We start from the raw sequence: 141,791 nt of genomic DNA on the forward strand, positions 1-141,791 counted from the left end.
TTATAAAACACTAAACTCAACAATAGCAGAACACAAATTTTCTTCACAAGCTCATGGCGTATTTATCAAGATAGTCCATATCCTGGACCATAAATTATTTTAATTTAATTTACCCATCTCAGTAAATTAAATTAAAATAATTCAAACTATGTTTTCTGACCACTATGGAAATAAATTTAAAATCAATAGTGAGGGGCTGGGGATGTGGCTCAAGCGGTAGCGCGCTCGCCTGGCATGCGTGCAGCCCAGGTTCGATCCTCAGCACCACATACAAACAAAGATATTGTGTCCGCCGAGAACTAATAAATAAATATAAAAAATTCTCTTTAAAAAAAATAAAATAAAATCAATAGTGAATAGGCATAAAAATATTTGAATATTAAACAATAAATGCATAAATAATCACTGGGTCAATGAAAGAATCACATAAGGGCTGGGCACAGTGACACACACCTATAATCCCAGCTCAGAAAGCCGAGGCAGGAGGATCGCAAGTTCAAAGCCAGCCTCAGCAAAAAGTGAGGTGCTAAGCAACTCAGTGAGACCCTGTCTCTAAATAAAATACAAAATAAGGCTGGGGATGTGACTCAGTGGTCAAGTGCCCCTGAGTTCAATCCCCAGTACCCAAAAAAAGAAAAAAGATTCACATAAGGAAAAATCTTAAACATTCTATACGAACAATGAAAACACAACATAAAAATTTGTGGGCTGCATTTAAAGCAATGTTGAAAGGGAACTTTACATTCTTGAGTATTTATATTAGAAAATAAATGGGCTAAATTTCCACCTCAAGAAACTAGAAAAAGGGCTGGAGATGTGGCTCAAGTGGTAGTGCGCTCGCCTGGCATGCGTGTGGCCCGGGTTCGATTCTCAGCACCACGTACAAACAAAGATGTTGTGTCCACCGATAACGAAAAAATAAATATTAAAAAACTCTCTCTCTCTCTCTCTCTCTCTCTCTCTCTCTCTCTCTTTTAGAAAAAAAAAAAGAAAAGAAAGAAACTAGAAAAAGGAGGACTCAAGATGGCTGATTAGAGGAAGGCTGCATTCCTAGTTTGCTCCATGGCTTGGTTTAACACACACAGATCAATAAATGCAATTCATCACATTCATATAAATAAGAACAAAAATCACTTAGTCGTCTCAAAAGATACAGAGAATGCCTTCAACAAAATTCAGCACTTAGTCGTAATAAAAACACTAAAGAAACTAGGAATAGAAAGAATCTACCTCAAACATCGTAAAGGCTACACATGAAAAACCCAAAGCCAACCTCATAGTAAGTGGGGAAAACTGACAGCATTCCCTTTAAAATATGGAATAAGAAAAGTATGTCAAGAGTTGGGGATATAGCTCAGTTGAAAGAGTGCTTGCCTCGCATGCACAAGGCCCTGGGTTCAATCCCCAGCGCCACAAAAAAAAAAAAAAAAGAAAAGAAAAGAAAGAAAGAAAGAAAAGAAAAGAATGTCCATTCTCCCTGTTAATATAATGCTGGATATTCTAGCCAGAGCAGTTAGGCAAGAGAAGGAAATAAAAAAGATTAAATAGGAAAGGAAGAAGCCAAAGTATCCTTGTTTGCAGATGACATGATCCTCCAGGTAGAAGATCCAAAATATCTCCATCTAAAGACTGCTAGAGCTAGTAAGTTCAGCATAGTAGCAGGTTACAAAATCAACATTAAAAAAAACTGAGAGCTTTCCTATATACCAACAATGAATCTGATGAAGATGAAATCAGGAAAGCTATCCCATTCACAATAGCCTCAAAATAAATAGATTAATTAAATATCTAGGAATAAATCTAATCAAGAAGGCAAAGGACCTCTACAATGAAAACTACAAAACACTGAAGAAAGAAATTGAAGGAGTCCTCAGAAGATAGAAAGACCTCCCATGTTCATAGTTAGGCAGAATTACTACTGTTAAAATGGCCATACTATCCAAAGTCATTCACAGATTCAATGCAATCCCCATCAAAACACCAACGACATTCTTCACAGAACTAGAAAAAAAAAAAAAAAAAACAACAGTCCTAAAATTCATTTGGAAGAATAAAAGACCTAGAATAGCCAAAGCAATTCTAAGTCTAAAAAAAGCAATGCTGGAGGCATCACAATACCTGATTTCAAATTATACCACAGAACGATAGTAACACTGCATAATACTGACGTTAAAACAGCACATAGACCAATGGTAAAGAGACAGAGACAAACCCACACATCTACAGCCATCTGATCCTTGACAAAGGTGCCAAAAACATGCATTGGAGAAAAAACAGCCTTTTTAGCAGATTGTGCTGGGAAAATTGGTTATCCATATCTATAAGAATGAAACTAAACCCGTATCTCTTACCCCACACAAAAGTCAACTCAAAGCGGATCAAAGACCTAGGAATTAGATAAACTATGCAACTCCTAGAAGAAAATGTAGGATCAACACGCTATCATATAGGCCCAGGCAGCGACTTTCTCAATAGGGCCCCTAAAGTTCAAGAAATACTGCCCAAGAGTTAACAAACTTAAAAGCTTCTGTATGGCAAAGGAAACAATTAGGAATGGGAAAAGAGAATGGGAGGAAGTCTTTGCTAACTACTCTTCTGACAGAGGATTAAAATCTAGACTATACAAAGAATTCAAAAAATTTAACACCAAAATACCAAATAACCCAATTAATAAATGGGCAAACAATACTTCTCCAAAGCAGAAATACAAATAGCCAACAAATATATGAAAAAAAAAAATGTTTAACATCAGTAGCAAGTAAGGAAATGCAAATCAAAACTATACTGAGATTTCATCTTACACCAGTCAGAATGGCAGTCATCAAGAATACAAACAATAATAAATGCTGGAGAGGATGTGGAGGAAAAGAGCACTTTTACACTGTTGGTGATTGTACATTAGTATAACCACTGAAAATCAGCATGGAGGCTCCTCAGAAGACTAGGCATGGAACCACCATATGACCCAGCTAGCCCACTGCCCGATATTTAAACTAAAGATTTAATGTCATCATACTATAGTGACACATGAATACTCATGTTTATAGCAGCACAATTCACTATAGCCAAACTATGGCACAAATCTAAGTGTCTATCAATGGACAATTGGATAAAGACAATGTGATCTATATATACAATGGAGTGTTGTTATTCAGCCTTAAGTAACTCAGTGAGACCCTGTCTCTAAATAGCATATAAAAAAGGGCTGGGGATGTGGCTCAGTAGTTGAGTGCCCAAGTTCAATCCCTGGTACCATAATAAATAAACACACACACACCTCTAGGGAAACACACACACACACACACACACACACACACACACACACACACACAAATTACCAATAAGAGAACTAAAATAGTAGCTAGCCTGCTGTGGTTTGGAAATAATTTAATTGTGTTCCCTGAAATATTCATGTGGTTCACGAGGTGGGGGTGCTTTTAGCTGCTAGAGCCTTTAAGGGGTGGGGCCAAATGGGAGCTTCTTAGTCACTGAGGGCCTGAGGTGGTTCTTGAAAAAAGAGTTTCCCGCCCTGAAACTACAGCGACCTAGGGCTGCACCACGACGGGAAGAGGGTCCTGAAGATGCAGAGGCTCCGAGCGGTGCCGACAGCACCCTCCACCCCAGCTTCCACAACTACGGGCTGCAGCCTTCATCCCAGCACACTTCCAGCACCCCGTGGGGCGGGGGGTCTATGGACACCCGGGTGTCTCACCACGAGAGCGACCTCGAGACGGAGGGGTATTTCAACTGGACGGTCGAACAGGACCCATTTGGAGAGGCCACTCACTCCGCAGATGGTGCAGAAGTGGGTCAGAAGCATGCTTAGGCTCCAGAGGAGGCATCGCTAGAAGAGGAGTCCGTTCTCTGGACGACATTAATTAGCATTTTGAAACTGGTTCTGGAAGTTCTTTTCTGACCCCCTGAAAGTACTCTAGAGCACTGTGCCCGGAATGTGCGAGGGTGATCGCAGTTTGCTGGCTACTTTTACCTGGCTGAAATTCTGGTTACTTTTTCTAGGTGAGGAGTGGAAATATAAAGCCATTCAGTATTGTTACCTGTTATCCCCAAAATAGGAAAAGCAGGAAGCAATTTTTCTTTTGAAGCTCAAAATTTCTATAAAGGAATATGCACAATAAGACATTGACTCTCCATTATGATCAGTTTGTCAGGCAACTCAAAGTGTATTACAATAACTTAGGTTTAGGGGCTGGGATTGTGGCTCAGTGGTAGAGCACTTGCCTGGCATGGGTGAGGCACTGGGTTCAATCCTCAGCACCACGTATAAATAAATAAAAAATAAAGGTATTGTGTCCATCTACAACTAAAAATATATATTTTTTTAAAAAAAAACCTTAGGCTCTTACATTAAAAAAATCAAAATATAAAGTTCAGCATGTTTTCAGTAGTTTTACTAAGATCAAGTCAGAAATGAAATGACTTTTTTAAATTTCCCTGAGCATGGACTAAAGACCCAAGTCTGCCCCAAGTAGTGACATGCTATCTTCTATCTGTTCCTGTGCCAATTAATGACAATTTTATATCCCCCCTGCACCAATATTATCAGGCCATTTGCCATTTTATCATTTGGGGCTTCCTATCACTAAAGTTCTTTGGTTATTAGATAACTTTGTTATACTACTTATGGCAGGCCACAAACGCCACCACAGAGTAGGAAAGGTCATAAAAGCAGTAATGTTTAAGTCTGAAAATTAAAATATTTCAAATTAGTTTGCTAAATATTTCTACTTAATTTTTTAGAGAAAACCAAAGCACTGAAATTTAAAAAAAAAAAAAAAAAAAAAAAAAAAATTTTTTTTTGAATAGGAGCAGTTCCCCTCCCTGTAATTAGTTTCAAGGGTAAGAGTAGCTTATGATGAAATGAGTCAACTAGCAGATTTTAAGCTTAGAGTTCATTTCAAAAATATTTTATTGGCATAAAAATTAGAATGTTTTAGGGACTGGGTTGTGGCTCAGTGGTAGAACTCTTACCTAGCATGAGACACTGGGTTTGATCCTCAGCATCACATAAAAATAAAATAAAGGTATTGTGTCTACCTACAACTAAAAAATATTTTTAAAATGAGAATGTTTTAAATAAATCAGCAGGGCTGGGGTTGTGGCTCAGAGGAAGAACACTTGCCTAGCATGCATGAGGCACTCGGTTTGATCCTCAGCACCACATAAAAATAAAATAAAGGTCTTGTGTCCACCTGCAACTAAAAAATAAAATGTTAATAAATAAATAAATAAATAAATCAGCACCAAATATTCCACTTTAGTGCATATGCATTAGGGCCCCCAGAAAGCATTTTAGCCCTCTTTGCTGTTTTTCCCCCTTCTGCCCACTTTCCTGGGTGTTGCGGGGCTCAATGACAACAGTCACAAATCCATGACCTAGGAAAAAAAAGTGTTACATTAATATAGAGTGGAATTCTATTATCATTATAATTATTTAATTTTTTTAGGTTTACATCAACTCAATACCTTTATTTAACTTATTTTTATGCGGTGCTGAGAATCGAACCCAGGGCCTCACACATGCTAGGCTAGTGCTCTACCACTGAGCCACATCCCCAACCCCTGGAATTTTATTTTTATAGAACTGAATATTAAACCATTTAGTTCCCCTTCTCTAGCTGTCACTAGTGATAATCCCTTGTGGATTTGGGGTAGGAAGGATGGGCGCTACTGTGTTCTCTAAACAAAGGAAGATGTAAACATCCCTAAAAAACGATCAGTGTAACCAAAGCTATGTAAGATTCTGCAAGTGGGGAGCGGGGTGCTACACAATGACATGGACCTTTCCCAAAATGCAATCACTGTCATACTTTAAAAGCTCAATAATACAAAACCTGGTACAGAATTTGGCTTTTTTCAGCCTTTTTCTTGGCTGCTCCAACAGCATTCTCAAGTCCTGGTATACTATGCTGACACAGCAATTTGAAAAAGTGTTGAATTGCAGGACAGGTTGCACTACATACCTGATCTGAGTTTCTACAGAACATTAAATAATTATTTAAGTTGCACGCTTCTCCATGGTTCCCGGGAAACTTAGATCTAGGCAAATTTTATAGAGTATCATACAGTGTTAACTAGGCAAATAAGTTCTAAAGTTACACAATTATCTGTGTAATGTCCTAGTCCAATTACTGTAACTGACCTGTTGTGCTCTAATTCTGAAGTGACCTAGAATTGTCACAATGCCTCAGTTTATGGATATACGTTCTAATGTGTAAGGCAAAGCAATCTAGGTTTCTAAATAGATGACACATAAAAATAAAATCAAAGCACTAAAACAAACAACAAAAAATCATAATTTAAAACTTTCTTCACATCCCCACAAAGAAAACTATGTGTTTTCACCAGTGACTTTCATTAAGGATGAATTAGCACAAAAACTGACAAATACTTCCCAACTCATTTTATGAGACTAATATAATCCCAATGACAAATCTGACAATAAAATTACAAAAAAAAAAAAATTCCAGACTAATATCTTTCACGAATCAGTGTCAACAAATCCTCCACAGAATATCATCAAACAGAATCCAGCAATATGTAAAAATCGAAATGCATCATGACCAAATTGGTGTACCCTGGGAATCCAAAGTTGGTTTGAGAACAATCCAAATCATACAACAAACTCTATTAAATTTTTTTCAATTATATGCTCATGTAAATAAAAGCAGGAGAATCACTTGGAAAACAATCAACAGCTATTCATTTAAAAATGAAACAAAAGCCTGGTTCCATGGCCTGCCTGTCCCTCTAGTCCCAGCTATTCAAGAGGCTGAGGCAGAAGGATCACTTGAGCCCAGGAGTTTGAGGCCAGCCTCGGCAACATAGTGAGACCCTGTCTCAAGAAAAACAAAAAAGGAGATAACGTCCTGCAAACCACAATTAAAAGAGAACGTACTTGGTCTAATTAATGACATTTTCAAAAGTCTATATGGTCAGGGCTAGAGATGTGGCTCAGTGGTAGAGCACTTGCTTAGCATGTGTGAGGCCCTGGGTTCAGGAAAAAAAAAAAAAAACAAAGTTAACATTATACATAGTAGTTAAATATTGAATGTCTTCCCTACTGGGAATAAGGCAAGGATATCCATTATTCCCACTTCTTTTTGCCATTGTCCCTGAAATGCTATCCAGTGAGGTAAGCAAGAAAGAAGCAAATGAAACACAGTTTGTAAAGGAAGAATTACGATTGTCTCTATTCATAGATGAAATTGTTGTTTACACAGAAAATCTTAAGGATTCTATAAAATATTTTAGAGTAAATGAGCAAATCTATAAAATATCTTAAGTAAATGAGAAAACCTGCAGATACAGGGGCAATCTACTAAAATCAATTGCATTTTGTATTCCAGCAGAGAAAAACTGGAAAATGAAATGTGAAAAACAATTTAATTTACTGTATTGTCAAAAAACATGAAATACTTAGACATAAATATAACAAATGATATTACCTGTATGTAAAAATCCTCTACATTAAAAAACCACAAAATATTACTGAAAGAAATTGAAGAAGACTTAAAATAAGTGAAGAGAGATACCAAACTTATTAATTAGAATATTCAATGTTTTAAGATGTCAATTATCCCCGAAGTTGATCTATACAGTTAAAGTCATCCGACCATAATTCAACCCAACCATTCTGCAGAATTGGGTAAATTGATATTAAAATACAAAGGAATATCCAAAGCAACCTTGAAAAATAGGAAAGACCTTGAAAGAGGACAGTTTGGAGGTCTAACAAACTGACTTAAAACCTTACCCCAGAGCTGCAGTAATCACGGCATATTGGCACTGGCATAAGAAATACAATTAGATTCAGGAACAGAATCAAGAACCAAGAAGTAGATCCTCCTTCACAGGTGATTTGCTTTGGGACAAAGACACCAAAGCAATTCAATAAAGAAAGGAAATGTCTTTAGTAAATGGTTCTAGAACAACTTCATATGTAATACATGGCGGGGGAGTAGCCAGGTGTAGTGACAAACAGCTGTACTCCAGCATCTGGAGAGTTTGAGGCAGGAGGGCTGCAAGTTCAAGACCAGCCTGGGAAACATAGCAAGAACCAGTCTCAAAAAAAAAAAAGAAAGAAAGGAAAAAGTCTGGGGCTGTAGCTCAGTGATAGAGCGCTTGCCTAACATGTGAAGGCCCCTGATTTCTATCCCTAGTACCACATTTAAAAAAAAAAAAAAAAAGTGCCTGGCATGATGGCACATGCCTGTAATCCCAGCAACTCAGAAGGCTGAGGCAGGAGGACAGCAAGTTCAAAGCCAGCCTCAGCAACTTAACAAGGCCCTCAGCGGGCTGGGGATGTGGCTCAAGCGGTAGTGCGCTTGCCTGGCATGCGTGCGGCCCAGGTTCGATCCTCAGCACCACATACAAACAAAGTTGTTGTGTCCGCAGAGAACTAAAAAATAAATATTAAAAAATTCTCTCTCTCTCTCTCTCTCTCTCTCTCTCTCTCTCTCTCTCTGTGTCTTTAAAAAAAAAAAAGAAGAAGAAGAAGAAGGCCCTCAGCGACTTAGAGAGACCCTGTCTCAACATAAAAATAAAAAATGTGGGGCTGGGGATGTGGCTCAAGCAGTAGCACGCTCGCCTGGCATGCGTGCGGCCCGGGTTCGATCCTCAGCACCACATACAAAACAAGGATGTTGTGCCCGCCAATAACTAAAAAATGGATATTAAAATTCTCTCTCTCTCTCTCACTCTCTCTTTAAAAAAAAAAAATAAATAAAAATAAAAAATAAAAAAAATAAATAAAAAATGTGGGGATGTAGTTCAACAAATACTTGTTGAACTAAAAAAAGAGAGAAAAAAATCTATTATATTCAACCCTCACCTCCTCATACAAATTAAGCCAAGATGACTCATGGACCTAACATAAAAGCTGAAGCAACAAAACTTTCAGAAGAAAATGTAGCCAACTATTTTTCAACTTGGGGACTTAGGCTCCTTAGGCTTTACTTAAAAACTCATAATCATAGAAGGGAGGGAGGAAAGGAATAGGAAAGACCCTGGAATGTTTCTGACATAAATTTCCTGTATACATATATGAATACATCACAGTGAATCTCTACATCGTGTTCAGCCACAAGACTGAGATCCTAATAAGAATAAGTTGAACTCCATGTTGGTCTACATACGTCAAATTACACTCTACTGCCATGTGTAACTAAAAGAGGAAAAAAAAAAAAAAACATTTTAGAGCTTTGCCTGAGAATGTAAAGATTTAGAGGAACATAAGTCAGGAATTATATTGAAGAAAGAAAGAATAAATGGTTCAAGTAGTCTATAAAGAACAAAAAAATCAATCACCATAAAAGAAAAAGTGTAAATTAACTTATCCAAATTTGAAATGTCTGCTCATCAAAAGACACCTTTAAGAAAAATTAATATGCAATTCACAGGCTGCGAAACAGATTTTTCACAAAACATATGCATCTGGCAAATAGCCAGTATTTCGAATATATTTTTAAAAAACTCCTGCAACTCAATAATCTTTTAAAAGACCAGCCAATTGTAAAATGGATAAAAGATTAAACAAACATTCCACAACAGGAATATGTAAATGACTTGTGTTCACATGAAAAAGTGCTCAACATTATTCATTAATTATCAGGAAAAGGCAAATTAAAATAACAGAGATATTCTACATATTTACCAAATGGCTATGTTTAAAGAATAACAATGATTAGTGTCAGAAATATAATGTAGCCAGAATGCACATGTTATTTAAGGAGGAAGTAAAATGGCACAATCGCTTTGGGGGGGGTGGGAATCTCTCAGTGTCTTATAACACTAAACCGGCACCTGCTCTATGGCCCAAAATCCTACTCCTAGGTATTTATTCAGGAGAAAAGGAAAATATATGTCTACAAAATGACTTGTACACAAATATTCATAGCACCTTTGTCCACAATGATCAAAAGCCAAAAAACATCTCAGAAGAATGGTGAGAAATACCTTGGTATAGCCATAAGTGGACTTCTACTGAGCAATTAAAAAGCACAAATAACAATATCAACAAATCTCAGCCAGGCATGGTGACATATATCTTTAATCCCAGTGGCTCCAGAGGTTGAGACTGGAGGATTGCGAGTTCAAAGCCAGCCTCAGTAATTTAGCAAGGCCCTAAGCAACTGATCAAGATCCTGTCTTCAAATAAAATATTTTAAAAGGTCTGGGGAAGTGGCTCAGTGGTTAAGCACTATAGGTTCAATCCCTAGTACCACCAAATATATACATAAATATATATATATATATATATATATATATATATTTATTGATTGATGCATATGTGCATGTATATATATGCACATATACATATGTATTTATATCAATAAATCTCAAAATCATTATTCAGCTTGAAAGAACCTTGCTAAAATAGCAGACATGCCATATTATTTCATTTACCACACCCAATGCTTAAGCCACCTTGTGGGAAGGATACGCTCAGCATTCCCCGACACACATTCCCTCCATTCAGGCTTCTGTCTTTTCTCCTTTCTCAGGAGGTTCCAGGCACTAAGCTAGTGCATGGCATAAATTCAACAACTGGAACACAGGGCTGAAGTGAGAATATCTTTCTCTTCATGGACATCTACTCTCTAGGTGGCCAAAGAAGAGGGCTGAAGCTGCTTCCCTCCCTAAGGCAACTGGCTAGTCCCTTAAGAGGTTGGCACAATGGGCGAGTTGGAGGCTACCCACCACAGGCACACAAACCTCCGGTGGGGATGAAGAGCCCTGTTCTGGAGCTTCAGAGAGGAGTGTCCCTCCAGGCCTTCATCTGATTCCTGACACCTCGACAGCAGACCTTGGACCAACCTCAGGCAGCTCTTTTGCTAACAACTGGCCCTCATACATACTCTTCATAGTACCAGGCACAAGAACAGTTCAATTTCATCTATACTAATGGTGTATACATTATACTTTTCCCCTCATCTCCAAGCTCATCTCTAAGCTCCCAAGCCAGAAAGTGAGTCTTCTTTAAAAAAAAAAAAAAAATTATTCATGACACTTGTTTAAGACATTGAGACAAACTTGACTCAAAGGGGTCCATGATGAAAGGTTTAGGGACAAAAACTGTTCATCAATTTGACAAAATTCTTGCTGAAGGCAGACCAGGGTGATAAGACACCCAGGGTCTGAGACCCTGTCTACACTAATTTAGCAGGATTCCTGTACAAACTGGATTCTACAAGGTCAAGCAAAGGGTTCAGAGGTGCCTAACACAAGTGCTGGTGGAAGGAAACAGCCTTCGTCAGACTGAACAGGATAAAAACCCTGAGGTAAGGAGAAAGGACAGTGTGAGACTGCAGTTGGCCAGAGGATCCCTCCCTGCTGAGGCACTCCAAGTGGCAGAGCACTGGCTGTGGTATCCACCTATGGGCTTTATGTAAGTCCTGGCCTGTACACTACTCACTGTGTGACCTTGGCCATTAGTCTCCCTGTAGGTGAGGAACACCTTGACCCTGGCAGAAACTCACCTTGACCCTGGCAGCAGGGCCATGGGAGCTCAGGAGCCTGTGTGTGAGCTTGGGGCTCTAGATGCTGATGCAGGCTTTCCAGAAGGTCTCAACTTGACTGCTTCCTAAAGAACTAGAGCCAAATCTCTTTCTTTGGTAACCTCTACATTTACATATAAATTGCTACCTAATGGCTCTGCCCTCCTTTATCTTAGCTCCAGATTCTAATGAGCTGGAAAAATATCCTGTGCCTGGAAATAATGAAGCTCCCAGGCAGGGGAACGGAGAGAATGTGGTCCCCGCTTGCTGTGCTGTGGGGAAGGCGAGGGGAGGGGGTACAGTGCCCCATCCCCACTGGGACACATGTCCCAATGTCTCAAAGGAAGGGGAAGAAAACACTTTGCAACATCTTAAGACACGATGGGAAGTCAACCATGAAAGTATGTGAAACGCATGACACAATTTGCAAAAAGTGCCTCATAATTCTATTTGTTCTGCCTGGTATTCATGTTGCAAATACTTCATCCAAAGAGAAACTGAAAATGAAGGCAAGCCAGGAGCGCCATCTGGGGTGAGATCTGTCACTACCCTTAGGTGCTCAAATCCAGAGATCTCTGCAGACACTGGGGTTGGAGGAGATGTTATAAAGCACCTTCCCCCACCCCACCCCACCCTCCCCCAGGGGTCGGGGTATAGCTCAGTGGTAGAGAGCCCCGAAATGGAAAGAAAGAAGAAATAAATCACAGACTTCAATATCATATTACAGTAGTCGTTGATGTCTCAAAATGTCATTTATGTTCATCACTATTTCAGAATGTCAGTAGTTGTTAGACCTCCTACAGGATCTTGTCATTTAATGCATTAATAAAGAAGTACTGGGGTAAGCTGTGGCTCCTAGAAAATAGAGCTCTGCTATGCAACATTCGCCAATTCCCTTGGTGTAAATATTCCTACCATTGCCAATTTCAGTGATTACTGTGTTTAACAACTGGTTTGCTAATTTCCTGAAAATTTAACGATCAGTGTCCTGGGAAGCACAGTTGACCTAGCTTCAGCCCACCATTGCACAGCAGTGGATTTTCCTGGGTCTGTACACCTGCCCGTGTGTGCCTCACTCCCCAAAACTTCTGCAGTCTTCGGTGTAATAATACTAGTAACAATAACAGATTTAAAACATATATGTATATTAAATCCTTACTCTAGGCATAAGCACAGGCGCTCAACAATTAAACTACCAATCATCCTCTAAGGCAGATATTAATGGAGTTGTTCTCCAAGGAGTGGGGGCAGAGAGGAGGAAAGATGTGGTTTTGACCCCTGGAAACATTTGGCAAAGTCTGAAGGCATTCTTGATTGTCAGAACTGAGTTTGCTACTGGCATCTAGTGGTGGATGCTGTTTAGCACCCTTCAATACACAGGACACAAGCACCACCCAATGTCGAATTATCCAGATCAAATGATCAATAGTGCTGAAACTGAAAAATCCCATGTTGTTGATATTCCCTTTTTAAAGACAGGAAAAATACATCCCATAGAGATTCCTTTGCCCAAGTTCACACTTTCCATACAGTAAGTTCTGAGTGAAGACTGGTTTCTAGCCCCCAGCTTTGCTCTGGCAGCTGTAGTGGAATTACTTATCAGAAAGAAAGTACCTGCTTGGGCTTAACCTCAGTAACACAAGTCCAAGATTCGTGCCATGGAGTCTCAGGCATTGCATGTTGGAGGATCCAACCTCAGCTCCTTCTAGGGGTAAGAAGGAGACATGGCCCCAAAGATTTTCCCCAGAGTGGGGTCAACCAGGTGGACCACTGGGCTATCTGAGAAATTCACTCAAGACAATAAAATGGCCAGATACAGAGGTATAAGCCTTTAATCCCAGATACTTGGGGGCCTGAGACAGGAGGATCACAAGTTTGAAGCCAGACTCAGCAATTTAGTGAGACTTTTTTTTTTTTTTTTTTTTTTAAAGCTAGGGTTATAGTTCAATAGTAGAGCACTTGTCTAGCATGTATGAGGCTCTGGGTTCAATTCCCAGAATTGCAAAAAAGAAAGAGAGAGAAAAGAGCAAAAGAAAGAGAGAGAGAAAAGAAAAAGACAATAAAATGAAAAGAAGTGGAGTACTGTAAGAATAAATAAATATTCCACAAATATTTATTAAATGTATGTTATGTGCCAACAGTACTCCAGGTGCTGGAATAGAGTAGCAAACAACAAAAATGGCTCTTGCCCTTGTGGAGTGTTCGGTGTGGAGGAGAGCACAGAGAGCTGAGTGACAACATGGGTTAAAATAAGCCTAGACTGGTGCTCAGTTCCGAGAAGCAGCAAGTGAGGTGCTGGGGTAAACAATTTCAGGGCATCCCGTTGAGACAGGGTGGTCAGGGAAGGCTTCTCCCACGAGCTAACACCTCATGAATGGGAAACCAGCCAGGGGAAGAGAGAGGAAAGGGGAGAACTCAGAGGGTCTGTCACAGCGGGTGGGGAGGCCCTGCAGAGGGAAAGAGGTTGCTTGGGTCTAACCATGGAAAGGAGGCCATTGTGGCTAGGACAGAGGCTGGACTGGAGAGGCAGATCAGCCCCAAAGAGGGAAGAGGTCAATCAGCTGGGGCCATTTCACATGAAGCTCTGTAGGACTATGTCCCACCCACCCATCACCAAACAGGTAAGCTCTCAGTGGCACCCTGAGAGCACCCGTGGTGCAGAGAAATGGTGGCAGGGTTGGGGTATCCATTGCGGTTTCATTTTTTTTAAAGCCTCTCTGAGCACTGTAAGAATAAGAGTGTTCATGTTGCCACAAAAATGCCACCGATATGGGAGAGAACAGGAAGGAAAGAACACCATAGAAACACCATGATGTGTCTGCAGGAAGCACTGCCGTCAGAGCTTATGGGAAAACCCCAAGAAGCCATTTCCGTCTGCCATTGGAAGACCATGAATGGTGGCCTCGTAGAGGACTTATAGCATTGGAGATAAAAAAGAGAGGACAGGTTTAAGGGACGTTTGGCGGTACAGGGTATTGATTTAACATCTGAGCAGCCATCTTAAAGGTTAACCACCATCTTATGAGATAAGTTTCGCTTTCCTCTACTTCCTCTTACCCAAACTTCCCCCACCCCATTAGTGACCTACCCCAGGGTACCATAATCCTAGACCAATCCCAGAAGGACACGACCCCTTAGCTCTGGAAAGTCCCACGGTGCCATTGACCTAGGCCAATCCCATGCTATTCCCACTCACCTAGCTCTGATGCAAGCACCCCTGAGCCTATCCCACAGCGCCACAGCTACAACTCCAAACCCCTACCTCACAAAAGCCGAACACCCAAACATCTGGGGGCCTCTCTCTCCTGACTATAGAGAGTGGGCCTTTATTTGTCAGCTTTGACAAATAAAGTTTCCTGTGGCTCTCTGCCTGGTCTCCGTTCTTGCTCTCCCATCTCTTGCTTTCTCAATTTCCTTTCAGGCGGTAGATCTGAAAAATCAAGAATGGTTCAGTGAGGTGCCTTGGTGCACGCCTGTAATCCCAGCTGTTCGTTTTAATGCAATAATGTTTTCAAATCAAAATGAATGCAAAAAGAAATCCATGATAAACAAGATCAGTACTACTGATTTTTCCTTTTGCCTCGGGCTTCAACATGGTTGGCTCAGCTAAGTTACTGATCCTGTGTTGATTAAAACTTTTGATATTTTGTTCACCATGGATTTTTTTTTCATTTATTTATTTTCTTTTTAATATTGCACTAAGTCAACATTTAATCACTGAGGTTTTGATGGCCCCTTAAATTTTGTACCTGAGATGAGGGCTTCACTCACCTCACCTAATCCCCGAAGGAGGAGGTCAACCAAAATTGAGTCTTGGATACATATGAGGATTAAATGAGAACATACGTGTTAAGTTCTTGGGCCAGAGTAGACCTCTGGTCCCTGTTGTAGCAGACTCTTGGGGTACCTGATTCATCCCCTAGGCCTTCCCATTTCAAGGCACCCCCCACTGTCAATAGCTGCATTTGCTGCCTGAGGACTTTCTTGGCTACCAAATGAGATAGATGAGAAGTGCTGGGTAATGAACAGCCTGGAGCAACCCTCAACTCTCATTCCTAGGATGGGACAATTGTGAGATGTAATTTCAAGACTCATTTCCCAGAGTCCCCAGGTGAGATTAAGCTTCAGTTGCCCACAGTATAACTGGCAAGGTACCAACCAGTATGCTGGGACCCTTCCCCATCTCACGTGATGCTTCTTGGGGAGCCTCCTAAATCTACTGCACATACTTGCCTCAAGATTGACTTGCAGGACAACCCAAACCAAGACACACACACACACACACACACACACACACACACACACACACGTGTCCTTCCTTTCCTATTCCTTTTCCCTGTGGAAACACAAAATGTTCTGCATACGTTTGGAAATCTAGGCATACCCTCAAAGAGGAGACCCCCCAACTCCCAGGGAAAGAAGTCTGTAGGTGTGATTGCAGCCAGTGCCGGAAGGCCTGGATCTGAAATGGGCTCGGCTGTGTTTCTGTAATCTCTGCACCTTGAGTGGAAAAATAATTGGCAGACACCTTTCCTGGCCATTAATTCTTTATAGCCAATTCTGAGCCCTTGGGGCAAAAACTGATTGTCTGCTGTTACCGCCAGCCTGGCCCTGAATTCACAGCAGGGAGCTCTTCTTCCCCCCACCCTCTTTAAGGACTCCTCTTCTGGTGCCTTCCCCCTACCTCCTCCCAGAGCCTGAGAGGGACCAGAGAAGGCTGTTGAAGAAAAGGCAGATGAAGGCAGACTGGAGCAAACAAGAAATGATCCTCAGTCCAGAAGACTAAGGGTTAAAGGCCAGAGGTTAAAAATGTGGGAAGTAGAGACTGCATGCATTCATGCTTTTCTTCTTCTTCATTTTTTAAAAATATTTTTTTTGAGTTGTAAATGGACACAACATCTTTATTTCATTGATTCATTTTTATGTGGTGCTGAGGATCGAAGTAAGTGCCTCACACATGCAAGGCAAGCGCTCTACCCCTTGAGCCACAACCCCAGCTCCATGCTTTTCATTTAGAACATATTTTTTTTTTTAAAGAGAGAGTGAGAGAGGAGGGAGAGAGAGAGAGAGAGAGAGAGAGAGAGAGAGAGAGAGAGAGAGAGAATTTTTTTTTTAATATTTATTTTTTAGTTATCGGCAGGCACAACATCTTTGTTTGTACGTGGTGCTGAGAATCGAACCCGGGCCGCACGCATGCCAGGCAAGCGCGCTACCACTTGAGCCACATCCCCAGCCCTAGAACATATTTTTTAAAAATATGTTTTAGTTGTTGATGGACCTTTATTTATTTATTTGTATGTGGTGCTGTGAATCGAACCCAGTGCCCCATGCATGCTAGGCAAGCACACCACCACTGAGCCACAACCCCAGCCCTAGAACATATTTTTTGGCGTTTATGCTTTCTGTTCATGAACTTGTCCATACTCACAACAAATGTGTATAAGTGGGGTTCTTATTATGCTCACATTATAGATAAAGAGGCTCAGGGAGGGAAAGGTCTGAACTCAGGCCACATACAGAATAAGTGAATTGGATTCCAAAGGTCATTCTCTTGCCTGTGTCCTAGGCTGGGTTTTGGGTTTTTTGTTGTTGTTGTTTTTTGTTTTTTCCTTTCAGTAAATACTTCCGGACCACCTACTATGCACCAGGCCCCGTGCTTGGTAGGGTCAAACTTACTTCTATTATAATAGTCCTCCCTGGAGAACTCAAGGGGTCACATGCAAACTACCCCACTGCTCCACAGGCCATCCCGCTAGGTCCCGCCTCCCGAAGTTTCCACCGCCTTCCAACAGCGCCCCCTGGGAACCAGTTCTTTAATCAGGATGAATTTGGGGGAAACATGCATATCATAACCAAAGCACAGAAAGCTGGACAGGCGGCCATCCCCTTGGGCCCTTGGACTCCATCAGAAGTAGACCACTGAACAATCCAACTGGAGCAGAAGTGGGACACTGGGCTATCCCCATGTGCTCACTCTCCTGCCACCTGACCTCTGCCTAGTTGGTCTCAGAGCAGAACCTGGTCTGGTCCGATCCTGCCTGGGTGACCTTCTCCCACAGGCATCTTCAGACCCTTCCCGGGGTAGACAGGCATCCACGTGTTCGTCCACAACCCGAGGCTGCTGTACTAGTCTTTATTGGTTTTGTTATTAAACCTCTGTGAGAAGGGCACTGTGATAACCATGCAAGCTGGCATGCCAAGGAAGCTCTGGCAGAGGCAGGGAAGATGACAGAGGGGACCAGCTGGAGTGTGTTGCACGACAAAGTGGCCCAACACCAATTCACAAGAAGCTACATTAATACATGGGCGGGGGGGGGGGGGGGGATGGCAAATGCCATGAAAATGAAATTGCAAGGGGAATCAAGCTGACCTGCTTGTGGCAGATGCTGTCGGTGCGGTGCCGTTCTGTCCTCCCAGCATTCAACCGCCACCAGTCAGAGTCAGCCTGCTGGGAACACCTGCCTCTCTGCCCAGGGGTTTGAGTTCTGGCTGTGGGAGAACACTCTGCCCCTCCAGCAGGCTGCAAGTGTCAGAGGCAATGCTCCTGGAAGCAGCCTTCCACCCCTGATAGCTGGGAAGGAGATGTGTAAAGACCCAGGCTTCCTAACTCTTGACTGGGAAAAGACCATTCTCTTCCTGCATCTGAGCTGTGTTCTGCACCAACTCCCAGAGTTCCCAGGGACATTAAGCTCCACTTACCCAAGGTTGTTATTGAAGCCAGATTTAAAATTAGGTAGTCAGTGTAGTTAGGTAAATCGGGTCTAATATGGAGTGAAATCTAAAATGAAGGCCATGTTGAGAATGAATTCCGGAAAAGTTGAGCAACTCTCGAAATGTTAATGAAGTCCAGGAAACAGCCCCCAACAGATTTGAAGATAGCCCATCCCAAAGAAATGCTAATGAACAGCAAACTTGACTCCGAAGTGCCCAGGTTACTTCTTTGGCCCACCTGTGTCCCAACCCCTGGGGGCCTTCCCACCTACATTCCATCACTAAAAACTATAAAAAGGGGAACACATCCGCCCTTCAAAGGATTCCATCTCTTGGGTCCCCTTCTTCCTCCGGGAGAAGTCTTTTCTGCTGTCCTTTAATAAACTTCTAATTTTCCACTCTGACCTTGCCTGGGCGTGCTTCTCTGGTGTTATTCTTCAACATTGGGGAAGCAAGGTCAACAGCGGTAACGTTATCATCCCAATAATGCACTTACTGACTTCTGTGGAAGATATCAACACCAAAATGAAGTCACTTAAGTCAATCCCTAGCAAAACAGAACCAGGAGGCCATGAAGAAGACTTCATGCCCACCCTGTAGCAAGTCAATAAATTCTTTTTTTTTTTATTTTTTTTTATTTTTAATATTTATTTTTTAGTTTTCGGCAGACACAACATCTTTATTTGTATGTGGTGCTGAGGATCGAACCCGGGCCACACGCATGCCAAGCGAGCGCGCTACCACTTGAGCCAAATCCCCAGCCCGCAAGTCAATAAATTCATGTACACATGCCAATGATGAAAATTCTCCAAGGAGGTTCTCAAAAGCACACATTCCAGGACAGAGGGTTAGTTTAGTGGTGGAGTTGTTATGCTCAAATTCAGGACCCCCAAAAGACCACCAGAGACCCAAGATCGATGTAAGCAGCAAAGAGGTGTTTATTGCGAGCTAGCTCAGTCCTCTGCACACGCGCGCACACATTCTTTGGAGAAGGCAGGGACTTCACATACATCATAGCATCTCTTAGCAAATCATCACACACCGCGGGAAAATCAAATAACAACTTTAAAACATGATTAGCACATTCACTGGTGGGAACAAGTTGGATAAGGGTGATTGGTCAGTACAAAAAGGGTATTCATTTGAACTGATTGGTTTAAGCCAAGAGGGTGCTGAACTACATGGTTTAACTACACCATAAACTACTGGGAGGGTCATCTGGCTTCCCAGGTATTTCCCTGTCTCATGCTGATTGGTGGCTGCTAGGGGGTTACTATGGGTCTCCACCTAGCCTGACTGAGTCAGGGACACCTGGCCCAGCAGATCTCTCCTGTTATTTGTAGATAAACCACTTAGCAGGGTGGGAATGTGCCTAAGAGTGCTCTGGGTCTTTCCAAAGACAAAGGTCATGTCCCTTCCTTGGACAGGCTTTGCTCTGAGATAGAGGCTGGTTTTTCAGAGTGCTTACCTACCATGTGCAAGGGTAAGGGTTCAGTCCCTAGTACTGCAAAAAAGGAACAACAACAAAAAAAAAAAAAAAAAAAAAGCACCTGCAGTATTCCACACAAGACACTTGCACAGGACATTCACCCTGGGCACAAGGCTGCGTCTCCAGTAGTTAACACCAACCCCGACAACAAGCACTGGTAACCAAACAGCATGCATGAGCTCCTCTTTGCCTTCAAAAGCTTCTCCTTGCCCCACTCATCTCAGGAGCACCCAGGGTCAGCTGGAGCACTTGTAGCCCACATTGCAATGCCCTGCCTTTCCCAAATACACTCTTGTATTCTGGAGTTGAGTTTTTTCTTAGGGTGGCACTTTCTTCCTTTCCCGGTCCCATATTGTCTCCTGCTAGTAATTCCTGGGATCATCTCTCAAATAAATCTCTTGTCTTTGAGTCTTCTTTCAAGGCCAGCTTCCCAATGAATCCAAACCAAGACCCACAGTGGAAGTTCCTCATACCATCTCCGCTGACCTTCCCTGACCTCCCTGGGAGCTGGGATGATCCACATTTTTTTCAGAGATGGAGACCGAGGGGTTTATAGAGTTAGAGATTAGCAAGGGCTAGATCGCTCAAGAAAGGTCCTGGGGAGGAGATTTGAGCTTGTCTTCTTGACCACAGAGTGAACCACTCCAGACCCAGGCTGAGACCCCACCATCTCATTCTGAATTCATTCTGCTCCAGTTCCGGCTCTCCCACCCCAGGCTGCCACCCCCAGGAATCCTTCCTTCCTGAAAACAGCTGGAATGGGACCAGAAGCTGCACCCAGAATCCTCCTGTCAGAAAAGGCAAAAAATTCTTAAAAGAGCTAAGAGTTCTTAATTTGTAATAAGTCCATAAAAATGATCTCCGTGGCAAGATTGGGGGATAAAGATGCAGTGATGAAATTTGTACTTGTTAAATAATAAAAGCTAACATTTCTTGGGTGCCTGTTATTGAAGCCATAATTAGACAGGCAGGCAGTATAGATAGGTAAATCAAATCAGGTCGGATCAAGGAGGCCAATTTGAGTGAGACTGCCCCCTGAGGGACTGAAATGTCTTCAGAGCCCTTCCTCCACCCAACCAAGATAGCTTGCCCTGGGTCCAACCTGTTGCTAAGGTAACCTGTCCCAGGAATTGCCCTTCCCTACATATAGTTGTAAAAGTTGTTAATTAATGTGTTCTGGGCTGCTCCATCCTGCCCTTCCCCCTTCAGCCCACCTGTTTCCCACATTTTGGCCACCACCTAGCATTTCCTGGGCCTAGTCACATATGCAGGAAGGAGAAAGATAAGAGGAAGCCTAAGACTTACAAAAAGGCAGAACGCACTTCACTTGTCACTTCTGGGAATACCAGGATACCAGCTATGGCCCTCCTGGGAGAAGTCTAAGTTACCCATTTTTAAATAAACCCTGCTTTATACACTTGCCTCAGTGTGCTTCTCTAAGGTTTTACATGTGAGGGAGCAGCACTCCACTCACTGATATCATTATGGGCAATGCTTTCCAACAAAATAAATTTGTAAACTTTCACACAGCTCCTTTAATATATTACTACTTTCTCCATCTTATTGATAAGGAAATTGAGGCACAGAGAGGTTAAGAAATTTGTCCAAGGGGCTGGGGATGTGGCTCAAGCGGTAGGTAGCGCTCTTGCCTGGCGTGTGTGCGGCCCGGGTTCGATCCTCAGCACCACGTACAAACAAAGATGTTGTGTACGCCAAAAACTGAAAAATAAATATTGAAATTCTCTCTTTAAAAAAAAAAAAAAGAAAAAAAGAAATTTGTCCGAGGTCACACATGATGAGCTAAACCCAAGCAATCTAGTTCCAAAGATATGTAGGTACTAAACCTTCTTTATGGAAAGGCATCTGCCGGATACATTTTAGGCTATCTCCTAATAACTGTCACGTGTGAGACACCCACAGGCCAGAGTCTCCTTGACTTAGGGTGAAGTTACCTCCTGAAGGACCCATCGTTGGTTGGAAAATCTTAAGTCAAAATACATAGAATCTACCTAATCTAGCATCCTAATTTAGCAACACAGTACACTGTAGAGTCCAGGTTTTGATACTCAGGACCAAGTGATACCCTTTACTCCAAAAAGTTCCTTCCTGCCTCTTTTGTGGCTGTCCCCGACCCCCACCCCAACCACCAGCCCCAGGCAACACTAATCTGTTTTCTGTTCCTCTGGTTCTGCCTATTCCAGTGTGGTCAGCTGACCATGCACCTGGCAGTCCTGCAGGAAGAGTTAATCATGCAAATCTCCAGTCTCCAGCACCACCCCCACTACCCCCACCCCCTCTGCCCCCATCCCCCACCCCTGTGAACCTAGTCTGACCTGCAGCCCACTTGTCTGTGTTTAAATGGTGCTCTCCCATGCCTGAGGAGGACCACTGCCTCAGGGTCACAATCTGGGGATGGCCCCGCTGGATTTTAGCACTGTGCCTGGACCCTAAAGACTTGCTACCCCTCACTCTCCTGGGAAGTGGGTTCTGTACTTCTGGCATGTTGGGGTTCTTCTCAGCTTCTCCTGTTCAGTGGCATTAGAGGGATACCATTTGGTGCAGCCACACAATAAGGGCTATGGTGAAAATCTAGAGTGCCCACAGGAGTCCAGGAACAGGCTTCTGCTTAAATCTGTTCAAATAACAGCATGAGGAACGACGGATGGGTGGAGTACCTGCAGTCACAGCTCATTGCCCAGTGGAAGAATGGAAATCTTACAAGTGCCAGCTTTGGGGAGGATCTGGGAGGGACCATGCATTGCCTTTCCTAGGATTCTTACAGGCTTGAAGGGCACTAAAGCATGATGTTGGGGCTGTGTGTAATTGTCTTCCAATTGTCCCTGTGGTCTTGTGCTCTTCCCTGGACACATGGCCAGTGAGGATCTTCCTCTTTGGCATCTCTATTTCCCCAGGGTCCCAGATCCTGAGAAAGAATCCCCAAAACCCCCTGCCAACAAGCACAGCCTCACCACCTGCTGTCTACACTGCTTTCCATTCTAAGGCAAACCTTGTTTGCCAAATGGGCTGTTCCAGGATTGCATCCTATTTGTTTCCAACAACAGAAGCAGGGCTGAGTGAGGGATTAGGCATTAGCAGCCACCTATGCAAGTAACAGGCCCAGCTCTTCTCTGCAGTAGCAATAAGTACAACCAGGCCATATGCCAAGAGGGCCAAGGCCAGCCACGAGGGTCACCCATGAGTCTGAGAACATAAGCGTCAGCAGTAAAGGTGACTTGAAACCAGGTTGGAGGGCTATTTGGGAGACGGTGCATAAGAAGATATGGAACAAGGATCTCAGTGTTATCTCCAAACATCTGGAAGTCCCATTTGTAAGAAACATATGTGTATGTTCACAGGCTCCAGCACAATTAGGACCAGTGAAGAGGCAATTTGAGGCAGTAATTTTTACTACATATAAAGAATAATTTACATACAGTGAAAGATGTCCCACAATGAACTTGGCTGCCTCCTAAGACAGTGAACTCTCCCGTCAGGGAAGGTGGGCAAATAAGGTACAGAAAACTTCTGGGTGAATAAGGGGTTTGACAACTACAGGAATTACAACTTTCAAAGACCTTCATCTCTGAGCTTTCTTGAGACCCATGTTATTTATTACTACTGCAATCATATTGATAGCCACAAGGTGGCGACCAAGCCACACCTTCCACATCATGGAGGGCTTCCTAGCCTCTAATGGGAACATAAAACACCCCCATCTCCATCACCAAAGGAAACCACCTAAACAACTGATTGATTCAGACCAGGTGAAACTCATGGGCAAGGACTATAAATCAAGTCCTAATGGAGATATAGTCCCCAGTACAACCCAGGGGGCTACAAGTCAAATAAGTAGTAATTTTTCTTGAGAGATTTATTACCTTTTTTTCTTGTTTTAATTTTCTAGTGCAGAAAAACATGCATACAGCAAAATGTACAGATCATAAGTACATCAATCAATGAATTTTCATAAGCAAAGCACACCTGTATAACCAGCACTCAGCTCCAGAAAGGAAATGCAACCAGGATCCTCAAAGCCCCTGGAGGCTTCTTCTGGTCACTCCTCCCCCACCCAGTCAAGAGTAAGATAAGTTCTGACTTCTAGCACCATCCATCAGTTTTGCTTTTTCTTCAGCTGTACATACATGAACTCGTGCTGTCAGATTCCTTTCGGTCTCCTCTATCACTTGCCGATCTTGCATTGTGGTTCAGATTCTGCTGTGAGCACTGCATGGTGTAAATACACCACAATTCTTTCCTCCATTCTGCTGTGGGTGGCATCTGAGTTATGTCCACATAGCTTATGGGCTATTGAATATAATACTGCTCTGAATATCTGGTTCATTTCTTTCTTTCTTTTCTTTTTCTTTTTTTGGTACTGGGAATTGATCCCAGGGATGCGTAACCATTGGGCCACATCCCAGTCTTTTTTTTTTTTTTTTTTTGAGATGGTCTTGCTAAATTACTTAGGGCCTCACTAAGTTGCTGAGGCTACCTCTCAACTTGTGATCCTCCTGCCTCAGCCTCCAAAGCCACTGGAATTACAGGCACGTAGCACCACGTCCAGATGCCTGGTACATTTCTTCTGCAGGCTGACGAGCACATTTCTGTTGGGTGTGGAAGTGTGAGTTCACATAGATATGACCAGCTTGCAGCTTCAGCAACATCAGTAGAAACTACTGAGCAGATTTCCAAAGCAATTGCAACCATTTGATTAACAACATATGAGTGTTTTGGTTGCTCCCTAACCACACCAGATTTTTCTGATTTGTTAATTTTTTTTAAAAATATTTTTATTTTTTAGTTTTAGTTATTGGCGGACACAACATCTTTGTTTGTATGTGGAGCTGAGGATCGAACCCGGGCCGCACGCATGCCAGGCGAGCGCGCTACCGCTTGAGCCACATCCCCAGCCCTGATTTGTTAAATTTTGATGGAGGCAAAGTGGTGCTGGAGAAGACATCCCTGAACTCCTCTAGGGCCTCAAGGGGTGGTGTGTCTAGGCAGCACTAAAGGCAGGTGGGAAGCAGAAAGCAGAAAAGATCATCCCACCAGCTGGTCCCAGGAGCCATGAGCAGAGAAGGTTCTCATGCTTGTACTCAGAAAGAAGGGACACTCCCACGTGGCCTCATGTGTGTCTGGAGCTTTTCTAAGTGTCAGGGATAAAGAAGAGAAAAGACAAGACAATATCTCTGCTCTATTGAAGCCAATGTCCTGCGGGGTGGGGGACAGAGTGAATACATGCATGTCGAGGGATAAAAAGTTCTACAAGAAAAAATACCACGGGGCAAGAGGTTGCAGAGGAGAGATACTATTTTATGAATGGTTACAGGAGGCCCTGCGAAACCTTTGCACAGAAACCAGAAGGAAGTGAGGGAACAAACCATAGAGGATAAAGTTCCAGAAACAGTTAACTGTTCAGCAAAAAGGCCCTGGGGGGAGAGAGGGCACACTTTCAAGGAAGAAGCTAGTGGGAGGAAGAGGGGTAGGAAGGCACTGAGAGAATCAGGGGACGTGGCTGTGGACCTGCTCCCACTGCTGTTCAAAATCAACCACAAAGACAGTCACAGAAAGGGTTGGGGCTGGCAATGCAGCTTAGTGGCAGAGCCCATGATTAGCACCCCTAGGCCCTGGGTTCAATCCCCAGCACAATAAATAGATAAATAAGTGGTTGGGGTTTTTAAGATTTGAGGTATTTGTTGTATACAAAAATGGGTTCGTGAATATATTAAAACAGATTTCTTCCTGGGCACAGCAGCACACACCTGTAATACCAGCAGCTTGGGAGGCTGAGGTAGGAGGATTGCAAGTTCAAGGCCAGCCTCAGGAACAAACTGAGACCATCTCAACATGAAAAATAAAAAGGGATGGGTTCAATATCCAGTAGCGTGCGCGGGTGCACACACACACACACACAAAGCCAGCTAGTCAATATTTCAGGCTTTTGCAGGCTAGCCATCTCTTTCACAACTTATTAGGGGAAGGCCTATGAACCAGGGAAGCCAATGGTGTGACTCAGTCTAAGGACACTGGCCTGAGAACGGGAGAGATCACTGGTGCAAGCCCAAGAGTCCAAAACCACAAAGTCCTAATACCCAAGGGCAGAGAAAGAGGGTTGTCCTAGCTGCAAGAGAAAGAGCAAATTCACCTTTCTTGTATTTTGTTCTATCCAGACCTTCGGCCAATTGAATGGTACCTGCCAAAACTGGGTGAGAGCGAATCTTCCTTACTCAATCCACTGATTCTGAAAAACCAGCCTCTATCTCAGAGCAAAGCCTGTCCAAGAAAGGGGCATGGCCTTTGTCCTTGGAAAAACCCACAGAGCACTCCTAGACACATTCCCACCCTGCTAAGTGGTTTATCTACAAATAACAGGAGAGATCTGCTGGGCCAGGTGTCCCTGACTCAGTCAGGCTAGGTGGGGATCCATAACAGTCCCCTAGCAGCCACCAATTAGCATGAGACAGGGAAATACCTGGGATGCCAGATGACCCTCCCAGTAGTTTATGAACCCTGTAGTTCAGCACGTATATCCCTCTTGGCTTAAACCAATCGGTTCAAATGAATACCCCTTTTGTACTGACCAATCACCCCTATCCAACTTGTTCCCGCCAGTGAATGTGCTAATCATGTTTTAGAGTTGTTATTTGATTTTCCCGCGGTGTGTGATGATTTGCTAAAAGAGGCTACGATGTATGTGAAGTCCTGCCCTCTCCAAAGAATGTATAAAAATGCTGCAAACCCTGGGGTCGGGGCCTCTCAGCGGCACCAGTTGCTGTGTGTGCTCATGGAGGACCGAGCTAGCTCGCAATAAACACCTCTTTGCTGCTTACATCGATCTTGGGTCTCTGGTGGTCTTTGGGGGTCCCGAATTCAAGCATAACAATTCCAATGTTCATTTCTTGTAGAAACACTCTCACAGACACACCCAAATAGTGCTTTACCAGTGATCTACGTATCCCTTAATTCAGTCAGGTTGACACCTAAAGTTAGTCTTCTCAGATGCCATGATCTCCCAAGATCCATTCATGATGACAGCTGCTGGGATACTAGATTTTTCTCAGACATAAGAAAGTAGAATCATTCAGAATACAGTTTACACCCATTTCGGAAAACAAGGTGATTTGAAAATCTCTTTGGCTTCCGGCTAATTTGTGTAAGAAAGAGTACGCACTGGATTGAAACCCACAATCATTGTGGACCTGAGACTATCTTTTACAATCTGGGTCATTAGGAATTTGATGTGAATAATAGTCTTTGGGATGAGATGGAATTAACACATCATTAATCTCATCAGATTAATCCTGACAGATTCCAGCAGTTACCTGCATGATTTTAAAATGAGCAGTGATGGAATGCTCTTTATCAACTACAATTGTAGATGTTTAAAGAAATAAGCTCCTGTGTTGCAATCACTCCTCCTTGATTTGTTCTTCAAAATTATCAACAGTTAGATTATCAGCAGGACTCCACAGAATGTTGATGGTCTACCACCCGCTTAATGATGAGGTCCTTTTCTATTGCTAATGAGTTTTTTGGTGTTGTGTTGTTGAGAGCCACAGCCCAAGGGGCCCCAGCAAACTTCCAGGTGACAGGCTCTCCATGGCCCCAGCAAACTTCCAGCTGCCAGCTGATTGGCTCTTCTGGGGTGATGCTCATTGGGCTGTTTTCCCCGCCCTTTCAGACCACGGAGCTGCTCATTGGGGGACTCTTTTGGTTCCGCCCATGGGACCCAGCCAATCAGCCTCAAGAGCGGGAGGAGTGGGGGTTTTGAGAGGCTTGTGGGAAGCCTATGGTGGCAGTTGGGCTCTGAGGGAATTCCTGAAGAGCTTGCAGTATGGTGTGTGTGTTCTAAAAATAAAGTTGGTTTCTGCTTGATAAGTGGCTCCTGAATTGTTCCCAGGCAGACTGCGGCATTGTGTGGGGGTTTTTTATTTGCTTGTTTGTTTTTGTTCAGAGTAACTATTCAACTCTGGGAAGGAGAGGTAAAAAGAGGATATTTGTGGGGGGCATCCTTCTTTTAGGGCAAATGAGCAAGGTGAGAGGCAGCAATACCTACTTTCCACATGTATTCTTTAAGAAGTCCTATTCCAGTTCCTTTTCAAAAGGAATATTCAGCTAGGTGGTGGTGTATGACCACAATCCCAGAGATGCAGGAGGCTGAGAGGCAGATGATCCAAGGATCACAAATTCAAGGTCAATCTCAGCAATCTAGCAAGACCCTGCAACACAAAACATTAAATAGATGTGTAGAAAGGACTAGAGGGGCTGAGGATATAGTTCAGTTGGTAGAACGCTTGCCTTGCAAGCACAAAGGCCCTGTGTTCGATCCCCAGCTCCAAAAAAAAAAAAAAAAAAGAAAGAAAGAAAGGACTGGAGATGTATGATGTAGCTCAGTGTTAAAGCACCCCCTCCCCCCCTTCAATCCCAAGTACCATTAAAAAAAAAAGTTAAAATAATTAATGTTCAGCCCCACTAGCACTATGAGGGTAGTTTTCCAGTTTACCTCTTGCAAATAATTAATTTTCACAAATTTTTAAATGTTGACAATTTGATGAGTACAAAAATATTATAACATTGTTGAAATCTCATCTCCCTAATTATACTCTATAAGTATTTAAAATTTGTTTTAAATCTATATTTCTTATTTAATTTTAAGGTTGACCTCTACCCACCAGACTGGTGGCAGGGTTTGTTGTTGTTAAGCTTGTTTATTTTGACAGTAATAGGATTGAACCTAGGGGTGCTTTCTCACTGAGCTAAATTTGTAGCCCTTTTTATTTTGAGACAGGGTGTCCCTACATTGCTCTGGCTTCCTTGAACTTGCAAACCTCCTGCTTTAGTCTCCAAGTTGTTGGGATTACAGGTGTTCCCCATCAGGCCAGATGACTGTATTAACTTGCTTCCCCCAACAATGGCAACCAACAATGCTTCCAGACTCTCCCAGATGTCCCCTGCGGACAAATTCGCCCATTTTCAACTAGAGGCTGAAGAATATTGAGACTGCATGACTCAAAAAGAGCGGGGATGATCTCAGCGACAGCCTATTTTTCTCTTAGCTTCTGTGACATTGTACTCTCCTGGGTTGTTTTTTTTTTTTTTTTTTTTTTTGATTTGCAGTCACTCCTTTTCCAGTCTCCCTTCCTAGTACTCCAGAGTATAGTCATGGGACTTCTTCTGCTCTCTACCGGAAAACTACTTTGTGCTTATCTAGCTCTGCAGTTTTAAATGGCATCTCTATTGATAAACTCACAAATGTTTATTTCTGCCATCAATAAAATGCCTTCCAAACCAATGGAGGGAAATTTAGATTTGGTTCCACAGACTCTCCAAATAGGAGAAAGAGCTCATTGCTGTGGGACAGTCCTTTAGTGCCAGGGTCCTTGGTCATGCTCCCTTTGTGAGCCACTGCAGCGAGTGCCAGATTCCAGTGTACACTCCAATCGACACGCTGCCGGTGCTCCAAAGAAAAGCCATGGAGGGTCAGGTGCAGGAAGGCGTGGGAAGCTGGTGAAGGCCGTTAAGTCCCCAAGGGACTGAACTTGGAAGGGCACAGAGCTCGCAACACGACTCCGAGACGAAGCACAAGCTACGGACTCATCAGCGAAGCTGCCGAGCCAACTGTGTGCGAGACCACTACCCCCAGCCTAGTGGGCGTGAACCAATCGGTGGAGGAAATGCGCAGCCTCGTTTTAACCGACCAATCAGAGACCAGAGTGACTTATTATGACAACCTCCAGAGCCAATAAAAATGGAAGGTTCTCGTGGTGGAGAATACAGAGGGGAAGTTTATTCAAAAGCGCAAATGAGAAGACAAGTACGCGGCTAGACCACAGGACATAATGTTTACAGAGCCGGGTGGGAGTACTGAAGAAAAACTTGAAAGCAAGGTCACACTCCACGGACACGTCGCGTGCAGGGTACCCGCAAGTCACTCCCGAGTCCGGGGCTCAACGCGGGAGGGTGCGTGCTGCGCACTGACGTCACGCGCCGGCCCCGCCCCCAGCCGCCCATATAGCGTAGCTCTGGCGCGCACGCACACCATTGTGTGGCTGGACTCGGCCGCCGCTGCGGTGTGAGGCGCGTGTTCGGGCCCTCGCCGTCCCCGCACCCGCACCGCGGCTACTGCCTTGCTGTCCGCCGTCCGACAGCCAGCCTTCGGGACCTCGCCCACCACGGACATGCCTCGCGTCTACATAGGACGCCTGAGCTACAACGTCCGGGAGAAGGACATCCAGCGCTTTTTCAGCGGCTATGGTCGCCTCCTCGAAGTAGACCTCAAAAATGGGTGAGTCGGGCCTGGGCGCCCGCGTTCGTGCCCAACGCCCTGGGCCTAGTGGCGGCTGGGGCTGTCGGAGAGAGAAGGCGGCCAAGGCCGCGGCGCCGCGTGGCAGAGCCTCCAAGATGGCGGCGGCGCGGCGCCACGGGTGCGCGCGGGGATCGCGGGTGCGCGCACGTGCGCGACACCGGCTAACGACGACCCCGCTGGTGCTTGGCCCGCGCCCCCCCCACTCAGGTACGGCTTCGTGGAGTTCGAGGACTCCCGCGACGCCGACGACGCCGTTTACGAGCTGAACGGCAAGGAGCTCTGCGGCGAGCGCGTGATCGTGGAGCACGCCCGGGGCCCGCGCCGCGATCGCGACGGCTACAGCTACGGAAGCCGCAGTGAGTCCCGCCCCCGCGCGCTCCGCGCCTTTGGGACCTGGGGGGCGGGCGCAGGCACTAGGGTGGGCGGGGTGGGGCCTCCCAGCCCGGGCAGGTGCGGGGGCCGGGAGTCGTTTGACCGGCTGTCCCTGGGCCCCGCTGCCTCCACCCCTGCCCGGGGCAACCATGGGACACCGGAGCGCGGGGATTGGGTCTGGGTATTCGGTTTTGGCCAAGTTGGGAGGGGGTTGGCTTCTGCTGGGCCCTCCTTGGCACTATCGTGGGTTCTGCCCACTTTGGAAGCAAGGGATGACTGTATTTCTCGTATGCCCCTTGCTTATTAGTCAGTGCATTAGATAGAAATGTGGAAGTTTGGGGACAGGCTGGGGTGGAGGTGGGGTAGGGGGTGGGGAAAGGGGAGGAGCTTGAGGTGTAGATCTGAAGAGTTAGGAAAGTTGGTGGGGGGCAAAGAAAATACTATTTTAAAGTATTGTGGTATTGTACCACAGAGTAAATCTAAATAAGCTTTATGCTGTACTTAAACTATTTGGGGCATGTTATTGGGAGGAGGTTGGGGGGATTTTTGGTTATGTTAAATGTTTGATGTTGAAATTGTTGCATGTTGAATTCAAACTTTTTAACAAGTCCTTGATGTTTCAATTTGAAAGTGACCAATGGGGCTGAGGCTGTGTCCACTGAGGCTAAGATGACTGCCTTTCCTGATTGGCCTTGGCTTTTCCATACATTGTGTGACCCTTGCCCTATGACCCTTTGGCTGACCTTACCGGAAGCCATGACGACAGCAGCCTTTTGCCATTAGACGCAGGGTGATGGTGAGGATTCCAAGGGTTAGACAAAACTGGTTAATCTGAACTAGGTGACTGTTACCTTGCGTGTTTTGTGGCCAAACCACCACCAAAAACCTCACACTGTGATGTAAGTACTTAGTGTAACTAGTAAAAATTTTTGTAAAATGTAGAAATGCATGTAATCAGTTAAGTTTTATATTTTACAATGTTCTGTAAAATAAAACTTAGCGAGGTAAATTGAATAAAGGAGCAGTCACTCTCTAACAGATTGTAGGAGAGGTTTAGTTGGATTTAGTCTATTTGACTTGCCCTTAATTTAATTTATGGCAAATCACAAATGTATCGAAGGTTTAGCAGTATAATAGCAAAGTCCTACTCCAGTAAATAAAAGTTGATATGTTTGTACTAACTTTCAAAAACATTATGCATCCCTATCATTGCAAAGCAACTAATTGTTCCCTTCATGTGATAAAGGTGGTGGAGGTGGATACAGCAGTCGGAGAACCTCTGGCAGAGACAAATATGGACCTCCTGTTCGTACAGAGTACAGGCTTATTGTAGAAAATCTTTCTAGTCGTTGCAGTTGGCAAGATTTAAAGGTATGTCCTATAATTTGAGTTGAGATTTGATTAATTCTTAAAAGGTAGGCCCCTTTGGTACCTTTTTTTCTGAGAACTAAAACCAGCATGCCCAGCTTGTGAGTCTGATAAGTCTTATTGTTTCAGGATTTCATGCGGCAAGCAGGTGAAGTAACATATGCAGATGCTCACAAAGAACGTACAAATGAAGGTGTAATTGAATTTCGCTCCTACTCTGACATGAAGCGTGCTTTGGATAAACTGGATGGTACAGAGATAAATGGCAGGAATATTAGACTTATTGAAGATAAGCCACGAGCAAGCCATAGGAGGTCTTATTCTGGAAGCAGATCTAGGTAACTTGAAAGACATGTAGTGGGCTGGAAAAGGGGTACTTGAGTCATTTTCAGTTGTTGCTTAATTGGACTTAAGATAGGTTTCATTTGGTTGTGTCTCCTGTTCTTTTCTAGATGTTTTGTTAATGAGGTTAATTTTATAGTAAGCACTCTGTTGTTGCTTCTGCTGAGTGGCACAAATATCCTTGAGATTAATATTCATTGTTGTGTTTTACAGGTCACGATCAAGAAGGAGGTCACGAAGTAGGAGTCGCAGGAGCAGCCGCAGTAGATCTCGAAGTGTCTCAAAAAGTCGCTCCCGGTAAATACTGTGGTATTAGGATTTTTTCCCCCCTAAATATAATTATACTTCTTCATGGAGTATGTGTATGTTCTGACCCAATAACTGAAAAAAAAAATCTGCCTTTTCTTGTTCAGATCCAGGTCACGGAGCAAAGGTCGATCACGTTCTCGATCAAAAGGCAGGAAGTCTAGATCAAAAAGCAAATCTAAGCCCAAGTCTGATCGGGGTTCCCATTCACATTCTCGAAGCAGATCTAAGGATGAGTATGAAAAGTCCCGAAGCAGGTCTCGATCTCGGTCCCCCAAAGAAAATGGAAAAGGTGATATAAAGTCAAAATCCAGATCAAGGAGCCAGTCTCGTTCCAATTCACCCCTTCCTGTTCCACCCTCAAAGGCTCGTTCTGTGTCCCCTCCACCAAAAAGAGCTACTTCAAGATCCCGTTCTAGATCTCGCTCAAGGTCAAGGTCCAGATCAAGTTCCAGAGATTAACCCAGAACTCTACATTCTTTGCACACTATTATGGAACACTTTCCTACTTGCTTAGGCAGTTACTCTTCCATGTTTATACTTGGCCTCTTCTGCAAGAGGAATCTCCTGAGAGCAGGAGCACACAAAAATTTGATTTGTGGCCAAATTTGATGAAAAAGATGAGGTTCTAAAATGGTGGCATGAAGTCAAAGACCCTCTCCCTTCTTTGTAGAATTAAGATAACTTTGATTTTATAGCTTTTGAGCTAAAATAACTTTTGTAAAGATTAAGCTCATTTAGATTTTTTTTTTTTTTTTTAAGTATTTTCAGCAGGATCTGCTGCAGGGTTTTTTTTTTGTTGTTTTATTTGTTTGCTTATTTTTAAATTAACCGTTTCAAGCTTTGGATACTTAAGGCTTTAGAGGGAGAATCCAATTTTCAATTATGTTGGCTTTTTATAAAGCTTGAGTTATGTAAGATTTAAATAAAAGTTTGCTACCAAGATGATTGCCTTATTGAATAGGTCACTATCAAATTCCTTTAATGTTGGTATCTGCTATTTGTGGAAACAGTGTAAATTCTACTAAAGTGTAAAACAAGGCAAGCCTCAGACCAGCAATAAATTATTCAGTTTGGATAACATTATTTTGTGCTGTTAATCAAATTTGCCAAAGTCTTTATCTGCCCCTCTAACAAGTTGGGTTAAAAATAAAAAGATATTTTGTAGTCAATCTATAACACAATTTTGCCTGAATTAATGAGTTTTTAAATAGAATGTTTTCGAACTTATGATTTGACTGGATTATTTAGGAAATAGCTCTTAGGGCTTGGGATCTTTAGTTAGTGATCCCATGCTCTGGAGGTGGTTAATGAGATTAGTGTAGTTAAGAGTATGGTTCAGTGGTCTAAGTTATGTAAAAATGGAAGTAGCCTTTATCTGAATAGAAATTTAGTGTATCGTTCAAAGTGGATAGGCATATACTGCATTTTCTGCGGAAAGATAACATTTAACAGGTACTTAGCAGATCTTTTTATAAGGTCAGTTGCTTAACAGATTGTTGGCAAATAAAATTCTAGCTATCAGTCCCCTTTGTAGTTTTGTTGGGGTTATGTGGTAATTGGTTGGTTCATTCTTGTAAATTTTTATACTTCTCTGTGGTTGGTTTGAAAAATGGGCAAACTCAAAAACTAATAGTACTTTATTATGAATGAAGTACAGTACTGTGTAAACCAGACTATAATATTGCAAATTTGTACTGGGTTAGCAATTATAATCCATACATTCATAAGGCTAATAAGTTGAGATTGCAGGTCAAAAATGATTTATCTTATATCCCTTTGTTCAGATACTTTTATGTAATTTCATTTTAAAAATATTTATTAACATCCACTTAAGTCAAGATGTAGATAAATTGACTCAGGTTTAATACCTTCTTAGGGAGCTGTCACTGTGTAAAGGTACCAGGATTGTGACTGAGCATGATATTCTGGGATTGGTTTGGAGAATTAAAAACCCAGAGGACATTTACTAAAATGAGGCTGAGGGAAAAATTGAGTTGAGGATCTAGGTGTCAGAATAGCTGAGAGTACTTGGTAATAAGAAAAAATCTTCATCTGTAAGGAATTTAGACTTCCTGTTTAAAAACCTAACTTTGGAAATATAGTGGCCCATAAGGTTGATGCTGCTTCCAATATCTTTTCTTGATAGTTTGTTTGTTTAAATGTTTATAAGAAATGGGTTTATTTTTAAATATAAACTTCAGAATTTAAGAGAAGGAAATGGTGTCTAATTATAGTTCATTATTTTGCCTATTCAAAGAACAGAAGTAATGATTCTTACGAATTGGCTTTGACCAAAGTTCTCTTGTTTCCAGGGAAAGAACATAAAAGCTTTTGAACCACAGCCTTTTAAAAGGAGGGGGGGAACGATATAACAGTGAATTTTGGCTTTCTAAAAGTATGCAACATCTTCAGCTGGGCTTTCTGTTGTTATTGTGACATCACATGGTAAGAGGCATATTTGACGTCATTGTTAAGCTACCCCAGTAAATGGGTAATTGTATTGGTAAATGCCTACACCCATAAAATCTTTCTAGTAATGGCAAAGACCAATTTATTTAAAAATCTAATTATATATCTATAGATGCAAGTCATTGGATACAACGTTGGCCTATTTCAGAATACAGAGTTGACTAGTGTAAAACATTTAGTTCCTGCTTCCCAGTGAGCAAGATTTGAGCAGCAGCAGTTTGCTGCACAATTACCAGTGGCTAAATGGAGTATTGACCTGATGGCAAAAAAGAATGAGGAACATCTTGAGTCCCCTTTCTTTTTTGATAGTGTTTCTTGATATGCCATTAGTGCCTTCATGGCCAGTTTGAGTCCTACCTACTCCAACTTTTATGTTCCCACTCTTCCTGTGTTACCACCTTTCATCTTGGTATCTTTTTCCATTTTGTTAACGTATTTTATGTTAACTCAATAAAATGCTTACTGAGGGAAAAACTTGTTTGGAATTTATTGTGTATTACCACTTAACACCAAATTCTTTTTTTTTTTCCTCATGACCTAATCACTTCCTAAAAAGGCCTATCCCCTATTACTCTTTTTTTTTTTAAATAAATTTTTATTGTTGGTTGTTCAAAACATTACATAGTTCTTGATATATCATATTTCACACTTTGATTCAAGTGGGATATGAACTCCCATTTTTACCCCGTATACAGATTGCAGAATCACATCAGTTGCACAACCATTGATGAGTGAGATTTTGCATTGGAGTTGGCACTCGCTAGCCATTCCTGGATAAGAAAAATAATAGTTTCAGTTCTTCTGAAACCATTTGAGAATGTCATCTAGGGATAAAACTTTATGGAGTGGGAAGATGAAAACATGATGTATGAAAATACTTAGAACAGTACCACAATAAATGCTATCCTTTTTTTATTTTTGACTTTGTTCTCACATAAAATTCACTCATTTTTATCTTAGTGGTTTGAACATTTTCCAGCAACTTCTCAAATAATCAAATTAGGAAACTTCAATAATTTCCTTGACACACTAAACTTCGACAGTCTATGCTGCAATACTATGTTTCCATTGCTTAACCTTGGTTTTAGAACTCATCCAATTCAACTTGCTGTGATTATATTCAGTTTCAGATATGTAGCAATGGATCCTGTTATGGAATGTTTCGTTTTCTTAAATTCTTTTATATGAAAGATATATGGACAGTACTTGTAGTCTAGCACATGTGAGGCCTTAGGTTTGATTCCCCAGTCCACTTAGTCACTGTTAACAGTGTCAGTTCAGACTTCTGTGGCCACGTGTGTCCTTTGTTTTTAACAATAGTTTGTTCATACCATAAGTGGTAATATGCAACTTGTTTTTGCATAAGACATCTAATGTTCTCTGAATAGTTAACTAATATACTGATGAATGTATTTTTCAGAGCCAAGAATTTCCATTAAGTAAATTGGGGGGGGGGGGCTCTAATAACATGTATTTTTAAACTATTTTGAACAGGTCATGAAACAACAGCACTATCATTAATAATCTTTCTGTCAGTGACCACATCTTGAATAAAGGTGTGTGTTTAATATCCCTAACAATGTGTGCTTCAATTTGCTAAAAGGACAAGTTGGGACAGTTGTACAATTGTTCTTTTAAATACTAAGTTGCTTTTATGCAGTAGTCCCAAAAACAGCACTCCCAGACCAACACTTATTAAAGGGATTAATTCTCTTTCAATAGAAAGGAGTTATGGTTCTAAAATCAAAAGAAAAAAGGTGAAGTCCACTATTGACTGCTTGAAGGAAGGTCAGGATCACTAGTTCTTACACCTCCTGAAGATGCTTAATGCATATCTAGAAGAATTCACATTCCCCTAGATTCATCACAGCTTGTTTTAAGAAGCTCTGTTGTTTACGTTCAATTACTTACATATTTTTACCCCTATTGTAGAGGTATTTTTAAGAGTATACGGTACAACAAGGTTAAGTAAAGGCAGCATTTAAAATCTTGATTTTAGTTCCTAACGACTCTAAAAGTTCAGTGCCTGTATCATCTTCAATTCCTCTATTAAAAGCTCTCCTTAAAAGTCCAGTTGGACTGTGGTCCATGCCCTTAATCTTAGCAACTTGGGAGACTGAGGCAGGGAGATGACAAATTAAAAGCCAGCCTCTGACTTACTAAGATCCTCTCAAAAAAAAAAAAAAGGGCTGGGGATGTTGCACAGGTAGAGCACCCCTGGGTTCCATCCCCAATACCAAGCAAAAGTAGGTTAAAGAAGGCTGAAAAAAGTTTGGCCAGGTGTAATGGTGTATACCTATAATCCTAGCAAGACAGGACAATTAAGTTCAAGGCCAGCATCAACTGGGGATCCTGTCAAAGGAAGGTGGGGTGATGTAGATCCAGTGGTAGAGCAGCCCTGGTTGTGCCAGGAGTTGAACCTAGAGGCACTGTATCACTGCAGTACAGCCCACCCTTTTTAATTTTTTATTTTGAGAGAGTCTTAGTGCCAAGCTGACCTCAAGTTTGGGGTCTTCCTGCGTCAGCCTCATTTTTTATTTACATGATTTTCTTACTGAGGCATCTGGAAGTAGAAAACATTGTGTTCCTTTACCCAAAAATATTATTGTCTTTTGGTATCCTCTAGGGCTAGGATATGCCCATGGGAGTCTGCCCAAGTAATAGCAGGTCATCTGTTGGAACTGTTACTGTTGGGGTCCTGGAATAAATTCTGCCAGTTTGGAGCAGAACACATGGCCAGACAACCAGGCAGGGGCCAAGAGGAACCCATGAGGACAGGATGCTGGGATCAGGCTTTCCTTGCGTGTTTTTTGGTGGTTTTGGGGGGTTTCTGTGTGTGCGGGCGGGGGGGGGGGAACTGTGTCTTTTTTTTTTTTTTTTTGGTACTTTGGATTGAATCCAAGGGCACTCTACCACTGAGCTACATTCCCAGTTCTCTTTTATTATTTTGAGAGGGTCTTGCTAAGTTGCTAAGGGTCTTGCCATGTTATTGAGGCTGACCTTAAACTTGACAGTCCTACATCTTTGGGATTTCAGGCCTAAACCACCATGTCCAGCTCAAATGTCATAGTATTTTCATACATACACACATCCTCCTGTGTGCTTTAAATCCTCTAGATTGTAAATACTGTGCTACTACAGTTGTGCATTGCACATTTCAGTCAACCATGTGCCGCACATATCTCACTGGTCCAGAAGATAGTATCACCTAGTGATGTAACTGTCGTAGTTTTAAAGTATTCTCAACAGTTTTCACACAATGAAATCTAGCATTAACACATGACCTAGTTACTTACTGAGGGAATAATAACAATCTGCAAATGTGGAACCCATAGATGGAGGGCTGAGAGTTTCTGTTGATTTGGGTTTGTCTCATGGATCTACATGATTGCATTGTCCACAGGAATGCCTCAAGAATGAGACTTTCATTTATCATATCCAGTGACCTATAGTAATAATCTGGGTCACTATAAAGTCACTTTTCTCCTTTGTAATTAATAGTTTGTGAGGGGATAACTAGAGTCTATTTAATGCCCACAGCTTTGTCAAAATATCTACTGTGGAAATTACTGGTGGTGATATTTTAAGTGTTTTATTTGTGGCTTTACCACAGACCTACACCCCCAGCCCTTTTTTATTTATTTTGAGATGAACCAGCTCACTAAATTGCCAAGGCTGGCCAAGAACTTGGGATCCTTCTGCCTCAGCCTCTCTAGTCACTGGGATTACAGGCATGCGTCATCACAGCAGGAAGAGCTTTCTCTGGGAAACTAAAGACTAGAAAAAGGTTTTGGAGGGGGCTTCAGGAGGGAGCCAGTCAGCAAGGATATGAGAAAGACTTGCCAAGGAGAAAACCACGGTGGCATCAGCTTGAGCTCCTTTACTCTGAAAGCAAGGAATTCCCCTAGCCCAAGGCCAGAATGGGAAAGCAGAGACATCATTTGTATAAGAGGAATATACAAGAAAAAGTAAGTTGCATCCTCATTTGTAGAACATACCTTCTAGTACTGAGAAAAATAGATGGTGTTAACAAAACACTTAGCCACTTATCAAATAGTAACTGCCTTAAATAGAGCTAAACCCTGAAACCCTACTAGCCAAGTAGAGTATCTAATGTCTATAGTTCATTGATAAATGGTGTGAGTTTACTAAATGTGTTGCTCCAATGACATTCTGAATTTCAAACATCAGTGAGAACAGTATGATGGACCACCCACATACTCATCTAGCTATAACAATATCAATCCACTTCCTCCAAGGAAATAGTAGACACGTCATCTGTAGTTAATTCAGGTGTACCTCCAAAAGACATGAAAAGTCTAAATCGAGTTCCTATACAATGTATTTGCTGAGGAAGCCAGGTCACTGTTCTGTGAAGTTTCCCAATCTTAATTTTGCTAATTGCAGTTTTGTTTGATGAAGCATATTCTGTTCCTGCATTTCCTCTAATTCAATCATCAGGCCTATAGAAATTGTTCTTTGACCAGCATCTTCATCACCTACAAACTTGTTAGAAATGCAGCTTCCCACCCAAACTCAGAATGAAACACTAAGAATACTAAGAAACACTTAGGTGAGGGGCTGGGGTTTTGGCTCAGTGCTAGAGTGCTTGCCTCCCACTGTGAGGCACTGAGTTCAATCCTCAGCACCACATAAAAGTAATATAAAAAAAGGAAAGATTGTGTCCATCTTTTTGAAAAAATGTTAAAAAATAAACACTAGTGAAGCTCAATCAAATGTATTTTAGCAAGCCTTCTGGGACATACTAAAATGTAAAACTATTTCAGCAATTTTATCAAATTCTTTTCAAATTTTTATTAAATTCTAATTTGATTCTTTCAAGACTACTTGGGTGTCTTGTTATAATGGCAGCCATTGATCTTTGTCTAGATTCATCAAACCATGAATTCATGATTTAAAACTTTTCAATACATTACATTGCTTACCATTTTTACCTTGCTGTCTTCAGTCAGCAAGATTTAAATTGCCTCCTGAATTCTTTTGAAATAATCTTAGTAGGTTTCATGCTTTCTTGTTTGTAAGATTTCAGGCTCATCTTCAACATTTCCAGTCTGGAATCTAAAATCAGCCATTTCTCCAAAAGAGCCCTGGTTCTGTTTAATTCAAAATGGTCTAGCAACTAAAATCTGGGCCTTGGGCTGCTCACTGCTACTTTGATCATAGGTCATTTCAGTGGACAGAGCTGGAAAACTGGTCCTCAGTTCTGCCTCTAGATAACACATATCATGTTATCTTCTGGTCATCTGGGGGTCCTTTCTTATGCAGCAGTTTTGAGTTCCCAGGCTTTCCTAGTTGTCTTCCTGTACTCAGGTTTATGAGTGTCCTTTTTACAGAGTAGGGCCCACTGGAGGCACAGCGCTTCAGGTTTACTCTAACCTGATCAAAACAGAGCAGTACCTGGCCTCCCTGTCTTAATAGATGCTTCTTCAGCCGAATTCTAGGCCATTTCTGGAAAAGGGATGAGGAAAATTCAAAGAACTGTTTCTCTAAGACTCCTGTAGACTCCTCTCCATCTTCAAAGAATTTAAAACAGATAATGTGCACTGGGTAATGAAGAAGCAATATTCAGAACCTAAATTTCAATATGATTCTGGAGTATACAACAGCACTGTGAATGGAATGAGTAAATAGGATTTTAAATTTCATTTTCATCCACAATTGCCTGCAGACCAAACAGGAACTCAAGGCCAGACAGCAGTGTGGATGTGATTATAATAAGACAATCACAGATTATTTTCAGGAGACCCTCAATAAGACAATCACAGCTTATTATTTTCAGGAGACCCTCAGAGCATAGTTGCCACGAGTCACCATGTGGTCCAAATTCACATTCAATAAACAACACTAAAGACCTTCGTGGACATGGGATAGATCAGATTATTGTCAGAAGTACTGACTACCTCCCTATTCCACTTCCATGAGCAAAGTACTTCCCATCTCTTGATTTTTGCCAATGGAATTTTAGCAGGTATATTAGGTAGTTTGAATTATGCCCTCCTCCTCTTAGAATGTTTACAGTCCAATCCACGGAATCTGAATAGGTAATGTAAAGCTACATGATAAAAGGAACTTTGCAGATGTAATTAAATAGAGGTCTGTGGATGATATTATTCTAGGTTATCTGGCTGGGCCCAAAAGAATCACAAGGGTCTTTATAAATAGGGAAGCTGGAAGGCCAAGAAATCAGAAAAGATTGCTGTGAAGATGTAAGCAAACTCTGGTTTGAGGTGCTATACTGCTGGCTTTCAAGATGGAAGAGGCCATGAGACAAGGAAACAAATTGTCCCCAGGAGCCACTGGAGGGAGGGCAGCCCTGCCAACACCTTGCTGTGGCCTAAGGAAATCAATTTTGGACCTCCTGTTTTCAGAACTATAAGATGATAATTTTTATTTAAGCCATAAAGTTTATGGTAATTGGTTCTCATGGCTCCAACACTACTAAAGGTTTGAGAAACATTTGCACAATCGGGCTTGCTCCCTTGACACTCTGCCATCTCCGTGAGAAGAATATTTCTCAGCCAGCCTGCCTTTTCAGGGAGATGGATGAGAACTGCTTGTTAGCCCCACCCACCTACAGATTGAAGCAGAGCCCATCCAGATCAGCCAACCTGCACATCTGCAAAATAAAAGTTGTGTGCTATTGCCAGGTGTGGTGGCATATGCCTGTAATCCCAGCACTTGGGAGACGGGGGCAGGAGGATCACAAGTTCAAGGCCAGCCTTAGTATTTTAAGGAGATCCTTATCTCAAAAAAATAAAAGGGCTAGGGATGTAGCTTGGTGGGAAAGCATCCCTGAGTTCAGTTCTGGGGTGGGAGGGGGCGTGCTACTCAGTTTGGGAGGTTAGCAGCAATAATAGCTAGCTGATATGGGATACTAGGGAGCCCTACATGTGTTTTTACCATACATATGTTTTTACAATAACCATGTATGTGGGGATTGGGGTACAGTGAGCTCCTGGGGTCCCAGTTTTTCTCTGCCTGTTCAGAGCCTCAGCAAGCTCACTTTTCATCCATGCTGTCTGCCTAAGTTCAGTTTATAAGAGGCAGTAGTAGGATTCGGGAGGGAGGGAAAAGATTAAAGTTAGGGTGTTTATATAGCTCCCTCCCTGCAGGCTTCATTTAGGCTGGCTGTGGCCCTTATCCAAAGTCCTCAGTTTAAGACCTACACAGTTCTCTTGTTCCAAGTCCTGGTAACTGCTCCTCCCCACCCCCATGTCCTTGCTCCATGGTTTAATGCTAACAATTGTGATTTTCCTATACCCTGCCCACATCTTTAAAGTGGTGTTTTATATTTTAATAAAGTGTAAAACATTACACTTGATGGTGTAAACTAAGCAAAGTTAGCAGAAGTTTTCATTAACCATTAAAAACCAGGAAGAGGTTCCTGAATAAACAAGTGCACCAAGCAATTTTATTCTCACCCTTTAACTTTACCAAGAGGATACTACCTAATGCCTTCCTCTGACAGTGTCTGACCTATCAATCTTGCTTGTAGCTGAAAACCATTGTGTTCTTTGAGTGTAGGAAGAAGGGAGATAAGAAGATAACTTCCTAGGAAACCCATTTGAACAGCTGATTGTGGGATTACTTTGCACCACACACCCAGCTCACCACTGATTCTTTTAAGAACACAGTATTTTAATAATGACAAAATGGAGAAGGACTCCAGCAGCAGCACACAGTATTTCCTCCCCAATACCCTGCCACCACCCAAGTCCCCATTTGATGGTCCTACCTCTGTCACTCAGCCACTTTCCCTCTCCATTAAAAATAAATAAAAGTGGACTTGGGATATAGCTCAGTGGGGGAGCATTTGTGTATCATGTGTCAGACCCTGGATTCCATCCCCAGCACCTCAAAGAAAAAAAAGAGTATGAGTGAATTATGCCCTTGTGTCAGGTAACAAGGAGAGGAATTCCAGACATTCTCTAGGCCAGAATAAACTTCTGTCTTGTCCCATGTCTGATGTGTGAGTCTGCTCAGCTGGATCATCTATTCAGATACATTTTAAAGGATCTATTTTATTATAAAAGGCATTTTTAATACTAAGTCATAGCTGTTACACCATTGTATAGGGTTTGTTTCTTTTTTGTGTGTGCCAGGGATTGAACCCAAGGGTGTTCTATCACTGAGCTACAGCCCGACTTTTTCATTATTTTGAAATGGAGGGTCTCACTAATTTGCTGAGGCTGGCCTCCAACTTGGGATCTTACTACCTCAGCCTCTTGAGTTACTGGGAGGAAAGGTGTGCACCACCACAACCAGCCATCACCTGTTTCTTTGATTCCTCTGTTCTTTCGCTTATATTCAGCCTTGCATTAGGCAAGACAAAGAGCACAGATACCCAGTCTTCAGCAGCCTGTGGGTTTAAACAAGGCAGTCAGGATGGGCTCCGGAGCTAAAATTCTGGGCTTTATTTTCTACCTCAACTTAATCTGTTGAATGAAATTTATGGGAGGTCATTGTTTTGGACTGAACTCCTGCTCTAGGCCCTAGTGGAACTGACCACACCAAAATGGAATTACTCAAGCTAAAGTTTTATGTCACCAACCAAAACCAAGCTGTTTAGCTAACTTTCCAAGGAATCAAGAGATGACAGTCAAGTTCCCAAACAGGTCAGTTTTAGCCAGCATGGGAAGGAATAAGGACGTGTTCTCTGCTTTAACCCTTCCAAGGAAGTCATCAGAAGTAATCTGTTAAGGGCTAGAGTTGTGGCTCAGTGGCACGGGTGAGACACTGGGTTCGATCCTCAGCACCACATAAAAAAATAAATAAAGGTATTGTGTCCATCTACAACTTAAAAAAATACTTTTAAAAAAAGAAGTAACCTGTTAATTAATCTGCCTTTTTATTCATTTACAAATTTATTTTGAGAGTCTCTCACTAAGTTACCCAGGCTGGCCTCAAACTTTCTATCCTCTTGCTTCAGCCTTGATTCGCTGTGATTCTGGGTGTGTGTCACTGCACCTAGCAACATGTTTATTTAATAGTCTCCTTCAAATTGTACTGTTATCTCAAGTTCTTGTGGGTGCTAATCTTTCTACTTACTAGATCTGCGGATGGTTAAACAAGGCATATTGTTTCCATGACTATTTTGTGGTTTTTCCTATCCTGAGCATTCCACTTGGCCTGAATTGTGGCAGTGTCCCTTCTGAGCACAGTTGAATATTTACTTCTGCAAGTATATCACTTGCCCAGGATAAATTTTGCATTGTTTCCCTAGCTTGAAGATGTCTATACCAGGAGAGTAGTACAAATTGAGAATCCCAGTCTATGTAGTGTAGACTTAGGGGCTTAATTTTCCAAAAGTTGGCTTATCCTTGTCCTCTCCCCTGGCCCTGAGTATCCCAGGTAGAGACAAGCTTCCTTTCCATCCTGCCCCCCAACAACACACACACACATACTGGCATACTGAGTTTTTCTAGAACTCTATTCACTGAATTATATATCTGGTGGGGGAAATGTCCAGTCTTTATACAAGGAGATTCAACTCTAATTCCAATACCATTTGGTCCCAAGATCCCTGTCGCTCAGTGATGGTTGTTTCTCCCACAACAAAAGAGAGGTCAGACCATCCCCTTGTTTCTGTTTTCCTCTTTGTTTCTGGCTCCTGCAGATTTCCCCTTGCAAGTTCAGCTGTGAATTTACTTCTTATCCTTGTGTCTTGCTTGGTGCTTTTCTTATATTTTATGCAGGATTTTAAAATCCTGTGTTAAAAAGGATTCCCTACTAGTGCAGTCTGATGTCAAGGAAACCAGAAGTGTTTTCTCACATCAAGGGCACATCCTGATGATTTTCCTAATTCCAGGACTGCCCCAATAATGGATTATACTTTCTTGTAGAAGCAAAGCTACAGACTGCTTATAAACAACTATTTTTAATGCTTCCACATTCCAACAAATTTGGGGTCCTTTCTTGGGTAGGGGGTTAACATGGAGAAGACACTGGGGGTTGTCAGCCTGTAAAACAGAGGAGGTTGTCACTTGAAGGAAAGGCTGGACTTGCTCTTGACGATGGACACCAACAGGGCAAACTCAGGCCACATGAGGCAGACCCTTCCCCAAACTACATTAACTTGTGAAGGAAATTCCATCCATGAAGGGCTGAATGAAGTAAACAAGCCAGAACTTAAGACTAACAAATACTGCTAATGGGCAGAAAAATATTACAGCAACTCAAATCCATGTTAGTTGTTTGTTTCTGGATCCCACTTGCTCAAATTTCACTTGTGTGTCTTAATCACTGTCTAAAAGATGCATTTGTTATTGAGCAGCCATGTGTTTGTGTAGGTTCACGACTTTCTTTTTAATCCTTTGAATACCTAAAATAAACCTTTTGGAATCCAGAACAAGCACAGTCTGGGTACAGATGAGAGAAAACCAAGTGATGGTTGTGTGCGTATTGGTGCGTATAAAGAGGCTTCCATTGTTATGGCAACCAGCATCCTTAACTGATGCAATCCTGTTCCCAATAATATGAGATGTGATTAAAAATTGACATTGCAGCAAGGCGGAACACATGTAATGCGTTGGCGTGGTAACCAGAATAGTTAAATTCTGCATAAATTTAAACCTGTTGATCAGAGCAATTTGGGGGATTTGCCCACAATTAATTAGAAACACTTTTTTTTTTTCATCAGTACTAGGAGTCAGCAGCCTAGATGTCTGACTGGTGACCATGACCCAAGGTCAAATTAGATCTTAGTTTCCTCTTCTGTAAAGTAAGGAATTAAATTTAAAAATCAGTGTGTGAGACAGATGGGGCCCTGGAGAATTGCCTTGTTTCATTTGCTTGGGGTATATAAATTAGTTAATCAAAAGATACTTCTTGAGCATACACTCTGTGCTAGGTACCAGTGATTAAAAAAATTTGTACACATATATGAATGTGTATGTATACACACATACATATGTGTTGTATACATATATGTATATGTGTGAGTGTGTGTGTGTATAAACAATGGGCAGAGAGACATAGCTCAGTGGTGGAATGTTAGCCCAGTGTGTGGAGAGGCTCTGGGTTCAATTCCTGGGTTCCATTTCCAGAAAAACATACACAGAAAACCTAACATGTTTTCCTTCCTCTTGGATCTTTCAGTCTCTTAAACTGTTGAATTACTCAAATCTACATGAAGTAATAGCTGTGTCATATGTAAGATAGGTGTTTTGTATTACAAGAACCAATAACAAGATTTGACTAGAGAGCTCAGTCGATGAAATTGAAGCAGAGGGGAACAGTGCTCAAGTCAACTCCACAAGGTGAACCATTATTGAAAGAGCCATATGCCATAAAGTTGAAACAGAAGGCTCAGGAGAGGAGCTAGAGTTGTGGCTCAGTGGTAAGAGCACTTGCCTGGCATGTGCGAGGCCCTGGGTTTGATTCTCACCACACAGAAAATTAAATAAATAGAATAAAGGTCCATCCGGAGGGATATTGGGGGGGGGGGAGAACAAGACTAGGGGGATAAAGTGATATTTTTCCCAGGTAATGGGGTCATCCAAAAGCGGTCTTAATGCCAAGCAAGGCCAAAGCCCGAACCTAAGCTGTGCGAAGCTCCCTTTCCTGGGCCAGTTTCCAGAAGGACCCCTTGACTCTCTTCTCTAGATGAGGGACAGGCGTGGTGGGAAGGCGCTGGAAGGAGCAACCAACCGACTGGGATACATGCAGGGGTGCAGCCTTGTCTTTTGTCACCCACCATCCAGCTCCGGGGTCCAGCAGGTGCTCTCTCTCTTCCCGGCTCTGTGGCCCCCGGCCAGCCACCCTGGGCACCCTTGGCTGGGATGCAGGGGGGTGGGGGGCAGGAAGAATCTCAACCCGACCCGCCTGCGCAAACCGGTCCCAGGGATAAGGGGGAACTGGGCCGAAGCCGCCCGGGGCCTTGAAGAAAGGCAGGAGGTCGCGGTGGCCCGAAGCCCCGCGGTCTCGGACAGACAGATCTGCGGGCGCTCGGGTTCCGCGCTCTGCGTCCCGCAGCGAGGCGGGTCCGCCCCCTTGAGCGCGCAGGCGCCGCCGCGCCCGCTCTCACCGCAGCTCCGCGCGGGGCGGCCACCGCGGGCCTTGCAGGTGAGCACCGTGCGGGCTGGAGGGTCGGCTCCGGCGGCCCCGGGCGCCGCGGTCCCTGCACGGCGAGCGCTGGGCCCTGCGGTCTTTCCGCTCCTGCGGCGGGGAGGCGGCTGGGGCCGGGCGCAGCGCAAGGCGGGCTGGGCGGGGGCCGAGCGGCAGGGCGCGGCGGGCTGAGGGCGAGGGAGCCGGCGGGCCGGGCCGGGCCGGAGGGCTGGGGCGGGCGGGGCGGGGGTTGCAGCGACGCCCGCGGGGACCGGGGACCGCTTTTATTAATGGGAAGGAGGGTGCGCACTGCGAGGCGTGGGCTTCCTTTAGGAAATGGGCCATTTGGCAAACTTTCTCTTTCTTATTGTTAATTTTTGATATTTATAATGGAAAATAGGATTTAAAAAATTTTTTAAAGTTTTTTTTCCCTTCAATGTAAAGGGAAATAATAAAAAGATTTCCGCCATTTTGGCCTCTAAAAAAGTAACCTACGGGTCAGTGACCGCCCGGCCCGCTGCTGGCTTGGTCGGGGAGGCAGGTGGCGGGTCTGGATGCTGGAACCCAGGACCGTGCAGAGAGATCCCGTCCCGCGTCCGCCCGGACGCTTCGGCCAGGGAGTGGGGCGGGGGCCCCAAGTTTGCAAGCACTTTGTTGCGTGCGCGGTTTCTGTCTCTGACACTTAGCTTACCACTCCCAGTACCAACCAGGGCATTTATTGGGCGTCTGTGGTTTACAAGGCTGTGATGGGCAAGAAATGGGGAAACCCTGGCGGGCACCAAGAGACAACATGGACACATTTATTCAATAATTGTTTATTGAGCATCTGCTATGTGCACTGCTCTGGCCTGGGGATTTATTAATCCTTTTAACAGGTCCCTGTAAACAGATTGAGAGTTGAGGGTTTGTTGTTGTTTTGTAACAGAGATTGAACCCTGGGGCAGTCAACCACTGAGCCACATCCCCACCCAGCCCTTTTGTTATATTAACAAGGTGTCTCTAAGTTGCTTAGGGCCTCGATAAATTGCTGAATTGGGATCCTCCTGTCTCGGCCTCTCAAGCCATTGGGAAAGTTGAAGTTTGAGTGTCAGTTTAGTGCCCTTGTGAAGACTGCAGGATTGGACAGTGAAAAGTGAAATGCTGAAGTAGTCTCAACAGGGGTCTCAATCTGTCCCAAGGGAAACTCTGCAACTGAGATGGCCCTGCAGATGCCCCAAATTAAGGCCTTTATACCCCATATCAACGAAGAACCATCTGGAGAAAGCCCTGGGGTGATGCAGCTGCCTTGGTGAAGGGCAATTCCAAGAGAACTTACAGCTGACGGTAGAAAACTTTCTCTATTACCCTCCAGAAGCCCAGATTCTTCTAGATTCCCCTCTCACCTGGTTTCAGGCCCTTCTGAGTCTTTCACTGGATCCTCTTCCTCTTCTCAACTCTAAGACACCAAGTCTCCTGCTCTTCTCTACTCTCCTGTTCTGTTTTATTTATTTTTTTTAATTTTTAAAATTCTTAATTTTTGGTATTGGGGATTGACCCCAAGGGTGCTCTACCAATGAGCTATATCCTTAACCCTTCATATTTTAAATTTTGAAATGGTTTCGCTAAGTGGCTCGGTACATCACTAAATTGCTAAGGATAGCCTTGAACTTGTGATCTTCCTGCTTCAACCTCCTGAGTCATTCTCTTTTAAATGCCATGTATACATGACGACTTTCAAATATATATATATCCATCCATCCCCAAGAGTATCTGTTACCTCTTGAGTATACACTACACAAGAACCTTTTGTCTTGTTTGCAGCCATATCCCCAGAGCACAGAGTGGGGCAGATGCCTCCTTGGTTCTCCAGTGTTTGCCATAAAGGGCACCAAATCCAAACAGAAAGGCATTCTGTCAGCCACTCCTTGATAGATCTGATGTGTGACGGGTTTTAAAACACAGGGGAGTTTATTAAGAAGTAACCATATTTGTCAGGTACAGTGGCTCATGCCTGTAATCCCAGTGACTTGTGAGGCTGAAACAGGGGATCACAAGTTTGAAACCAGCCTCAGAAATTTAGCGAGGCCCTAAGCAACTTAGCAAGACCCTGTGGCAAAATAAATAAATAAATAAATAAATAAATAAATAAATAAATAAATAAAAAGATCTGGAGACGGCTAGGGAGGCTGAGGCAGGAGGATTATGAGTTCAAAGCCAGCCTCAGCCAAAACGAGGCACTAAGCAACTCAGTGTGACCCTGTCTATAAATAAAATACAAAATAGGGCTGGGGATGTGGCTCAGTGGTTGGTCGAGTGCCTCTGAGTTCAATCCCAATACTTAAAAAAAAAAAAAAGTAACCATATTCAATTTTAATGATTGCCAATATTTTGAATAAAAAAGTTAAATTCTATTTAAAATAATTAAAAATTGTGCAAGTACTTCAACTGTGCAAAGCAAAATAATCAGGATTGAAATTCAGGGGCTTCTGTGTTATAATTTTTTTTTAATGGGAAACTGATCTTGATTGATTTGGGTGTTGTCTTAATCAGGTTGTATAGCTCACGTTTGCCTACCTGAGTATTTGTCTAGTTTAAACCTCTATTGTCATATGCCTCCATAAAGTAAAGTATGGATTCTGTAGAAAATAAATGAGTGCACAAGAACAGAAAGAGGGTGAGAGGGAGGGCAAGAGAGACAGCAATCACTGCTAGCTACTAGCCAGAAGTTACCAAGCTCCCTGGAATTTCTGTTTAAAGGGAATTGATTAATATTTGTTGAAGGCCTGCTGGTATCAATACTTCACTTTAAATTTTTTTTTTTTTTTTTTTTTTTATGTCCAAGCTTCACCAAAACCCTTTGAGGTAGGTATCATTACCACTTTCATTTTACACATGAGGAAACTGAGGCTCAGAGGGAGTAAGCTACTTATTTGGAGTCATGGGTATTAATTGAGGGAGCTGAGATTCAAAATCTGCCTTAGGCCTATGTCTGTGATTTTTCTATTAACATTCACCCGGAGCCATTGCAAAGTACTGCAAACAAACAACCAAGAATCCAACACTCTACAGGGTGTGTGTGTGGCGGCGGGGGTGGGGTGGGGGGTGGGTTCCTTTTTTTCTTCTTTTCTTTCTGGCATTGGGGATTGAACTCCGGGCCTTGTGTGTGTGTTAAGAACACAGTCTGCTACTGAGCTGCACCCGCCAACCTATCTGCCGTGTTTTTTTTTATTATTATTATTAATAAGTTCAAATTACTGAAATCCCACACAAACACTTGTGTGTTTGTGGGGTGCTGTTGGGGATTGACACAAATACTTTTTGTTTCGTTTTTATTTTGTGCTGCTGAGGGTTGAACCAAGGGCACAAATACTTTTTGAGCGCCTAGTGTGTGTCAGGAGCTATTCTAACTACTCAGGATACAGCAGTGAACAAGAAAGATGAAGACTTTGCCTTTATGTGGCGATGACTGATCAAACACAGAAATAAATAAATCAGAATCACAATTGATTGTAACAAACAAACAAACAAAAGTGGAAGAAACACCTTAACCAGACAGTGGCAGGGTGGGGTGGGAGGTGTGCTGCTTCCTCCTTGTAGGAGGTGACTGCTGAGCGGAGGTCTGCAAGGTGGAAACAAGCCAGCCAATCAGAGGGCTTGGGGAAGAGCCTTCCAGGTGGGAGGCAGAGCAGTGGCAAAGGCTCTGAGGTGGGAACATTGGACAAGCAGTAGACAGAAACCAAAGTCTGTCAAGGACAAAGAATATATTGGGAAAGAGTGGTGGAGGATGAGGTCAGAGGGGAAGCTGGAGGTCAGATTCTACAGGGTAAAGCACTCTTATTTTATTCTAAAGACTTTCCGGAGAGCCATTGAAGAATTTTACATAGGGAAATTGTGTGATTTGATTTATATTTTCATAGCTTATTGGAAAATCTCTCTTTTTTGGTAGCACTGGGGATTGAACCCAGGGCCTCATGCATACTAGGTATATACTTTACCTCTGAGCTACACCCCCAGCCCTCTCAGTGGAGAACAGACTGTAGTGGGGGCAGGAAAGGAAGCAGGGAGTGAGTTAGGAGGCAGTTTCAGAAGTCCAAGGAAAGCTGGTGGTGGTTGGGACTAGCATGGTGATAAAGGATTAGAAGTGGCCAGACACTGAAATGTGTTTCAGAGGAAGCACCAACAGGCCAATTATGCATAAAGCCATGTTGTCTAGTACATTAGTCATGGCCACTCTTGCTATTTAAATTTAATTAAAATTCAGTTTCTCAGTCACACAAGCTTAGTTTCTTTTTTTCTTTTTTGAGAATTTTAATATTTATTTTTTAGTTTTCGGCGGACACAACATCTTTGTTTGTATGTGGTGCTGAGGATCGAACCCGGGCCGCACGCATGCCAGGCGAGCGCGCTACCGCTTGAGCCACATCCCCAGCCCCACACAAGCTTAGTTTCACATGTGGTTAATGACTATAGTATTGGATGGCATACATATAGAAAATTTTTATCATCATAGAAAATTCTATTGGGCAATGGTGGTAAGATGTCTGAGATAGTGGCCAACACATTTTAGGAGTTGAATAAATGCTAGATATTAAATATATTATGTCATTATGTCTTTTTTTCATGTTCAACTTTTTATTAAATGCCTCTACTGTCTGTGCTTTATTAAAGCTGAATCTCATGCTGACTGGGTTTTCATATACCATCCCTTTGTTCTTCTGACACATGCATTGGTTTAACAGATGATTCAATGCTCACTCTGTACTTGGGTACAGACAGAGTGGTAGGTAGGGGGCATAAAATGACAAAAGATCCCTTCTCCCAGGAAGATGAACCTGGTTAGGTGGAGAACCTAATATGTGTGGGCTCTGGATCCCCAGAAGGAGAAGGGAATGCTTCTAGTGGAGGTGGGGTCAGAAAAAAGGAGAGTTTGGGCTTGGCTTGGGCTGTCATGAGATTTCTGGCCAAATGGAATCTTGATTTGAGTCATACTTTCTGAAGTCAGTTCTGTACACAGTTTGCATAGCACCCACACATATGCCAATGTGCCCATCTTCACAGAGAATAGGGAAGTTCAGGGCCTGGCCAGAGTGACCCGAGTAGACCCAGAAGCCAGACCTGATGCTGGGCCTCTAATACTCTACTTTTTCCAGGACTAAGGCTGACTTGACTTGCCTTCTCATTTCCCTTGCTTTCTCAGAAAGGTCCCCTTCCTGATTACGCTGGGGACTGTTTGGCTTGTAGACCTGTCCAAATGGAAGGGCATACTGAAATGGAGGTGCTGAGGACACTGAAAGGGCCTTCCACAGGGGAGGTCAGCGTGCATCTGGTGGCCAGAGAGAGCTCAGGTTCCGGTCCTCACCTGCCCGCAACTGCCTTCATCATTCCAGGTAGGTCAAGCTCAGGTCTGGGAGAAGGAGTACGGCCGTATTTGCTGAAACAGGTGTGGATCCCAGGGAGATCCTAACTTTTCCCTTTCCTACACCTGCCGCCTTTCACTTGCAAGTAGTAGAATTGAAGAAGGGCCATCAGGCCCACCTGTGTATCTGTGTATCTGTTCGCAGCCAGCTCCGCCACCCTTGGCCTGCCCAGTAGTGCCTTGGATGTGTCCTGCTTCCCCCGGGAGTCCATCCATGTAGGCGCCCTGGAGCGGGTGGTCGGCAGTGAACCAATCACAGCCACTGTTCTGCCACAGCTAAGCGCCGGGGCAGCAGCGAATTCTAGTACCAGCACCGTGCAGCTGCTGGAGTGGACAGAAGCGGTGGCTTCGCCCCCTGGGAGTGGCCTGCGGGTCAGTGTCTGTGGGGATTGGCTAGCCTGTGGAACCGCGGCCGTGGGGCGGGGCCTGTTGACCTGGAGGTGGGGCTTCAGAAGGAAAGTGGGAGGTGGGCTGAGATGATGGATTCTGCGGGGTGGGGCTTTCAGCGTGTGCCTTGGGTTGAAGCAGTCAGGCCTTAGAGGCCCTGGGGGCGTGGCTTGGAGTGAGATACCCTGGGACTGGTCCTGCAGGTGCTGGGGGCGTGGCCTAGTGGGGGCAGGGGGCGGAGCCTTGAGGCCTAGTGGGGCCCTATCCAGCATGAGGCGTGAGAAGGGTGAGCACAACCCTCCACCCCAAAGTGGGTCGAGGACTTGGTACAGGCTTTGCTGTCCTCACACTTTCCCGTGCTCCAGTTTCGAATAAGCGAGTATGCGCCGCTAAACATGGTGGGAGTGGAGCAACCACGGAGTCCAGAGCTGCGGCAGGAAGACGTGGCCGAACAGGAGGACAGCGGGGCCCCGGAGGGAGGTGGCGATGCGGGCACCCAACAGCCCGGTAGGAGCCCGCTCCCCGGGCCCTGAGCTGGGGCCCTGCGCGGTGTGGGGTGAGGCCTGAGCTCCTGAGGAGCATCCGCTGGGGGCGTGGCCCCGCGGTTCCTGCAGGTGCGCCCAGGGGTGGCTCCTGAGTGGAGAAGGCTGGGAGGCTGTCCAGTGTGGAAGTGGGACCAGGGGAGGCAGGGTCTAAGGGCCGTGGGCGGAGCCTGAGCATGACTGAAAGGGTGGGAGGCCTAAGGCCCAGTTGGCCCCACAGGGGACCTCCCCGAGGACTCTCCAGAAGAGCTCTCTCAGGATCCCCCAGAGGACGATAGCGCCTGTCGGTGCCAGGCCTGTGGGCCTTCTCAAGGCACCGGTCCAGATTTTCTTTGCTCGAATGCCGGCCCCTCTCAGCTGTTCCAGGAGCGGTAAGGGAGAGGGGGTCGCAGCTTTCTTGCTCTGTCTTCCGCTTCCAAAGCCCCATTTCTTTTCAAGCGTAGGAGGGCGACGGGTGGCGCAGGGCTGATGGTTCTTTCGCTAAGGCTGCTCTTCCCTCAGGTCTGTCATCGTGGAGAATTCCTCAAGCTCTGCCAGTGCTTCAGAGCTCCTCAAACCCGTGAAGAAACGAAAGCGCAGGGAATATCAGAGCCTATCAGAGGAGTCTGAGCCAGAGGCCATGGTAGGAAGAGGGCAGGAGGGAGGGGAGAGGGAGGCTAGAGCACACGCCTCAATTCCTGTTATCTTCTGTTCTTCAATCTGAGACATAAGCCTAGGCCAGAGACGATTTGTCATATTTTGGGACCCATCTTGAATACCTGGTCGAAGGGTAATAAACAATCTATTTCCTGGAGTGCCCATCTCCTTCTACTGTTAGGATTGAGACACATTCTTGTGAACCGGTACCCAAGGTAGATGTATAGGAGGTAGGAAACTCCATCATTGGAGGCCATGAGCCAGGCCCAAATCAGGAAACAAGGCTGTAGCTGCATTAGTGGAAAGAGACAGAGCATGGAAATTCTACTGAGCAGGTAAAATCAGCACGGGGCACATGATCATGTACTCAGTTTCCCCACCCAAGAATGAGAACTCTAGTCAGGCTGTGCAGCAAGGGTGTATGTGTCCCCATGATTCTGTACCCAAGTGGCAGCAGTTTGTCTGCTGACTCTTTGTTCCTATTGGTGGCCTAGAATGAATTCTGCCTTTTTGGAGCAGAACACATGTGGCCACAGAACCAGACAGGGGCCAGGATCAGAGACTGGTGCCTTCAATTCATGAGGACAGGAAGCTGGAATCAGGCTTTCCTTCTACAGGAGAAGCAAGAAAGAAAGGATCCAGAGGGTCCACCCACTACCAGAACTGCAGAGAGTGAGGATTGGAGCAGCAGCCAGCCTGGTATGGTGGCCTGGGTATATATATTTGTGTGAGGTGTGTATATGCCTGTGGAGGTGTGAGGCTGGGAGTATGGGTCATGGTTGTGGTGGTATGTTTTACATAATCAGATGAGCATTGGTTAGTGTATGTGAAAGAAAAGATTGTTTTTGGCTGATGTAGTAGTACATGTGTGTTCTTGGGGGTTATATTATGTGTTTATCCTTTATTATTCAACTGTGACTAGGCCTCACAGTCAGGGATGTCTTAGCTCAGTATCTGAAGACTTGAGCATCCTCTATTGGCACCAGATGGCATTGCTGGCCATTGGTCTAACGTGCCTTTTTCTGGTCCTTTGATTCTAAGAAAAATGGAAGAGATTCATTCATAGTTGGCTCCAGCCCTGAGGCTTTCTCTGTTACACTCTTTAATATTCCCAGGTAACAACTGTCAACTGGAGCTAAGTACCATTTATCACACTTGTAATCACCTAGATTCTGTATAGCAATTTGTTTAATGTTTATCTTCCTCTGTCCATCAACAGGGACTGGAATCGTTGTATTGATCATTGTATCTTGTTTGCTTACCCTAGAACCTGGTATAGGGTAGGTTCTCAGTGAATAATTTGTTCAATAGATGAATAGATTATTCTGGTGGTTCTTTATGGACTGTAGTTCAGTTGCATGACTCACTGACTATCTGTTTGAAGTGTGCATTTTTTTTTTGTATCTTCACAGAGTTGTGTAATAATCAGCACATCAATTTTAAAACATTTTCAGTACCCCAAAAAGAAACTCTATACCCTCTCAAGTCCCCTTTAGCTCTTGCCAACTACCAGTATGCTTTCTGTATAAATATATTTGCCTATTTCATATAAAAGGAATTATATATGTGGTTCTTTGTGACTATTGTTAAATTCACTTCAGCACAGTGTTTCCAAGTTTAGTCATGTTTTAGTGATGCCGGCCTTGGAAATAAGGATCTGGTCCTCGCTCCCATAGTATGGAAGATTAAATACTCAAGAAACATTGAGGCAAGCATAGAAAGCAAGTTTTATTTAAGAAAGAGACACAACAGGAGTTAGAGTTGTAGCTCAGTGGTAAATCACTCGTCTAGCATGTGTGAGGCACTGGGTTCAATCCTCAGCACCACATAAAAATAAATAAATCAAATAAAGATATTGTGTCCATCTAAAAAAGAAAAAAGAGACAGAACAGAGGTAGCAGACTTTATTGGAGAGAAGTCAGGGTCCAGAGCTGGGTGGCCTCAGGAGGGCTTATGTCTTGCCTTTTATAGACCCTCAGAATCCCCAGTCTGGCTCTTTTTTTTTTTGGTACCTGGAATTGAACTCAGAGGCACTCAACCACTGAGCCACATCCCCAGCCCTATTTTGTATTTTATTTAGAGACAAGGTCTCACTGAGTTGCTTAGGGCCTCCATTTTGCTGAGGCTGGCTTTAAACTTGTGATCCTCTTTCCTCAGCCTCCCTACCTGCTGGGATTACAGACATGGGCCACTTGACTGGCCAGAATCCCCAATCTTAATCTCTTTATCTTCTTTTTCTTCTCCGTGTATGTGCCTAAGGGCAGGAAGGAACAGCCCAGGGGGTAGTCATTAGCAACTCCTTGTTTTGAGAAGTATGACCCCCCCCCCATGTTAGCAACCCATTTCCTTTTCTTTGATGATAAGCCCTTATCTTTCCTACCCAAGCATTTACTATCTAGCTGACTACCTATCCTTCACCTCTGTTTCATTAGCATGCATGCATCTGTACTTTATTCCTTTTTATTGTCCAATAACTTTGCATTGTAGGTATGTACCATACTTTATTTGTCAATTAATGGATATATAGGTTGCCTGTGCTTTGGGACTATTGTGAATAATGCTAATTAATATGAACATTTATGTGCAAGTTTTTGCATAAGCATGTTTTCATTTTTTCTTGGCATATACCTAGGAGTAGAATTGTTTGATCCTGTGGTAACTCTATATTTAGCCTTTTAAGTAATTGCCAGACTTTTTGTTGTTGTTACTGGGGATTTAACCCAGGGGTACTTCACCTCTGAGTTATATCCCTTTTTATTTTTTTTATTTTGAGATAGGGTCTCACTAAGTTGCTGAGGCTGACCTCAACCTTGTGATCCTCCTGTTGCAGCCTCCCAAATTACTGGGACCAGGTGTGTGGGACCAGGCCCGACCAGTCTGTTTTTCAAAATGGCTGCATTGTTTTACATTCCCACCAGCAATTTATCAGAGTCCAGTTTATCCATATCCTTACCAGTACTTGACCCCCCACCCTTAAATCTTAGCCATTCTAGTGGATATGAAGTGGTATCTCATTGTGGTTTTGATTTGTATTTTCCTGGTGGCTGATGACATGTTGATCATCTTTTTATGTTCTTATTGACCATCTATATACTTTCTTTGGAGAAATGTCTATTCAGAACCTTGCCAATTTTTTAATTGGATATAAGAAACAGATATTATATTGATATTCAAGAGTGCCATATGGAATTGGGAAACAAAAAGTCAAGAAGATGAGTGTATAATTCAGTAGAAGACATCAATGAATATGTCACTTTAAGAAACTTTTCTTTTTTTGGTATTGGGGGTTGAACGCAGGGGTACTTTACCACCAAGCTACATCCTTAGCCCCTTTTTAATTTTTATTTTGAGACAGGGTCCTGCTAATATTGCTTAGGATCTCATGAAAATGCTGAGCCTGGCTTTGAACTTTCATTCCTCTTGAGTCTTTAGGATTATGGGCATGCACTACCATGCCCTGTTTACAGAAACACTTTCTTTTTTTCTTTTTTAAAGAGAGAGTGAGAGAGAAGAGAGAGAGAGAGAGAGAGAGAGAGAGAGAGAGAGAGAGAATTTTTTGATATTTATTTTTTAGTTTTCGGCAGACACAACATCTTTGTATGTGGTGCTGAGAATCGAACCCGGGCTGCACGCATGCCAGGCTAGCGCGCTACCACTTGAGCCACATCCCCAGCCCCCAGAAACACTTTCTTATCTGAGGTCCTTAATTCTAAATTTTCTTGCAAAAATCTTGACTTATTTATCTAAGGTAGTCAGTCTTGTGGCTTTCATTAGAATTTCAAAAGGCTGTTATGACAGTAGCTCTGCCCTAAGGACCTAGTTGCCTCTTACAGGTCCTACCTCAATATCGTCACTATGGCAATCATATATCAACATGAGTTTTGGAGGGGTGTTCAAGCCACAGCATTCTACACCCTCCCCCCTCCTGGACTCATGTCTTCTAACAGAGTGCATTCATTACACCTCAATAGCTGCCAAAATTTTTTCCTTTTTTTTTTTTTTTGGTACTAGGGATTTAACTCAGGGGCACTTGACCAGTCCAATTTTGTATTTTATGTAGAGATAAGTTCTCACTGAGTTGCTTAGCACCTCCTTTTTGCCGAGGCTGGCTTTGAATTTGTGATCTTCCTGCCTTAGCCTCCCAAACCACTGGAATTACAGGCGTGTGCCACCACACCAGGCCCAAACTTTTAATTAATTTCAGCATCAACTAAAAAACGGGGAAAGAGTGGGGGTGGGGGAGTAGTAACTATGCCCATTAATTAACTCTACCCATTAACTATAACCATAATTCCAAATCTAACAGGGGAAAACAGCATTCAACCTTAAGGCTCTAACTTAATCTTTCATACCATGTGATGCTACCTGGACCTACTGTTAGGTTTAAGCTCCAAAGTCTTCGGCAGCTCTGCTCCTGCTGCTTTTACTGGGCTCAGCCCTAGCAGCAGTTGTCACAGTCTGGAATCTTGTGCCTTTGGTTCTCCCAGGCTAGTGTCACATACTGGTGGCTGTACGTTTCTGAGACCTGGGTAGTGGCTCCGCTGCCACCGCTCCACTGGGTATTGCACTAGTAGGGCTGTGCAATGGCTCTGCCCCAAGACAAGTTTCTCTCTGGCCCCTCAAACTGACTATGATCTCCTTTAAAATCTGAGTGGAGGAAGCCATGCCCCCACAGCACTTGTATTCTGTGCCTGCAGAATTAGCACCATGTGGATGTCACCACGGTTCACGGCTTATGTCTTCCAGAACAGCAGTTCAAGTTGCCCTGGCCTTCTTCATCTATGGCTGGGTGGCTGTGAGTATGTCACCAGACTACTTGGAGCAGAGACCTAGGGTGGTCCTGAGCAATAAGCTCATGAATGGTGTCCCCAGCTCAAGGAGGATGTCCTTGCCCAACCCTGGCAACCATTCTGCCTTCCTAACTCTCTGAATGGGAGGAGCAGCCTCGAAGTTCTCTGAAATGATATTGGGGACATTCTCCCATTGTCTCATTGAATAGGTCCTGGCTTCCTCTAGCCATATCACTCTGTTAGCAAACAATTGCTTAGCCACACCCTTGGCTTGTTCTCCTAAACAACTTTTTTTTTTTTCCTATTTACATGGCCAGGCTGCAAATTTTCCACTTCTCTTCCATCATCTCTTGTTTTTTTTTTTTTTTTTTTTTTTTATGGTACTGGGGGGTTTGAACCCAAGGAGGGTCTTGTGCATACCAGGGACATGTTATAACACTGAGCTCAGTCTCCAACCCCCTGCTTCTCTTAAAAAATCATAAATTCCATCAGGCTTTTTCTTCTTTCTCACATCTTGGTGTATGCAGTTAAAAGTAGCCGAGCAGCAGCCTGAGTGCTTTGCTGCTTGGGTATTTCTTCTACTGGGTGTCCTGTTTCATCACTCTTAAGTTCTGCGTTCCATGAAGTCCTAGGATATGGATATAATTCCACCAGTTCTCTGCAGCCATATAACGAGGAAGGTCTTTATTCCGTTTTCCAGTAAGATATTCCTTTTATACACCAGAGACCTCATCAGAATGCCCTTTACTGTCCATGTTTCCGCCAACAGCATTCTGGTCACTACCATTTCAGTAATCTGGAAGAAGATTCAGATTTTCTGCACAGTTCTTCTATTCCTCTGAGTCTTACCAGAATTGCCCTTAAAGCTCTCTTCATGGAAATCTAGGCTTTTTCTACTCTGCTACTCCAAATTCCCATTATCCATTTCCAAAGCCACTTCTACATTTTCAAGTATTTGTTACAGTTCTTCTTCTTCCCCTTCCTCCTCCTCCTCCTCCTCCTCCTCCTCCTTCTTCTTTTAATATTTTTTTTAGTTGTAGTTGGACACAATACCTTTATTTTATTTATTTATTTTTATGTGGTGCTGAGGATCGAACCCAGTGCCTCGCATGTGCTAGGGGAGCGCTGTATGGCTGAGCCACAACCTCAGTCCCCAGTCCCCTTCTTGATAGCCAATTTCTGTCTTAGTCCATTTTCTGTTGCTATTATAGAATACCACAGCCTGGGTAATTTATAAGCAACGGGAGTTTATTTGGCTATGTTTCTGGAGGCTGAGAAGTCTAAGACCATGACCGTAGTATCTGGCAAGGGCCTTTGTGCAGTGACCATCCCATGACAGATGGCCAGAGCAAGCATGTGTGAGGCAGAGAGAGAAGAATGGGCCAGACTCATCCTTTATTAGGAACCCACTCCCATGATAACTAATCAACACCCGTGTCATGGCATGAATCCATTATTATTATTATTATTTGTGTGCATAATACTGGAGATTTAACCCAGGGACATCCTGCCACTGAGTTACACCCCTGTGCTTTTTATTTTTATTTTTATTTTGAGACAGGTCCTCACTAAGTTGCCCAGACTGACCTGGAACTTGCAATCCTCCTGCCTCAGCCTCCTGAGTTTCTGGGATGACAGGCAGGTGCTACCGTGTGTAACTTCATGAGCCCATTTTTGAGAGCACAGCCCTTGTGACCTAATCACTTCTTATGTCCCACTTCTTACTGCCACCACAATGCTAGTACACTTAAGCTTGAGGGCCGGGGCTGTGGCTCTGGCAGAGCACTTGCCTAGCATGTGTGAGGCGCTGGGTTTCATTCTTAACACCACATAGAAAAATAAATACATAAAATAAAGATATCGTGTCCAACTACAACTAAAAATATATATTTTTAAAAAAAATTCTAAGCATGAGATCAGGAGGGGACAATCAAACCATTGCGGGGCCCATTTATGCTCCCTAGAAACCAGGCAGCCTTTATGACCCTCACAAGGTAAACAAGGGACCATAGCATTAGGAAGCATAGTGTTCCCAGACATAGAGCTCCAAGAGGCACATGTTAAATACAAGGATCAGGAATGAAGTTTTAGTTTCTTTTTTCTCCTTTGGTGCTGGGAATTGAATTCAGGGCCTTACACAAGCGGAGCTCATGTTCTACTCCCAAGCTACAACTTCAAAGCACTTTAAGTGTCTTAAAATAAACTGATTCTGGGTTGGGGATGTAGCTCAGTAGTAGAGTACTTACAAGCATGTACCAGACATTAGCACTAAAAAAATAAACAAGCAAACAAAAAAACATGAACTGATTCTGAATTGGCTAACCATGTTCTGTAAGAGGTGGGTAAATACAAAGATATGTCTGTAACAAATTTAAAACAAGACGACCCAGCCTGTGGTGGTACCCTGACTGCTTGTAATTGGTGGTCCTTATACTGTGGCATCCTGTTCTTCTCTTTATATTTTCTGTCTCTCCTGTAGACATTGCCTTTATCAGGCACTGGGTTAGATGCTAAGAGCTCAAAGTGAGGAAAACACAGTATTAGCAGACAAGATGCAGAGATAGATATATACACAGTTAGTTGTGTACGATCGTATAATCAGTGTTGCATTTGAAGTATGTAAATACAAGGAACTGTCACAGAATGAACTCTTGACTCATGCAGCAAAGGAAGGTTCCATGGGACAGGAGGGTTTCATCTACCCACCTGCCCACCCACTCGCATTTTTCCAGTCACTTAATAAACATTTGTTGAGCATCTAGTCTGTGTAAAGCTTTGAACTAGGTGCTGGAGCTATGACCGAGGCTTGAAGGGCCAGAAAATGATAGGAGGATGGGTTGACAGGGGTGGGGACAGGATCTTTGCCACAGAGGATCAGCCTGTGCAGAGCATAGGACACACATGGGGAAGCTGGAGCAGCAGTGAGTGGCTAGTTCACTGAGGGATTTTGAGCCGTGGAAAGATTTTTTTACATGCTAGCAAGTACTCTACTACTGAGAAGCCATTGTGGAACTTAAAATAAACAAGTGTGTATTATGTTAGAGATGCTCTGGCAGTGGAGAAGGTCTGAGGCAGCAAGATCAGTTAGGAGGCTTGTGCACTAGGTTCAAAGCAAGGATGGTAAATGTGCAGTTGGAGATAAAAAGAGCCACCAGGATCATGTCCAAGTTCCTGGCCTGTGCAACACAGTGAGTGGGTGGTGGTGCCGTGGACTAGGATAAAGAATACCAAAGGGGCTGGGATTGTGGCTTAGTGGTAGAGTGCCTGCCTAGCATGCATGAGGCACTGGGTTCGATCCTCAGCACCACATAAATGTAAAATAAAGATATTGTGTCCACCTAAAACTAAAAAAATAAAAAAATAAAAAAAAAAAGAATACCAAAGGACCCACCGGCGTTGGCACAGAAGTTGCAGGTTTGGTTTTGCCAGGCTGAGCTTACCAAAGAACGAGCTAACCAGGGGCATCTAGACTAAGGAAGCAGGGATAAGCCAAGGAGCCTTTTTGGAAGTAGAGAGAGTGTGTTGCAGCCAGCCTGTGTGGTGCCTTTGTACAAAGCATAAAAAGGTGCCTTTCTGAGCAGAAAAGTTAGAAAAGGGCACCTTTCTTCACTGTAGACTCAGCCACATGACTTGGCAAGAAGTCCAGGCTGAACTTCAGCCCCCGTCTGTCCCTGCTTGGCTGGGCATCTATATAGAGTACACAGCTTGCATGGCTATACACAGAAGCTTTGAGATTTATTTGGTCTTGGGGATGTGCCTAAAGGCTCAGCCTATTTCTCACCTATGGAAAAAGAATGCAGGAAACTAGAGGAAGGTGGGGGCTTTTCCAGGGAAGGAATCCAGTTATTACAGAAAGATTTAGCAGTCAGGCCTCTTTCCAGCAGATTAGTCTGTTTTCTCACCTTGAAGGGGATTACAACCAGTCCTTCCCATCACCTCAGGACATTCGGAGGCCTAATGGAGACGAGGTGTATGAAGTCTCTGAGGCATCTCTGCACCCCCAATTTCTGGCCTGACATGTGGCCCCACTGAATGGGAAAAGAATGGTCAAGGTAGAACTAAGAAGTGCGTGAGGTAGACTGTGGAGATACAGGCTTGTCTTGCGTTAGGTCTAGTGAGAGTGTCAAGATGGCACAGGTCCAGGGAGGGAAGTAGCAGGGCTGGGGGCAGTTATGTAAGAGACAGCATGTAGCGAGGTGCTGTTCAGAGGTGCCTGCTGTGGCATGGGGGTCTTGGAGCTTGGCCGTGTTGGAGGATGACTAGCCTGGGGTGGGGGTATTCAAAATGAAATGCTCAGGAGCCACAAGAATACCTGAGATGAGAACTCTGGCAAGCAGTCAGGTCCTTACGTAGCAGGTGCTACAGTAGGGAAAGAATGAGGGGGAAATAAAAGAGAGAGAGAGAAGTAGGCATTGGGAAGAGTTCTATCCTGGTAGCGGTGGTTTGGAACAAGTGGAGGCATTGTGTAGAAAGATATGGAGTCCCCGTGGCAGGAGGAAGCGAGATAAACTCAGCCTGGTGTCCTGAGGTCCACCCTCTCTCCTCTTTCCCTACTCGGTGAGTGTGGATGAAGCTGGGTAGAGAATTAGAGGGTTTCTTGAGGAACATAGTAGGCTGTATGTTATAAAGGACAATCCAGGTCTCACTGAGGACAAAAGATAGCTCAAAGAGATGTGTTCTAAATTAGATCATCAGAATAGACCTGAGAGGGTTTGATGATTTGGCTGAGCAGTTGGTGAACAAAATTCGTGCCTTAGCCCAACTGGATCAGGTAGTTGGGAATCTCTTGGTTTAGTGCAGTGGCTGAGGAAAGGGGCAGCTGCAAGACAGATGTTCTGCACACACAGATTTCAACTGAGGAAAAACCGTCTTTCTTGAGTGGCAAACCACTCTGTGCCTGAATACCCAGGGCGGTGGCCCAGTGAACTAGGGTGAGGCAGAACTAGGATCCAGGTCTCTGACTTAGTGAAGACCGGTGTTATGGTTTAGATACGAAGTGTCCCCCAAAAGCTCACGTGCGAGACGATACAAGAGGGTTTAGAGGCGAAATGACTGGGCTATGAGAGCCTTAACCCAGTCAGTGGATTAACCCCAGATAGGGATGAGCTGAGTGGTAACTGAAGGCAGATAGGTGTGGCTGGAGGAGGTGGGCACTGGGGTGTACCTTTGGGTTTGTGCTTTGTCCTGGTGAGGACAGTTCTCTCCCCCTGCTTCTTGGTGGCTGGTTTCTTTACTACACCTTTCCATCATGATGTTCTGCCTCACCTTGAGCCCCAAAGAATGAGCCCACTCTCTACGGACTGAGACCTCTGAAACGGAGCACCAAAGAATCTTTCCCTCCTCTAAAATTGTTCTTTTCAGGTCTTTTGGTTGCAGCAGTAAAAAATCTGACTAAAATGACCAATAACATGAGTCACCTCGTGAGGAACTCTGACCCACAGCGTCTCTGTAGTTGTCATGAACAATCCTCCAAGATAGACTGCGTTTAGTAGATGACAAAATTGAGACATTGAAGTTTCCAGAAGGAGCTGGAGCTCTGTACCGAAGGCTTATGAACTGATTCTGGTTGAGTTGTGGCCTTTTAGGTTGTCTGTGGCCCTCAGTAGACGGCAGCTCGGACCGTACGGGTAGCTCCCTATCCTAGCCTTTTAGGGTGTGTGTCCTCTGTGGTGGAGGCTGAGACTCCACTTATAAGGGAAGTTTATCTTCCCTCCCCAAGAACCCGAGACTCCAAGATACGGGCAGGACCTGGGCCTCTATCATAGTGTACGCACAGTGTGTGTGTGTGTGTGTATGTGTGTGTGTGTGTGTGTGTGTGTCTGTCTGTCTGTCTGTCTGGGAGAGTTGTGGAATCAGCCCGTGCACTGTGTGTGTGTGTGTGTGTGTGTGTGTGTGTGTGTGTATCTGTCTGTCTGTCTGGGAGGGCTGTGGAATCAGCCCGTGCACTGTGTGTGTGTGTGTGTGTGTCCGTCCGTCTGTCTGTCTGGGAGTGTTGTGGAATCAGCCCATCTACTCTGGGGCACATGAAGCACATGGATACACATTAGTGTATAAAAAGGACTTCCTATTTCTGTGTGTCCCCTCTCCTCCAGTTCTTGTTTCCTTGTTTGCTCTCTCGTTTCTCTTTTTCCGTTTCTTTCCTTGCAAGCTTAGGTGGTGCTGTGATCTAAGTCCTCTGGCTGAGGACTCCTTGCTCATCTTTGTCCTGGGTTACAGAGGACAGAGTGCCTCAGGCTGAGACTTGATAAGCTTAGGGACTTGCTGAGTGGCCTAGGGGCGGGGACTGGGTGGCAAGACTTGGTTGCCTCCCTTGAGCCCACGTGGCCTAGTGGCCAGGGGGTTCAAGTGACTGCAGACAAAGGCTTGTTTTGGAGGGTAAGAGAGTGTGTGTGTGGTCAGGGGACACTGAGAAAAGTCGCGCATCAGTGGCAGCCCAGGAACTGGCCTGTCTGTGCCTTTCTACAGCACCAGGTGAGAAGAAGGAAGGCTGGTCGTGGGAGTCCTACCTGGAGGAGCAGAAGGCCATCACTGCCCCAGTCAGCCTCTTCCAGGACGTGAGTTGGCAGTTTCCACCTGGGAAGAGCTTGTCTTCCCAGCCAGGGACTCATCACATACTCAGACCTTCCGGTGTTTTCTCCTTGACATTCCTCGATGGACTGGCAGAATGGAAGGGAAGCGACTGCTTAGGAGCCTGGAGTAGGAGAGGGCCCACCATCAGGGGCAGGAAGAAGTGGGGAGATGGCATCCAGGCGCATCCATCCCTGGGCCTACAGACTGCTGAATTCTCATGCCTTCTCCTCAGTCTGACACTGAGCTTTCCATGAGTCAGGCTAGAGAAGGCCCTTAAGCCCAGTCCTGACTTAGGCCCTCAGAATAGCCCCCCAGCTACTCTCTCTCTGAATCCCCGCAGTTCAGATCCCCACGCATGTTGCCCGCTTCGGTAATACCAGGCAGGTGGGGCCTAAAGGCAGCTCCTTCACCCCAAGCCCACTAGGCAAGGATAAGGCTGGATGGAAGCTGGGTCCTCTCCACTCTGTGCGTTGACAGTCCCAGGCCGTCACTCATAACAAGAATGGCTTCAAATTGGGCATGAAGCTAGAAGGCATCGACCCTCAGCACCCATCCATGTACTTCATCCTCACAGTGGCCGAGGTAAGCGGAGCTTGGTAATGCCCTTCTGCTGACATAGCTGAGTGTAGAGGGATGTTGCTGCTGGGGGCACAGAGGGGACACTGCTCCATTTCAGAAATCACAGGAGTCCCTGTGATTCCCTTCATGGGGCCAGATGTGTGGGGATGGAACTGGAACACAGAGAAAGCTTTATTCAAAAAAGAACAAGTGCCAGGGCTGGGGCTGGGGGCTGGGGGCTGGGGCTGGGGCTGGGGCTGGGGCTGGGGCTGGGGCTGGGGCTGGGGCTCAGTGGTAGAGCACTTGCCTGGCACAAGCAAGGCCCTGGGTTCAATCCTCAGAACCACATAAAAATAAAAAAATAAAATAAAGGTATTGTGTCCAACTAAACTAAAAAATAAATATTAAAAAGAAAGAACAAGTGCTATAGGCTGGTGGTGTACTGAATGCACACAGACAGTCTGTGCTGGGGGACCTTGAGGAGGGGCGATCCCAAGGGTTGGGGATGTTGGCTTGAACCAGACAAGGTCCTTGTGCTCTAGGAGCTCACAGTTGTACAGAAAATCAACTAGGTAAACATGAGTGACATGCCACAGGAGGCGACAGATGAGCAGTAGGGCACGAAGATGGAGTGCCCCGTTTGGCCTGAGTGGTCAGCAAGAGCATAGAGGAAGGGTCTCTCACTGAGTCTTGAGAGGAGTGTGAATGAGGGGGGAGTTTCAGGCAGAAGAAGCCAAAGGGCAGAGACTCAGGGGCATGAAAAGGCCACCATGTTCAAGGACTTGCTGGTAACTCGGGACCATAGCAGGGTGAGTGGGGAACAATGAGAGGTCTCAGAAGGGAAGGCCGTCGGGGGCCCTGAGCTGTCCTGAACCTTATGGGAACCTTCCAAGTTCCATCCAGGGCCCCAGAGCACAGGAAGCTGTTACAGAGTCCACCCGTCCTGGACCCAGCACTCAGGGCTCACAAGTACCTGAGCTGTCCCCACCGCAGGATGGGAGGGCTCAGGGCAGAGTTCAGGATGGGGAAGAAAAGCAGGGCTGGAGCCTACTAGCTTTAGAGCCCCTGAGACCACAGTCTAGGCCAGCAGAGGTAAGGGACAGGGAGAGGGCATTTGCTGGCTCTGGAATCCCTGTGATTCCCTTCATGGGGCCAGGTGTGTGGCTACCGCCTGCGTCTGCACTTCGATGGGTATTCCGAGTGCCATGACTTCTGGGTCAATGCCAACTCCCCTGACATTCACCCTGCTGGCTGGTTTGAGAAGACTGGACACAAGCTGCAGCCTCCGAAAGGTAAGGCCCACCTGGTAGTCCCATGAGACATCAGTCCTCACACTCCCTGCCCACCTTTCCTGTCAGTGACCCCTCCGGCTCCCGTGTTTCTACCCTACCCTGCTCCAAAGCCAGCCTGTGCATCACATTATGATACAACTCCGCCCTGGTCAAAAGCCAGGGCTTCTGCTTTGCCCTTCAAGTATTCACCAGGTCATGTCCTGCTTTGACTGGGGTTCCCTGGTAAGATTCTTGAGGGTTGTGGGTTCCTCAGATCTGCTGGGTTCTGCTGCTTTGGTGTGGGTACCCTTCCGTGGCCCCACCTCTGCATAGCGCTCTTGCATTCCCTTGAGGGGCCCAGGTTACAAAGAGGAGGAGTTCAGCTGGAGCCAGTACCTGCGCAGCACCAGAGCCCAGGCGGCCCCCAAGCACCTGTTTGTGAGCCAGAGCCACGTGAGTGCCCTGAGCAAGTGGACATCACCCCCAGGCCAGAGTCACTGCAGCCGGCCCCAAGGATCTGACTCATCAGAAGAGAATTCATCTGCTGTTGCTCTCAGCTTTGTTCTGGTCTCCTATCAGATGCAAGGGGCATAGCTGGGCAGGGCCAAGGGCCAGAGTGGGTAAAGCTGGTTATGGGTTTTCCCCCCAGTTCCTTCTTTCCTTCCTGTCTCAGTCCATTTTCTGTTGCTATAACAAAATGCCCGAGGCTGGATAATGTATAAAGAAAAGAGACTGTTATTATTTAGAGGCTGAAAGTCTAAGATCACGTGGCCCCAACTGTTCAACTTCTGGGGAAACCCTTATGGCAGATGGCATCACAATGGTTGGAGCTCATATGGAAGAGATCACAGGGCATGTTTTGAAATCAGAGGGGTTTGGGGGCCAGGCTTGCCTTTTTTTAAAAAAATAATAATTCACTCTGTGGGAACTAACCAGGATTTTGTAAGAACTACATGAATCTCTCTTCCAAGAGTGATGCCCCCAGTAACTTAATATTATTTCCTGTTAGGTCCTACCTGTTAGAGGTCCCAACATCTCTCAGTAGTGCCCCACTGGGGACCCACCTCCAGCCCAGGAACTTTGGGAGACGACTCAGACCATATCCAGCCCTAGCACTTGCCGACTGCAGAGTCCTCCTCCACACCCTCCCTCAGAGCCCACGACCTCAGTCTGACACTGACATGTCACCACTGGGCTCTTCCTTTGGTTTGCTCTTTAGTTCTGTGGTGTAAGTCAAAGCCTCTATTCTGGGAGCTTCTTTTCTGCTAATGTTGAGGCTCTCCCATTCATTCCAACTATTCACCCCTCTACCCATTAACTCTATTCAAGGCAGCTGGCAGCTTTATTTGGCAGCCAAAGTATCTCATGATCTCAAACAAAGGGTCTGAGAGTGTAGAGAACCGCCATTAGAGGTATTACCATTGTGGGGCTGGGGGTGTAGCTCAGTGCTACCATCCAGGGCCTGTTTGACATGCATGAGGACCTGGATTCGATCCCAGCACTTAAAAATAATTACATAAATAAAGCAAGAACCACATTAAAGTTCCAGGGTCCCCATGGGCCAGAGATGCCACCATACTGCTCAGGCAGGGATAGTTAGACCCCTACCTAGTCCAGCTCCAGAGACCACACTCTCAGGTTCACAGGTAACTAGTGGGGAACTGTTCAAATCCTGTCCCCTACCCATTGACTGGGGTTGTATTATAGCTCAGACTGTTTTACTTCTAAAGTAGAAATCAGAACACTTAAAAGGACTATTGTAAAGATGAAGGAAGGTTATATCTTTTGAAACTCATGCCTGATACAAGGCAGGTGCCCAGTTAATGCTGGTCCCCTCCCGCTCCCTGCTTCCCTCCCTACCACCCCACTGTTGCCCCCAAGCCAGGCCAGGCCAGTACAGGAGACTGGTACTGAACTGGTCAGAATCTCTGGATAAAGGCACGGCCTCCTGCCAGTTACTTACTTTCTGCAACAAGGCAGGCTTCCTCTGGGTTCACCTGGAGGGCTGAGTTCTGAGCGACTCAGAACGGTTATGATTCTGCCCTGGAGGGACCCTCATTCCCAGCCTATTTCTCCCACCCTCCCTACTTCCCACCCTCAGGGGGCCCTTCTAGGGAACCCACTCCTATGTTTGCTAGTAGGCTCTGGGCTAGCACTAGCCAGCCAGGCCATGGCAGTCCTTCTTCTTATCCCTAGAGTCCCCCACCCCTGGGCTTCCAGGTGGGCATGAAGCTGGAGGCTGTTGATCGCATGAACCCATCTCTCGTCTGCGTGGCCAGTGTGACTGATGTGGTGGACAGTCGCTTTCTGGTGCACTTTGACAACTGGGATGATACTTATGACTACTGGTACTTGGAGGCCTGCAGGGGGAGAGGGTGGCTGGGGCCAACTGCCTTCATATCAGGTGTCATGTGGCAACATTCAGATCTTGCTCAGGGTGGGGGTAATTGGCTGTCCTGTGGAGTTGAGCTATATCATAAGAAATGCAGTTCTCTATTACATGTGACATCTAAAGCTACCCTTTAGATGTCACGTACACCGTGACTCACAATTCCCTCTTAGATAGCATGGTGAGCTGGAGTTTTCAGTTAATGCAGCAGTTTTCTGACTGTATTGTCAGCCATCTGTCTCCCTCTTACTAAGAAGAAGGATGGGATGGCCCTGAAGCCACGCTGTGAGCGGACAGCAGGCTCAGCCCTCTGCATTTCTCCTGGAACAGTGACGTGTTCTTGGATTTCAGGTGTGATCCCACCAGTCCCTACATCCACCCAGTAGGCTGGTGCCAGAAGCAAGGGAAGCCCCTCACCCCTCCACAAGGTAACCCTGCACTGGGCGTGCACCCTTCCCAGCCTGGCCCTCCTCCCTGTCCTCCTGCCCTTACCAGAACCTCGTTAGCCAGCTCTCTAGAGTTAGGGTGAGGGGACGGATATGGCTTGGAGCCTCCACTTCTTGGCCTAGGAGTTGAGTCTTCTTTGATTTGGGGAAAGTCCTGTCAAATCCTGACTCTGGTGGAGTTCAGGGGAATAAAGTTAGAGGACCACCTCAGCAAGGAGCAGGGAGTCCAAAGCAGAGTGTGACCTTCCTCCTGGGAGCACCATGCTGGCCAAGCACAGTAGAGATTCAGACAGGACTGGAGTGGAGCAGCAGGGCCGTGGGTGGTGGGGTCAGGGTCCCTGATGACCTGCTGCCCTTGCTTCACCAGCACCCATCTGCCTCGGGAACCTGGGTGAGGGGCTGGCAGCAGTCATGGAAGGGATTCTGCTCCAAGGGTCTCGGCCCCTTCCTCGTTCCTGATTCCTGCTGAGGGGCAGAGAGCTCCCCAGTCACCTTCTAGACATTGCTCTCATTTTCTTCTGTAGATTACCCAGACCCTGACAGCTTCTGCTGGGAGAAATATCTAGAAGAAACTGGGACCTCTGCTGTGCCCTCCTGGGCCTTCAAAGTGGTGAGTTGATGCTCCGTTTCCCTGGAGCTGAGCTCAGGAAGACATGGAGCCCTTAACCAGCCAGGATGGGCCCTGGCCTCCCTGTAGTGCAGGCCGGTTTCCCTGGGGGTAGCACTTGGGCTCTCTCAGCTGGGCCTTGGCCTAAAAATGACTATCCCTTCACAGCGACCTCCTCACAGCTTCCTGGTCAACATGAAGCTGGAGGCTGTGGACCGCAGGAACCCAGCCCTGATTCGTGTGGCCAGCGTGGAGGATGTGGAGGACCATCGCATAAAGGTGGCTCCGGGACCTAGGGCTAGGGGAGTGGACAGGTCAGTTGGGCAGGAGTTTGTGGACTGGCTAGAGGTCAAGGGCATGGCATGAGACAGGAAGATGAAGACGCTGGATCTCATTTTTGCCTCATCAGTGTCTATCTTTTGTGGGCTTGAGCAAGTCACTTTTCTCTGAGCTATAGTCTTTTCTTCTGTCAGATGGACTGAATCATCCTTGTCCTAGGGACTGATGGTCCTGACTTGGTGCCTGTCATGTAATGGGTGAGGCCCTTGGTGAACACGGGCCAAGACCAGTTATTGTGGAGTTGGCTCCGGGGTCCTTCCAGTCTAGAGTCTGCTTCCACAGGCGCTAGGGTTGGGAGAGCCTCCTGGGGCCTGGAGGCCACCTCTCAGCAGAGCTGGGCTCCATGAGGAACTCCTGACCTCCACGGGCTCTTCATCCCCAGCTCCACTTTGACGGCTGGAGTCATGGCTATGACTTCTGGATTGATGCGGACCACCCAGACATCCACCCCGCGGGCTGGTGCTCCAAGACAGGACATCCCCTGGAGCCTCCTCTCCGTGCGTACCCTAGGGCACCCCGTCCCTTGCCCTTCCCGGCAATCTCTGACAGCCCTTCCTTCCTTGGCCTGCCCGGGGGACTCTGGTCCTCATAACCAGGTCTGACATAGGGGGCGTTGGTCCCACAGTGAGCTCCAGGATACCCATGCTCCCCACCTAGAACTGTCCGCTACACTAAGCAGTGCTCCTGGCTCAGAGACCAAGGGCATGGCCCAAAGCATAAGAGAACCAAGTCTTCCCTCCCCAGCGATGGGCAGGTAGATGAACAGTGTGGGAATGGTGGCCTGACCTGGCTCAGGGCCCTGTTCCTGGGGACCCCGTTCCTAGTGCTGACCTCCTGCGTGGAAACCATCCCTACCCTGCCCTCCCTGCCCTATCTCTAGGACTCTATGCTGACTTCTCTTCCTGCTCCTCCAGGGCCCAGAGAGCCCAGCTCTGCCTCCCCTGGGAGCTGTCCTCCTCTCAACTACAGGAGTCTGTCCCACACTAGGACCTCCAAATACAGCTTTCACCACCGGTGAGTAAAGGCCTCCTGCCTCGAGACACCGGGCATCTGTGGACCTTCTGGGAGGGTCTGCTTTGCACCAGCTGAGCGAGGAGGCCCTTGGGGTTCACTGAGACCTGCTGAATAGGGCCAGAGTTGGGGAGAGCTCAGTGGGGACAAGTGGATCAGCCCAACTTTAGCCTTCTTCTTCCCAGGAAGTGCCCCACTCCTGGCTGTGATGGCTCTGGCCACGTAACCGGCAAGTTCACAGCTCACCATTGCCTCTCGGGCTGCCCACTGGCTGAGAGGAACCAGAGTCGCCTGAAAGCAGAGCTGTCTGACACGGAGGCCTCAGCACGGAAAAAGAACGCCTCCAGTTTGTCCCCAAGGAAGAAGCCTCGCCATCACGGCCGGTGCGAAGGCCAGGGAGTGAGGGCCTGGGCTCTCCGGGTGCGGGGCCTCGTGTCCTCCTGGGCCAGACACTGATCCCCTGCCATGGACCTGGTCCCTCTCTCTCCAGGATTGGACGCCCTCCAAAGTATCGGAAGATGCCACAGGAAGATTTCCAGAGTAAGCCTGGGTCCTCTGCTCCTGGGTCCTCTACTTATGCTCCCAGTGGGTGCTTGTAACTGGTGGGGTGAGATTCCAGAGGCGCCCAGAGCAGGAAAAGCTGGAAGGGAGTCTCTTTGTGACCGTAGAGTAGTGGCAAAAGCACAGGCAGGGCCCTGAGTGGCCTTGGATTCCAGTCCCATGGCCTTGCTGTGCCGTGGTGCATGAAAAGGCACCAGGTATGGGCCTCTGGTTCTCCACTGTGAAGCAGATGATGCCCAGTTCTGCTATTTTGACTCTAGGCTTCCTGGGAAGGAGAGCAAGGCTGTCAGTTTCTAGCTGTTTAACATTGAGCAAGTCACTTAACCTCGCTGAGCCTCAGTTTCCATACTTGAAAACATAAATAAAACCTGCCTTTTGGGCTGAAGACGTAGCTCAGTGATAGAGTGCTTGCTTGTCTAGCATGTGCATGCCTTGGGTTCAATCCCCGGCCCTGCCAATAGAAAGAAAGAAAACCTGACTTTGATGTCAAGGCATGGGGGTGCATGCCTAGTGACCAGAGGCTGAGACAAGAGAATTGCAAGTTCAAGGCCAACCTCAGCAATTTTTCAAGGCCCTAAGCAATTTAGTGAGACCTGTCTCAAAATAAACAAAAAGGACTGGGGCCAGGCATGGTGGTGCATGCCTATAATCCCAGGCACTCAGGAGTCTGAGGCAGGAAGATGGTGCATTCAAAGGCAGCATTTAGCCACTTAGAGAGGCTCCAAGCAATTCAGTGAGACCCTGTCTCTAAATAAAATATATAAAAGGGCTGGGGATGTGACTAAGTGGCAAAGCACCCCTGGATTCAATTCTTACTACCAAAAGAAAAAAAAAAAAGGACTAGGGATATAGCTTTACAGTAAATCACCCCTGGGTTAAATCTCCTAGAGCACACACACACAAAAAAAAGTCAATACCTGAAATAACAGTGGTCATTACTACCATTTACTGAGCACCTGCTATGGGCCAGGCATTGTGCTGAGTTTTTCGTGTATACCCTCTGTAGCTCTCACAAGCAACTGTAATATATCTGAGAGAGAGGAACAAGAGGCTCAGAGCAAATTCATTTGCTCAAGGCCATTCACCTTGTGAGAAGCTGAACTGGGATTCACACTTGGCCTGACTTCTGCCTTGTGCTTCGGGCATAAGACATAAAGCCCCTGATCCAAATGTCAGATTACTTTTCACTGCCCAGTGGATCACTTTGCGTGAGTTGCCATAGCAAAACACCACAGACTATGTGGCTTAAGCAACAGGTGTTCATTTCCCACAGTCCTGGAGGCTGAAAGTCAAGGTGTCAGCAGGAGCTCTACTTTCGAGGACTCCCTCCTTGGCTTACAGGTGGCCGTTTTCTTGCCGTGTCCTTATACGGTCCATCTTCCGTGCATGGACACTCCCGATGTCCCAAGGTGCATCCAAATTCCCGGAGCCTTGTGTACTTATTTTTTTCTGGTAGAGATAATACCCCCCCTTTGGATAGCAAGGCCTAAGTAAGACGGTCATGTGGGATTCTGAGCACAGTGAGCAGCAGTTGTCGTTATTAGTCTGTCTTGCCGGACTCCCTCTTGCCGTTCCATGCTGTGTCCTCTTGGTGCAAACAGAAGGCACCTCCTGCAGCCTCAGGCCTGGTGACAAGGGTCTCAACCAGCCTCTAGGTCCTTCTGAGGATTAAACTGTAGTGGGTACCTACTCTGTCCACCTTGGTTGCCTGGTCAGCTTCCATTGCAGGACCAAGTTCTGACCTCCAGAGGGCACTTGCTAACCAACCTGTAGGATTCTTAGGAAGTTATTTTCCAATGACTGAGACCACAGCCCAAAGAGGGGAGAATGGACTCACCTGAGGTCCTGAGGCACAGAGCCCTGGTCTCTGACCTCTGTGCTCTAGCAGCTGGCCTCGCACCCAGAAGGGCAACCTTCTGGAGGGGATTCTCACACATCCGTGGCAGACCTCAGTGCAGACTTGGGCTTGCTGTAAGCTGCCCCATGGGGAGTGCTCTGTGACAACGCTTGGCACTGATGGCTCTGGCGTCTCCAGGAGCAGTAGCGCCAACTTGGATCTGCAGCGAGATGGTTGAATAAGAAGCTATAACTTGCCTGTGAGCGCCTCACTGTGTTCTGGGAAGGGAAGATAAAGAGGGACACTCCTGACAAACTTGGTGTGGCCCCCAAGCCCACTAGAGGCTGTGAGGAAGAGCAAACCCAGGACTTCAAAGAGGGAGCACCTGGGTGGACAAGAGGCCAAAACGTGGCCAGGTAGAACAAGGTGCTAGTGGATCTCAAGGGAGATCCTGGGTGTGCCCTGATGGAGTGGGCAAGCAGTTCCTTGGAGGTACTCAAGGGGACTATCAGGAGGGCAGAACTCGGGTTGGGCTGATGAGCAGAGAGCAGCAGGGAGGACAGCTGCAGAAGAATGTCAGTCAGTGGGGCTGGTGATGATCCCTGAGGTCACATGTGAGGAGCAGGAAGATAAGGGTGAAAGGCTGAGGCTCACGAGAGGGCAGAATGGTCTCTGGCCAGCAGGGGAGACATGGAGAAGAAGGTGCTGGAATTGCTTCATTCATCAGCATCCAGAATTAGCACCAAGCAAAGAGGAAGAACAGCTCCCCTGCATAGGGGGCAGTGGCAGAGCAGATCCTAGGCACAAATGGCCACACTGCCCAAGGCAGCCAAGGCCAGAGAAGGAGGGCAGGGCCAGGTTTGTCGGAGCAGCCTGAGGTGGGTGAAGTCCAAATGGCTGAGCGCCAGGCCTGGACAGGAAAAGGCCAAGCAGAGCAGCATCAGTCACCAGATCCATGAGCCAGAGATTCCCGAGCATATCAGGAAGCAAAGTGACAGGCAGCCTGGAGTGTCTAGTGCCAGAGCAGGCAGGCGGGGCAGGTGTCTGAGACAGAATCACCCTGGCTCTGAGCTGGCTGGGCCGCAGCACTTTGGAAAGGAGGGCCAACAGAATGCACTTCTCACGTCAGGGCCAAGCCTGTTTGGATGTTGGGGACAACTTTAATGCAAGACATCTAGAGAACGGTGTCTGCAGATGCCACACGCTCCACTGAGACCGCATCCTCTCAGGGCTCAGGTTCCTGTAGCCCCAGAGGGATGCAGCGGGGGCCACTCTGTCTGAGGGAGGGACCACTGACCAGAGGGAGTAGCCCCAGGTAAGGAGTCAGGGGATGCAGGTCACCCTCTTGGCTCTGTGGGCTACCAGAGGGGCCCCTGGTACTATCTGCTGGCCAGCCCGTCTCCCATGCTGCATGGGTGTGAGTGGGCTCTGGGGAACACACCGGTCCTCAGCATCAGCTGCCGGCCTCTGTCTCCCCTGCAGCACTCACCCCCGATGTCGTGCACCAGTCCCTCTTCATGTCGGCCCTGTCGGCCCACCCGGACCGCTCGCTCTCCATGTGCTGGGAGCAGCACTGCAAGCTCCTGCCTGGAGTGGCGGGCATCTCGGCCTCCACAGTCTCCAAGTGGACCATCGAGGAGGTAAGGAGCCATTCCTTGGCCTCCCCCTCTTCCCCGCCCTCCCTCTCCCTCTCACCACACCCTGTGGGAGGGCTCAGGAGGGGCCTGGTCAGATAGAGCCCTGTATCTCCCCTGCTCATCTTTCCCATCACAGTCCCTTCCAGTTGCCCTGGGGCTGACCTAGACGCTGTGCCGAGGCCCATCATGGCAGATGGGGAAGGGCTGGAAACCTAGCTGGGGAGACAGATTTCAGCCCTGGGCTTGAAGAGCAAGGAGCCTTACCTCGCACGCCCACCGGTACGAGACCCAAGATCTCTGAGGCTGAGAAAATTCAACACTGGCCCAGCCCAGAAGGCCCCAGGGCCCCGTAGGTCAGCCCTCGCTCCACTCCCAAGCCCCATCCCCTTGTCAATACATCTCCTTTGGTTTTCAAGGTCTTTGGCTTCGTTCAGACCCTGACAGGTTGTGAGGACCAAGCACGCCTCTTCAAAGATGAGGTAAGGTGCAAGTGCAGAGTGGGGGACAGAGACAAGGTCACTGTGTCATTGAGACAGCAGGAAGCAGGTGCTCTCATCAGTGCTGCCCCAGCCAGTGCCTCTGTTGCCCACCTGGGTGAGACTAGTCAGTGACCCATGTCTGTGTGAAGAATCTGGTGTGGGCTGTGGCCAGCTGGGGCCACTGTGTGTTCAGACCATCTTCAGGAAGGAGACGCTGCTTTCTGCCCCGTCTTTTGTTTGCCAAAGTTGGCTTCCCCAGTTTCGGGCAGTAAGTTCATACCTGTCTGTAGTTTCTTTTTCGTCCTTGGTGCTGGGGATCAAACCCAGGCCTTTTCACAGGCTGAACGGGCTCTCTACCACTGAGCTGAAACCCCAAGCCCAAAGCATATTTTGAATAATAAGGGTCTTAACACACACTTCAGATGGAGACCCAAGAGTTTTGCAAAGACAAGAAGCAGTGAGTGATAGGTAAGAGGAAGCCAGCTCTGGAGATGGCTGGGTTGAAATTCCAGCTTGCCCAGTTCAAGCTGTCTCATGTCTCTGAGCTGCATCTTGTCTGTAGAATGGAGATAAAGTGAGTATGATGAGGACCACCTTGCAGAGCCGTTGGAAATGAAGGGTGAATCATAATGCCAGAGTGTCTAGCATAATTGTTTCATTAGTGTGTGTACATACTATGCATACTTACATACACACACACGCAGAGTAAGCAATAGATAAATCGTGTCACTATACCAGCGTGTCTGGTTCAGTGGGGGATCTATAAATGGTAGTTCTGGGTCTCAGTGCACAGTTGCCCTTAAATAAAAAATTTTATTATGACTCTCCTAATTTGTAAAGTTCAAAACTGCAAGGGACCTTTGGGTTTGTCTAGGGCTTCCCTCCAAACAATATAAAATCCCTCCAGTACAACCCCTTCCACCCAGGGCAGCATGGCCTCAGCTGCTCGTAGCTGCCCACTGTAGGTCAGTGCCCATAAGGAGAGAGAGCACTCCTCTTTCCCTGGAAGAATGTCCAGACCCCACATGGTTTCTCCCTCTGCTCCTGTGCAGTGAGCTTCCCACCTCCTCCCTGTTCTGGGTGCTTCTCTTGCCTTCTGTGTTGCTGATCTGATCTTTGTGTTTGTATCCAGAATCAAGTGGAAATGTTTTTTTTTTTTTATTTTAATTTTTATTTATTTAGTACTAGGAATTGAGCCCAGAGGCGTCTAACCACTGAACCATATCCCCAGCCCTTTTTATTTTTTATTTTGAGGCAGATTCTGGCTATATTGCTAGGACCTCACTACATTGCTAAGGTTGACTTTGAACTGCCTGTCTCCCAAGTCACTGGGTGTGTGCCTGTCTCCCAAGTCACTGGGTGTGTGCCACTGCACCTGGCAAGGGGAAATGTTTTTAAAAACCATTAACCTGGAATGCATTGGGCTGCTGCTCCCCTAGATGTTTTTTTTTTTTTTTTTTTTTTTGGTTTGGGGATTTTTGGTGCTAGAGATTGGACCCAGGCCTTGTGCATGCTAAATATGTGCTTTCTTCTTATCTGTGTCCCTTGTCCTATAAGGTTTTAAAATATAAGTAAAGTAAAAACACTCATCTTAAAAGTACAGTGCCACAAGTTTCCTGCAATGTGTACACATGAACCCAACACTTCACCAAGACAGGAAATACTTCCATCATACCAGAAAGTTCCTTTTAGTCAGTCCCTATCCCAAAAGACAACCACTAATTTTTAGCACTAAAGATTAGCGTGACTGTTCTTGCACTCAGATAAATGGAATCTAACAGCCTGGACTCTTTTGGGTCTGTCTCTTTTTGCTCAATGTAATGTTTTGGAGGTTTTCCCTGTTGTCAAGGGGACCTGTAGCTTGTTCACTGCTGAGTGGTACTCCATTTTATGAACATGTCTCAAACCTCCTGTTCATGGACGTCTGGTTGTTTTCTCTCCGCTGAATCCCTGGCCTGAACAGCTTCCCTCCTGGGCTCTTTTCATCTCACTCCCTCCTCCAGTACCCCGCCCCCCCCCCACACACACACTCTCCACACCCTGTCTCCTGGGATTAGCAGTTATCAGCATTTCCTGTTTGCCTCTTCCTATTTTTGAATAATATTAAATAAATTACACACACAATGACGTTTCACCCTCAGTACTTCTGAAACTAAGAACTTCTACATGACCACAACATCCTCATTTCCCGCAAAATTGGCAGAGTTCCTTGATATCACCCCATGCCCAGCCTGTATCCAAGCTTCCCTATTTGCCCCAGAACTTTAGGGGTTTTTTTGCAGATTTGAGCCTGGATCCAAACAAGACCCACATACCTGATTTCAGTTGTGATGGCTCTTGAGTATCTTCTAGGAGTCCCCCTCCCTTTTTTGGTTTATTTCTTTTTTCTCTTGATGCTTAAGAAAGTCTTGCAGAATATTCCCTTCTAGATTCATCTTGCTTCCTGTGGTGTCACTTAACGTGCTCCTCCGTTTCCTGTGTGCTATAAGCTAGAAGTCAGATATGAAGGCTTGGTTAGATTCAGGTTGAATCCCTCCCAGCGCGCTCGCGCTGTCTTTCTGGCAAGATCGGAGGTCACAGTGTGCCTAGCACTGCACTCCATCAGGATGCACAGTGACCAGCTGTCTGCTGTTAGCAGCACTAAGTTTGACTATTTGGTTCATGTGAGGACAACAGCATTTTTTTTGTTTTATTGTGGGGGGTCGTTGCATTGTTGTTGTTTGTCTTTTGGGCATTGCAAAGGTGTTAACCACACAAAGAGGTCTTACACAGATTGCAGAGGAGTTCAGGAAACATTTGTAAAGTGGATGACCAGTGAATGAAGCTATTTAGAAGATGGGCAGAAGGGCTTCGTGGGAGTATGATCCATGCAACCTCCCAGGGCCACCCCCGTAGAAGAACCCCACTCATGGCTTAATGCTCAGCTATTGCTATCTTGAAATTCTTAATAATTTTTGAACAAAGGGCTCTATGTTTCATTTTGTACTGAGCCCCATAATTATGGAGCAGTGGCAGGTTTTTTTGAAGCTGCTGTCTGTGAGAACTTTGGAGACATCTTGCAAATGCAAACCATGAAACTCAGACTGGCCAGCCAAAAGAGAGAGAGGGCATGTGTGTCACATGGGGAGCAAGTGGCTGTCTTTCTTTCCTTCTCCGTCCCCATTGCTGTCTTCCTTTTCTCCTCTCTCCTCCCTTCTCCTTTCTCCTTGTCCTTCCTCTTCCTCTCTCCCTCTCCTTCCCTTCCCCCACATTTAACATCCTTTATTCCCATTTTCTTTCTCCCTCCCCACTCCCCACGCATACTCCCACCTTTCCTGCACCCCCTTCCCCATGACCCTTCCCACCTTCTCCACTTTCCACCCCCCTCAACCCCTCAGATGATTGACGGCGAGGCCTTCCTTTTGCTGACACAGGCGGACATTGTGAAGATCATGAGCGTCAAGCTGGGCCCAGCCTTGAAGATCTATAACGCCATTCTCATGTTCAAAAATGCTGATGACACCTTAAAGTGACTGACCTGGGGCTGGGTCCTCCTCCGGTCCTTGCTGGACCTCCGCTCAGCTGATGCTTCCTTCCTGACTTGAGTTCCTCATACCCCCTCCTGCACCCCCTCCCCTTTATCTGACCAGGGCTGGCCCTTCTAGAAGGTACGTGGAGCAGAGGAGCCCTAGGGAAGGTGGAGTCCTGGCTCCCCGCGTTCTGGAGTTCATTTGCCTCCAGAAGCACTGGTGTGGCTGTGACTGAGCTGGGGTCATGGCTGATGGAGTAGGTGCCCGGCCTGAGGCAGCCCCATATCTCCAGCCAACTTGTGTTGTCACCTAAGGGTCTTTTCCTTAGCAGGGGAGACGCGTGGTGGGGCAGCAGTCATCAGTCCGAGGCCCTTTTTCCTCTTTGGCGTCTCTGTGTTTTTCTGTCCGTGGCTCCTTTCTTCCTACCCAGAAGTGACCCTGCCACACACATTTACGCATTAAGGTACCTCCTCCCTTTCTGCCTGCTGGTCTTGTGGCCCTTATTCTGCTGCCTGATTTCTTGGGCAGTGCCCCCAAGTGTAACCCAGCCAGACCCCATGACCCTTGCCCCTTAGATGTGGAAACCTCAGAAACATGTCCACAGGGCCCTCCCGGGAGCCTCAGGCTACCGTCCTCCCTTTGGCCCAGCAGTGGAGGAGACTCTGCCACCACGCTTCTCCCGTATGCCCTGTCGTCCTGCTCGGTATTTCAGTGCCATTTCTGGTTCCAGCACAGAGCAGCAGGCGGAGCTGGGTTGACAGCCTGCAGAGTTTCACTGCTGCTTCCCACACCCCCTCTCCATGTTGAGCCTGGGGAAGAGGAAGCCCCATCTGATAGGTGACCCAGGCCAGGAAACCAAACCAAGGATGTGTCAGACAATCTCGGGTCGGGCCAGAGCGGTGGCACCAAAAGCTGAGAGAGTACCTTCTCTGCCACGGTGGCTCCCAGCCAAGGCAGTGCCCACGGGCTGAGGGCCCCAACCTGCCAGGCCCCCTGCTGTGAGAATGTAGCACCTGTACAGCACCCTCATGATGTCCCATTTGATCCTTCCCTTACATGTTTACCACTCGCTCTTGAGGAGCCTTAAAAGACCACCTGCGGTCAGGAATTTGGAAGGCAAACTCCTCTGGATGCTCCAGGTCCCTTCAGTCCTTCTTAGCACTTTCCATCTGTCTCGCACTGCCACTTGGGTCCTTGTGGGCTCTGGTACATGGACCTTGTCATTCAAGTGGCGACCCAGCCTCCTCTAAGCCACTGCCAAACCTGCCTCCCAACCTGGGCCAGCCCCACATGGAGGCGAAGAGCCCACAGCAAGCTCCCGTGCCCCTGGGGGCTGAGATGGGCCTGCGGGTGGTGAAGCCAGGGGTTCCAGAGACCCCTTCGCAATCATCTGGTGTGTGTGTGTGTGTGTGTGTGTGTGTGTGTGTGTGTGTGTCACTCTCAGACGTGTTTGATGGGTGTAGGTGTGAGGCTCAGTGTTGGGAATATATCAAGGGCTATTATTAAAATATAAAGCTTTATTTTTTTCTTAGAAGTGGGAACCCAAAGTTCTATTGATTTCCGCCACAGCCCTAGAGGGCCACTCTCCCATGCAGGCCAGACACCCTCCAGCTGACCTCTGTGGAGCTTCAAGTGTCCCTTCCCTTTCAGCCCTCAGAGGCGGCCCTGAGCACAGCTTTCGTGGGAGGACACTGGGCAGGCCCTGCCACAGGTTGGGTGGCATTGCTGCCCGCTTGGCTGAGATGAAGAGGGGCAAGTAAGTCTGCACCTCTCTTTCCTCTGAGCTGTTCGGGTGGCAGCAGAACTGGTCAGCTGGTCCTCAGTCCACTCGCAGCTATAGGACAGGAAGGCATCCAGTGCTTGTGGCTGGTGCTGTGGGGCCTCGCCACTGAGGACAGGGACTGGAAACCTTTGCCACACAGGCCTGCCAGCCACCTCATGCCTGCCTGTGGGCAAGGCGGTGGAGGAAAGGGCCCCCAGGCCTCCCAATTTCAAGGCTTCAGCACTTTGTGTGTCAATGTCAAACTCTTTGGAAAGAAGCCAAATCATAAGGAAGTAGAAAGAAGTCTGCCTTCTGTCTACCCCACTACCCTACCGTGTTCCCGAATGAGGTCACTGCACCTTGACCTGGGAGTGTGGGAGGGTAGGAAGCGGGCAGTGGCTCCAAGTGCCCTGTGCCCTGCTCTCTAGCAACAGGCCCCACTTACACTTTGGCCCTGGCAGGCTCGCCTAGTACCTGCCCTGCCCTAGCCAGGGACAGGAATGACCTTTCTGTTTAATTTCTGAGGCAGAGAGAACGGTCCCAGAGTTTGACATTGAAGTCTGTTTGCACTTTCATTCACATGCACTTTGGTGGGGTTACATTTTTGCACTTGCCTATTGTGTGAGTGTGGACGCGTGCGCGCATGTGGGTTGAAAGAATCCTCTGGTTTAAGCTAAAGTGACTCTTGAAGGAGACAAATCTACAAACAAAATATGGTGTTATATGTCAGTGTATTGAAACAAATAAATTTCAACAACTGGATGATGCGCAGTCAGAGTCTGTTTCCGTTCTCCTGGTAAAATAACCCAGAAAACATGGAGTGAGTGAATACTACTGCCACCGGTACCGGTACCAAGAATCTCAAGTGCTCGCCTTGCTATTGGTTAGAAGTCTTGGAGAATTTGGCTTTTATACTATTTTAAAGGTAAGAAACAAAGGATAAGGAGAATTGGGTACATCTGCCTACGGGGAATGAGTGAGCAACGAGAACCGTGGAGAAGAACAGGGAATGGACTTGATCCTTGACGTGGTATGAACGGTCATGGGCAGAAAGGTCAAGGAAGCCTCCAGTTTTTGAAAAAAAATCAAGCTTTGAGGTGGGGAAATGTCACCCTGAAGGGTTGGAATGTAAGTTCCCCAAGCCTGTGAGCAGGTAGGAATGTGGTAGAAATGTCACGTTCAGACACTTTGGCCCTTTCTTGCCGATACTTTTAATTCTTTTGCTCGGCGGCTCTTCCAGGCTACTTGGCTAGGAGAGCGCAACCCTGGAGCTCACATTCTCCACCTCCACCAGGAGCTCACCTGACTGCACAGACAGGTGCCAAGGTGGCCCAGCCCTGGCCTTGAGTGAAGGGAACCCTCAGGGCTGCCTGCTCCCTAGATGCCCCAGGGAGCGAGCATTGCCTTTTCTATGCTCCTTAAGCCGCCTCCCCCATTACTTCTCCTTTACTTCAATAGGTGTCCTCCCCACCTGTGTCACAGAGAAAATGAAACACCCCTCTTGCTGCCACCTCCTCTGCATGACCCTCTGGCCCCCATCCATCCTTCCTCTTGCTCTCCTATCACAGCAGAAGAGCTGATCATCCCGCTCCTCAGAAGCTAATCTTTTATCAGCCATGGCTGCCACAAAAATGGAGGGTGAGGCACTGGAATGTATGAAAGGGCTTAAAATGTGATTGCAGAAATGAAAACACATTTTTTTTCTTTTTTTTGTACCAGGAATTGAACTCGGGGCCACTCAGCCACTGAGCCACACCCCCAGCCTGTTTTGTATTTTATTTAGAGTTAGGGTCTCACTGAGTTGCTTAGCACTCGTTTTTGCAGAAGATGGCTTTGAACTTGTGATCCTCCTGCCTCAGCCTCCTCAGCTGCTGGGATTATAGGCATGTTCTACTATGCCTGGCAAAATGCAAGTTTTGTAAGATTAAAGAAAAAATGAAAAATAGGAAAGAGTTAAAAAATTCCCAAAACTAGTTGGAAATCTAATACACAACAAATAGGAATTCCAGTGATAGAAAACAGAAAGCAAATTATTATTTTTTTTCCCAATACTCCAAACCCAGGACTTTGAACATGTTAGGCATTCTACTGATGAGCTCCATGTCCAGCACAGAGAAAGCAAGTTATGTTAATTAAAAACCAATGTAGGGGCTGGGGTGGGTAGCTCAGTGGTAGAGCGCTTACCTAGCATATGTGAGGCACTGGGCTTAGTCCTCAGCACTGCGTATAAATAAATAAAGATATGTGTCCATCTACAACTAAAAAAATTTAAAAACAAATGTAAAGCTGGAGGTGCACACCTGAATCCCAGAGACTTGGGAGGCTGAGGCAGGAGAATGTCAAGTTCAAAGCCAGCCTCAGCAACTTAGTGAGACCCAGTCTCAAATTTAAAAAATAAAATAAAAAGGGGTGGGAAGGCTGGGGATGTAGCTTGGTGGTAGAGTGCCTAGCATGCATGAGGCTCTGGATTTGGTCTCCATCACCACAAAAAAAGTAAATAAAAAGGGCTGGGGATGTAACTCAGTGGTGGAGTGCCCCTGGGTTCAATTTACAGTATCAGAAAAAGAAGAAAGTAAAAAAAAAACAAAAAACAAACTTCTCCAAATTGAGAGGTCACTCTGAATGCCCAGTAAAGGATATGAAAGTAATGACACCAAGCTACACTGTTGTGAAATGTCAGAGTAATGAGAATAAAAAGAAGATTCTAAAAGCTCTCATAATAAAGGGACATGAAATACAATGACCCTGTACGATCCTAAAGGAAGAGATAAGCCAAGTTGTCAACCAAGTGTGAAGGTAGAGCATTTTCAAACACAAGATTTGAGACCTTGTATGCATCTTTCCTTGGGAAGCCACAGAAGAATGTGCTACATCAAAATGATTTTTATTTTATTTTTTTTTTGCAGGGCTGGGGTTTGAACCCAAGGCCTTGCACATGCTGGACAAATGTTCTACCTCTGTGCTACATCCCCAGTACCCCCATTTTAAATTTTATTTTGAGACAGGGTCTCACTAAGTTGCCAAGGCTGGTCTTGAATTGTGATACTCCTGCCTCAGCAACTAGAGTATTCAAGAAAATTGAATATACAATCATGCATCCTCTAATGAGTCTTCAGTCAATATTGGACTGCACCGAAGATGGTTGGTCCCATAAGATTAAATCAGCTTATGACATCATGGCCATCTAGTTTGTATAAATGCCCTCTATGACGTTTGCATGACAAAAATCCCCTAATGTCTCATTATTCAACATATACCCCCATTGTTAAGGAAGACAACTATTTATGTATATTCTATGTATGTACTGAATATATATTTATATTCTGTATACATATGCATTTTCTCAAACCTCCAAATGAGGCAATTATAAGTTAACTGCAGGGAAAGCAGAAGTGTGTGTTTGGATGGGCAATATCTAAATATTCATGCTCCAGGGTAGGAAGGAAAGCCTTTGAAAATGTATTTTTTTGTGTGTGTGTGATTATTTTAAAATTTTTTTTAAATTTTTTTTTGAAAATGTATTAAACTATATTAAATTGAAAGATGGAAGAATACAAGGATAAGCATATTATTCAGACACATGGAGGTAAATACCAAAAGAAACATTTAAAAATGGTGAGGGATGACTGCTGGACATAGTGGCTCAGACCTGTAACTCCAGCAACTCAAGAGGCTGAGACAGGAGGATCATAAGTTCAAAGACAGCCTGGGCAACTTAGCAAGTAAGACCCTCTGTCAAAAATAGAAAGGACTGGGAATGAATAAAGGACTGATTTTTTAATTATCTACCTAGTAGGCCTATTTGATTTTTAACTTTATGCATTTTTCACTTTCTAAAATCTTTTCTTTTTTAAAAGAAAACTCAGTGCACGCTGCAGGGATGGAACGTTGCTAGAGTTCGCAGGTCTGGCTGCTGGGGCCTGGAACCGCCAAAGCGGGAATCTGGGAGGTGGGCAATTGTGCAATTAATGCAGGTATTTAAAACTCCTGAACCTCTGGATGTCATGCACAGGAAGCACCTCCAGGAGATTCCAGACCAGAGTAGCAACATTACCACCAGCTGCATGTGAGGATGGGATTCCAGCAAGACATCTGAGCTGCTGTCAGGCATGGGGGTCTCCGTCCTAGAGATGGAGGAGGTGGACAGTGAGAACATCCCCCAGGAACTACTCTCTAGCCCCACATAGAAATGGCTGAAAAGCAGAGGGAATGACAAAGACTTTGTGATCATCCGCAGGACTAAACTCAATCGAGAGAACTTCCCTGGTGTTTCATGGGACTCCCTCCCAGATGAGTTGCTCCTGGGAAACTTCTCTTGTCTCTGCCTCCCCCATCTGTTGAAAGTCTCTGGTGTTTGTAAGAGGTGGTACTGCCTTGCATTTGACGAATCTCTCTGGCGAACCTTGGACCACACAGGTAAAAATCAGCACTCAGATGTAATTGTTGTCTCGAGGCGTGGTGGCCTTCTGCTGCCCCTGATCATTTGTGGGCCAACCCTTGGTTGAACATTGCAGCCCTTTTCATGTTCAGCATTTGGATCTGTCGAACTCAGTTATAAACATATCTGCCTTCCATGGCATTCTGTCTCAGTGCTCCAAGTTGCAGAATCTAAGCCTGGAAGGCCCTGCAGCTTTCTGATCCCATTGTCAATAAACTCAAATTTAGTATGACTCGACCTTTGTTGGTGTTCTGGATTTTCTGAGTCTGCCCTGAAGACTCTGCTAAGCAGCTGTTCCAGACTGGATGAGCTGAACCTCTCCTGGTGCTGTGAGTTCACTGGAAAACACGTGCAGGTGGCTGTTGCACATGTGTCAGAGACCATCACCCAGCTGAATCTTAGTGGCTACCAAAAGAATCTTCAGAAATCAGATGTCTCTACCTTAGTTAGAAGATGCCCCAACATTGTCCATCTGGACTTAAATGACAGTGTCAAGCTAAAGCATGACTGCTTTCCAGAATTTCTCCAGCTCAGCTACCTCCAACATCTGTCACTCAGTCAGTGCTATGATACAATTCCTGAAACTCTACTTGAACTTAGAGAAATTCCCACACTAAAAACACTATAAGTTTTTGGAATCGTGCCAGATGGTACCCTTCAACTGTTAGGGGAAGCCCTTCCTCATCTGCAAATTAATTGCTCCTATTTCACCACTATTCCCGGGCCAACTGTCGGGAACAAAAAGAACCAGGAGATATGGGGCACCCAGCTGTCTATGAAGTTATTTCTTGCAGGATGGTGTCTCCTCTTTCTTTGGAATGGGGAAAGTAGGCAGGAAGCCCAATTACTGGAGCACTGGGCTAGTTTTTATTATTCATTTTCCCTTAACCTTTATCCTGCAAGTAAATTAGGAAACCATTTTCAAGGGAAAAAAAATGAAGTATTGCCCTTTTTAAAATAACTATAAAAGCTTCTGGCAATGCTATGCCCTTAAGAGCCTAAGTTGTAGGCCATCAGAAATTTTAGGAGTTTGAGCCTATGATTTCAATTTACTTTTTTACATAGCAAAATTTGTGCCATCTTCTCCAAGTGCCCTTTGGATTAAGTCTTATGTAGACTCAAGCTTAAAAAATGACTTACGGCTAATGATTTTTAAAGCCTTTGTGATAACTTTTATCTATTTAATTTTTCAGTATTGTTTAACAAGACATAGTTTGGAAGAACAATAAGCTATGTGTAGGGTAGGCTGAACAGAAAGAGTCATAAGATAGTAGCATTTAAGATATATGGGAATTAAAAAAAAAAAACATTTCATTTTATCTTAAGATTTGAAATTAGCTTAACAGAAACATAGCCCCACATCTTAAACCCTCAAACAAATTAAACATACGGCCAGAGGTATAGAGTTGGTATAGGATGTAAAGGCTCAAGAAGTAATTTTCTATGCCAGGTTAATCAGAAGTATCCTTTAATATCACTAAGGTACTCTGTTCCTGAAATATAATTATGGTTTCTAATTTTAAAATCAAATTACGTCAACATGAGTTGTTTACCTTTTAAATGAGTTGCTTTGTTTCAGGAAGGTGATATTAACCTAATCAGTCTCTATTCTTGAAAAATTGGAAGAGTTCTGAACTGATACTGCCTGCTGTTTTCCTTTAGTGCTAAGTTTATTTGTATATTACTCTGGAATCAAGTATTTTAAATTGCCTTTTTAAAAAATGGTCTTTCTCAATAATTGTTTGAAACTACCTACTTTATTAGGGTTACTGATCCTAAGAATTGCTTGTTCCTATAAATCAGAAGTACACACTAGAAGCACGTGTATTTTCCATGCAATTTCAGGACAGTCTGCACTGGCACCTATGTAAGAGTTAGTACTCAGGTGTTGAACCTTTTGGTAATATGAGTGGGTTTGTTTTTTAAAAAAACCTCTCATCAAGGCAAAAAAGATCAAGTTCTGCTTTTTAAAAATCACAAAAACACTAGTTTTAAGTCAGTGACCTCCCCATATGTGCAAAATGTTACAAAAAGCCAAAATCCATCATTTTTTCTCTTAACTGGTTTTACTTAAATCAAAGATTTTAAATGTTAGAAACAGTAGCATGATGTGCCCTTATCTGCTAAAATCTAAGGAAGAAAATTTTAAAGTAGTGTTACACAAAGGAGATGATTATGTGTCTATTTCTTATTAGTTTAAAAGTGCTAAATACTACTTGAAATTATTGTTTACAGATTAGTGACGAGGGCTGGTGTAGGATCCGGTTGGACTTACTTCCGGGTGCCCTCAAACATACAGTGCCTGTACTTCCAAACTCAAGTCCAGCCATAGGCTATTTTGCCAATGTGTCGGAGTAATCTGTATTTTTGTATATGATTTCTACTTTTATAAACTTGTTTTAAGATAAAATACATCTTTATAAAAAATAAAATAAAGTAAATAAAAAAGAAAACTCGGGCCATGTCTCACCTCTCTGTGAGTCTGTTGACTCAAGGGTCCTGCTTCCAGCTCATGTGAGTAGCACATTTTTCTGTTCTGACCCCAAGCCTGCTATTTACTCTGCCTATGGACGAATTCACAGGTGGGGACAGTGGTGGGGTCAGAGGACAGAAAAGTGGGCTGAGAATGTCAAGGTGGAGGGAATCTCCATGGAGGTGGGTTCCCACTGGTTCAGTCCTTTGGCATCCTTCTTCTCATCCCAGAGAATGTCTTTGACCTGGAGTCTGTCCAAGACCCAGACATCCATCAGAAAAGGAACAAAACGCAAGGGTAGTGAAATTAATCCCACTCTATCCAGTGCCATGTGGCTGTGAAAAAATAAAGTGAATCACTCTGTGTTAACATGGAAAGATGTGAGAAAAAGAGTTGCTGAAACTATGTGTCATACAGCCCTATTTTCTGGGGGAAAAAACATTCCGATGTGTAGATCAGGGCATAGACCAAAGTCTGCAAGGATTGGTACTTACCTCTGGAAATGAGACTGAAGATGGGTTTGGGGAAGGGAAGGTTTCACTTGTTATTTGACACTCTTCTGTCTATTGAAATTCTTTGATACAATTTGTGCAATCACACCATTGTGTGGGTCTGTTAAAACCAACTCTGGAAGTTCAGGGAGGAGGAGCTTGGTGGAGTGCCAGTGCAGAGGCGATGAAAGATGTGGGACCCTGGCTGTTGTCTTCATTTGCTCTGTGCACTTGGGCCAGTCACCTCCCCTCTCCAGGCCAGGGCCAGACACATGCTTATGTGAGTGTTGGTGGAGGTGGAGAATTCAAACCTGCAGGACATCAGAGCAGTCCATTTTAAAAATAACAGACTTGACCATGAAAATTTACTGAAAAGGCACTAGTGGAAGCAGAGTGAAAGTCAAACTCTGAGTTGCTTAAAACAGAAGGGTCACTGGGCAGGGCTTTTCCCACCTGTCCAGGGGGCCAGCTCTGCCCCTGCCCTGAGTTAGAACACTTGACCCGCACAACTCTCGGTCATCACAAGAAAGCCTTCCTCCAAAAGGAAGCTGGGACCAGCTGTGCACTGGTTTCTAAGCCTCAGTCTCCAAAGAGCAGAGCAGGGCATCAATCTCGACTCAGCTGTGATTCTCCTCCCAGGATAATAACAGGGCAGGGCCAGGGCAGGTGAACTCTGGATGTCAGGCATTGACTCAACACAAGAGAATGCCAGCTCAGGAGGGAAGGAGCTTCCTGTCTCTGCAGGTGTCCATGGGAGGGCTATCTAGAGACTTGTACCACTCACAGCCCAGTTGTGCTAGGGCAGGGGAACAGGTTGCCGAGAGAACAAAGAAAGTACTTGGAGCCAGTGTGCAAGACTTAAGAGCTATTATTTTCACAGGGAAGGCCCCATGGTGATAGGCTGGACAGATTACACCTCCGTCCCTCACTGGGCTTCACCAACTAGCAACGCCATCCCCCACGACACCTTGTCCAGTGGCAGCTGGCTGGACAAGTGGTACTTGTCCTCTCCATAGTGCCCTCGACCCCACACCAGTTACTGCTGGGAGAGAAGTTTCATAAGCTAGTCTATAGAAGCAGTGACATCATTAGCTTAGCTTGCTTTGTCCCATTGTGTGACCAGCATCCCAAAGAACCTGACACCAGGCAAGAAAGCAACTCTCCACGGATGACACTGACTTGCCCTCATTCCCAGTGTACATGAGAAAAAGTCAGTGTCCTTCAAGATATTTATGGACATCCCAATCAGGCGTAACTTGTTTGGGTTCATGGGACAGAGAGGGACACTTTGAGGACATGGTGTTTTACTTCACTCCATTTCTCCAAGGTGGCCCCCATCAGGGAAGCAGCGAGAGAGAGAGTTGTATGAGTCTTTGGATTGTCAGTCCTCTGGACTCTGAGAGAAGAGTGGTTCAGCCACTGGCATAGGAAGGCTACACGGAAGTCGGCCTTAAGCAGGAGCTTGGGAGGACATTTCAGAGAATGGACACATGACAGTGTTGAAGGGGCTTCAGAGACCTTCCTTCAGGAAGTGCATACACCATCCCCAGTCCACGTGAGGCTCTGAGACCTAAGTCACTTGCCCAAGGTGACACACCTTAAGTTGTGCAGTAGCTTTTAAAAGGTCAGAGGGTCCCCAGGGCGGGATTGTCCAGTAGCCAGTGGGCGCAGCCAGCATGATAATTCTGTCCAGTGGTTAATTAATAACCAAAAGGCCCCAAAGCCAGCTCCCAACTGGCAAGGCTGGGAAGTTGAACTCCAGCCCGTTTGAGAGTCAGGCGAGTGGGTGACAGGTCGCTCCTGCCAGGGAAGGGTGCTCACTCGGCAAGTTGGAACTGGGTTTCAGAAGGACCATGCCAAGAGAGAGGGCAGAGCTCCCCAGAAGCAGCACCGGGACCCACAGTCTTCAGGTGAGAGGCGGCCCCTGAGCAGACACCTGCCTGCCAGCTTGTTATCTGCCGAGTGGACTAACTAGCTACCAACCAGTTTCCTTCCTAACTACCTGTTTCCTTTCCTTCCTTCCTTAGGCCCTCCCCTCTTTTTTTCCTTTCTAACCTCTCTCCTCCCTCCCTTCCTTCCTTTCTTTTTCCCTGGTTTTCTTTCCTAACCTCTTTCCTCCTCCTTTCTTCCCGTCTAAGCTAGCCGCTTAATTTCAGCTGCCTGCTTTCTTCTTCCCTCGCGAACCTTTTACACCCTCACTTCTTCCCCACTTTCATTCCTCCCTTTTCTCTTTGGAAAGTCCAGACCACGGTTGGGAGTGGGGACTGGCCCGATTCAAATTCTAGTTACATAATTTATTGACTTTGCATCTTGATCAAATCACTTCCCTTCTCCATGCCTCAGTTTCTTCCTTCAAGCAGGGACAATGACAGCTTCTAACCCACGGGGTTGTGGGGACAACACAAGAGTCAGCTGGCCTTGAGCTGGACAGGGAGGCAAATGAATAAATGATAGTGGGGGGCGGCGGGGGGCAGGTGCAGAAAAACAGAAGGAAGGAAGCGCTGGTGAGGCTTCTGGTAAAGCCATCAGGCCCTCAACAGGGTTACCCAAACAGACCAGGTGGAGGGGAATGTTCCAAGGAAAGAGAACTCTGTGATGCCCCTGCCCCACTCCATTCTGCAGGTCCACAGTGTGACAGGGCAGAGGAAGGCAGGTCTCGGCTGTGGCAAGTTGGAGGGGGCAACAGGCTTAAGGGCTCACGGGGCCCTTTATAGCGGCTGCCACAGGACAGAGTCAGGAGATCCCAATGCCTGACCTCCAGCCAAATAATCAGACAGTGGTCAGCCAGGAAGCAAGCTTAGGCAGGGAGAGATGCCCAGGAGTGGGAGTCATGGTCAAGGCGATGGGAGAGGGTAGTGGTGGGCAATGAGTGTGTCCAGGTTCCCGCAGGGACTTCATATTTAAATGTTAACTGAACAGTAACATCTGGAGAAACTTTACACAATCCGTCAAAAGTAAAAATAAAAGCAACCTAGGAATCTACAGTCACAGCCTCCCACCTTCGTGTGTGTGTGAAATTAAACACACAAATATCCATGGACGTACTTGTGTATGTAGGGACCATTTTGAAACTTGCTTTTTTGCTTGAGATTGCATCAGTTACAGGTTCCCATTTCGATTTATTTAGGCTTATATGGAGTTTTTGATTGTGGAATTTTCCACTTTATGTATATACCATGATTTATCAAGCCATTCCTGATTTCCTTAGTAGAATATGTCCTGAGCATCTATTAGTTCCAGGCCTGTTCTAAATGACGAGGATTCAATAATGAACAAAAAAAAAATATTTGCCCTTGTGAAATTCATGTTCTGGTTGGACACAGAAAATAAAACCATTTAAATAGTGGCTTGATAAGGTGCCAGTGCGATGAGTGTGCTATAAAGCAAAATATAAACAGAAAAAGAATGTATGGAAGAGGTGGCCCTGCTATTGTTAGTGACCAACCACCCTCATGTGCCCAGGACTGTACTAGTTTTAACACTGACAGCCCTGAGTCCCAGAAAAACCATCTATAATCAGCACAGGCCTCTCTGACATCTATAATCAGCACAGGCCTCTCTGGGTGGTGATCCTAAAGCAGAGACCTCTGTGATGTCCCAACATGCAGATGTCTTGGGGAAGAACTTTCTAGGCAGATGGAAAAGTAAGTGCAAGGGGCCAGAGACCAGAGGGCACTTTGTGTGTTTGAGGGACAGAGAGAGGGAGCCAGAGCAGCCCTAGGAGGAATGAGGCAGGTGGATGCCCTGAGGACAGTCGGGGGTGGGGGGAATGGGAAGCAATGAAGACAAGCTGGAGATGTGGAATCTCTTAAGAACTTGGCAGAGACTCAGAACTTTAATTCTAAGTTCGATGGGAAGATACTGGAGTTTTTAGCAATGAAGACACGTGATCTGATTTCCTTTTTTTGGTGATATCGGGGATCAAACCCAGGGGTGCTGTACCACTAAGCTATACCCCCAGCCCTTTTAACTTTTTATTTTGTGACCATGAGTCTCACTAAGTCACTGAGGCTGGCCTCCGATTTATGATCCTCCTGCCTCAGCCACCACACCAGGCTTGGTAGCCACTATCTACTGTCTATTCTCTAACTCTATGACAACTTTTTAAAAATTTCACAAATGAGTGAGATCACGCACTATTTGTCTCCCTTTGCCTGCCTTATTTCACTTAACATAATGTCTGCCAAGTTCATCGGTGTTGCCAGAAATGACAGGATTTCAACCTTTTTATGACTGAATAGTATTCTATTATACATACATCCACCGCTGTTTCTTAATCCATTCATCCATTGATGGACACATAGGCTGATTCCATATGTTGGCTTATCATGAAAAGTGCCACCATTCACATGAAGTGCATGTGTCTCCTCCCCTGCAGGTCTTATTTTCTGGACATATTTTGATGGGATTCCATGAGAAAGTGGGATTGGGATGAGGGTGCTAAGTTTCCCGGATGACTTCCGAGTTGCTAACTTCAACTTTTAAATAGGCAGTAGAACCCAATGGGAGGAGCAGGCTGGGGCAGAGTAGAAGGAATGGAAGTCCTGACTTGTTTGGGCCATTTTAAGACTGAGTTCCCTCTAGATGGCTAACTAATGAAGTGTCAAGGAAGCAATTGGTTCAGAGTTCAGGGGAGAATTAGAGCTAGAAAGAGAAATTTGGGAGCCTCCGAATATAATCAGTGAAGCCAATAAACAGGTTTTGATCAACCAAGAAATGAGTGCAGATAAAGATCCAAGGCTAAGACAGGGCTGAAGGATAAAGAGGAAGGAATTCAGTGTCAGAGATGGAGAAGGAGCAGACAGGGAGCTAGAAGGAGCCCCAGGACCTCTGAGGTCAACCTCTCTCAACGGCAGAGAAGCCAAGGAAGAGAAGGACCCAGGATTCCTCGCTGGCTTTGGCACATGGAGGCCTCTGTCCACCAATTTACTGGACTGTTGGGACGGAAGCCTGTTTGGAGTGGGTTCAAGACAGAAAAGAAAAGGGAGCAGAGACGCTGAGTTCAGACAGCTCCTTTGACAAGTTTAACTGAGAGAACAGAGAGATGGGCAGTCTCTGGACGGGGTGGAAGATCAGGAGCAGGAGCCTGAAGTGCCCTGTGGGGAACATTTAGGCTGCGGCTGTCACAGTTATTTTGTTCTGATATCTAGTGCTGCTGAATGAAGGGCCACCAGGGTCCTATTATTGGAAAGAAATGCCCTTGTTCTGGCTAAGTGTTTTGTCAACGCGGCATCTTGCAGGTCTGTGTGTTGGTTTCTATTTTGTGGGAGATGAAAGACTTTGATACTATTCACTGGCGTTTTCCTGGGTCAACACCTGCATTACACAGCTTGCAGAGAGCTCCTGAGGCCACTGCGCTCAGTTCCCTTCCTGACCAACAACCCCTCTACCCAGCTCTGTGGGTCCCTCTCTTGGAGTAGGTTATAGCCACACAGAAAGTTCCAGAAGGATAGGGGCTGTGTGGGGCTCATCAACTCCTTCATTCCCTAGAACATCAGCTCACCCTTCAGGAGCCCCAGGGAGCAGATATTGTCCTGTAAGAACCCAATGATCACCCCTGACAGCAAAGCCTGCGTGTGCCAGGGTGCCCCCGGGACACTTTCTTACACATCAGGAGAGCTATAGGCCAAGCAGCCCTGGCCTGGCAGGGGTGACTCAAGGGCCATGTGCTCAGCAGCAAAAGCAGGAGATCAGCTCTGCCTCTCTGAAACAGCTGCAAGTTCCTGGGTGGCAGAGCACTGTCAGCTGCCAGGGCCCAGGTCTCTATTCCCTCATGGTCTACACAGCGCCTGGTTAGGCTGCTGGACCATATGTTCTTACAGACAGGCCCCCTGTACATGTGTGCATAGTGCATACGTGTATATGCACACAGAAATGTATTGCTATATACAAGTATGGACGTCCACAGATGTTACCTGGTTATATCGTCACATAAACACACATAGGGATACAAACTTATGCTCATCTGCAGACAAACAAGGAGAACCCACATAGGGACTCCCATCCACCCCCCACACACAACACACTAACATGTATACAAATACACACGGATGCACACGACACGGTCATGTGGAAGCATACCACACACACAGAAACACAAATGATACACTGACAAACAGACACACTGACAAAAATGTACGACTGCAGTTACATCAACACACACATTCTTACACACACATTTTTACACACACACACACACACACACACACGTACCTGAAAGACAGGGCCACATTGACACACAGAGACACATGGGTGCACATCAATGCCCAATACAATTCCTCATGCACATGACACACAGAACCATATATTCCAATAAGCCCCATGTCCAGGCTCTTCTGGGGCTGCTGCCCACCCCCTGCTTTGCCCCCCAGGGGAGATGGTGTCCCTGAGGGAATAGAAGTCTCCTGTCTTGTCTTAAGCTCTGCTGGATCCCGTGTGACATCAGCCAGCCCCTTCACTGCTGCTGGGAGTTCTGAGCTTCCTGCTGGGCCCGGTCGGCACCAGGCACTGACACATCGGCCCTTGTTGGGAGAACAGTGTGGGCTCTCTTGTCTGCTGCGGTCCTCCGCTCCAGCCACTGTTTCTCCCGGAGGCTTCTCCTCAGCTGCACAGGTATGTGGGGCCAGGGAGGCCACGGGCTGGCAAAGGAGCCAGCAGGGTGAGCAGGAAAGGTGTGGCCCCGCAGTGGGCTGTCCTGGGGAACTCAGCCCTGGGTGTGGGCTAAAGTCGCTGCACTCCCTGTTCTGCAGCTCCCTCTCTCGGGGCATGGCAGGACGGGCTTCTCAGAGCAGCCTGGCTGGAGGAGTCCCTCCCTTCCCCGATGGTCACTCTCCAGGGCCTCTGTTATACAGATGGGTGGTTTCTACTCAGAGAGACCAGGTTGCGGCCCAGGCCCCTCAGCAGGCCAAAGCTATGGTCTTGGAATGCACAAAATTTCCAACAACCCCCAGGAACAACTGGTCTCTTAGGAGAGAGCTTGGCTCTAAGCCTTGACCGTCCAGGTAGGAAGTGCAGGGGCCGTGGGGTCCGAGCACCCTGAGCTGGGTCTGAATGTGCTGGCTTCTTCCGTGCTGCAGTGTAAGGGGGGGAGGACACTGCTGGTCACTCCATCCATGGCCTGATCTCAAATCAACTGACTGGCCAGTCTTGCACCTCTCCATGGATTCAGTCCAAGGTCCCCAGGGCAAATGCTGTTCCTGGGCACTGGGCAGAAGTCCTTGTGGCAAGGCGGTAATAGTCAGTATAGAGCTCAGTCTGGAGCTATCCACAGAATCCAGGGTCGCCAACTGCCTATGTGGGAGTCTGGGGAGCACAGCCTGCCCCTCACAAACTGTTCGACTCTAGAAAGTCCTTTGCTAGGCCCCAGGTGTCCACCTGAGAGGTGGGGGAAAGATTTAAACTTGGGGCCTACTTGCGGCCCTGGCCATCCTGGATTTCCGGAGCTGCCATGACTTGCAGGGGTCTTGCTGCTCTAGCTGTCCCTGACCTTTGAAAAGACCCAGCCTGGAAGGGGCCACCCTGACCACCCCTACCCCTTCTGAGGTGTTTGGTGAGAAAGGCTGGGCCCAGGGGATGTCACTTCTTGCCGTCTCCAGGTAGGGGCTGCTGGACTCCGGGAAAGGAGCCACTCAGGCTGTGGCAGGGGTTCAGGGTTGGGGAGAAGGGAGAAGGCAGCCAGGCCTGATGCTTGGGGATGGGGCCTCTCTCACACCTGTCCCTCCCTGTGCCCCAGAGCCACCTGATCACACCCTCAGAATGGCCTCTAGCCCTGACGGGATGCCTAGCCCACAGGTGAGTGTTCCCGGCCTCCCACCCAGCACTGGGAAGCTCACTTCCTCCCAAGGCTCAGGGAATCTGTAGAGACACCAGCCAGCCCTATGGGCTGTCCTAGACCAGGACTGGGAGGTGACAGGGTCATCGTGAGCTCATGGAGGCGGGCCATTTGCAGAGTGAACTGAGGAGAGATTGGGGCAAGGGCTTCAAGAAGTGTATGAGGTGGAGGAATTACACGGCGTTGATAGAGAAGACAGGGGGTTCAAGTCCCAGCCTGTTGCCTGTAAGACCTGGACCACAGCTCTTTGGCCTCGTTTTCTCACCCTTACATTAGCACACAATGGCCAGCACCTGTCCAAGGTTCTTGTGAAAAGCAGGCAGGAGTTCTGAGCTCCCTGCTGGGCCCGGTCGGCACCAGGCACTGACACATCGGCCCTTGTTGGGAGAACAAGGCTATCTGACTGGGGTGGACAGGGAGGTACATGGGTGAGTAGAATGGTGGAAGGGAACTGAAGAAAGGATGGAGGGAGAGATGGAGGGAGAGAGGGAGGAGGGAGGCTGGTAGCAATGTTGGAGAAGGGGCCAGAGCCCAGGGCTGGGGAAAGGGAGGAGGTTGACCAATCTTAACCACCTCTTCCTTTAAATGTCTTCAGCCCTCCAGAGCCAATGGGAACATCAATCTGGGACCTTCGGCCAACCCAAAGTGAGTTCTGGTCTCTCAGGTGGCTTTCCTGCCTGGCTCCCCTCAGAGCTGGCTCCTCATGTCTTGGGAATGCAATCCAAACTCTCTGGTCTGGTGTTGAAGACTCTCTGCCATCAGGGCCCAAGGCCTCCCCCAGCATTGTCTTCTGCTAGTTCTCCAGCCTTTGCCCATATTGAACCTTCCATCTGGAAAGCCCCCAGGACTTGCCCTGTTAGCAGCTCTCCAACTTCATGCCCTTCCTGGGCTGGCGGCCAGACGCCTGCCTTCTCTGCAGGGTGCCTGTTTTCTCTCCCTGCCTATTGTTAACTAGACCAGGAGCTCCATGGGGTGAAGGGTGAGTCTTGCAAGCCTCTCTTGGCAGGGAGGACAGGATGTTCTCAGGAGCAAGGAGGCGTGGCTCCAAAGTTAAAAAGAAGCCTGGGTTTGCCCTTAGGAACTAGATTTCCTGAGCTTGCAAATGCCGATCATGTTCTTCCCTTGTCCCCAGTGCCAGGCCCACAGACTTCGACTTCCTCAAAGTCATTGGCAAGGGGAACTATGGGAAGGTGAGTGGGGAGATGGGGGTGGGAGGCCTCCTGCACCCCTGCCTGCCACTTGCATGAGCAGAGAGAGAGCTTGCATACTGTAGAATGCAAGTAGGGTGAGGGCTGGAGGTGTCACCCTGGGGACGTCCAGAGTCACCCAGAGGGCTTGTATTCCTGCTTCTGCTCAGGTCCTACTAGCCAAGCGCAAGTCCGACGGGATGTTCTACGCCGTGAAGGTGCTGCAGAAAAAATCCATCTTAAAGAATAAAGAGGTACCGGAGCTCGGGCAGGCATTTCTTCTCCTGCTTCTTGACCTCCTGAGTAGCTTCCAAAGATGGCTTCCACCTCTGAGGGGTCCAGGAACATTTGTGCTGAGGTGGTTACAATAGGGGGTCCAGCTGGTGTCCAGGATTATGGCCATTCTCCAGAAAGGCAGGTGAGGCTATGCACCTATAGGGCTTTTAGGAGAACCAGCCCAAGCCTCTGACTTCCCATGGGAACACAGGGCTCCATGACAGATACCTTTTCTGCCCTCTCTGGGCTCACACTTTATGTGGGGCCACCCCTTATATTCTCCAAAGGCCCTTCAAGTCGTGGCCAGCCTGGATTCCTAGATACCTCAGCGGACTTGAGTCCTTTTAACACCCAACCCCATTGGGAGAACAGAGAGAGAGGGTTGAATATCCAGTTAGGAGACTCAGGGAGAAGAGTGTTGTGGGGGTCCAAGGGGAGGTCTTCTGGAAAAAGAAGTATTGAGTTGGCCTTGTCAGTAGCATTCTAGTAGTCTAAAAAAAGGATGGCTGTCCAGGGAGGGAAAATAGCAAGAGCAAAGATGTGACTATAGATAGCACTTGGCTTTTTTTTTTCCTTAAGGATTTTCCCCTGAAACTCATTTATGAAGGTCTCACATATAGTTTGCTTTCCACCCCGGGAACAACATTTTTTGTTTGTTTTTGGTGATGAGGATCGAACCCAGAGGTGCTCCACCATTGAGCCACAATCCCAGCCCTTTTAATTTTTTTATTTTGAGACAGGGTCTTGCTAAGTTTCTTAGGGCCTCACTAAGTTGCTGAGACTGGCCTTGTCCTTGTGATCCTCCTGCCTCAGCCTCCCTGTTGGCTGGAATGGGTCAGGAATTGCTGATTCAGGGGTTGAAGTTATTATACCAATAGGTATAATAGGTGGGAATGAAGCTAACCACGCTGAAGCCTGAATATTAGGCAAGGAGACTGGGCTTGGCTTGAAGGGCACTAGGGAGCCTTTGAGGGTGTTTGATAAAGGGCTTAAGAAAGTCCTAGGCAGGACAACCCCAATGGCAAGGCCATGCTGGCTGTGCCAGTGAGGTAAGAGAGGCCTGGCAAGCTGTGACATGGACCTGTCTGACCCCACAGCAGAGCCACATCATGGCGGAACGCAATGTGCTGCTGAAGAACGTGCGGCACCCCTTCCTCGTGGGCCTGCGCTATTCTTTCCAGACTCCTGAGAAGCTCTACTTTGTACTCGACTATGTCAATGGAGGAGAGGTGAGGGGCCAGCTGTCGGCTGGGAGGCATCCACCCACACGCCCACTGTGTGCCAAGAATGGTCTCACCTCATCCTTACAACAGACCCATTTTGTAGCTGAAGAAACTGAGCCCCAGGGAGGCCGATCACTTGCTCAAGGCCACCCAGCCCGCGCCAGGATGTGAACGTAGGTCTGACTCCCAGCCATGCTGCTTTCTTGTCTTTCTCTCACAAAGCTGCCCGTAGGCTCCCTTCCGTCCACCTGGGAAAGGTCAATGCTAAGAGATGCTCTGTGGTCAAGGTTTCCAACTCTCCCTTTGATACCACAGGCCACAGGATAGGAGATAGCTTGTCACCATCATAAATGGAGCCAACTGGTGACCCAGAAGCATGGCCGGGCATAAGCTGGGCTCCCTCTTGGACTTTACTCTGTTTCACTGGGCAAGTTGGCAAGATTTAGTGGGACTTGCCTCCATGACCCCAGATTGAACCTGTGACTGAATGACTTTGGGTCGATCCTCATCACCAAGCCAAAAGGGGAGTTTTTATCCTGCATCCCTAAGTAAAGGGCTTTGCATGCCAATAAAATAGACCAAGCGTTGGTCCACGGGGAGATGTAACGTGGCCTCAGTGTTGCTTGGGTTGGAGGAAAGGCACATCTTTAAACCACCCAGTTTCAAATTCCAGCTCTGCCAATTATGAGCTACATGACCTTGAGCAAGTCCCCTAACTGTTCTGACTCCTCCCGTTTTCCTCTTACGTGAAACTGGCATCACATGGGTACCTTGGCTGTTGTCATGAGGATTAAATGAGATAAGATGTGAAGGGCCCGACTTGGAGACTGTGCTTAATCAATGCTGGGAAATCTCTCCTTCCACGGTCACTTTGGACATGGTGACTATCCTGTGGGAAGGAACTGGCCTGCAGCTCAGGTGGGGTGACTGTGACCTAGAAGTGGAACCAGGATCCCCCTCACACACCTCCTTCTCCTCAGCTCTTCTTCCACCTGCAGCGGGAGCGTAGGTTCCTGGAACCCCGGGCCAGATTCTATACTGCTGAGGTGGCCAGTGCCATCGGCTACCTGCACTCCCTCAACATCATTTACAGGTGAGGACGGCCTGTGGCTCAGAGCCGGGCCCAGGCCCTTCCTGTCCCAACAGCCAGGGGGTGTATGAACCTCTAAACTCCAATGAGATCCCAGAGGACAAGGGCTGGGTGTCCTCCTCCCTGGAGCCAAGTGCCCAGCCTCCCTGGGCTTTCCCTCTACACCCAGGGAGCCTGTGTGAATAGTCCTCCTGCCAGGACCCAGGGTCCCCAACTCTCTCATTATATAGCCAAGACTCCACCAGACTATTTTCTCTTATTTTCTGCAGGGACCTAAAACCGGAGAACATTCTCTTGGACTGCGAGGTTGGTGTGTGTGTGTGCATGTGCACATGTGAGTGCTCTGTGTGTCTATGTGTGTGTATTGCACATGCATGCACAAGGGGAGAGGGTGCACTTCTGTATGCATGTGCATGGGTGCCCACACATATGTACACGGGTATATATATGTGCACTATGTGTGCATGTGTGTGTGTGCACATGTGTACACAAGGTCTGTGAGACAAGAGGGCTGGTGGATTTTATAGTCCTTCCTTGTCTTGGATCAAGAGGGCAGTCTGCCAGAAGGTTCACTGGGGAGATACAGGTTTAAGGGGTGAAGAAGACAGGACTGGGCAGAGGAAAAGCTCACCTGCATGGTGGCTGCAAGCAAGGCCTCAGCTGATTTCAGAGGGATGGGGACCCAGGCTGGGATGGATCGTAAGGATTGTCATAGGGTTGTCCCAAATCGAGGCCCAGAGGCTGGACTTTAATGCCCTGCCTCAACCTATCACTGGATATGAATGTCTCTGGGGGGAAGAGGCAGGTCCCAGCTGTGGGGGTGGCAGCTTCAGCAGGGGAGATCTGGGCAGTCGCAGTACCCACCCACTCCACCCTTCCACCCAGCTGTCACAGGTCCCTCTCTCACGGGGCTGCTGTCCAGCCAGGACTCTCTGGAGCTTTCACTGTCGTGGGTCTGGGGCTGAGTCCACGATGAACTAGGAAGACAGTAGAATGCCATGTCTCCACCCTGTGCCCCACGGTACTCTCCAAGCCCTGAGTCAGAGTGGAGCTTCTAGCCTGTGTCTGGGCCTCAGACCCACAGCCACGGCCTGCTCGGTGGCATCTGGGCTTTGGGGTTAGGCCCGGACCTCCCTCGGCTTAGACCACCCTCCCATCTCTGCTGTCTCTCATCCTCAGGGACATGTGGTGCTGACGGACTTCGGCCTTTGTAAGGAAGGCGTGGAGCCCGAGGACACCACGTCCACATTCTGTGGCACCCCCGAGGTAAGTGTGCATGTCCTAGGAGAGGGCAGGCCATGAATGGCCAAGGCCACAGCTCCTAAGTAGAGCCATCAAGTTACAGCTAAGGGGCTGCTGCCATCCCCCCATGCTCCCCTCCCCCCAGCCAGATGTGTGCAGAGCCTTGGTTTCCTCCTCTGTGTCGTGAGAGATGCTGGAATAGGCCCCAGCCAACTCTGGTGCCGCTCTGTGGCAGTGCTCTCCAAAGGAAATAACATTCAAATCACATACGCCATTTAAAACTTCCCTGCAGCTACATTTAAAAAGTCAAATGACAAGGCTGAGGGTGTAGCTCAGTGGTATAGCCCTTGGCCAACATGTGTGAGGCTCTGGGATCAATCCCAGCACTGCAAAAATAAACCAAAATAAAAAGAAGCAGGTGAGCACTAAGCACAATAGTGTGTGTCTGCGAACCCTGCTACTCGGGAGGCTGAGGCTGGGTGGTCACAAGTTCAAGCCCAGCCTGGGCAACATAGTGCGGCCCCATCTCAAAAACAAAAATAAGCCTGGCATGGCGGTACATGCCTGTAATCCCCGTGACTCAGAAGGCCGAGGCAGAAGATTTCAAGTTTGAGGCCAGCCTCAGCAACTCAGCAAGGTCCTAAGCAAAATTAATGAGATCCTGTCTCAAAATTAAAAATAAATAAATAAAAAGGAGTGGGGAGGTAGCTCAGTGGTAAAGTGACCCTGGGTTAAATCCCTAGTACAAACAAAACAAAGCCCCACCAACAAAAAAATCCCCAGGAACATTGAAATTAATTTTAACTATATTTTATTTAACCCACTATATCCCAAATATCCTCATTTCAACATACAATAAATATAAAAATTATTGAACAGTTCATGTTGCTAAGGCTTTGAGATCAAGCACATGTTTTACATTTGTCACACATCTGATTTGGATTAGCCACATTTCAACTGTCCAGTAGCCACACATGGCTAGCGGCTGCTGTACTGAACGGCCCTGCTTCATAGGGCAAAGTCCACGTGCCACAGGTGGCCTGGCCTAAGAGTTAAGATCAAGGCTCACAAGAGTCAGACACAGGTCCATCCACCTCCGTCTCCGGCCAATGAGAGCCTGGAGGGTTAAAAGTTGTGGGTTGCAGCAGTAATTTCACCCATCTCTCCACACACAGGAGGCCCAGGCCTCCCTGCAGCTGTGGGGTTGAGAACTTTCCTTGAACTTCCACCGGTCTTGGACCTTGGACTTTGGACCTTGGACCTGAAGGAGACCCCAGTGGCTTGGACAGGCATCAGGACTGAGGCTGTAAAGCTGGGCAGCTCCTCCTGACCTGAAGTGGGCCAAGACTTGAGCTGCTCTGGTCTACCCCATTTGCTTGGAAACCTGGGCCTCAAATCTCAGGCGAACCTCCTTGGTCTGGCACAGATGCCCTCTCTGAGCAGGAGCTATTGTTTATGTTTGTGCATGGAAAGTGTTCCCTGAATAACGCTTGCCCTCCAAAGCCTGATAGCCAAGCCATCCAGTCCCGGTCATGGCCGGGAGCTGGCAGCTGGTCACTGCTGGGGAATGTGGAACCCTGATTCCTGAAGGAGACATATGGCCTCAACACATCCCTTCTTCCACAACTCCGCCACCACTGTGGTTTTAGGGAGTGCAGACAAGAGTAACCACTGTTGCTCCCATTGTTCAAGGGCCTGTAGGTAGCCTTAAACCAGCCACCAGGAGGGATTCTGCATCCCCCCCCTTTTTTTTCAATATATTTTTAGTTGTATATGGTCACAATACCTTTTTTTTTTTCTTCTATTTTTTATGTGGTGCTGGGGATTGAACCCAGTGCCTCATGCATGCTAGGCAAGTGCTCTACCACTGAGCCACAACCCCAGCCCTCTGCATCCCCTTTTATGGATGAGGAAACCAAAGTTCTGAGAGGTTAAATGACCTGTCTGAGACCACACCAAGGAGGGCTCAGGTCTGTGTGACTCTCTGCCCTTCTGCTGACCCACACAGTCTCTCAGAGTAGCTTGGCATGATGCTGAGATCACTCTCATCATTAGCATAGATTCCATGTTAAGAGGTCACCAAGCTCTGGGGTTCAGTAGAAGGTACAGCCTGGATTCTCTCTTTATGCCAGGCACAGATGCATGGCAAGCATTCCGAAGTGCCACCTCTTTCCTGACCTCTTCTCTGCCACTCAGGTTTCCAATCCAAGGGTGTGCAACATGGCTTAGACTTTGTCCATTATTCTCCCCACCCCGTGAGTACTCCCTGGCACTCTTATTCCTAGGACACCAATAGCTCATTAAATACCTCTGTGCAAATTAGAAGGCACCTGCTCTGGGCCGACTAAGTAGAAAAGGCACCCCTGAAGCAAAAATAAAGTTGCCAGATAAACTTCTGAACTAGTGTTATGGCTTGGTGAGTGGACCATGGCCAGGATTGCAGCCCTGTCCACATCTTTGGCTGGTAAAACTGCCATGTGGTGCACAGCTGTGCAGCTGTGCAGGGCAGTCTTGCTTGATCTCTCTGTCCCTAGCACATGGCACAGGTCCCTGCACTACCCAGGCTTTTGATGAATGGATGCCACATGAACACGGGCACACCCTGTGAATATCACAGCAAGCTCCACCCCTACTCATCTTCTCCTTTAAGTGCTTTGCTTACAGATGGAGACACTGAGGCTGAGCATCTTTTCTTATCTACATTTTTATTGGTGCATTTTAATTGTCTGTAATGTTGAGATTTGTTGTTAATTAGCATAGGCACACAGTATAACAATATAAATTGGACAACATCGGTCCCGGCACTTCCCCTTCCTTCCTTTCTCCCACTTCCCGGTCCCTTTCCCCTATTCTACTGATCTCCCTTTGCTCTTCATGGGATCACCTGCCACCTTTCTTTTCCTTTTTCCTCTTTAGTTTCCACATATGAGAGAAAACATGCAACCCTGACCTTCTGAGTAGGAATTATTTCATTTAACATGATGGTCTCAAGCTCCATCCATTTTATTGCAAATGACATAATTTCATTTTCTTTATGACTGAATAAAACTCTATGGCATATATACATATCACATTTTCTTTATTCATTCCTCTGTTGATGGGCACCTAAGCTGGTTTCACAGTTTGGCTGTTATGAACTGTGCTGCTATAAGCATGGGTATGCATGAATCTCCATAGCATACAGTATTTATTTATTTACTTACTTTTGGTACTGGGGATTGAACCCAGGGGTGCTTTACTACTGAATTACATCCAGGTCCTTTTTATTTTAAGTTGCTTAGGGCCTCATTAAGTTGCTGAGGCTGGCCTGGAACTTGCAATCCTCCTGCCTCAGCTTCCAGAGTGCTGGGATTACAGATAGGTATGTGCCACTGTGTCTGGCAGTATGCTGACTTTAATTCTTTTTTTTTCTTTGTGGTGCTGGGGACTGAACCCAGAGCCTTGTGCATGCAATGCAGGCACTCTACCAACTGAGCTATATCCCCAGCCCTGATTTTAATACTAAAGGCTAAATATGGAGGAGTGGTGTAGCTGGCTCATATGGTGGTTCCATGCCTAGTCTTCTGAGGTGCTTCCACACTGATTCCCATAGTGGTTAGACTACTTTACAGTCCTACCAACAGTGTAAAAGGGTTCCTTTCCCCCCACATCATGAGCATCTTTTAAATAAGTGTGTTTCCCCAACAGTATTTGGCTCCTGAAGTGCTTCGTAAGGAGCCTTACGATCGGGCGGTGGACTGGTGGTGCTTAGGAGCAGTCCTCTACGAGATGCTGCATGGCCTAGTGAGTGGGGAGCCCCTGTCTACAGGGGACATGTGTCTCTGGGGAGAGCTGAGGGGGGAGTCTCTCCTTCATGTGGCTTGCTCAAGCTGTGTTCAGGGAACTAAATGAACCATCTCTCACCTCAGGTGAAAAACGGTGATGCCAAAGTGAATATGAAGATTCGATCTATTTTTTTCAATAATGTTAGTTCAGCACTTTACAGTTTATTACACACCATCTCACCTTGGCCATGTCGATACAGTCTGGGAGCCTGGTACCATAGAGCACAGAGTTGTTCTTATTTTACTGAGTGTGAAACTGAGGCCAAAGAGGTCACAGTCCTTCTGGAAAGATTGTGAACCCAGCTTAACTGCCTGGGTAGGTTTCCGCCTGTGTGGAGCGGGAGGGTTCACCAGCACAGCATGGTGAAGCAGGAAGCTGTGGGGGTCAGGAGAAAGACCAGCTGGGAGGGGAACAGGAGGAAGAGCGGCAGGAAGAGAAGTGGACCCTGAGTAGGGTTTGGGGCCTCTCTGTCTTCCTAGCTGTGCGGTTTATTGCTCTCTGAACTTTGTCTTCTCATCCGAAAAATCAGAGCCTCAGAGGATGGTTGTGAGCTGGCAGGAAGTGACGAAGGCCCAGGTGTAAGCTTGGTGCACAGCTGGATTAGCAGAGCTGGGATGGGAGATGCCCCCGGGAGGTCCACGAACCTCCCACTGGTAGGAAGCGCCGTGTGACCTTCTCAGCAGCCCTGACTGTCACCTGTGATGGGTGCCTACAGGTCCTGTCTTTCCACATCTGCCATGTGAGCCATTGCACAGGATGCCATGGGTCCTCCTGGCAACCTGGTTGCTCTGGTTCCCTGAGACCCATTTCCACGTTCGCATGGGTGATCTTCCAGCTTCTCCCTCTCTTACCAGCCACCCTTCTACAGCCAAGATGTGTCCCAGATGTATGAGAACATTCTGCACCAGCCACTACAGATTCCTGGAGGCCGGACAGTGGCTGCCTGCGACCTCCTGCAAGGCCTTCTCCACAAGGACCAGAGGCAGAGGCTGGGCTCCAAGGCAGACTTTGTAGGTGACCTGCCAGCTAGAGCATAGGCCTCTTTGGGGGCTCTCAACTCCCTGAAGAGGCAGCTCAGTGGTACATCACTGCGCTTCCTGCTCCCCTCTAAAATCAGCCTGCTAACACCTCCATTGGAAATTCACTACAGCTACCAGCCGTCTACTTTCTTTATTCCAGTTCCTTTAGTAAACCAATGTTTACTGAGCACCTACTACGTGCCAGACATTGAGCTAGGTGCTAAAAATTTAACAGTCTAGGTCTCTGCCCTTATTAAGTGGGGGGGGGGGTAAAGGAGGCTGACAACAAAACAAAAATAAAAGCAAAGATATATGCAATTATCACAAATGTAAGGAAGGAAATGATACCACAGGTGAACAATAATGGGAGGAAAAGGCTTCTAAGTGTTCACACCAAAGCTCGATGTGCCAGAGCCAGTGAATGTAATTTCTGGGGCATTTGCCTACCTTTCCTTGCTCTGCTTAAAGAACTGGAAGCTTCTTTCCCAGAAATTAGGTTCTCTCCTTCCAAGGGGAAGTTTGCATCTTCAAATTTATGTGTAATTTTTAAGATAAATTATTCATTCACACAGATTAAAATTCAAAATCTACAAAATGGTATTCAGAAAAAGTCCTTCTGCCTACCCAGTACCTACCTCAATTTAGAGGAAGCACAAATTACTAATTTCTTGGGTATTCTTCTGGAGATTTTGAGTCTGGCTTTTTAACTAGCTCAGAGGGCAGTCCTGATACAGGAGACTGGAGAATCATTTTTTGAGAAACAGCATTAGAATACAGATCCTGCTGGGAGGAAAGTTGATGCCAATGTTTTTTCTGTTTGATCTTTTTCTTTTTGCTGCTGGGGATTGAACCCACGGTACTTAACTACTGAGTTCCTCCCCCAGTCCTTATTACATTTTATTTTGAGACAGGGACTTGCTACATTGCTGAGGGTCTCACTAACTTGCTGAGGCTGGCCCAGAACTTGTGATCTTCCTGCCTCAACCTCCCCAGTCTCTGGGGATTACAGGCGTGTGCCACCACATTGGCCCAGTGTTGATTTTGATAAGGAAAGAGGTGGTGAAGCATGCCTAGGGCTGAGTCCTCACTTCTGGGTCTCTGGGAATTTGTGGCTTTTCTTGGGGCTTTATTTCTCAAACCTTCCTCTGGATTGCCTTCTGGGAAGTCTCAAGATGTACTGATGCGTCAGGGGTGGATCCCCAACTCCCTGCTCACTTTCTCACACACCCCCCCACCTCCCGGAACCAGTTCTCATTCCTTGACATTCCATTCAGACCCTAGAATGGTGTAAGTATTTAGAGAGGTACCCAGTTGCAGATGCACTTTAATGGGGGAGTTTTGGATGATGGTGGCGAGGCCACAGCCAGGCTGCAGAACACCCAGGAAACCAGCCAGAACTTCAAGGACTGTGCAGTTAAAAGCCAGTTGCTACAGAGTTGGGAGGATGTGGGGGTGGGGGAGGGGAGAGTTACTTCTGATCAAAACCTTCTTCTTGCAGCTGGAGATAAAGAACCATGTATTCTTCAGTCCCATAAACTGGGATGACTTGTACCACAAGAGGCTGACTCCGCCCTTCAACCCAAATGTGGTAAGAGGTCACAGTATTCTAGATTTTGGATTCCCAGCACTGGTCAGAGTTTGGAGAGTATCTGCCCCCCGACTCCCTCCCTCCTTCCCTCTCTCTTTCATTTGATACCAGGGATTGATCCCAGAGGTAATTTACCACATCCTCAGTCCTTTTTATTATTTATTTTAAGGCAGGGTCTTGCTAAGTTGCTTAGGGCCTCACCAAATTGCAGAGGCTGGTCTGAAACTTGTGATCCTCCTGCCTCAGCCTCCCCAGCCACTGCAATTACAGGCGTGCTCCACTGTGCCTGGCCCAACTGTCTTTATGCCAACGGAGACACTGAGTGTCCAAAAGGTTCAATGATTTATCAGAGCCACATGCTAAAATTAGACGCAGAACCCTTTCAGGCACTTCCAAGTCGGGTCAGCAAGCTCAGCTCTGAGGCAGAAGCCACACTGCTGCATCTTCAGGATCAATAACCCTCATGGCAGGGCCCTTTCCAGTTTGTAAGCTCTCTGTGTCACACTGCATACCCAGGCAGAGCCACACCCTATGGAGACGGCCTATATTTCTTGTGGAAAGTATGGAGAGCAGAGAAATTCAAAGTAGCAGGGAGGAAATGATTTGTATCTCACCACCCAGGGACTTCCAGCCTTTTTTTTTTTTTTTGGTGTGTGTGTGTTTTTCCACATAGTTAAATCATACATTTTTTTTTTTTTTTGGTGTGTGTATATGTATTGATCTGTCTCTCTCTCTCCTCACAGTTGCCCCTGTGGGATGCTCAAGTTCCTTATATAAAATAGCATAGTATTTACATATGACCTATGCACAGCCTCGTATGTACTTTAATTCATCTCTAGATTACTTATAATTTCTCTTACAATGTAATTTCTATGAAAATATTTGTTATGCTATATTATTTAGGAAATAAATCTGTATATATTCAGTACCAATAGTATTTCCCCCAAATATTTTTACTCTTCAGTTGTTTAAATCCATGACTAAGGATTCCCATGAATGTAGAGGCCTGACTATATATAAGTGTGTGTATATTTTTTCCCTTTTTATTGTTTATAGGCTATGCTATTATTTTTTCCACACAATATAAAACTTTATACAAACATCATTTTTAATGGCTGCATAATATTTCCATCCTATGTTAATAACCAGACTTACTTGGGGCTGAAGTTGTGGCTCAGTGGTAGAGCACTTGCTTAGCATGTGTGAGGCACTGGGTTCAATCCTCAGCACCACATAAAAATAAATAAAGATACTGTTTATTCATTTACAACTAAATAAATATTAAAAAAAAATCCAAGGGGTGGCAGGGTGGGGTAGGAACTTACTCAGCTGTGCTCCACATGGTGAACTTTAGGCCATTACCATTCATTTTAGTCAGCTTTTCACTGCTGTGACTAAAAGACCCAACCAGAACAACTTTAGAGGAGGAAAAGTTTATTTGGGCAATTGTGGTTTCAGAGGTCTCAATCCACAGACAGCAGGCTCCATTCCTTGGGGCTCAAGGTAAGACAGAGCATCATACTGCAGAAGAGTGTAGTGGAGGGAAGCAGCTCACATGATGATCAGAAAGCAGAGAGACACCACTTGCCAGATCCAAATGCATTCCCCAAGCCTCGCCCCCAATGCCCCACCTCCTCCAGCCACACCCTACCAGCCTTCAGTTACCACTCAATTGATCCCATCATGTGATTAAGTCACTGACTGGGTTAAGGTTCTGGTAACCCAATCATTTCTTCTCGGAACCTTCTTGTATTGTCTCACATGAGAGCTTTTGAGGGACACTTCACATCCAAACTATAACATCATTTTTTTCTTTCATAATGTGCTGATGAACATCTTCTAAGTAAGTATCTTTGCCCAGAATTCTGGTTATTTTCTGAAGGTGGGTTTCAGAAGGGTAACTGCACAGTCAAAGACCACCACCGTTTCCAGGCCCTTGGTTTGCACTCACCTATTCACCACGCACAAGGGAGAACTATCTTCTTCCTCCTGTTCTGTCTTCTGGTGGGTTTTCATCTTCCTCACCCTCTGCAGCACGCTGTTCTTAACTCTTTTTCACTTTGCAAATCTGATAAAAAGTGGCATCTCTTAGTGTTTTAATCATGTTTCTTTGATCCACAGTGGAGGTGTCGAGTGTTTAAATGTAACTTATGGTGGTCCCATGACTGAAAGGAGCTGTGTTCGAGGTGGATGAGGGAGGTTCTTTGCGTCACCTGTGCAGCACAGGGTCCCACTTTCTCTACCAGGCTGCATACTGAATATAGCCAATGTTAGTTCATTATTTATATTTTCTCTTTGGTACCTGTTCATGAATGTGACTTCAAGCACCAGATTCTTAACAATGGTTGTCATATAGGATACATTCAGTTCAGCACTTGAAAAGTTTTTTTTTTTTCTTTTCCCCTTTGGATTTTTCTAACTTTGTGGTGCTGGGTTCAATCCAGGGCCTCACACAAGCTAGCCATGCTCTCTACCAGAGTCCTTTGCTAACCTCCAGCACTCTTTCCTTGGGATTTTAACAGTAAGGATGATATCACACATATACCTTAGAGAACGATACACAGAATTCTAGAAAGGAATGCAAAATGATGTAGCAATACAGGGACATCAGAGTGAGACGTACTGGAAATGGATTCCTGGTTCTGCTACCTACCACTCGTAGACCTTGAAGACTTTTCTTTAGCATCAAATTCTTCATTTGTGAAAAACAGAAAATATCTGCTTGTCTTGGGCTACAGGGCTAACAAGGGCCAGAGCTAGGATCCACATTCTGGTCTTGGAGCTCTGAGCCCTATGGCTTTCTTTCTTTCTTTTTTGTACTGGGGATTGAGCCAAAGGGCACTCTACCACTGAGCTACATTCCCAATCCTTTAAAAATATTTTTTTTTAGTTGTAGATGTGCACAATACCTTTATTTATTTTTATGAGGTGCTGAGGATTGAACTCAGTGCCTCACATGTGCAAGGCAAGCGCTTTACCACTGAGTCACAACCCCAGTACCTCCCAACCCTTTTTATTTTGAGACAGGGTCTTGCTAATTTGCCCAGGCTGCCTTTGAACTTGTGATTCCCCTGCCTCAGCCTCCTAAGTAGCTGGGATTATAGGTATGTGCCACTGCACATGGCCTGTGACCTTTTTGAGAAGTTGGAAGGTATGGCATGTTTGTTTGCAGAGCCCAAGACTTACACATGAAAGTAGATCTGCAGACCCCTCCACTTGCTCACCTGCTTACTTCATAACATCCAGAGGGTGTTATCTTCTCCTCTGACTGGGTCACCTCTGCAGACTGTATTTGTTAGTTCTAACTGCATAGCAAGTCACCCCAAAAGCAGGTGTCTTCAAATAATAATCTTTTCTTACGGGGTGCTGGAGATTGAACCCAGGGCCTCACACATACCAAGAAAGTGCTCTACCACTGAGCTATACCCCCAGTCCTCAACAACAATATTTCATCTTGTTCATATTCCATGGGTTGGCTAGTGTTTTTTAAATCTGGGCCAGGCCAGTTATTCTCTGTAGAGCTCTCATATCTGTGGTCAGCAGTTAATTGATCTAGAACTGCCTCATGTGTCTGGGAGTTGGCAGGCTGCCAGGGCACCTGGGTTCTCCTTCCTGCAGCCTCCCACCTTGATTCCCAAGGCACATTTTTTCAAGCCTCCACTCAAATCATTTGTCAGTGTTCCACTGGCATGAGCAAGTCACGTGGCTAACCCATATTTAAAAGATAGAGAACCTCCACCTCTGGATGGTAAATGGAGAATTTGTGATCATTTTTACAATTACTCAAATGGCTCTTCCTGCAAAATAGTTAGAGCAGCCCCAGTCCCTCTCTACCATATTATCCTATCTCCTCCATCTGGGACCCTGAACGTTCTACTTGTATAAATGCTTTGTTCAATCCTTTTACCCTCTACATACTGCAAGCTCCTATAAGCAGAGGCTCACTCTATTTTGTTCTCCCATATTTCCAGTGTCATAAACAATGCCTGGAAAGCATTCAGTGAATGTAGGTTGATTGACAGACTTGTCTGAGGATTGGTGTAGAGCAGGCAGGGTGCCTGGGGGTTAGAGAAATCAGCCATGTGGAATAAGATGATTAATGGAGATGCATGGGAAAGTGACAGTTAAGTGTGGATCACCAAGAGGTACTGAGGGGAGGCCTGGCATCCCTCTCCTGGGCTTTCGGTTCCTTTGGCAGCTCTGATCCCAGTGCCCTCTCCTCATCTTTGGCTTCTGTTGACAGGCAGGACCTGCTGACTTGAAACACTTTGACCCAGAGTTCACCCAAGAAGCAGTCTCCAAGTCTATTGGCTGCACCCCTGAAACTATGGCTAGCAGCTCAGGGGCCTCAAGTGCATTCCTGGGATTTTCCTATGCCCCTGAGGATGACGACTTCTTGGACTGCTAGGAGAAGCACTTGTGAAACCTCTGAGGCCAGCTGGTAATAGGAGGAATTACTTTCGGCTGCTAGTAAGACTCAACGTAATGTTGTAAGTTGGATGGATTGAACAAGAAGTAGGGTCATTTTTTCCCCATCACAGAGAAGGACATTGTTAGGTGACCTGGGCTGGTAGGACAGGTCATTAGATACTCAGAGGCTTTCCGTATTTCTATTTGGTCTCTTGACAAATGGCTTCTGATAGTAGAGTTGATATATTATCACAAGATGGTTACTGGTTGTCTCGTCTCCACTTTTGTGTCCTGGACAGGCAAAAGGAGGAAAAGATGAGAGGGGACATCAAAAGGGCACTGTTAAAAGTGCTTTCCCAGCTGGATGCAGTGTACATGCTTATAATCCCAGTGACTCAGGAGGCTGAGGCAGGCAGATTGCAATTTGAGCCAGCCTCAGCAATTTAACAAGACCCTCAGCAATGTAGCCAGAACTTGTCTCAAAATAAAAGATTAAAAAAAAAAAAAAAAAAAAAGGACTGGGGAACTGGGGATGTGGGTTCAATCCCCAGTACCCTGTCCCCAAAAAGCGTTTTCCCAGAAGCTCCATCCAATGACTTGCGCTGGTATCTCATTAACCATCCTTTACTGCTGTAATGGAGCCTGGGTGCACGAAGACCCTTAATAGTAAAAAGCTCTAATGCTAAGGGAGATGTGGAGAATATTGCGTGGGCAACTGGCATTCTTTACCAGAAGGCCTCTTAGTACATAAAAAGACAGAGCTGTAACAAGCCTACAAGGTACCACCCAATCTCTCTTATTCTGTGTTGATAGTTTCTTTCTTTGTTGTGGGTAGTGTACTGGATGTGTACTCTTTGCTATTATTGGGTTTGGCTGCCTGGCATCTAAGCCCCTTCTAATAGACAGGGAATTCCTTACTTTATGAGCCTCGATGAGTCTCCCTATCTCCACTCAAAATGCCATATATTGACTTTCCCCTGAACTAGGGCCAGGAATGTGACCCAGCAATACACCCATGCCATGCTTTGAACCAAAAAAAAAGGGATCAGAAGCTCTCTTTCAGGTGGCAGCTGTGGTAATGGTACCCACAAAACTAGGTTCCTGGCATAGAGGTGGCAACAGTACAAACTGTAGTAGTAATGAGTCCTCTGTAGCAGCAACTGGAGCAGTTTGCTCATCAGCCCAGTGCTGCAGCATCTGTCATTCCCAGAAGCCTCCAGTCCCATTCTCAAGCTGTGCCAAGGACTTAAAGAGCATCTGACTCACTGTTACGTACAACGATAATGCACTAATAAAAAATATGGAAAGTAAAGGGCTGGGGATGTAGCTCAGTGGTAGAGCACTTCTGGGTTCATTCCTCAGTACCACCAACATAAATAATAACATAAAAATTGGGGGGCAGGTCTAGGGGATTGAACCCAGGGGTGCTCTACCATTAAGCTACATCCTCAGCCCTTTTTAAAATTTTGAGATAGGGTCTTGCTAAGTTGCAAACTTGCAACCCTTCTGCCTCAGACTAAGCTTCTGAGCCTTTTAACACTCCTTTTTTTTTTGGGGGGGGGGCTTAATTGGGCAAAGTTAGCTTCAGAATGCCTGCTGTCTACGCTGAGTGAGTTTCTGTGTTAGACTCTTCATTGCCCATTAGCAATTTTCTTCCAAATAACCATAAGAAGGAATTATTACGATTTTATTTTTTGCCAATTGAGAAACAAAGTTGGAGAAGTAACTTCTTGCTTGAAGGCTAGCCGCTAATAAAGGCTAGATCTGGGATTTAGAGCCACATAACCTGACTCCACATCTCTCACCTTTAACCTCTGTGTGAGTTTGCCCTTCACTCAGACTGTTAGGTCCAAGCAGAATGACCATCAAAATCTGTAATGAGAGCCAAAGTAAGAATTGGCTAGAATAAGCCAGGTGGTGAGAAAAAGAGGTCTTGTGGAAGAGACAGTGAACTGGACTCCCACTCATGGTCTTAGTTTGGTTGTCAAGAAGTTCGTGCCCTGCCCCACTTCACATGGGCAGCCCAGGCCTTGGTGATCAGAGCTTCCTGGTCACTTATACAGCTCTGTTTGTTCAGTATTAGTCCTTTCTAAAGGCAATTCATATTGGACAGAATGTGAACATGTACAACCTCAGGAATTCAAGACTGCTCTTATGGGATGAATTATACTGCCTTATTTTGGTAGAAAAGTGTTTTGTTTTTCTCTTCACAAACCTGTAGTTTATACTTCATGTGGCTTTATTAGTTTTTTGGTTTGGAGAGAAGGGGAGAAAGTTTCTTAGGATCAAATTGCCTTTGCCTCTGAACTCAGTCCCACTCTCTTCCTTCCATTTTTTTCCCCTCAATCTCCTACCCCAGGAATTATGGGGGTGGCTGGGAGAGCATGGAAAGAACACTAAGGACACTGACCTAAAGCTGGATCAGGAAGAACTGATGTTAAGTTTTGACATGTGCGGAGAATATTGAAAGAAACTGATTTCCATTCTAATAGTGCTTGCTAACTGCCAAATTTGGAATGTGAGGACAGAATCCCAACTCATCAAAGCAAAAATCAAGAGTGTAACTATTAGACATGATAGTACTGTTAAAAGTGCACAATCAGCTATGAATTGTGAAGAGAGTGGTTCTATCCAAGATTGTAAAGTCACAAAAATTTTCACCAGGACAGAAAATAAAAATGAAGAAAAACTATGCTACTGAATTGATCATGCTACACCTATGTTTACGGAGCACATTCTAAGTTTTATATGTATGTTTTACAATTCTCACTATAAGCCAGCATTTAGAAATTATTAACCTCATTTTATAGGTAGGAAACATTCACTCAGAGATTAAGTTCTTGCACCCATCTGGTGCAAGTCACAGCCAGGATCAGAACTTGGCGGCGGGTGACTGAAAAAACCTTGTTATTTCAAAAACCTATGACAGTGAGAGAAGTGCTTTTGGGCAGGTGCTCTTGGTCTTCAAGCAAATACTGACTGCACAAAAGGCAGAAGGATCAGAAGGATCCAACTACATGACTTCCATTTTTATCCCTAACTGCAGACTGTATTCATCCAACTGTGCACCAGTAGCAGCATCTGTAAGAGAATTTGTCCAGGAGATACAGCTCATTTTTGCACGTGGATGCCCTGGGTTCCATTCCTTGAACAGGGAGGAAAACAAAACAAAACAAAAACCTCTCATTCACCCTCTTCCTCTTTTAAATCTGCTGTCTTGGTAGCTGTGAAAAACCAACTCAAGTTGTGTGTGTTTTAATATCCTAAACTCCCAATACTCTGTATATATCGAAGACAAACATAAATGTAAACAAAAACTGTTAGATGTCTCTGCACTCATCTGTTTCAGCCTGGTGGCTGCCACAGCCTTGTAGACAAGAGCACAGCTCTATTAGGGCAGACACAGAGAGCTCCTCGGGGGAGAAGGGTGGATGGTTTGCGGTTGTGGGTGTTTCCCTTCCCATTTTCATGGCGATGTCAGGGAAACCTATACGTGGTGATGGCTCTTTTGCACAAGCAGTTCCTTCTGCCCACAACTCTGTTCTCCGTTGACTTAATGATTGCCCCTCTTCTTTCAGATCTCTGCTGAAGGAGGGCGCCTTTCTAACCAGCTCGGGCCCCTCACAACTCCCTAAGACAGTTTATATTTTTACATTTTGCTAGCACCTGGCCAAGGTCTAAACCCCCGCCTGCGGACGCCTAGAGGGCAGCAGGTCTCCGCTTTATCCCCGACGCTCAGGCCGGGCTGTACTGTGGTGCTCACCGAAGCTCAGGCCGGGCTGTACTGTGGTGCTCAATGATGTGCAGTTAATAAAGGGGAACATCTGGGGGTACTACTCTCACCGTTACTCCTGCCCACCCTCTTCGAGGAACTCGTCCCTGTCCTCTCCATCTCCTCACATCAACCATTACACCGCCAGGGAGGTACTTCCAGCAGCCGGCGATCAGAACTTCTGACACACCCTCCCACCTTCCGGCCCAGACGTTCTGCGCCTGCGCACTGGGGACCCAGGCTGGGGCGCTCCCCCGCCTTCCTCCGCCGCCGGAAGCCTCCACTATTTTGCGCCCTCGGAGTGGGGCGAGCTATAGGTCCTTGGGACGTGCCATTCTTATTAGTTTTTAATAGCAGTTGTTATTAAGGAACAGAATTAAATGGACTTCCTTTTGCCGAAAAGTTAATCCTCGTTGGGTTTGTATTTATCCCTCCTCCCATAGTAATGGTATAATCCCACATTAGTCCCGCCCGCGGCAAACGCGCAGCTGCTGTTCTGTCGTCATCACGTCGCTGCGCTCCACTCGGAGTTCCACGTCCGGGACACGCCTTCTCGCGCGCGGGCGCGCCTTCGCAGTTGCTAGGCGGCCTTGGATACCTGTCCGCGGGATGTTGGGCGACGTCAGGTGAAGATGGTGGTCACTGGGCCTCAGGTAGGAAGGACTCCAGCTGGAAGGGGTCGGCCGGGGCGATGGGGCGGCTTAGGGGCTAAAGGCGGCCTAGCCAGACTGCCCACGAGTTTCCCTTCAGGAAAATCGGAGGTCGGCCGGGGTAAAGGAACCGAGCGCGCGTAAATAGGCCGGGCCCTGGACCTCGGACTGGGCTCGAATCTCCACCTCCTCGGACTGCGCGGGTTTTTAATCGTCCTGTTGAGTGTGAAAGCGTTGGATGAGCAGACGTATGGTGTAGGTCTCTCTTCATTGCTGCCACCCTTGGTCTCTTCATCACTCTTCTGGGAAAGTCCTGATTGGACTAGTAAGATTATTGAAAAGAAGGCGAGAGAATAGTTGGGCAGATATTGTTTGTTGTGTTAAAGTCCTTTCCCATTCTTAAGGAAGCTCATTTCTGAGTAATTTTAATAGGTCAGCCCCTCAGGTCTGCTGTCCTCTCCAGGGATGCAACCACAATAAGCCGTTAACTGAAATTGTAGCTTTCGTTGCACTCTCCCTTTAAAAACCATAAAATAACAAAAGAAGTTTAATCCCTTTTCCTAGGTTTTTGTTCTTTGCCAGAAAATAACCAGTGGCAAAGTAGAAATATGTGTCATTAGTACATAAAGGTAAGTTGAACACAAGCACTGCAGTATCAAGACAATCAGTCTGATACCTGAAGCAGCTTCTAATTGACCCAACAGCTGGGTAGTGTGTAAAGCATGGGTACACTGGACTAAGGGATGATTCACATCCAGGGCAGAACAGAGAGAGACAGTGTGATATTTCATCATGCCACTCCAGTGGCTCACAATTTAAAACTTAAAAATTGGAATTTTTCATTTCATGTTTTCAGATCACAGTTGACCTCTGGTAGCCAAAACCTGAGAAAGAAAAACCATGAAGGATAAGGGAATGCTGTCTTTTATCAGCAAAGTTGACAAAAACTGGAAATAGAAAGGATTGTCTGAAAACAAAAATGTATTAGTGTTAATGGAAGTACAAATGATTACAGTTTTTTGGAGGGCAATTTGTATGTTGACTTAGCCATTCAAAAAATAGGAATTTATTCTACAAATGTACAGAGTTATAAAAACATCTTGTTCAAAAATTATGTTTTTAGGGCTAGGGGTTTAGCTCAATGTAGAGTACTTGCCTAGCAGGTACAAGGCCCTTTGTGATTCCAAACATTAAAAAATAAACAAAGGGTATCCTTAGTATTTTACTAGCAAAATTTTTGGAAAAAATGACAGATGCCAATCAGCATATAATTCATAAAAAAATTGTGGTACATCCACAAAATGGAATTTGTATAGCTATTTAGCAGAATGTGATACGTCTATATGTATTGACATGGAAGGATGTCAAATATACAAAGTTAATTGGAAAAATTGTGTTGGACAATAGTGTGTATGATCAGATCCTATTTAGTAAAATAAAATTGTTTAAAAATATATGTATATATGGAGAGAGAGAGGGAGAGATATTTAGAAGGCTATATTCCACCCTAGTAGCAGTTAGCAGTGACAAAACAATTTGGAAATGTGGTCTCAGGCCACAAGAGCAGGGTCATGGTGGGCAAAGTGATGGAAGTAGGCTTGTTGGAGGCAGGGTAAGAACATGGAAGCAAAAGCCAGGAATAAGCTGGGTTTGGTTTGGCCTTTGGTTTCTGTAGCTGTAATTCTATATTTCACTCTCAACTTTTGAGAATTGTAAGAGTGTCCTAGATAGGTTGAAGTTATAAACCTTTCTTTGATAAATTAGAAATGAAAGGCTAGGGATGTAGCTTACTGTTGGAGCACTTGTCTAGCATGTGTGAGGCCCTGGGTTCAATCCCCAACACTGCCAAAAAAAAAAAAAAGAGAGAGAGAGAGAGAGAGAGAGGAGAAAGGGTGAGAGAGAGCTGAAAGACAACTATTTATTTCTTTTGGGGTCTTTCTTTGTAATAATATTTATTGTTTTTCTGATATCTTTTTCCCATAAGGTAACCATGGATAAGGAGGTTCGGAGCACCATTCTTTTCAATGCATACAAAAAGGAGGTGTTTACCACCAACAATGGCTATAAATCCATGCAGAAAAGACTTCGGTGTAATTGGAAGATTCAGAAGTGAGTTGAATCATGTGTGCATTATTTTTGCTTCTAAGTGATGTTAGTCTACTGGTGAAACTGAAAAGTCTTTGATTTTTCTTATGAAAGATAGATTGGTTAGGTGTAAAGAACTCAATTTAAAGATTGTTCAAAAGATTGGGCATGGTGGGGCATGCCTATAATCCCAGTGGTTAAGGAGGCTGAGGCACGAGGATCACAAGTTTGATCCTCTAACCAACTTAGGAGACCCTGCCTTAAAAATAAATAAATAAAAAATAAAAAGAACTGGGCATGTAGCTCAGTGGTAAAGTACCTCTGCGTTCAATCCCTAGTATCCCTTCCCTCAAAATATATATGCATATTTTGAGTATATATTCAAAAGTAAATGAATTGTTATTAAAACATCTTTCAAAAAAAATTGCCAATTACCATATTAAGTTGTCCTAAAAATCAAAACAAAAAGTTTTCTTATTATATACATATAATAAGATGTTGAAGGTTAGGGATGTGGCTCAGTGGTGGTAGAATGATTGCCTGGCATGTGTGAGGTCCTGCGTTTGATCCCTGGCACTGGGGAAAAAAAAAAACTTTTAGTTTAGGATGTAGCTCAGTGATAAAGGGCTTATGAGTGAGGCCTGGGTTCAATCCCCAGCACTGCCAAAAAAAAAAAGAGAGAGAGAGAGATGTTGAAGCCTTTCTCCATATTTTAACTTGAATTGATACTTCAGTTTAGGGAAAGGAAAAATGGGAATTAAATGAGAACATCTCTGTCTTTATGTGTGTGTATTTGTGTATGTATTTTTTAATTCTAATTTGTTATATATGACAGCAGAATGCATTATAATTCATATTACACATATAGAACTCAATTTTTCATATATCTGGTTGTACACAGAGTCATGCCATTCATGTTTTCATACATGTACTTAGGGAAATGATGTCCATCTCATTCTACCGTCTTTCCTACCCCCATTCCCCCTCCCTTTTCCTCCCTTCTCTTTGCCCTATCTAGAGTTCGTTCATCTATTCCTCCCGTGCTTCCCCACAACCCCATTATTAATCAGCCTCCTTATATCAGAGAAAACATTTGGCATTTGGTTTTTTGGGATTGGCTTACTTCACTTAGCATAATATTCTCCAGCTCTATCCATTTACCTGCAAATGCTGTGATGTTATTCTCTTTTAATGTTGAATAATATTTCATTGTGTATATATACCACATTTTCTTTATCCATTCATTTATTGAAGGGCATCTAGGTTGGTTGCACAGTTTAGCCGTTGTGAATTGTTCTGCTATAAACATGTGTATGTATTCTTCATGAGTATGAATGTATTAAACGGTCATATAAACTAATAGATGGAAGAGATAAGAGATGACTGAATTAATAGTTGGAAAACTTTTTTTTATGTGTGTGTATGTATGTGTGTGTACATGTGTACGTGTGTGTGCAGTCCTGTGAATTGAAGCCAGGGCACGCTATCACTGGGCTGCATCCTCACCTCTTTTAAATTTTTTATTGTGAGACATGACCTTGTTAAGTTGCCAAGGCTGGCCTGGGACTTATAAACTTGCAATCCTTCTGCCTTAGCTTTGGTATTTGCTGGGATTACAGTGCTACCACCCCTGGCTGGAGGACTTCTTCATGTCTTAGCATTGTTTAATTTGAACACATTTGCTTATTGGAAGTATTTTAGAGGCTGTATGACTCTGGGAGGCTGAGGAGGGGATTCTCACTTTGGGAGGGAGGCTGCTCGATGTACCTCTAAGCTCCTGCATCTCTTGACCTCTGTGGCCTTGGTTCCATACAGCCAAGATGCTAAAGTAGTTCATAAGTTGGTTTAAATTATGGACCTAACATTTACTTTTAAAATCATGTTTCCAGTTTAAAAGATGAAATCACATCTGAGAAACTAATTGGAGTGAAACTATGGATTACAGCTGGGCCAAGGGAAAAATTTACTGCAGCTGAGGTAAGAAGTATTCATAAAGAAGAAATGTCATGGTGTTAGGAAGAATGGGCTCTGAAACCCTGGACTTACATCCTGCTTCTCCACTTACTGTGTTGCCTGAAGGTGGTCACTTCATCTTTGACTTCATCATGAAATTGTGGTGATAACTGAGATAATCCATGTAAAGTGCCAAACACATAGAGAGGGCTAATCAAATATTAGTCATACTTCTTTGCCATATTTTTGTTTGAAAATAGTAAAACTTCATTTAAAATTAAACTTTTTAAATTCTGTTGTATGGACTAGATAAAAAATGATAAATATAAAACCCATGCTGAAAATTGTGTTGATGAGGATATGAAAAAATTGGAACCCTTTTATACTGTTGGTAGCAATATAAAATGGTGAAACTATTAATGAAAAATAGTATGGCAGTTCCAAAATGAGATTTTTGAATGTTCAAAATTGAGAAAATTGAGTTCCACAATCTCATTTCTGGATATGCATCCAAAAAAATTGAAAGCAATAGCTCAAAGAGTAATTTGTATACTCATGTTCATAGCAGCACTTTTCACCATAGCTAAAAGATGGAAATAGCCCAAGTGTCTGTTTATAGATGAATAGATAAGCAAAATGTGGTATATATCTGCTGGAAATATTATTCAACCTTAGAAAGGAGTTGGAGCATAGCTTTGTGGTATTATGTATGAGCAAGGGCTTGGCTTTTATCCCTAATACCAAAAAAAGGGGTGGGGAGAAATTCTGACAAATGCTACAACATGATGAACTTTAAGGCCATTATGGCAAATGAACTAAGGTAGTCATAAAAGGACAAATACTGGCCAGGTGCTGTGGCACTTGCCTATAACCCCTGAGACTAAAGAGGCTGAGGCATGAGGATCACAAGTTTGAGGCCAGCCTCAGCAATTTGGTAAGGCCCTCACAACTTACTGAGATCCTATCTCAAAATAAAAAATTAAAAAAAGAACTGGGGATGTAGCTCAGTAGTAAAGCACCCTTGGCCAGTGCAAAAAAAAAAAAAAAAAAAAAAAAGACAGGGGCTGGGGTTGTATCTCAGCAGTAGAGTACTCGTCTAGTATGCTTGAGGCACTGGGTTCGATCCTCAGCACCACCTAAGTGTAAAATAAAGATATTGTGTCCACTAAAATTAAAAAATAAATATTAAAAAAAAACCCAAATATATCATGTGATTTCACTTACATGAGTAGTTGAATTCACCAGAGCCAGAAATTAGTGGTGGTTGCAGGCCTGGAAGAAATGAAGAATTGTTAATAGGTATAGAGTTTTAGTTTAGTTTTTTTTTTTTTTTTTGATGGTGCTGGGGATTGAACCCAGGGCCTTGTGTATACAAGGCAAACACTCTACCAACTGAGCTATATTCCTAGCTCTAAAGTTTTAGTTTTGAGAGATGAAAAGAGTTTGGAGATTGGTAACATGACAATGGTAGTGTGTTTAACATTTAAAAATGGTTAAGATGTTAAATTTAGATGTATTTTACCACAATTAATAAAAATTTAAAAACCCAGAACACATCAAGTACCTTTCTAACAGAGACTTGTAGGAAGTGCCCTGATGCTTGTGGAGGGTGTGGGGAGTAGGGAAGTTGAGGCAAGGCAGGGCTTCTCCTGTGGAGTCTGGCTGGGGTCTCCTGCTGTTACTCTAGGTGGGGCCAGTGGGAGGAGATTTGCAAGGGTACGTTTCTAGAATACCTATTTTCTCAAGTTTTTATAAGAATACTGTTTTTATAGAGGGCTTTCAATTTTTCTCCATTTAGAATGACGTTGTACAACCAGAAGAACGAGAAATTATACTCCTTTTATGTAGATGTGTCAAAGTGCATTCTACTGTAATGTACAACTAATTAGAACAACAAAAATAGTCAAGGCAAGGAAAAGAAAAATAAATAAATAAAAATAGATTAATGTCTTAAAAAAAAGTTTCTAAGAACTAAGTCTGCCTCAAGGATTCATGTCTTTTGGAAACATGGAGACATAACTGATCAGGTTAATTGAGAGAAGGAATAGGAATTATTGTTGAGATTGGAGGCAACCAGCTGCCTCTACCCACTGAGACCTTGAGGAAATATATCACAGAAGGCAAAAGCCTGCAAAGAAGGAATACTTTATAACTTGTTGGGCCACCTCCCTTCTGTAGCTAAGGAAACCAGAGGTCCTTGCCTCAAAGGAGGCAGTCTCAGGAAAGCATGCTGTCCAGAGGGAGGATCAGAGCCTTGTGAGTGGGCCTTTTTCCAAGTGGGGATTGACACCAAGCCATGCCTTACTTCAGGCTTCCAAAAGACATGAATCCTCGAGAGGCAGATTTAGTTCTTTGAAACTTTTCTTTTAGATGTTAACTTAATTTTATTTATTTATTTTTTCTTTACCTTGCCTTGACTTTTTTGTTGTTGTTCTGATTAGTCATACAGTACAGTAGAATGCATTTTTCACCCATTACAGTAGAATGCATTTTTCACCCATTTACATAAATGGAGTATAATTTCTTATTCTTCTGGTTGTACAATATCATTCTAATTGGAGAAAAATTGAAAGCATTCCCTTTAAAAACTGGAACAAGTCAGGCATGCCCTCTTTCACCACTTATATTCAACATCATCCTTGAAACTCTAGCCAGAATAATTAGACAGGAGAAAGAAATTAAAGGGATATGAATAGGAAAAGAAGAACTCAAACTATCACTATTTGCTGATGACATGATTCTATATTTAGAAGATCCAAAAGATCCCATTAGAAAACTTCTAGAACTAATAAATGAATACAGCAAAGTAATAGGATATAAAATCAATACCCATAAATCAAATGCATTCCTATGTATCAGGATGAATCTACTGAAAGAGAAATTAGGAAAACTACCCCATTCACAATAGCCTCAAAAAAAAAAAAAAAAAAACAAAACTTGGGAATGAATCTAACAAAAGAGGTGAAAGACCTCTACAATGAAAATTACAGAATAGTAAAGAAAGAAATTAAAGAAGACCTTAGAAGATGGAAAGACCTTCCATACTCCTGGATAGGCAGAATTAATATTGTCAAAATGGCCATACTACCAAAAGTTCTATACAGTTTTAATGCAATTCCTATTAAAATCCCACTGGCATTCTTCATAGAAATAGATAAAGCAATCATGAAATTCATTTGGAAAAATAAGAGACCCAGAATAGCTAAAGCAGTCATTAACAAGAAGAGTAAAGCAGGAGGCATCACTATACCAGAACTTAAACTATACTACAGAGCTATAGTAACAAACATGGCATGATATTGGTACCAAAACAGAAATGTAGACCAATGGTACAGAATAGAAGACACAGAGACAAATCCACGAAAATACAGTTCTTTGGAACTTTAGCCTAATAAAATGTCCTCTTGCCAGACCATTGCTGGCACCATACCTTTTGTTTGGAGCTAGAGTGAGGAGGGATGGAAAGGAAGAGAAGAGCCTTTGAGTTCTTTCTGAGAACCAACATCCCCTGTTTTTATTCTTCTAGAGGGCTGATCCCTGTGGTGGCAGGGATCTTCCTCAAGAGAAAGGATCAATTCTTTCCTGATCATTCCTGGCCTCCTAGAACTAATAATGGGTAATTGGGTGACACTTCCTTGATATTGTCCTTCAGAAGCTTTTGTATCAGGACAGACATCTATGTCTGGTCAGGCTAGAAACCAGGCTGAAGAGTCTTCCCCATTTCCCACCTCAACTACCCTAACTCACTTGGTGATAGTATTTGGCCACCACCAGGTGACCACATGACAGCTGAATATTTTCCAACGTGTCAGAACAGCATCCATAGGGCTGGGGATATAGCTCAGTTGGTAGAGTGCCTGCCTCACACGCACAGGGTTATTTTGTTCAATCCCCACACCACACACACACACAAAAAAAGAACAGGATTCACCATTGTATCCTGATTATAAATACTATCCTAAATTGTAATGCATAGATAATATAACCCACTACTATTTAAAACAAGTCAATACAGTAGCCTAACTATAATAAAAAGAAATTAAAGGAAGATGATTTATGAAAGAACATACGTACTTTGTATTGTAAATGTTTCAGCATGTATACACTAAAAGAATGCATATTTCAGTTTGTGAGTGTTTGGGCATGTGTCCACTAGAACACTTCTTTATATTTGACATTTTAAATAATGGCTAAACAAATACATAGAATCACCATGAATAGGACAGGTACAAAACTGAGCTGATGCAGGTGTGTTGTATTGGTAATTCAGATCATGAGCCACATTGCCACTTGTGATGTAATTTGCCAAAATATTATCTAATTCTTGGTAAATTGCTGAGAAAAATAAAGTAAACTTCTTCCCTTAATTTACATGGTAGTTGTATACCTGAGAATTTGGTTTGTAAAAATATTTTTTGTTTATATATAAATTGGAGTTAGATTCTAGGATCAGTTTATGTTTTGTTGTTGTTTTTTTTCCTTAAACCCATGTGACATTCAAATGTTGTGGGTTAGTTCTTCACTATGGTGAGGACTGGTCTGACTCTGAGCACTGCAGGGCCTTGGCATACTTGCCCACCACCCACTAAAATTTTCTTAAGTATTAATGTTAGGACAATTCAAAGTACCTGCTAAATGGTTTTAATGCCTCTGCTGAGAGCCATAGGCCTGAATCATACGATGTCAATTATATAAAATATTTCACATTTGCTTCCACATTGCATCGTGGAACTCATTATTTACATACCAAGTCTTTCATTTATCTTTCTCAAAATGCCAGTCAGCGAGTAGGACACAAAAGATACCAATACCAACTGTTTTCCCACTGCATTTAGATACCATAGACAAATTCTAGAACCACACAGTCATAGGTTCCAAGTCCCAGTATGGTTCCCCAAGCAAAAACTATGTTCTGAGCATATAGAAAACAAAACATGTATATAGATATATGCATATTAGAGTGCATATTTATATATTTTTTTCTTTTGTGATATTGGGAATTGAACCCAGGGTGCTCTACCACTGTGTTACATTTGTACCCCTTTTTGTTTTTGAGACAGGATCTTGTTAAGTTGCTGAGCATGGCCTTGAGCTTCCATTCCTCCTGCCTCAGCCTCTGAAATAGCTGGGATAACAGGTGAGCACCACAGTGCCCAGGTTCTTTCCTGGTGGACTGTTTAGTGAAGAAAACTAAAAGCTATTGGTCTGTGCCAGGTATGGTGGTACACGCCCGTAATCCCAGAACTCAGGAGGCTGAAACAGTAGGATTACAAGTTTGAGGCCCTCAGTAACTTAATAAGACCCTTTCTCAAAAGAAAAAAATAAAGCTGGGCACGTTGGGGAGCCCAGCTTTATTTTTGTAACCCCAGCAACTTGGGAGGTCCAGACAGGAGGATTGCAAGTTTGAGGCCAGCCTCAGCAACTTAGCAATACTCTATCTCAAACTATTGGATTAGATACCCTCCCCTTGCCAGGTTTCCTCAGGATGGGTCAGCAAGATTGACTTCAGATTTTCTTGCCTCTTCAGCTTTTTGAGAGTGAGAGAGCTTTCCAGGAGATAAGCCAACAATTTGAATTTCTCACTGTGGTTTGGTCAGTTGATGACCTTGAACAAAATTTCTCCCTGATGAGATGTAAAATGGCTTCAGCCTGATATTCTTGGCAGGCAGTGAAGGGAAGGTATGATCTAGATTTATGGTTCTCAGCTGGGATAGTTTTCCTTCTTTCCTTCTAATGGGACATTTGGCAGTGTCTAGGGACATTTTTAGTTGTTGGGAGAGTAGGTGTGACTTGTGTCTAGTAGTTGGAGATTAGGGATGCACTAAATGGAGATCTGTGAATTTCTTTTAATTAATAGTTTTACACTTTTGCTTTGTTGTCCTAATGGTCAATTTTGAAAATGACAATTCAATTTGAGTATTTTGAAGCATTATGTTCAAAGATAAGCCTGGAAATCTTTTATAAGGAATATATTATCCCTATATTATTATCCTGTGTGCATTTATATTTACATTTTTTTAAAATTTGTTTTTAGTATTTATTTATTTTTTGTTGTAGTTGAACACAATACTTTATTTTATTTATTTATTTTTATGCGGTGCTGAGGATCGAACCCAGGGCCTTGCACGTGCTAGGCAATTGTTCTACCGCTGAGCCACAACCTCAGCCCCTATATTTACATGTTTTATAAAAGGTTTGAAGTGTTTATTTTTTAGTAAAGTTTTACTTGTAGTAAAAATGTTTTGGTGGAAGTCTTTTGAGTATGTGTACTCAAAGATTGATTTTTTTTTCTTTGTGTAGTTTGAGGTCCTGAAGAAGTACCTTGACAATGGTGGAGATATCCTTGTGATGCTAGGAGAAGGTGGAGAAACCAGATTTGACACCAACATTAATTTTCTACTAGAAGAATATGGAATCATGGTTAATAATGGTGATTATTATTAATTTAATCCTTAATAGAGGCAGTGATTTTCTATTTATTGTTTGTAGTGGGGTCCTCTAGGCCCACTGGCCCAGTGGAAAAAGGTCTGGGCTGAAGTCATATGTTCAGCATTCTGGGCTCACCAGCAGTCAGCTTTCTAGGCCTACCTAGGCTTCTTCCATTGATAAAATTCAAGGGATTGCAACAGAGTTCTAGGTTCTTTCAGGTCAAAATTTGTATGAGTCTATAACATCAAACTTATTTCTAATCTTAAATGCATCTTTTTCTCTCTTTCCTACAAGATGCTGTGGTTAGAAATGTATATTACAAGTATTTCCATCCTAAGGAAGCTCTAGTTTCCAATGGAGTGTTGAACAGGTAAGCATGTTGAGAAGCCAAGATAGATGACTCTTATCTCTTCTCACCTATTTTCATTGCCCCATCTCTCTTTCTTGGCTTTTTGTTTTATTCTAATTTATTTTATTTTATTACTACTACTTATTCATTGAATTATATTCCTCCATCTTTTGCAACCTTAGTTCATGTTCTCTTTTTGTGAGTTAGGATACTTTCAGTTACAATTAACAGAAAACCCTGTCCAAATGGGATTAAACAAAAAGATTGTTAAATCATGTAGTTGAGAAAGCCCAGAAATAAGGCAGGTTTGGTTAAGGATTGACTGAAAGATTCATGTCAACAGGGCTCTAATTTCATTTCTCTTCAATTCTTTTGGCTTTACAGTTCATTATGCTCAAAGATAAGCTTGGAAATCTTTTATAGGGAGTATATTATCCCTATATTATTATCCTGTGTGCATTTATATTTACATGTTTTTTAAAAAATTTGTTTTTAGTATTTATTTTTTGTTGTAGTTGAACACAATACCTTTATTTTATTTATTTATTTTTATGGGGTGCTGAGGATCGAACCCAGGGCCTTGCCTATCCCTAACCCTAACCCTAACCTAGAAGTTCTATATGTGTGGGCTGACTTTTTTTTTTTAAACAGGTTCTGCATGCTGTCTAGGGCAAGAAAGCATTATTTGGTTTGAGCATTATCACCAAGAATAGTCATGAGATTGAATCTGTTTGATCTGGCCTGGGTCAGTTTTTTTCTCAGCTGTCTAAAACAGATTAGGGGCTTTTAGAAAGCAGGAAATGAATGCATGAGGGGCAGCATCCAATGTCCCTGTGAGCTTTTGTTCACATTCAAAATTATTCATTCCACACCTGAACATGTCGTATGCCAGGTACTCACTCTACTGACCCTGAGGATAGTCTAGAATGTGGGTCTAGGGAGATGCACTCTTTCCTCAGGACTCAAGAAAAAGAACTGATCCTAATATTTTAATCTTAACTTTTGCAAGCTTCCTGAAAAAGGTATGGTTGTGTAGGTATACTTTAATTTTTAAAAATCGTGTCCCGGAGAGGTTTCAAGATGGTAGAATAGAGAAGGTTGCTTTCTTGGCAGCTTTGTGGAGTGAAGCCAAGAAAGCAGAGAAGCAGTGGACTAAGACTTGGCAAATGAGTGGAACACAGGGGGATCCCTGGGGTGCAGTCTTCCAGGGTAGCCTGGCAATTGCTAGGCCCTGGAGTTGCTCTGATTTAAAAAATCCAAAGCAATTGGCATTCCGCAAAGATTCTGGAGCATATGTAAACCTAAACTCTGCCTTCAGATTACCTCTTTCACTTCAACAGTCTACTTGGAGGGTGAAGCATCATGCTCCAGATTACCCAACCTAATGCTGAAAAGAGAATCTGAGAATCTTTTGAACTCCAAGGAAACAATTCTTTCACTTTCCGTCAGGATTTTTTTTTTTCTGTTTTTTTCCTCTCTGTTTAATTGTTACCTTAATGGTTCATGAACATTTATACATATTCATGTTTTTTTCTCATTCCTAGCATTTTTTTGTAATTTTTTTTTGTTATAGTTGGGCACAATACCTTTATTTAATTTATTTATTTGTACGTGGGGCTGAAGATTGAATCCAGTGCTTTGCACGTGCTATGTGAGCACTCTACTGCTAAGCCATAATCCCAGCCCCCTAGCATTTTTGAAGCATTTTTTATGGTTTTTTTGAGGATAGGATTAGTATATTTCAGTTTTGTTTTGTACTCTTTTATTTTTAATTTTTAAAATATTTATTTATATTTTTTTCTCTCATCTGTTTCACTCAATTCTTTCTTCTGCTAACAGTCAATCCCTACTATTGTCTTTTCGTTCTTCCTTTAATTTTTTTCTTCTATCTTCTTTCTTCCTCCCTCATAATCATCACATTCTATATTCTATATCACTTATTTTTTCTCCCTGTCTACTATTTGAAACTGTAAAAACCCTTTTACAGACTTACTGTCTTTATTTTAGGCAATAACTACCATATAATTTCTATTTAATGTGACAATTAACATTGTAGACGTCATAGCAGGAATTGTTTGGTTTAATGCTGTATATTGTTTGCATTGGTTGTTGTTTTGTCTCCCCCTCACTAATGAGGTACTAGAAACCTTCAGGGACACTAAATCCACAGGGTAGAGACTTACTGCCTCAGATCCCCACCGTTAGATGGTTTGATACACAAACAATATGAAAAAGCAAGGAAAAAATTGCCCAAACAAACCAAGGTATTCCAATAATAGAATCCATCGACACCACAATGGAAGAAATGTCAGAGAAGGAGTTTAGAATATACATAGTTAAACTTCTCTGCAAGGTAAAGGGTGCTGTAAGGGGAGTGAAATCAGAGAAAATACAGGTTGTGAAAGATCATTTCAATAAAGAGATAGAGATTCTGAAAAGAAATCAAACAAATCCTCAAATTGAAGGAAACAGTAAAACAAATTAAAAAATTCAATGGAAAGCATCCCCAACAGATTAGATCACTTGGAAGACAAAGAGTTTTAGGCAATGAAGACAAAATATGTAATCTTGAAATAAAGTTGACTGGGCTGGGGTTGTGGCTCAGTGGTAGAATAGATGAAGGCTTGGAGATACAAACCAAAGAAATGCACAATCTTTTCAATGAAATGCAATATCAGAAAATTTCCCAAACTTAAAGAATGAAATGGAAAATCAAATACAAGAGGCCTATAGGACCTCAAATATACAAAAGTAAAATAGACCCACACCAAGGCACATTATTATGAAAATACCTGACATATAGAATAAGGATAGAATTTTAAAGGCTGCTAGAGAAAAACGTCAGATTACATTTAGAGGGAAACCAATCTGGATCTCAGCTGATTTCTCAACTCAGAACCCCAAAGTAGGTGGTCTTGGATAATACACACTAAGCTCTGAAAGAAAAATGCATACCAGCCAAGAATACTATACCCAGGAAAATTAAGCTTCAAAATTGACAGTGAAATAAAAATCTTCCATGATAAACAAAAGTTAAAAGAATTCACAGCTGAAAAGCCTGCACTACAAAACATACTCAAAATATTTCTTGCAGAAATGAAAAAAAAAGTGAGGAACTACACTAGAAGAATAGTCAAAGGAGAAACAATTCAAATTAAAAACTGGAAATAAAATGACAGGGAATAAAAATAATTTTTTAATAATAATATCAAGTATAAATGGCCTAAACTCGTCAAACAAAAGACAGACTGGCAGATCGGATTAAACAAACCAGTCCCAACAATATGCTGTCTCCAGAAGTGTGTGCGTTTCCCAATATTTGGAAGTATTTCAGGTATCTTCCTGGTGTTGATTTTTAATTCTGTAGTAGTTAAAGAATATGCTCTGACTAACTTGATTATTTCATGTTTTCATTTTCGTTCAAATAATTTTCTAATTTCCCTTGTGATTTCTTCTTTAATCCACTGTTACTTATTAATGTGTTAATTAATTTCTTTGTGTTTTCGGATACCTTGAATTTTCTTCTGTTTTTTCGGATTTCTTATTCATTTCATTATGGTCAGAGACTGAGCTTTGTATCATTTTAACCAAGTCTTGTTGCTTTTTCATGCAATATCTGAATTTTTAGGACATTTTAAAATTACTTTTCCCTTACTTTGAGTTGTACAGATTTTTTTTTATTCTGAATGCTGTATTTTACTATTCATAAATCCATATTTTATCTGTAAAAAAATTTATTGGCTCAAAAAAATGTGTCACAAAGTGTACAAAATCCTCGCATCTGGTTCACATTTCCTATTAATGAATGCAATATGAGATTCTCCACTTTTTTTATTTACCAGGTTTTCATTTTTTTTCTTCAAGGGAAATTAGCCGAGCTGCAGGAAAAACCGTTCCTGGAATCATTGATGATGAGAGCAGTGGAAACAATGCCCAGTGAGTATGTTTCTCAAGCCATTTGAGGAGGATGGATTTTTCATTTCAAAGGATTTTCCTTTTGAAAGTGAAAAAGAGTTTCCCAATTACAAAAGTAATTCTCACCAATTAATAAATAAAAACAGTTTAAACAGTTCTAAAGGAAGAAAGTAGCCAGGCAGTGCGGTACCCCTGTAATCTCTGCATCTCAGGAGGCTGAGGCAGGAGGATTGCAAATTCAAGGTTAGCCTCAGCAACTTACTGAAACCCTAAGAATTTAGTGAGACCGTGTCTCAAAAAAGAGGGCTTGGGATGTGGCTCAGTGATTAAGTGCCCCTGGGTTCAAAACCCAGTCCAGAAAAAAAAAAGAAAGAAAGGCAGAAAGTAAAAGTTCTGCATTTTAAATCCATGCCCCTACCCTGAAGATAATCTGTCTCTCTTTTTTTTTTTTTTGATGGGGGAGGGTACTAGGGATTAAACCCAGGGGTACTTTACCACTAAGCTAAATCCTCAGCCCCTTTTAAAATTGTTTGATAGGGTCTCAATTAAGTGGCTTAGGGCCTCACTAAGTTGCTATGGCTAGCTTTTTAAAAGATATTTTATTGGTTGTTGGTGGCCCTTTATTAATTATTTTTGTGGTGCTGAGAATCGAACTCAGTGCCTCACACAGGCTAGGCAAGCGCTCTACCACTGAGCCACAACCCCAGCCCCTTTAGTTTTTATTTTGAAACAAGGTCTCAGTAAGTTGCTGAGGCTGGTCTAAACATGTAATCCTCCTGCCTCAACCTCCCAAGTTGCTGTAATTATAGGTCTCTACCACTGTGCCTGGCTAATATCTTGCCTTAATAATACTACCTAACATTTACTTGAGTACTTACTGTGTAATAGATATATATTACTTCATTTAATATTCACAACAACCACAGAAAGTTAGAGATGAAATACAAAGAGGTAATAGCCCAAATTTACCTGAGTGTAAGAACTTTGGTTAAACCTAGGCATTTGCTCCAGAACCTGTACATTTTTTTTTTCTGAGGCAGATTTATTTAGGAAAGCAAATGCACCTTTAGGAGAGAGTGTAGGCTATCTCAAAAGAGAGACGTCTTTGTGAATAAAGTAAGAAATATGCATCCAGGGGAGGGTGCCAACCAAGTTGACAGTGAGAAGCTTTTGGGATAAAGCAAGGAACACACATTCAAGGGAGAATGCAGCAGTTGACCTCTGCTCCATATGGTTATAAACAAGTTTTATTTTGAGACCAGTCTCACTAAGTTGCTGAGGCTCACCTTGAATTTATGATCCTCCTACCTCAGCCTCCAGAGTTGCTGGGATTATAGTCTGTGTTAGTGGAGAGTAGAGAAGGGACTCCAAGGCAAGTCTTCGTAGCAGTGTCCAGTGTGAAGTACATATATACCCTCCAATTCATGTAAGCATTCACCTGGTGACATGCCCTCCCATGATAGACATTCTTAGAGATTGTAGCAGCCAAATCTGAGGAAGAAGAAAATATATATTTTTAAGGCATTATGCAGAACAGGCTCATGTGAAGCTCTAGGTCATTCTTAGATGAGGCCCCTGGTTGCTTCCTGCTCCATTGGGGCTATTTTACTTTTTCCGGTTATAATCATTTGCACTTTTCTGTTAGTTCACATTCATATTTGCTAAGATACCGCATTAAACTTGTAACTATAGTTGTCCCAGTTTTTGAGTTAACTAACCCAAGCTTAGGAAAAAAATTGTATTTGATGGTGAATCAGTTTTGCTCAAGAAACACTTAAGTTTATTTTCAGATTTTAAAAATATATTTCATAAGCATTTGCATGTGTTCCTCTAATTTCTTACAGAGCTCTCACCTTTGTCTATCCTTTTGGTGCCACCTTGAGTGTCATGAAACCAGCAGTGGCTGTTCTGTCCACAGGCTCTGTCTGCTTCCCACTTAACAGACCCATTCTGGCGTTTTATCACTCAAAGGTACAACTTTTGTTAAATATGGTGTGTATGTTATTTTTATTATTGAAATACTAAAAACTTATTGTCATTTTGTATATGAGTTTCACATATTTTCTCACTGATCTTTATGTCAATCCAATGAAGTAGTTTTTAGGTATCCACATTTTATTCATGGGAAGCAGTGGGTCATCTTATAATCAATGGTGTCAAATCCTAAACCTACCCCTTATTCTAAGTCTAAAGCTTTTCCACAATAGTGTGAGGGTATCTGTTTATAACTCTCAACCAACTTTGTCCTATTATTCTGTGTCCTCACTCTCAGAGTACTGAGAATCCATTCAGGAAAAGAGGGAGTTAACTACACAAAATTGGCTAGAATTATGCTGCTTTTGTTTTGGTTTATCCCAGGAGAACATATCCGAAGACTAGTTGTCCAGTTCTCATTTGGAGACCCCATGGAGTGTGACAACAGTGGTCCAGAGGTCTCCATGTTATGCTGTCATTTTCCCACTGCCTTTTAATTCACATTTTGCTGAATTTACCTTCATCTGTCCATAAGACATGAAATTCATCAGCTGACCTTTCTGTTTTTTCAAGGGACTTAAATATCCCTTGGTCTACACATTCCTAGTTTTTCTTTGTGAGATCTAGTTTTATCTTTCCTCCTCTTATTTAAAGCTCTCATTTTTCTTAGGAAGTAAATAAATGTCTATGCTGTGAAAGATTTAAACAAAATTCATGTGGCTATTATGGTAGTTTTCTCTTCCAAATAGCTGAAATATTATTTTAAAACTAAAGTGTTATTTTTGAGATGTGGAAATAGTTTATATAAACTGTCAGTTTATACATACAAATGAAAATGAGATAGTATTTTAAGAGGCCTCTGGTGGTTTAATACTGCAAACTATGATTATTTGATTTCTTTTTTTGTTGTTGTTTTGTTTTTTCTTGTTTTGACAATTTGGGGGATTGAATCCAGGGCTTCTTGCGTACTAGGCAAGTGAGCCACCACTGAGATACATACCCAGCCTTTTAAAATAATTTTTAAAAATTTCAAACAAGGTCTTGTTAAGTTGACAAGGTTGTCCTTGTGATCCTCCTGCCTCAGCCTCCTGAGTAACTAGGATTATAGGTGTGTGCCACCACTCCTGCCTCCTTTAACTTAATGTTTCATTTGGATTTATTTCTAATTATTTGTGACATAATTAGATATAGTTATGGATATAACATTGCAGGTAGACTTTTTTGTGTATTTCAGTTTGTTTTGTTGCATATGTTGACAGTTGTTGCAGCAGTGTGTGACAGTTTGAGCAGCAATGTGTGAAAGAACTCATTTCACTAAGCCTGACCAACACTTTATAGTCTTTTTTATATTTATTAATCTGATAGGTAAAAGTACTTTGACTAATACTGAAGTTTTTTCTTATGAACCAGTTGATATTTCTTTTTGTGAACTTTTCATATTGATAGTTTAGTTTTCTGTTTGAATCTTAAACTCTATTTTTTTTTTTGTACTTATAAATGTCTTTGAAATTCTGATAGAATATGTTTGGGTTTGCCTTTTCTCCCCCTTTAAAATTGTTATTGGTCTGAGAGAATAGTTCAGTGGTAGAATAGCTTACATAGCATGTGCAAGGCTTTGGATTCTATCCCCAGCATTAAAAAAAATTATGATCTTCATTTATATGATAACATTGGGAAAAGGCTGGCAAACCAATTTATATTACTTTTTGTTAAAATTAAGTGGGAAAATATAGATATGTCTAAAATGAGAGGCCAAGTAAGTTGTAGTTGTCATCACAGTGGATATTGATAGACTGTTAAAATCCTAATGTGAATTGGCACTTTTTAGTATGTAAGACAGTTGCTGACATGATTCTGGTGGTAAATGTTGAGGGACTAGGATACATGCAGTGTTTTGGGATCTGAGTATCTGACAGTGCTTTGTCATTAGTAGAACCAAGGCGGGAAGCTGGCAGTGCTTGGCTCATGTCACATGTTCAGTGACCAGTATTTGGATAAAGAAGAAAACAGCAAAATCATGGTGAGCTTTTCCCTGTCATCAAATTGATGTATTAATGTTGGTAAGCACCTTTACCGATTTAAAACCATCTCTTCAGAATCCATTATATGGTGGTACTAAGAATACAGAGTTTCAGGCATAGTCCCTTGCTTAGAAAAAGTTTATAGCACATGAAGAAAAAGAATGACATACAGATTAGTCCAGAAATATATTTCTAAGCATGCCAAGTAGGGATGGGAGCTGACCCTGAGAGGAGTAAGCTTAATAAGGACCTTAAGTATAAAGCCCCAGAACTTGAACTTTATGCCAGAAGCTATGGGGACCCCTTTAGGGTTTGCAGCAGCCTTGGGCATAGTCAGATCCCTCTGTCATTTGTGTGGAATGAGAAAGGGGCAGCCAGAGCCAGTTAAGAGGCTGGTGAAGTCAACCAGGTAAAAAGAATAAAGACTGAATCAAGGAGTGAAGGGAGAATGGAGAGGAGGGGCTGAGAGTGTGCATGGAAGTTAGGAACTTTATGTATAGCACTGACTGATGAGGGCAATGAAGTAAAGACGTTGCAGTTATTCTGTCAGAATAGTGTAAAGGACACCAGAGTGGGAAGCAGATACCTTCACAGAGCTGTACATTGTGGGATTCCAGTGGCTTACTTTAACAGGAAGTTATACGCATTAGTGAAATTGACTCCTTCCATTTTAGAAGGGTTGTATTGAGAGTCTTATTAAGGTCTTATTTATGTAGAATCCTCATGAAGTTCTAGTGCCTCTAGATGTAGTCTTGAAGAGCTAGATGTTCTTTTTTATTTCCCTGTAGTACTGGGGATTGAACCCAGGTGCTCTATCACTGAGCAACATCCCCAGCCCTTTATTGTTAATTTAATTTGCCTAGGCTAACCTTGAACTTGTGCTCGTTCTGCCTCAGCTTCCTGGGTGGCTAGGATTACACACATGTTGGTATAGTACCTTGCTCTTAGATATTCTGCTTTTTAGTAGATATATATATATATATATATATATATATATATATTTGGTACTGGGTATTTGAACTCAGGGGCACTTGACCACTGAGCCATGTCCCCAGTCCTATTTTGTATTTTATTTAGAGACAGGGTGAGTTGCTTAGCACCTCACTTTTGGTAAGGCTGGCTTTGATTTCACCATCCTCCCAAGCTGCTGGGATTACAGGCGTGTGCCACTGTGCCTGGCTAGTAGCCATACTTTTTAAGATCAGACTGCCATCATCTTAAAAGGTTTTTTCAGGATTGTGAACAAGTTTTAATAAATTTTGGCTTATGGTTAAGTATTAGAGTGTCCTAAGGTAAATGATGAATTTCTGACAATAAAGGTTACATTAGGAGAAGAAAGTTTTAAGTTTTCATATGATATCACCAATAGAAGTCTGGTTACTTTTCTGAATCATTGGTTTAGTCTTTTTCCTGTATTATTTTTTCTTGATTGACTTAACTCTCTGACCTTTAGCTTTTCCAAATAACCAGGTATCTAATTCTGTGTTTATTTTTTAAATCCAGGATGTTGTTTTCCAGTGGCTCACAACAGGAGACATTCACCTAAATCAGATTGATGCTGAGGATCCAGAGGTAGGAGGTTGTGAATCATTAGAAGCTTAAAAATGAGCCGGGCATAATTGTACATGACTATAATCCCAGTGCCTTGGGAGGCTGAGATGGAAGATTGCAAGTTCAAAGCCAGTCTCAGCAACTTGGGTCCTGAGCAACTTAGCAAGACCCTGTCTCAAAATTTAAAAAAACAGGCTGGGGATGTGGCTCAGTAGTTAAGTGCCCCTAGGTTTAATCCCTGATGCCAAAAAAAGAAGAAGAAGAAGAAGAAGAAATTTATAAATAAAAAAATGGGTCTGCTTTTCACTACCACTTCTAATAGTTCCAAAGGAACATATGTCTGTCTTGTATATAAGAGGGAAAAAAGTGATTTTGAGGGGTAGAGGAAGACCTCCTGCCTCAGCCTCTGGAGTCACTGGGATAACAGGTATGTGCCACGACTCCCAGCTAAATTATATAATTAATCATAGAATTAATTAGGGTGGTAGCCCATATATACATATAAGAACTAAAATTTAAAATATACTTTCTGGCTCAATCTTTTAAAAATCAGTTATCAGGCTAGGGTTGTGGTTCAGTGGCAGAATGCTTGCCTAGCATGTGTACGGCACTGGGTTCAATTCTCAGCACTGCAAATAAATAAATAAACAAATAAGTAAATAAATAAAGGTCCATCTATAATTAAAATATATATGTATATATTAAAAACAAAACAGAATTTCTCTAAAGTATAATTGTGAAAAAATTAAAAAAAAAACTTCTACACATCTCCCGTTTTCTTTACAATCTAGATGCATATGTAATAACTGTGAAAAAAAATTTTTAAAATATAAAACTTTAAAAATTTTAAAAATATAAACTTCCACACATCTTCCACTTTCTTTGCAACCTAGATGCATATATAATTCATATATTAAATACAGCGATGGGATTGGGAGTGGAGCTCAGTGGTTGAGCATTTGCCTAGCATGTTTGAGGCCCTGGGCTTAATCCCCAACACAGAAAAAATAAAATAAATTAAAAAAAAAAAAATGAGTTATCTACCTCTGCTTCCCAACTATCATGAGCTGAGTAGCTTTCCTCTGCCATACCCTTCTACCATGATGTCTACCTCCCCATGGACCCATAGCAGTAGAGTCAGCTGACCAAAACAATTTTTTTTACTTCTAAATTGTTCATGTCAGATATTAAAAATAAATAAAATAAATAAAAATAAATAAAATAAATTAAAAATAAATAAATCTGTCAAAAAGGATTTCTCTTAAAAATACAAAAAAATGCAATTTTTTTTTCATGAAAAAAACTCATATTATTAGAATTTAAGTTTTAAACTGTAATTTTGTTGTCTTTTAAAATAATTCTAAAGGCAGTATAGTATGGTAATTGAGACAAGGTAATATGATCATTGGAATGGAAACCAGTAACCTGCATTCCAGGTCTGGCTCTACCACTGGTCTTGGGACTGTAGCAGGTTCTTTTTGACATCTTTTAATTCTGGAATCTCATCTGTAAAGCAGGAACTCTGATACCTGTGCTATGTATCTCACAGGATGATTTTGAGGCCTGTTTTAATGGATGGGAATTTATTTACTAAACTAAATTCACTTACTAAACTAAAACCATGCTGTGTAAGCTATCTATCTATCTTTCTATTAACCTATTTATTTATTTATTTATTTTTTGTGGGACTGGGGATCAAACCCAGGACCTCACACATGCTAGGCAATGCTCTACCACTGAGCTACACTCACAGCTCAGCTTTTAAAAATTTTCACATTTACTATATTCCCAGCCCCTGTATGTCATACACTTACACATAGATCATTGTATTAATTCTCACAATAATCCTGGGAGATGAATGGTCACATTCACATTTTATGGATGAGGAAACTGAAATTCTACAAGTTTGAAATGTGCTCTAACAGTAAGCAAATGCAGAGGTAGGACACAAACCCAGGTCTTCTTGATTCAAAGCCTGTTTCTTGTTTAATTGATTTTCTGTTTCTTAAACTCTGAAATGAAAAGAAGATGATTTTTCAGTTATGGGTAACAGTTGTGGCAAGAAGGTATTCTATCAGAGATGGCCATCCACTGATTGCTTCTTCCCTCAGCTGTGGCTTTTTAGAAGGTATTTGCCTTAGGAAATACGAGAGCCCAAGATATTCCCTTATTTGGGTACATTAAGCATATGGATATTTTACTTGAATTTCTCTTGAAAAATTATATATGTCCCCAAAGTTAAATGATTAGGGTATAGCATGGAATTCACTTTTCAGCTCTCACAGTATCTAGGCCAGAGTGGGCAGTATCTTTGATAGCTGTTAATCCTAGTGAGATAGTTGGGTCAACGGAGCTGTGCTAAGAGAGGCTGCATCTGTTCCTTTTCTGTGTGACACCTTGCTCCTGCTAAGTTTCTGTCATTCCTAGTTTTAAGTTGGGAAATCCTTTAAGGTCTGTAAGTAGGTCAATTCCAGGTCAGGCTGGTTTTGGAGCCTTTCCTTTCCTGCTGCCCTGTTCTTCACTGTCCATCACACCTGACCCAAGACTAATTCAGAAAGGAGGCATTCATATGAAACCAGGGGAAGATTGTAGTGTTAAGGGCTTTCTCTCAAATCATGCCTGTATCTTCCAGATCTGAGACCTGGTGACAATTGTGCTTTATATTGTATGACTTTAGAAAGGTAAATGCTACATCCAGTAACATTGTAAAGTGAGAAATTGTGAAAATCTGAACTTCCTATGATTTTAGATCAAACCTTATTATATTACAATGAATTTTAAACTCAGATATTATCTCATTGTCAAGTAGTATTTGGTGAAACAGAAGATCAATAAGAAGCTGGAGGAGTTGACCTAATAAGTTTTAACCTCAGAATCTGCCAGGAAGTCAGGAAAGCCAGTGGTCCCCAAAACACTCTTACATTTCTTTCTTTCTGTACACCTAAGGCCTTAATGATTTTCTGAATTAGGGTTTTGTGGAAAGGCCCTATGCAGAGAATTAAGAGAATCAGCTTCAGGATCTTTGGGTTGACTGGCCCAGGCCTGGACTCTGTTGCATTTTAGTGTGTCTTGGCATATTGGTACCCTTGTTATTGCACTTTTCTTCCTGTTGCTGGGAAGGATATTTATTTGTTTATGCTCTTCTCTCATTTATTGTTTAAAAAAAGAGATTGAAGATTGGAGAGTTTTGACCCTTGGGCTCAGAAAAGAATGAGCCAATTTATTATTTATGTAATGTTCAGGCCTATCTCCTGCAATGGTGGAGCTAGAGAATACAGGAAACTGTACATTGCAGATAACTCCAGAGGACCCATTTTTAAACTATTACCAAGTTGGCCTTGTTAGCTAATTACATTTCAAAAGGCAATAAAAAGCAAATTTCTTGTTGACAGCATTCATTTAGTTAAATTTGAATTTATTTTTTGAATAGGTAATACATTCACATAGTTCACAATTCAAAAGCATACACAACAAATAGTCTTCCTTCTATCTTTCAGCCTGGCCGCTCTGTTCCCCTTCCAATGACCACAATAGTAATAGTGTCCTACATGTTCTTCCAGAGATATGTTATAAAAGCAAGTATGTGAGTGTGTGTGTACTTTCTTTCCTCTTCTTTTATGCAAATAGTACCACATTTGCTGTGTATGCATACTATCCTAGCACCTTACCTTTTGATATTATCAATATGACCTGAGAACTTTTCCATGTACTTTAAAGAGCTTTCTTTTTTTCTGTTCATTTTAAAGAGAATATTTCACATTGTTTGAAAATACTATACTATATTGAACAACCTCCTATTGATATTTAGGTTCCCTGATCCTTTACTATTATCAGCACTGAGCATATGTTATCATTGAGGACTCTCAGCAATGTTGGAGGATGTCTTAGGCTAAAAGAGAAGGGCTAGGATCTAGTGTACAAAGGGAAGGGATGTCTGTGCTGGCATCACTGGCATTTCTGTACTTGACAGGACAGAAAACGGTATGGCCCAGATGCTGGTGTAGGGTGCATATTGTAGTGGGAGTTGATGTACTTTCTTTTATAATTGCTTCTATTTTCTCACTAAAATAGAAAATAAAGTCACTCACTAAAATTGAATAGATCAAAATTATTTTGGATGGTTAATCTGACAAAGGGAAGTATTGCCTTGGGTGTGGGAATGGAAGTGGACTAGGGAGATAGAATTGAGTGCCTGGTAGTCAAGATGAGACATCATGAAATTAAAAGAAGACTGACAGCATGATTGTATGTTTCTGCAGCTGTGTTCAGCTGTGTTAGTATCTGCTTGAGTATTTGGAGAGTTGGACTTCACCAGCCTTGGGCTT

The 141,791-nt window shown here is 44.5% G+C and overlaps 4 protein-coding genes, 1 non-coding gene and 1 pseudogene across 13 annotated transcripts in view; 5 read left to right on the forward strand and 1 right to left on the reverse strand.

Annotated features, from left to right (window-relative positions):
- Positions 1-29,711: 29,711 nt before the first annotated feature.
- On the forward strand, positions 29,712-35,356 carry Srsf6 (serine and arginine rich splicing factor 6). The gene is made up of 6 exons (XM_076851868.1): positions 29,712-30,001; positions 30,230-30,378; positions 31,641-31,765; positions 31,892-32,100; positions 32,318-32,401; positions 32,518-35,356. Exons 1-6 carry the CDS (start codon positions 29,895-29,897, stop codon positions 32,870-32,872), a joined length of 1,029 nt encoding a protein of 342 aa, XP_076707983.1. The 5' UTR covers positions 29,712-29,894; the 3' UTR covers positions 32,873-35,356.
- A 16,822-nt stretch (positions 35,357-52,178) lies between these two features.
- L3mbtl1 (L3MBTL histone methyl-lysine binding protein 1) lies at positions 52,179-80,023 on the forward strand. Of its 4 annotated transcripts, XM_076849098.1 has the most exons (21): positions 52,179-52,314; positions 52,489-52,715; positions 53,096-53,210; positions 53,493-53,643; positions 53,774-53,894; positions 54,526-54,607; positions 65,164-65,252; positions 65,746-65,850; positions 66,983-67,118; positions 67,459-67,550; positions 69,294-69,445; positions 69,838-69,914; positions 70,457-70,542; positions 70,708-70,818; positions 71,261-71,375; positions 71,793-71,892; positions 72,075-72,272; positions 72,380-72,429; positions 75,770-75,927; positions 76,341-76,403; positions 79,781-80,023. In XM_076849098.1, the coding sequence occupies exons 1-21, from the start codon at positions 52,179-52,181 to the stop codon at positions 79,913-79,915; spliced, it is 2,499 nt and encodes an 832-aa protein (XP_076705213.1). In that variant the 3' UTR covers positions 79,916-80,023. The 4 variants fall into 4 exon arrangements, with proteins under 4 accessions (XP_076705213.1, XP_076705214.1, XP_076705216.1 ...); XM_076849099.1 differs by lacking the exon at positions 76,341-76,403 and having other exon boundaries at positions 53,096-53,237; XM_076849101.1 differs by lacking the exons at positions 52,179-52,314; positions 52,489-52,715 and having other exon boundaries at positions 53,096-53,237; positions 72,060-72,272.
- A 5,655-nt stretch (positions 80,024-85,678) lies between these two features.
- Positions 85,679-88,520, forward strand: LOC143394457 (S-phase kinase-associated protein 2-like; annotated as a pseudogene).
- Positions 88,521-90,874: 2,354 nt separating this feature from the next.
- On the forward strand, positions 90,875-116,061 carry Sgk2 (serum/glucocorticoid regulated kinase 2). 5 transcript variants are annotated; one of them, XM_076851869.1, is made up of 14 exons: positions 90,875-90,986; positions 95,496-95,688; positions 96,809-96,867; positions 97,503-97,552; positions 98,040-98,097; positions 98,265-98,348; positions 99,468-99,599; positions 100,574-100,686; positions 100,953-100,989; positions 101,863-101,949; positions 105,613-105,708; positions 106,605-106,760; positions 108,268-108,357; positions 112,601-116,061. In XM_076851869.1, exons 3-14 carry the CDS (start codon positions 96,832-96,834, stop codon positions 112,763-112,765), a joined length of 1,104 nt encoding a protein of 367 aa, XP_076707984.1. In that variant the 5' UTR covers positions 90,875-90,986; positions 95,496-95,688; positions 96,809-96,831; the 3' UTR covers positions 112,766-116,061. The 5 variants fall into 5 exon arrangements, with proteins under 5 accessions (XP_076707984.1, XP_076707985.1, XP_076707987.1 ...); XM_076851870.1 differs by having other exon boundaries at positions 99,471-99,599; XM_076851872.1 differs by lacking the exon at positions 112,601-116,061 and adding an exon at positions 109,101-109,289.
- On the reverse strand, positions 103,736-103,808 carry Trnaa-agc (transfer RNA alanine (anticodon AGC)). Its single transcript has one exon. It is a non-coding gene; the product is annotated as a tRNA-Ala (tRNA).
- Positions 116,062-117,060: 999 nt separating the features above from the next.
- Positions 117,061-141,791, forward strand: part of Ift52 (intraflagellar transport 52) — a 33,714-nt gene continuing 8,983 nt past the window's right edge. Inside the window, exons 1-9 of one of the 2 annotated variants that reach the window (XM_076849103.2) lie at positions 117,061-117,192; positions 119,174-119,298; positions 121,164-121,251; positions 127,528-127,657; positions 127,951-128,026; positions 131,870-131,941; positions 133,765-133,891; positions 135,828-135,914; positions 137,419-137,487. In XM_076849103.2, coding sequence (XP_076705218.1) covers positions 117,172-117,192; positions 119,174-119,298; positions 121,164-121,251; positions 127,528-127,657; positions 127,951-128,026; positions 131,870-131,941; positions 133,765-133,891; positions 135,828-135,914; positions 137,419-137,487 — 795 coding nt within the window. In that variant the 5' untranslated portion in view covers positions 117,061-117,171. Of the gene's footprint in view, positions 117,193-119,173; positions 119,299-121,162; positions 121,252-126,287; positions 126,365-127,527; positions 127,658-127,950; positions 128,027-131,869; positions 131,942-133,764; positions 133,892-135,827; positions 135,915-137,418; positions 137,488-141,791 lie in introns of those variants that run through there. The other variant, XM_077109049.1, reaches the window with a different exon arrangement.

The sequence above is a fragment of the Callospermophilus lateralis genome, chromosome 3 (assembly GCF_048772815.1).
Source record: "Callospermophilus lateralis isolate mCalLat2 chromosome 3, mCalLat2.hap1, whole genome shotgun sequence".
Classification (NCBI taxonomy): Eukaryota; Metazoa; Chordata; class Mammalia; order Rodentia; family Sciuridae; genus Callospermophilus; species Callospermophilus lateralis.

What these genes read in the sequence shown, in the direction of transcription:
- Srsf6 (XM_076851868.1), top strand. Translation starts at nt 29,895, where the DNA reads ATGCCTCGCGTCTACATAGGACGCCTGAGCTACAACGTCCGGGAGAAG. An exon ending in GAAGTAGACCTCAAAAATGG is followed by an intron (nt 30,002 to 30,229) that starts GTGAGTCGGGCC and finishes CCCCCCACTCAG; the next exon opens with GTACGGCTTCGTGGAGTTCG. An exon ending in TATTCTGGAAGCAGATCTAG is followed by an intron (nt 32,101 to 32,317) that starts GTAACTTGAAAG and finishes TGTGTTTTACAG; the next exon opens with GTCACGATCAAGAAGGAGGT.
- L3mbtl1 (XM_076849098.1), top strand. Translation starts at nt 52,179, where the DNA reads ATGGAAGGGCATACTGAAATGGAGGTGCTGAGGACACTGAAAGGGCCT. An exon ending in CAGTCAGCCTCTTCCAGGAC is followed by an intron (nt 65,253 to 65,745) that starts GTGAGTTGGCAG and finishes GTGCGTTGACAG; the next exon opens with TCCCAGGCCGTCACTCATAA. An exon ending in GATGATACTTATGACTACTG is followed by an intron (nt 69,446 to 69,837) that starts GTACTTGGAGGC and finishes CTTGGATTTCAG; the next exon opens with GTGTGATCCCACCAGTCCCT.
- Sgk2 (XM_076851869.1), top strand. Translation starts at nt 96,832, where the DNA reads ATGGCCTCTAGCCCTGACGGGATGCCTAGCCCACAG. An exon ending in GGACCTTCGGCCAACCCAAA is followed by an intron (nt 97,553 to 98,039) that starts GTGAGTTCTGGT and finishes CCTTGTCCCCAG; the next exon opens with TGCCAGGCCCACAGACTTCG. An exon ending in GCAAGGGGAACTATGGGAAG is followed by an intron (nt 98,098 to 98,264) that starts GTGAGTGGGGAG and finishes GCTTCTGCTCAG; the next exon opens with GTCCTACTAGCCAAGCGCAA.